The 129,390-nt window shown below is 32.5% G+C and overlaps 4 protein-coding genes and 1 long non-coding RNA gene across 7 annotated transcripts; 2 read left to right on the top strand and 3 right to left on the bottom strand.

The window, feature by feature from the left end:
* Window positions 1–22,655: 22,655 nt before the first annotated feature.
* On the bottom strand, window positions 22,656–26,164 carry LOC143072927 (matrilin-1-like). The gene is made up of 5 exons (XM_076248098.1): window positions 26,054–26,164; window positions 25,734–25,794; window positions 24,587–25,144; window positions 23,578–24,174; window positions 22,656–23,106 (listed from the first exon to the last, which is right to left on the bottom strand). Exons 1-5 carry the CDS (start codon window positions 26,081–26,083, stop codon window positions 23,099–23,101), a joined length of 1,254 nt encoding a protein of 417 aa, XP_076104213.1. The 5' UTR covers window positions 26,084–26,164; the 3' UTR covers window positions 22,656–23,098.
* A 13,653-nt stretch (window positions 26,165–39,817) lies between these two features.
* LOC143072925 (collagen alpha-1(XII) chain-like) lies at window positions 39,818–45,244 on the top strand. The gene is made up of 6 exons (XM_076248093.1): window positions 39,818–40,035; window positions 40,585–40,636; window positions 41,106–41,684; window positions 42,079–43,086; window positions 43,406–43,990; window positions 44,345–45,244. Exons 1-6 carry the CDS (start codon window positions 40,000–40,002, stop codon window positions 44,896–44,898), a joined length of 2,814 nt encoding a protein of 937 aa, XP_076104208.1. The 5' UTR covers window positions 39,818–39,999; the 3' UTR covers window positions 44,899–45,244.
* Window positions 45,245–47,015: 1,771 nt separating this feature from the next.
* LOC143072928 (uncharacterized) lies at window positions 47,016–48,859 on the bottom strand. Its single transcript, XR_012977348.1, has 3 exons — window positions 48,737–48,859; window positions 48,333–48,379; window positions 47,016–47,585 (listed from the first exon to the last, which is right to left on the bottom strand). It is a non-coding gene; the product is annotated as an uncharacterized LOC143072928 (long non-coding RNA).
* Window positions 48,860–60,553: 11,694 nt separating this feature from the next.
* On the bottom strand, window positions 60,554–90,160 carry LOC143072926 (matrilin-1-like). Of its 3 annotated transcripts, none has more exons than XM_076248094.1 (7): window positions 89,413–90,160; window positions 87,089–87,146; window positions 72,923–73,498; window positions 72,570–72,587; window positions 65,783–66,436; window positions 64,402–64,995; window positions 60,554–62,364 (listed from the first exon to the last, which is right to left on the bottom strand). In XM_076248094.1, exons 1-7 carry the CDS (start codon window positions 89,458–89,460, stop codon window positions 61,823–61,825), a joined length of 2,490 nt encoding a protein of 829 aa, XP_076104209.1. In that variant the 5' UTR covers window positions 89,461–90,160; the 3' UTR covers window positions 60,554–61,822. The 3 variants fall into 3 exon arrangements, with proteins under 3 accessions (XP_076104209.1, XP_076104210.1, XP_076104211.1); XM_076248095.1 differs by having other exon boundaries at window positions 72,570–72,584; XM_076248096.1 differs by lacking the exon at window positions 72,570–72,587.
* Window positions 90,161–120,280: 30,120 nt separating this feature from the next.
* On the top strand, window positions 120,281–128,339 carry LOC143072921 (matrilin-1-like). The gene is made up of 8 exons (XM_076248090.1): window positions 120,281–120,434; window positions 120,881–120,920; window positions 121,151–121,726; window positions 122,875–123,057; window positions 123,724–123,762; window positions 124,067–124,666; window positions 125,463–125,978; window positions 128,106–128,339. The coding sequence occupies exons 1-8, from the start codon at window positions 120,396–120,398 to the stop codon at window positions 128,111–128,113; spliced, it is 2,001 nt and encodes a 666-aa protein (XP_076104205.1). The 5' UTR covers window positions 120,281–120,395; the 3' UTR covers window positions 128,114–128,339.
* Window positions 128,340–129,390: the final 1,051 nt, after the last annotated feature.

Below are 129,390 nucleotides of genomic sequence, written 5' to 3'. Positions count from 1 at the left end.
ATTTGCGATGACCTATACAATGCGATGATCTACGCCGAAGTGCGATAATTTTTCCCATGATGTGCGATGACCTATACAATGCGATGATCTACGCCGAAGTGCGATAATTCTTCACCTGATGTGGGATGGCCTATACAATGCGATGATCTAGCCGAAGTGCGATAATTCTTCCCCTGATGTGCGATGACCTATACAATGCGATGATCTACGCCGAAGTGCGATAATTCTTCCCCTGATGTGCGATGACCTATACAATGCGATGATCTACGCCGAAGTGCGATAATTTTTCCCCTGATGTGCGATGGCCTATAATATGCGTGATAGTTCTTCCCCTGATGTGCGATGGCCTTTACAATGTGTGATAGTTCGTCCCCTGATGTGCGATGGCCTATACAATGTGTGATAGTTCGTCCCCTGATGTGCGATGGCCTATACAATGCGTGATAGTTCGTCCCTTGATGTGCGATGGCCTATACAATGCGTGATAATTATTCCCCTGATGTGCGATGGCCTATACAATGCGTGATAGTTCGTCCCCTGATTTGCGATGGCCTATACAATGCGTGATAGTTCTTCCCCTGATGTGCGATGGCCTATACAATGTGTGATAGTTCGTTCCCTGATGTACGATTGCCTATACAATGTGTGATAGTTTGTCCCCTGATGTGCGATGGCCTATACAATGTGTGATAGTTCGTCCCTGATGTGCGATGACCTATACAATGCGTGATAATTCGTCCCCTGATATGCGATGGCCTATACAATGCGTGATAGTTCGTCCCCTGATGTGCGATGACCTATACAATGTGTGATAGTTCGTCCCCTGATGTGCGATGGCCTATACAATGTGTGATAGTTCGTCCCCTGATGTGCGATGGCCTATACAATGCGTGATAGTTCGTCCCCTGATGTGCGATGGCCTATACAATGCGTGATAGTTCGTCCCCTGATGTGCGATGGCCTATACAATGCGGGATAGTTCGTACCCTGATGTGCGATGGCCTATACAATGCGTGATAGTTCGTCCCCTGATGTGCGATGGCCTTTACAATGCGTGATAGTTCGTCCCCTGATGTGCGATGGCCTATACAATGCGTGATAGTTCGTCCCTGATGTGCGATGGCCTATACAATGTGTGATAGCTCGTCCCCTGATGTGGGATGGCCTATACAATGCGTGATAGTTCGTCCCCTGATGTGCGATGGCCTATACAATGTGTGATAGTTCGTCCCCTGATGTGCGATGGCCTATACAATGCGTCATTTGTTTTGTTCAGTCAATATTTTCCTATGTTGTGTTTTGTGAATTTGTCCTTTTCATTTTTAGAGATGGCATTTGTATTTTTAGTTAGTAAGTACATAAATATACACCATTCAACATTCCTCCAGATCATTTACCGGTGGATCTATCTCATTTCTTGCTCTTTTTAACAGCAGCCGTGTAAATATCTCACTTCTTTCGTATTGTTTTAACTTTTCATTTGCATTTAAACTTCCACGTTTTTACAGTCATTGCAAATTAAACTGGTTTTGAACGAAAATAACCTTTGTATATGTACTTCTATATTGATCAATTTCTAAATGATTTTATGATCGACTACTTTTTTTGTTTAGTTAATTTACTTGTACTATAAAGTACACTTCAACGTATCATTAAGAACGAGAAATAAAATGACTATTTACCTTGGCTGTTTTATGTTAAGCAGGTTATATGTTTTACTTTAAAAAATGAAAAGCTACTTCTAACGAAAACATGACTGCTACATTGACATGTGCATATAAGCAAACAACAATATAGCGTCATAATGCCACCATCGCACTTCAGCGTGATAAAAAAAACCCACATTTCATCGTCAAACCATCGGACACCAGATTGACCATCGCGGTTTGGAGTACCATCACGGTTCCGAGAACTAAATGTTTACTCCAAAAGAGCAGCTTTGATCAAATTATATACCTAAATATTCAGATAAATGTTGTCACAATGTATTTCTGAGGGATGAAGTAGAATATAATGAAGTCATTTACTTTTATGAATAATTTGTGAGAAATTATGATAATGACTTTGTAACAACATTTATAAGTAACAATCCGTTTTCATGAATTATTCATATAACATATAATAGGAAGATAGCGAGCATTTATTAATGTCTACAGTAAAATTTATTCCGTAATATAATTATTACATCATAGTAATAGGTAATTCTATACGTATAAATGACGATATAAGAGGTTAATCCGGTAGAGAATCGAATTTCAAAGTACCATTTAAAGTTATAGACAGTCCTTATACAGTTGTTCTCGAATCTCAATCATTATGGATTTACAAATGAGCTAAAAATAAGTTCCTCGAACAAACAGCACAATAAACTTAAATCTCGATTATTATGACAAAGGCGTAACTTGTTTGGATGAAACACTGCACGTTTTGAGGAAATACACTTCTATTGAATCAGATTAACTTCTGGTATCAGTGACTCAACACATCAAACACATAGAGATGAAGTTAAGTAGCACACAGGTTATTTTTTTACACTTTCTTTTACAAACATTGATGCAACATGTTTGGAATTGACGATTAATGAGAATGACACTATATATTTGTTGCGGCCAACCTTCATTAGAAAAGCTCATACCCCACAAAATAAAAGCCAATGTTTTAATTTCATATATATAATTCTCGAGATATAATTAAAGCGGACAATTAACTAACGAATAAACAAAAGGACGGAATGTAAGAGCAAAAAACAAAACTTGATATTAAGTTTTAAAAGGAGTATTATGGCTTTATGGAAATCCTTGACAATCATGGATTTGGGGAATTTCGATCGATGACGAAGAGCTGCACTGGTACGACGAAAAAGAGCGTTATATGGATTGACCTGCTAAGTGATCCATAAAATTTCTTTCAATATTATTCACGTCTGCTCTATTAGCAGTGATGATATTTTTGTCCTGTATACCGTTTTAAACTGATGAAATTGAAGAAGTAAAAGTTTTATTGTGCACTAATTGATTTTCACAGAGCTTTATATTTTATTGAAAGAAAATTCTTTTTATTAAAACGCTTTTTTATAGCTTTCATTTTTATAAGTGATGCATGCAATGATTGACATAATAAGATGAAATTGTTAGTGGGTTAAATATTTAAAAATAGAAATCAAGGATAATCTACAGAATTCAATATTTCAGAAGCAACAACCATGGAACTAGGGAAAACGCGTATGAAGTTCCCTGGTGTTATGGGTAGCAACGTCCGGGTATACGGGTTAGCAACAATCCGGGGTTATGGGTTTTATAACGACATGCGTTAACCAATCAAAATCCGAGGGAAAAAAATCGATGGAAAGTTGTCTCATTGGCACTAATACCACATCTTCTTATTTTCATATCACCAGTGTTTGGATTTTTATTCATATTTCATGAATATTTTCCGCATTTTTGGAGGGTTTACTTTTCCCCGACTTTCTTTCAATCGTTTGATACATGACAGATTTTTTAGTTTTAAAAATATGTTTAATAGATAATTTTCCACTTTCCAAAAATGTGTAAAATATCAATATGTGATGAACCAAAGAGAATCTTGCAGTATTAAAAAAAAAGTATACACATTTGCACCCATAAATTATTTACTTCCAATGATGATAAAAAAAAAATCCAAAATATTATTCCCTTATAAGTGGACATTATCAAACATTTTATTAATATTTTACACCTATAATCTCTATAGAAAAGAATACTTCAAAGATAAAACCACATAATTTTATATACCTTTACCACACCAATTGCATTCAAGATTTTCAACCACAAGATTGTGATATAACCAGACTATATACATTAAAGGATGAAAATTGCGGTCCTCTCGATTGCTCCTGTTTATCATTACATAATATTATAGTCATACTGGTCGTGATATAACCGAGGACATCGACATCCTTAACTCGAGAATCTAAAGAGCGTGTGTCGCTAACCTAGTTCAACGTGCATTTTCAAAAATGATCGCCCGCCTCCTAGGTTTGTGTGCATCTTTAATAATGATCGCTCACCACCTATGTGTGTTTGCATATGTAATAATGGTCGCTCATCACCTAGGATTGTGTGCATCTTCAAATATAATGGCCAATAACATAGGTTTGTGTGCATCTTCAATAATGGTTGCTCACCTAGGTTTATGTCCATCTTAAATAATGGAACCTCTCTAACATTGTCGACTATCTTCCATAATGGCAGCTCACCTAAGTCTATATGCATCTTTAGGTGTTTGGTGTTTGCTTTTGTAAAAAGTAAAATCACAAAAATACTGAACTCCGGTGAAAATTAAAAACGGAAAGTCCTTAATCAAATGGCAAAATCAAATGACAAACACATCAAACGAATGGACAACAACTGTCATATTCCTGACTTGATACAGGCATTTTCAAATGTAGAAAATGGTGGATTGAACTTGGTTTTATAGCGCTAAACCTCTCATTTGTATGACAGTCGTAACCGTTTGTTTTTTGTAGCAGTTCAGTGTTCCTGTTGTTCCGTTGCTTTCCTCTTTCCCTCGATTTCGGTTTTTGACATATTTAGAATTAAACTCATCATAGATACCAGGACTAAATTTAATATATATGTTAGAAGCGCGTTTTTGTCTGTTTTCGCTTAATCCATATATGACCATTGAATTGAACAGCAGTATACTACTGTTGCCTTTATTTATGCGAGTGTCATACAAATGAGAGATTTAGCTTGCTATAAAACTAGTTTATCCATTAAGAAATGCCTGTACCAAGTCGTTCCATGTGTTTCAGCTTGATAAATTGCCATTTGTATTAGGACTTTTCGATTTGAGGTTTCATTGTTATTTTACTTTTATGCATAGCATAATGTGATTAAAAGTAAATTTTCAAAAATAATGATCTCGGAGGAAAATTAAAAACGGAAAGTCCCTAAACAGCTGGCAAAATCAAAAGCTCAAACACATCAACCCTTTCAGCGCATCTGGTCTCGTTCCTGTAGGAGTTCATGCGATACTCTTAAATATTGTTTTTTTTTTTTTACATTGATTCTTATCTTCTGAATGGATTTGTAGATTTATAGATTTGAACACCGAAGAACATTTAGACAGTGAAAGCTCAGCCAAATCAAATAATACGTTGTCTTAAACCGAGTTCTTCATAAAGTGATGACGTTACTTCCCCGCCTGTATATCTTCTTCAGCTTAAAAAAAAGAACAATAGGTAATACCTTGTTTGTTTGTATCATCAAAGAATAATTTTTAAACTATTAAAGGTACCTGGCTTATAATTTATTACACTTGTCGAGCTTTTTTGTGTTCATGAGACTCATCAGGCGTTGCTCATTCAAAACAAGGAAGAGAAAAACGTTACAGTTTCGAGTATTTGAAAATTGTATACGCAAAACATTTACAGAATATTAGCGTTTTATTGATATTTGTCAACAAGAAACTGCTGTTAAAGAAATAAAAGTCCAACAGTAGAGGCATCGACCAAGTTGTCGAATTTGAGACGTAGACATAAGACATTTGAACATGCAGCAAAAATCAATAATTGTCCGTAAAAACTGATGCACTATTTCTTAATATGTTTAAGAAACAGACGGTACGTATTAAACTGGCTATTTGGGTCTGGTGAGTTACAAAACCCTTAAATGACGTCACGTTTCATAAACTAATATCCTGGTGAATTCTTTTCTAAACAGTATTCGTATAACTTTATTCATTTCATCACGACCAACTAATCATTGCTGGTTTATAGAGTGACTAATGCACAGTGTATTTTATTTTAAGTAAGATCTGAAGCATAAAATATGAAACATACTGTGGGTATCTTTAAGACTTCCGTGGTATATTATTCACGGGTGGATTACTATATTAATATAATAGGTAGATATAACTGTGAAGATGATTTAGTATCAGATGTTATCTAGTCCATTAAAATTCTTTAAGAAATATGTGTTAAGTTATTAAAATGTATTCGTAACCACCCGTACATGTAATTTAACTGCTGTAAGATTTAGCACCTTGTTACTTATAAGGCGTTTCATTACAATACTCAAATACATTTAGAAAAGGCATAAGAGAAATTCAAATCTGCAATATAGCATTCAAGATATAATAAGCAAAATAAAAACTTTAAATTGAAGAAAAAGTTAGGAAAACAGAAAAATACCATTGCCAAAAGAAAAAGACTAACAGTTCAAAAATAAAATGCATAACAAACCTAAGTGGCATTTATTCCTTATTTTGATTAAAATGAAATCATATCGTTACATGCACTTTAGTTTATTTCCCTCGAATCTATTAAATCGAACGATAGGGGGAAGAGGAATAGCAAAACAGATTGTCCAGTCACCACGAATTATCAGTTTTAAAGTGTTAATTAGCTAAAAAATTACTTGACAATAATAATTTTTGTATAAAGATTGAAAATATGAGTGTTTTTATAAAAGAAATTTATTGAATAATTCTGATTTTCGTTATTATACTTGTTTGGTGTGAATCGGGAATTTCAAGAATTTGATCTTACTCTCACATAATTAAACATGATCACAGAGACTACAACTGTGAATAACTTCGAAGATTTATAGAAGGAAGTTATAGTGTTTATAGGATAGTTTAGACACCAGGATCAGTACTGGCATGAACATATGACTACTGTTTAATAGAAATTTGCTGTTATCAGATTTTGAGATTATTTTAGATCAATGAATATATCTCTCCCTCGCAAAGCTCTGATACTTTGTACGGATTTGGCTATACTTTATTCCTAGATTGTCGAAATGCACATCTGGTGCAGAAAAATGTGTACCGTTTATTTTATTGAGACCTTTTGATTTACCAGCTCCTTAACATTTGTATAAGGTTTGAATTTTGAAATAGTTTGGCCTTGATCGTCACTAAAGAGACGTCGGTTGTCGAAATGTACATATGCTGCACCCAAAATACCGAAAAAGTACCGTTAATATTATAGCCTAAAACATTTACCGATAGTATCATATTCGGCAAAGTCTTGATTCGCAAAACGATGGATGAACGTATATCACAACCATGTACACACATTCTTGTTTAGTTTCGGAGATCGTGCTGTCTTCTCTATCGATTGTTTTGTGCCTTTGATATTACCGGTATATACCAATATATTTTGAATAAAGATGGACCAGTGCTTATATGTCTTGCAAAGCCTGCTTTAATATAGTGTTTGAATTATCATAGAAATATTTTTGAATCATGTTATGTATACATCCTTCTCTCTGTGACCGGTATACATAAATGTCGTTCCCTCTGTGACAAGTATATAGCATTATATCCTTCATTCTTTGTAAATGAGGTAGGGTTTTCTCATGGTTAAAGGTTGTAAGGTGCCCTATAATATCACACTTAAATTAAAACATCAGAACTGAAAGAGATTGTTTTTTGACTAGTTAATCTGAATTATTTCCCTTTGTTTATTGTTATTGATACGAACTATATTCAAACTAACTACAATACATGTTATGGTTTAGATTTCTTAATTACAGTAATTGGTTTCTTTTTAAATAATTACAAATCTAACGTCGTCAATTGTATACTCTTTGGTCTCATTGCATACTAAGGAGAATATCGGAATTTGCACTTTCCGAACCAAGTTGTTTATTTCTCTTCCAACTAGAATAAAACAGTGCACTTATTTATTTACACAATTATATGTTATCGGTACATTCTATAAACAGGTGTTTGCATATGGTTAACCGCAAAATAATATTATGCTTTGAATAATAACCTATATTTTTTTCAGGTATATTTACATGTGATTCACTCAAAAGATATTGTTGTGTCCTGCTAAACGATTTTCTTTTGTGTTTTTCGTACCTCTTTGATCATGATTCTTATCGAACGATTGAACTTATCGTACGATTGAATAGAACAAAAAATGCATTTTGTTTAAACAATGATGATTAACAAGTGAAAGGTCACATTTTCATTCTGCAAAACAGCCTTTATATATTGTTCCGAAGTAAAAATGAAAATATGATATTGTGGACACAAATATCTAGGTATGTCAATGACAGTCACCTTTGATGTTGATTACAAAACAAAACATGTTTTGGTTAATTGTTTACGAGTTTTGAATATTTTCTTGATAAAAAATGCTATCTCTCAATGTACCGATCATAGTTAAATAATATGGGTTATATCCATAACGGGTATGGCATGATTATAGTTATCAAAGGTATCAGGATTATAATTTAGTACGTCAGACGCGCGTTTCGTCTACATAAGACTCATCAGTGACGCTCATATCAAAATATTTATAAAGCCAAACAAGTACAAGGTTGAAGAGCATTGAGGATTAAAAATTCCAAAAAGTTGTGCCATATACAGCTAAGGTGATCTATGCATGAGTCACATTTCAGTCAGTTCTTTGGTACTAATATGATTTATGACAAACCTTTTTAGAACTGTCCCGTTTTCAAATTTAGAAATAATAAAGAAAGTAAGGTTTGGAAATTTATAAATGATAAAGACACTGAGGTTTCAACTTCCTCAGCCAATTTGAAAGTTGACCTTAGATGAATTTTGATATGTGTTATATTTGTTTTCTCATAGCTGTTCAACTGTTTAGGTTCTTTTACATCCTTTGCTTTGCAATTTTCGTCTTTGAGCGTTCTTGATGAAAGGAAATCTAAGAAAGCGCTTCGGACGCATGAAAGAGGGATGAAAGATACCAGAGGGACATTCAGTCTCATAAACTGACAACGCCATGGCTAAAAATGAAAAAGACAAACAGACAAACAATAGTACACATGACACAACATAGAAAACTAAAGCATAAGCAATACGAAGTGTTGTTCTCATTTTTACAGCACAGCGTCAACATAACTGGTGGTGGACTATCAGTACCCGAGAGTTTCACAAGCTCAGTAGTCATTACTTCTGTACTTATATGAATTATAACAAACCTTTCTAAAATTGTAGTTTGTAAATTTATAAGTTATAAAGAAACTAAGGTTTCAACTCCCTCAGATAAAATCAACATTAGATTGATTTTGATATTTTTCATGTCCTTTTTAAACATTTAGCTTTTAACTGTTTTTGTTCTTATACATCCTTGCATTTCAAATACTCGGCTTTGAAATATTATGTATGAGCAGGACCTACTTACACTTCTGGTATGTTTTAGAATTAACCTCCTTGTTTTTTTTGTTCCTGATGGTAATCTATACTTTTCTGTGAAGTATGTTATGGTTGTTAATCGTCGTTTCGTCTCTGTTTTCTTTTAGCAATGCCTGTCCTTATATCTTAACAGTTCCAAATAATAACCATAGCATTGAATTCCTCTGTGAAAATGTCTTATTTCGTGGCGTTGTCATTTTGTTTTCGACTTTATTACGAAACAAGTAATAAAATAATATATTTTTATGTAAGTTTCAAGTTCATAACAGATTAAACTGATTTTTCGACCCACTCAGGCGGATTTTAACTTCTCTGTAGATAATTGTCACTGCGAAGTTGTAAGTTGACAATACAAAAACTTAAATTAACACGTTTGACTAAATAAATTAGTGTCGTCCCTTTTCTTCATTTTAAAAGAATCTATATATGAATCAGAAATGATTTTGGTAGTATACTTAAAAATCAAGACCACATAATATCAAGACCAGTTGAATCTGGGGTATATAAGATAAAAGCGCTCGCTAAACTGTGCGTTACTGAGTGACTGGACCTTATCAATATATCTGCATGAAAAAAAAGCAAACGTTTTTTTTTTCTTTAAAAAGCATTTGTGTGAATACGTACTCACATGGATACAAGAAAAAACCAAGTCGATCGGCGAAAGTTAAGATTTAGGTATATATATTAAGAATTTCATCAATAGTTGAGACCGCTAGTTGAGAATACATCATCTAATTATTTGTTAAGACAATAGATGCTACAGAATGACGTTAACAAATATTTTGTTTTAGGTCATGTAAAATCTTACTATGTTTCTAACCACACTTGTTGCAAAACAAATACACCAAAGGAGATATCATCAAATTCATGGAAAAATTTATCGACAACCTTTTTTCTGTTTTTGTAAGGTTGATATTTCAACAAACATTCGATAATCCGATTGGTACTAGTTGTGCTCTCTTACTGATCTACTTTGTGTACTCACAAACACAACCGTATCAAAAAGAAAAACAAATGTATATTGTTAAGTTGCTTAGCTTAACTTTCAGATATATTAATGATATCATGTCACTCAATAACTGTTTCAGTTAGTGCACAAATCTAATAAATCATTTGCACTTGAAAACCAGGTTCAACCCACAATTTTTTTCTTTACAAATGTCCTGTACCAAGGAGGGAATATGGCCTTTGTTATATTATAGTTCGTTTCTGTGTGTGTTACATTTTAACATTGTGTTTCTTTTGTGTCGTTTGTTTCCTCTTATATTTGAGTTTGAGTTCACATTATTATAAGACGTGTCACGGTACTTTTCTATCCCAAATTCATATATTTAGTTTTGAGGTTGTGTTTGTTGTTCTCGTCGGATTTTGCCTAATGCTTAGTTCGTTTCTGTGTGTGTTACATTTCAATGTTGTGTCATTGTTCTCCTCTTATATTTATACGTTTCCCTCAGTTTTAGTTTGTAACCCGGATTTGTTGTTTTTTTCTATCGATTTATGAGTTGAAACCTTACACAAACGGGATGATTAAAGTTTCTCAATTGTCAGCTTTACATTTTCCACCAGTAACAGGCTCTTTGTCCAAGCTTATACATTTTTGACTTCGGCAACATCAGCAGACTACTGACGCTACAACTGTCCAGATGTATCTGGACGAACTTCTGAAATCGACACTACTAACTTTTCTAGACGAAACGCGCGTCTCGCGCCAATACAAAATTTCAATCCGGATGTCTTTGATGAGTTTATTTACCGTACCATCGCGACTTTGTTGACCAATGTGTTTGTGTCTTAAGTCCTCAATGAAATGTTTTTTACGGTCAATGTTCTACAGACACCAGAACAGTCGACTGATCTGTAAAAGTGGGACGAAAGATACCAAAGGGACAGTCAAACTCATAAATTGAAAATAAACTGACAACGCCATGGCTAAAAATAAAAAATTTGTAAATTTGCCAATGATGTACTATTACATAATGAAACATTTAAAATGAGTATAGTTTTATTTGAGAAGTAGGTAAAAATGCATCAGACACTCGCGTCCTTTACCGCTCCGTTTTCAATCAATGCTATTTTCTTTTTTGTTTGTATCTTGATTTTTATATACTTAATTGAGAAACGATATTTGAACATCGGGTATTTGCTGTTGCCATTTACTGAGTGGAACAGCCTGTTAGATATCGTTCTTCATATATATCTTGAATGATGTAGATTAAAGGAGTGATTTCCATATTTTCTGTGAAACCAAGTTCTTTTGTTAGACAATCCAAATAAAGTGTTTTGCATAAAAAGCAATGTTGTTTAATGCTATGTCTGCGGAAAAAAAAACTTTGGTCAAAGGATAAAAAACATTCTGCTGATAGTACTTTATAGTTTTGAGTACAGTTCTGAATGTATGTCCGCACATCTTTGATCTATTCAGATAAAGAGAACATTTTGGTTTTGTTTGCTAGGGACCTTTAACCATTCACAACTAAAAGATGTTAAAAAAATGATCTTATGGAAGAATTTGATTAAAAAGTGTTTGATAAAATAAATCTTACCAATATTGTCACCAAAACAATACCTGAGGTTTTTTTTCGGTTTACTTTTGACAAACATGTTGTTATTGTTCCGATATAAAGATAATAGCTACCCACGATTTTTCTATATACATGTACATATTACCGATAAAGTTAAAAGATTCAATAATCCAGTCCCTGCTTTTGACGTTTGATATTCAAGTAAATAAATGGAGTACACTATACGATATTTGTTTATAATAAATTATGTCATTACATCCGTCGCTCATTCAAAAGTAAATATTGACTTTTTGGTACTTTATATTTTTTTTTATCTTTATATATTGCATTTCTTTGTTTGGGTTCACAAAAACATATATATATATATATATATACAACTCGTCTAAACATCAACCCAACAATGTTAGATCTGTAAATTTGCTATATATATATATAAGTAACAATCATTACTTGAGCAAACACTATCTCTCTCACGATATGCATTTTTTTCATTTATGTTTTGCGAAAAGTTTTAGTGTTATTTTGTCTGTAACTCATTATATGCAATTACATCACAATCGTGATGTATATTTTCTGTGGTATATACCTTTTATAGAAACGGGGGTTGATTTTTAATATTTTGTACTAAAACTAAAAACGTCTTTTCACACGACTTTTGATTTTGCTATTATTCTACAAATATTCCTTTACAACTTTTTTTCTGGACAAATGGCATAAAAGGAACTTAGATTCTGGATACTAGGCATGAAAGCAACTTTGCCTTTGGTTCTGGAAACATGGCGACATAAAAGCAACTTTGGTACTAAACACATAGCTTAGAAGCAATTCTGGTTCTTGACACATGGCATAAAAAAGTATTTTTGAAACTATACTGTGATAGTGCAAAGCTTTGTACAGCACTGTTCAAAATTACTATAACATTACAATTTTGATATGCTATATTGATTAAAGAAAAATGCCAATTTTTGAAAAGTAAATTATATTTAAATAATGTATTTAAAAACTGATTTCTACAAGAGGATAACTTGGGAGTTTTTTTCATCAGAGGGAGGGAAATATGTGTACAAATAATACATGTATCTGTAAGTTTACAAAAGCAAACATAAATGGGGAAAATCGCAATAATTACATATAATGGAATTTACATTTAAATAAATCAACCTAAGAGAGGTAACTTTTAACAAAAATATTGATTTTGACAGAATGAACGACAAGTATTTCTGTAATGAATTAAGCAATCAAGGCTTATATGTGAAATTGTGGGTAGTAGAATTGTATTCGAGAAATATGAAAATTGTATAACATAGACAGAATAGGCTAATCCGTCTTTGTTTAACCTTCAAGTTAGATTGGGGAGTTTCATCTTGTAATCTACTGCAATTAACTGTCAGTATTCGTGTCTTTCGTTTTTGCTAATGTGCTTTGTCTGTGTGCCTATATGTGTTCTTACTTGCAAGTGACGTGGCTCTGTGCTTATACATCCCGTCATTGTGTCATTGTAAATGTTTGTTTATGCATGTATATCTGTTTGTTTTATAGTAATTCAGATAATAACACAACGTTGACTGCTGTAACCCTATTTTGACATCTTTACATATTGTGTCTGTTTGTTTTGTTCATACACCGTTGTCAATATAATGGAATTTTATACGACTTTCATACAAATGAAAGGTATAGCTAGCTATAAAACCAGGTTTAACCAACCATTTCTTACATACGAAAATAACTATACCAAGTCAGCATTATGACAGTTGTTGTTCATTCGTTTGATGTGTTTGAGCTTTTTATTTTGCCATTTGATTAGGGACTTTCCGCTTCGAATTTTCCTCGGAGTTCAGTATTTTTGTGATAACCTACGAATTATGGTTCAAATCTAACATTCTCATCAACTTGCATCGAAGCACTTGTATGATGTTTTATTTTGTATTGTGTTTCAAGAAATCAAATGAAACTAAAAAAAGCATTTTGTAGAGATGTTGTTTGTCAAATCGAGGAATTTTGATAAAAGCACTGTTGACCGTTTAACATTTTCTAAAAGTGTATGGATTGATTTTCCTTCCACATCTATTAGACGTACACAGCCCTCGCAGCTCTACTTGCACTAGGGTGTGAGTTTGACTTTTGGACAAACTCGGCCTCATCCGATAAGAGAAATATACTCCGATATACCTTTTTATAACTGAAATGCCATTTAAGTTGGAAGTTTGGTGCTTTTTATGTCCTGTTTAAATAAAAAAAAATCACCATTGCCATTCAAAAGTGTATGATCATGGTCAGGTAATATATAAAAGATTTTTCCAAAACGTGACAGTATATTTATATTAGTATTGATTTCTTATGATTTCTCACAGGCACTTGTCTCCGAATTTCCCCCTTTATACCTTTATATAAAACCTTTGTTATATAAAGGTTTATAAGGGGGATGGGAATTCTGAGACAAATGCCTGTGTGATTTTCATTGAAAACTCTAATTTGCGATTATGACTTACTTTTGGTGTTCCTATTTTGTTTACCTTAAAAAAAAGTTATGGTCCCCAAAGCAAATGCATTTCAGAGAAATGGGGGAGGGATAACAAAAAATATAGGAATTGGTCTTTAATTACTTGTCCTCATCTAAGTGTCACTGTAAGACCTTCAACACGAGTTAAAGCCTAAACTAAACAAAACGTTTTCAACCTCGACACTTTTTCATTGCTTTTTTAAATAAGTATGGGAAGACTTGGTTTATTTCTTAGTTAAAATCGAGCTTTGGATTAGTTTTCAGTAACTACGAGTACTCTTAGATCGCGAACAGTCCTTTGTATCATAGTACATTTTGTTCTCGTTTTGACATTTCTTGTGCGTGTTTTGTACCGATCTGATAGGTCAATCACTTTCAAATTGACAGTTTGTTCTTATGTTGTATTGTTACAACACTGTATCATTTTAGGTAGGTTTGAGCGCTAATAAACATGTTTCACTCAGTAACATTCTTTATGTGTCTATTTGTCATTGATTTGCTGTCTGTCTTATAATTTTTTCGTTGCTTTTTTTGTGTAAGCATAAATCAGGACGACACTTTGGGGGTGTTTTTTTTTTTATTTGTGCATTTTGTAACATTCCCATTGAACAATAAACATCATCAAACTATTTATTGCTTAAGATTGAAAGAGTTGTAAATTAATCTGAATGATACTATAAACGAAACAAAAAAAAATCAGTTAGATTTATATTTCATATTTATTGGTGCAATCTTGAAAACGTTGAATTATATAACATGGTAGATCTGTTTGTTGTATTGATATACAGTGTGCTTTTTTTAAAACGTACATATGCAGGAATGTTTTTATATGTTGTTTTTGGCTTTGAACTTTCAGTCAGTAACTACGAGTACTCTTATATCTGCATTCTTAGTGTCTTTTTGATGTGGGGATGTATAAGTACTCTGCTACGTCCACTGTGTTCTTTATTGCTTATATTTGCTTTGTAAAGATCCGATGAGTTAATAAAATTGAGAATGGAAATGGGGAATGTGCCAAAGAGACAACAACCCGACCATAGAAAAAAACAACAACAGAAGGTCACCAACAGGTCTTCAATGTAGCGAGAAATTCCCGCACCAGGAGGCGTCCTTAAGCTGGCCCCTAAACAAATATATACTAGTTCAGTGATAATGAACGCCATACTAATTTCCAAATTGTACACAAGAAACTAAAATTAAAATAATACAAGACTACCAAAGGCCAGAGGTTCCTGACTTGGGACAGGCGCAAAAATGCGGTGGGGTTAAACATGTTTGTGAGATCTCAACCCTCCCCCTATACCTCTAGCCAATGTAGAAAAGTAAACGCATAACAATACGCACATTAAAATTCAGTCCAAGAGATGTCCGAGTCTGATGTCAGAAGATGTAACCAAAGAAAATAAACAAAATAACAATAATACATAAATAACAACAGACTACTAGCAGTTAACTGACATGCCAGCTCCAGACTTCAATTAAACTGACTGAAAGATTATGATTTCATCATATAAACATCAGGCACAATCCTTCCCGTTAGGGGTTTAGTATCATACCATCATAACATATATGAGAAGAACATAACCCGTGTCATGCCAACAACTGGTTTTTGAATAACAGTGTTTAGTTCCGATGCAAAGACCCTATAAGTGAATCAATATTAACGCCAAAATATGCAATCTTTAATGACCTTTCATTTTTCAAATGATTTTTATATTTTGTTCATATGTTGAACTGTTACACCACTTTCCAGGTTAGGGGAGGGTTGACGCGACTAACATGTTTAACCCAGCCACACTCTAAATGTGCATGTACCAAGTGAGGAGCCTGCAATTAAGTGGTTGTCGTTTGTTGCTTTATATCATATTTATTTTTGTTAATCATTTTGTACACAAACAAGGTCGATCGTTATCTAGTTTAAATTGTTTTACATTTGCCGTTTTTGGGCCTTTTATAGCTGACTATGCGGTATGGGTTTTCTAATTGTTGAAGGACGTACGTTTACCACTATATGTTTATTTCTGTGTCATCAAGTCTCTTCTTGAGAGTCAATCTAATCTGAAGGGTTTTTTTCCTTTATTGTAAACCTACCTAAAAATGTCGTACTCATCAATTATATAATACAGCACAATAAGCATTCTGGGCACTTAGCATATAATAAAACCAAAAGTGTCTTTAAGCCTTCCGTTTTACAAAATAGTTCTAGACTGGCATTCACATTCCAGAGATCCGTCCATTATTAAATCCTTAATACTGATTGATTTTCGGTGTTTTATCAACTTTCTGCACTCTTGGCTATATCTTGACTGCTAGTTGTTTAATTTGCGCGGGAAGCTAGAGAGAACCACAAAAATTCGGCAGGAAAACTTGCATCACTAGTCAGGTATGATCAAAGTCAATCTTTCCCAGCCACAAACGGGGTTCATACTCACACCCAAAATGATGACATGCTACATGTAGCGATCACTATAGGTGTAATACTTACACAACTCGCCCTACCGAGTTCCCTGGATCTGAATACATTTTCTCTTATATTTAAACAAAAGAATTTCAGATGAAACTGTTCCTTCGTTATCTTAATATATCTCTTAACCTTATAATAGTGTCTCTCCTTCAGAGGAATCCGTCATGTATAGCACCCACAGTTCTTAGATTTGTTGAACAACATCTATCGTCATCTTAAACCAAATAAGTTTTGTTGACCTGTGTGTGCTTGTTTAATGTGTAATAATTACATTAGATGTATGTTTCATTATAATACTTTATTCTGATTGTCTAACTGCACATCACGTGTTATTCCTTAAACCGTTGCATTACTCAATAAAACTTATCATTCATGATAACACGTGGTCCCACAATAAAGTGCACAGGTGAATTAAATAAAAAAAAATAAAACTAGTATCTCAATTGTTTGTAAAACAATTGAAAGGTCTTTCCTGTAAAAGTGATGTTTTCGTAATGTACCTTGTACGACCTTTCGTTTGATATACGACAAGCATACCTTCTGAAACTTTCCACTTTTAACACTTAATGACCTCATCCGCCTACATTTTTGAGATCGGAATTATGATATAAATAATATAGAGTAGATGAGCTTTCATTTGATATGCAACAACTCTATGTTCTAGAATTTTTGATTTTTGCACTTAATAACCCTATCCAACTAATTTTTGGAGGTCGGGATTTGATATTTCCAATGTACACATCATGACCTTTCATTTAATATACAACAACCCTGTCTTAAAAGAAAATTTATTTTTTGCACTCAAGGACCCCATTCAACCCATTTTTGGGAGACGTCAATTTTAAATTTAAAATGTACGCTTTATGTTCTTTCATTTGATATGCGACAACCTTACCATCTGAGAAATTTGAATGTTTGCACTAAATGACCCCACCCGTCCTCCTGGGATGAAAAAGGGGGTTTAAAATTTTCATTTTTAAGTAGAGTTTATTTAGACCTTCAATTTGATATATCAGATGACCCCATTTGATAAAGTGCAAAAAATGATGCAATATCAACTATATAAATAGAAGTTATGAAACTTACAAAGTCAATGCAAAACATGAAAATTTCAAATTGAATTTTTGGTATTTTTTCCATGGAATGTTTTTGGTATTTGGTCAAACATAGAACTATGTTAACCTCTTCAATTTCTAAAACATTTTAAGAGGTATGCTCTTGTTGATTCAGAAATACATGCCTCCGCTCGCAAAACTTCAAACTGCATTATCTCTACAACGACAATAGATATCTCAAATCTGTTAAATGATAAATGATCTACAGTTGAAGGACAACATTATAGAAAAAGAATTAGGACAATTTCAAAGTTCCCCAAGGTCACAATTAATCATCAAATATATGATGCAATACCAAACTTTAGAACCGGAAGTCGTAGAGACATGGGACTATCATCATTCAACTCAGGACCACTTGACCTTTCAAATATCACAAGGTCAAGGTCATAGTATACTGTGAAGGTCCAGGTGAAATTTCATCATGACCTGACATTGACCTCAAATTGAAGGTCTTGAATTACTGATCATATTTGCAGTTTATTGTAGGTTGATATCTGTTACCTTTAAAAAGATATACACAAAATACTATACTTTTAAGAATAATCCCGTTGTAACTTTTGAACAGACGGTCGGACCTTTATGGGCTTATAATATAAAATGTAGACCTCGTCGAGAGGAACATTTTATAAGCTGTATGTATGCAGCAAAGTCTTATCGTTTTCCTAATATGTAAGCTTGAAATTTCAGCGTAATTTTATTCTGCACTCGGTGACCTTTGACCTTGGGGCATATTGAAGGTCACATGAATTAAAGATTATTGGTGAAGGTTCAAGGTCTCTATGACTTTAGGTTCTGAAAATAGAATTTTTCAAAAATTATTTTTTATTTTTAAAGGGAAATAACTCCTTATAAGGGTTAATAACAAAATGATTGTACATGTTCATTAACATTGCCATCTGTTCCTGTACATGTTGCCGTTTTCAAATCGATTCTATCTCTTATACTTTTTGAGAAAAATGCAAAGGAAAGAACTTGTTTCAAGGGGATATAACTCTCATAGGGGACGATGAAATCCTATTCAGCCTCACATGGTAATACATCATGATAATATCTACATTTTGTCCAATTAAGTTCATGATATCTTTAAAACCAACGAGGGAGGGCCATGTTGAAAAAAATCAATAAAAGGGGGATAACTCATCAAGGGAATGATGAAATCCCTAACAGAGTCATTTGGTAATATATCTTGATGAGGTCCAGCGATGGTCCATATTTGGTCTTAATAACTTCAACAGAAACAAGAAGCGGGCATGTCAAAAAAATGTTGGAAGAAAAAAAAGAAAAAAAAGAAAAAGAAAAAAAAACATTAGAAAAACAATAAGGTCTTTCCCATGTAGGGGAAAGACCTTAATCACAAAGTCTTCCAACTAAGCCCTTCAGAGTGAAAATTTTATATCTTCTCTCAATTATAAAATGGTTAAGTAGAGGTATAAATATGTCATCCACTACTGATTAGGGGACAGATGATATTACATAAAACAGATGTTTAAAACAAAAACTGAGTGTGTAAATTTTTGATAAACCCTCAAGTAAAGAAATTACAAAGTAAAAAGTAAATATTCTGATTTAGTTTTACATCTACACATTACCTCATCAGATATTAAAAAGAAGAAGCACGAGTTTTGAATAATGTATTATTTTTCATAGTTTTATATGTTATATTTAAGCTTTGAATCTTTAATATGGTAAATTTCAGTAAATTTAAACAGCTTAATTAAGTTCATTACATATACATTAATTTGTTGTTACTAAAATACTATGAGACCTCAGCCACACCCTCTTATTGCATGTATTGATAGATTGTCAAAAGATGTTAAGAAGAAAAAAAAAAAGAATATAAGAAGAACAATTAGGTCTTTTCTCATCTAGGGGATATACTTATAGATCCCATTGATACTAAATGATACCTCAATATTTTTATGGTAGGGGTGTGCCATTCTGGCCTAAAAAATGTATCAATTTTAATATACATGTAACATAATGTTCAGCACCTATAGTCAGGAGCAGATCCAGAACTTTTTGTAAAATGGGGGGCGGGGGGGCTCCGACTGACCTAATATGGGGCCACTCTAGTCATCAGTGATTCCCTAAATAATGAATTAAATTTTTCCCATGAAAAAAAGGGGGGGGGGGACATTTGGAACTTATTCTGAAGGTGAACATATTAATTCATATATTAGTTTAATTTAGTATATTATAATTTTAAGATTCTGAATAGCATATTCTTTTATGAAATGAAGATCATACATACCCCAAATCAATATATAGATATCAAACGTAATTGCATTTTTATATAGTATGTTATAAAAAGGAGGGTCATTTTTATATAAAACCTCTCAAAAAAGCGGGAGGCAGTGTCGTGTATTTTTACTTTTAATCCATTTACTAGTATGCAACAATTACCACTTGTGGATCAGGATAAAATAACATGTGCTTCCTGTCATCTAACAAATTTTAATTGGAGTGACAGTTTAATTTGAAATTATGGTGTTTTTCTAAGTGGTGCAGATGATAAGCCCAACATCATTTTGATGTGATTTCTCGGGCTTAGTTGTAAGACTTGTTTTCATGATCATAGCTAAAAAATGTAATTATAAGTATTGAATGCTTCTTATTGTAACTTCATAGGGTTGTAAAAGCGTGGACCGTGTCCACATTTTTAGAATGAAGCGCTTCCGCGCTTCATACAAAATGTACTTCGGTCAACGCTTTTACACCCCAATAAAGTTACAAAAAGAAGCATTCAATTCTTAAATGAAAGACACTCTGCAATTCATTTTTTTTTTATCACGTGTTAAAAAAAATATATATATAAGGATTAACACTTGTCTTCACTTAATTAATTTAACTTGGATTAAATTTTAAGTCGTCAGATAGCTTCAAACTGAACTCTATGATCCAGAATCGGACTACTGTAGGCCTATTTATTCTTGTTTTCTTGCTAAAACGTACCTATACATTTAGTGATAGTTCTACTGGTAAGCAAACTATGACATCTTGGACTCATTTTTAGATAGGCGTTAATATAACTACATTTTTGGTAGACGGTCATTAAACTGCATGTTAGGGACATATAGGCGTTAATTTAACTGCATGTAATGTGGGCGTTAAATTAACTGCATGTGTGGGCGTAAATTTACGTGTGTTGATTTAAAATGCTTCTATCTTCAAAGATTAACTGTTTCCGTATTTATTCTATACTGGTTTGTTTTATAGCCATAATGATTATAAAATTGTGCATGTTAATACATGTGAGCATGTTTGCATAGGGATGGTTGATGTTTATCCTTGAATTAATGTTTTAAGTTCTGAAAAATGTGCAAACATTTAGTCAACCTGAATATGCATGTAAAACTTGTCACTGTACGTTAAGCAAACTGCTACAAATAGAGTTAATAAGTCGTGTTACATACAGAAAATTATAATAGTGTGTCTCTCCTTCAGAGGAATCCGTCATGTATAGCACCCACAGTTCTTAGATTTGTTGAACAACATCTATCGTCATCTTAAACCAAATAAGTTTTGTTAACATGTGTGTACTTGTTTAATGTGTAATAATTACATTAGATGTATGTTTCATTATAATACTTTATTCTGATTGGCTAACTGCACATCACATGTTATTCCGTAAGCCGTTGCATTACTCAATAAAACTTATCATTCATGATAACACGTGGTCCCACAATAAAGTGCACAGGTGAATTAAATAAAAAAATATAAAATTCGTGTTTTCATGATCATAGCTAAAAAATCTAATTATAAGCATTGCATGCTTCTTATTGTAACTTCATAGGGTTTTAAAAGCGTTGACCGTGCGCACATTTTTAGAATGGGTTTCGCGCTTCATACAAAATGTATTTCGGTAATCGCTTTTACACCCCAATAAAGTTACAAAAAGTAGCATTCAATTCTTTAATGAAAGACACTCTGCAATTCATTTTTTTTTTATCACGTGTTAAAAAAAAATATATAAGGATTAACACATGTCTCCACTTATTTAATTTAACTTGGATTAATTCTAAGTCGTCTCATAGCTTCAAACTGAATTCTATGATCCAGAATCGGACTACTGTAGGCCTATTTATTCTTGGTTTCTTGCTAAAACGTACCTACATATCTAGTGATAGTTCTACTGGTAAGCAAACTGTGACATCGTGGACACATTTTTAGATAGGCGTTAATATAACTACATTTTTGGTAGACGGTCATTAAACTGCATGTTAGGGACATATAGGCGTTAATTTAACTGCATGTAATGTGGGCGTTAAATTAACTGCATGTGTGGGCGTAAATTTACGTGTGTTGATTTAAAATGCTTCTATCTTCAAAGATTAACTGTTTCCGTATTTATTCTATACTGGTTTGTTTTATAGCCTTAATGATCATAAAATTGTGCATGTTAATACAGGTGAGCATGTTTGCATAGGGATGGTTGATGTTTATCCTTGAATTACTGTTTTAAGTTCTGAAAAATGTGCAAACATTTAGTCAACCTGAATATGCATGTAAAACTTGTCACTGTACGTTAAGCAAACTGCTACAAATAGAGTCAATAAGTCGTGTTACATATAGAAATAAGAAGATGTGGTATGAATTCCTATGAGATAACTCTCGAAAAGAGACCAATGAAACAACAGTTAACAGCTATAGGTCAACCTACTACAATATCGCATAGTAAAACATAAAAAGCCTCAAATATAGAAATGTAAAATAGTTCAAAGGAGAAAACTAACGGCCTAATTTATGTACAAAATAATGAACGGAAAACAAATATATTACACAGCAACAAACGACAACCACTGAATTACAGGCTCCTAACATTGAATAGGCACATACATGATACATAACAGGTTTTGTTGAGTGAATATTTGATCATTGTGTTTCATTAATTAAACAAGTTCATGTTTTCATAATTTTATTTCGATCATAATGACATAAAAAGTACAAAAGTAAAAATGTAAAATGTCTTTGGTTAAGCTTATACCAAACGGTCATAAATTATTCATATATTTACAAGCAGAATCACAATATTATATTGTCTATGTTCAAAATCTGACCATGTTAGTCTGGAACTTCTCGCAAATTTACCCCAATAAGGGTTAGTACTTATAATACATATGGAATGAGATCAATAATAAATATATGTACACTAATATCACAAGTCTTGGCACTGGTATTCATGGTAAAGAAAGCACAACTTACATTATGATATGATATAACATGATAGGATTTACAATGATATAATTGCTATTGTTCAAAAGTACGTGTATATATAAGATTTGGTTTTGAATTGCACATTCCCTGAGAAAATGTTGGTCCCTCCACTTCCATCTTGTTTTGATCACAGATCTGAAAAATATGAATGCAATATTAAAACACAAAAAGAAATAAGTTCACCTGTAATATTTTTTTTACAAAATTAAGCGCATTTTATAAATATTCATCTCTGTCGTACGTTTTCGTTTTCGGTCTATACTGTTGATTATTTCTAGAAGAAAAACGTGTTTTAAACTAAATGTTTGATTATAAGCGTTTATGTGTTTTGCATAAACATTTATCTGTGACACTTTGTAGCCTTAAATACAGTTCCTTGCTTGAGTCTATTTTAAATAACTTTGCATGTCTCTGTTACTTTGTTTAATGAGATCTTCAACGTTGGTATTGGGTTAAGATTTTCTAATATTTCGGCCTCAACTTTACTGAAAAGACGTTCATTGTCAAAATGCGCATCTGAGCCTATAAAATTTGTACAGTACCTGTTATTATAATTGATCAGCTTTACAGAATATTAATGATATGAATTAGTTTCCTCAATCTTACCTTCACAAACACTGTTTACGAAATCTTCTTTCAGGAGGGGAACATCGTCATAGGATGAAACCTTGATCACGTGACTTCCAACAGGTTCGCTTGCAATTTTCCGTAGAACATCGACGTTAACATTTCCAATACTGACAACGTAAACCTCAATTCCTTGTGATTTCGCCTCCGCAGCCTCTTGGAAAACAAAATCCAATTTCTCAGTTTCCTCATCAACAAATAAGACTGCAATTTTTCTGGCTTCTGTTCGGCCACCATGAGATTCCTTAAAACCATGCTTTCTCATATTGTGAAGAATTGGTCCCATTCCTTGGAATTCGATGCTATTTATTGCTCCCATAAGTTCGTCTTTCTGGATGTAGTCATCTAAATGAATATCATGTTCATGACAATTTCGTGACATAATTCCAACCCTTATACCATCGCCATCATTCATATTGAATTCGTCAGTGATTTCAGTAATAAAATTGTAGACAATTTTGGAGCGTGCTGTTCCTGTGGCAGCAGAGTCGAAACAGAACATCATATCAGCTGTTCCTTTTAGTCCACATGCTGGTTGGTCCATCTGTAGAAGTGGTGCTTCTGTAATACTTTCAACTACAATTATAGAAAATCAAACTATTAAGTTATATGGTCAATCTAAATGCATGTGTATGACCGGTTTGTTTTGCATATGCTTATAAAACGAGGAGAATATTTGATCTTACGAAATGAAGTTTTTGATATGTATGTATATGCTTGAAACTTAAAAAATAAAAGAACCATAAATAACAAATGTTATGTATATTTTTCTCAAGAATTCTTATCTTAAATTTATTTGCTCACATAAATCAAGATAGACCCGACAATGGTATTATGTTTATAAAAAAAAACTGTGTATAGTTGGTCATGTAAAACACAAACACATTTGCTATAATAAAAGGTATAATTGAAAAGAAAAACAAACTGAATTTGATGAATTTTCAATGAAATATAGATGCAATTTACGTAGGTATAATCATTGGCTTACCGGTACAGGCTTTCATGGCCAAAGTTTCCCGAATAGAGTCCAACATATTGTATTTATCAACATCGTAAACGAAATCTTCAGAGGGTTTGCTTCCAATATCAATCAGTTCATTCATATCAAATTTACTCCCAACACCTATTGCAAACAAATACACTCCCATACTCTTCAACTTTTCTGCTTCTTCTTTTGTTTTTTCTTTGTTAGCAGATGCGCCATCAGTAAGAACAACCCCTATGTGTGCCACGCCTGGTCTAGCATGTTTGAATCCCCTTGTCCTCATCTTCTTTAGAGCATCTCCAGTATAAGTGCTTCCAGAAAGGTATCGAACATTAAGAACAGCTTCCTTTAGTTGTTCTTTTGTATTGTAACTATCGAAACGAATGAAAGGTCTGTAAAAGTGAGAGAAAGCTGAAACAGCTACTCGGGTGTGGTTTGGGGCAATTGTGAACATATCAATGACGTCACTAATAAATTGGAGTTGTATCTCATAATCCACCTGCCAAATACTTGACGAAGAATCAAGAAGGAAGAATACGTCTGCTGGTTTCCCATTGTTACCTACAAAGGTTAAAATATAGGTGTAAAAGGTTGAAACATAGGTGTAAAAAGTTGAAATATAGGTGTAAAAAGTTGAAATATAGGTGTAAAGAGTTGAAATATTTGATATTTAGTTATCTGTATTGCAAAATTGGTATAAAAAACTAATTCTTCAAGAAATAAGACAAACGACTACTTACAGCTACAATTTTAAGTTAAAATTTGAATATAATGGAGGTTAATTCTTTAATTTTGATTTCATACCATCCAGTAACATTGGAATTCGCTCGTCACATGTATGAGATAACAAAAAAAAGTCTATTCTTAGAAGTTTTCTTCGTAATCTTGGTCAATTCATTTCCTTGTATAAGTTAAATAATGACACATCAAAATGGTATCATAAATAATCGTTGGAAAAGTCAACTTAGTTCGTCTTTCGTCGACATTGTTATTTAATTTCCATGATTTATCAACATGTATAATATTTGTGAGAACAAAAATATTCTCCAGACAGATTTTTCGTGCAACAGCTAGGGAAAGTAATCATCCATTTTTGTCTTTTATAAATAAAATTTCAATTACTAAAAACATAGAATATTAATATACTTACATTTACTTTGTAGCGTATTGTCTAAATTAATTTTTGGTGCACCAAGAACACCACTAAGTATCTGAAATAGATTTTTGAATATTTTTATATATCTGCATGCTCTTGAAATATTATCTTTTTAAAATATTTGGATTTTAGCATCAGTTACTGCATGATATAGTGTTATTACTATTTATTAAAATACAGCATTGCATGTTATCAACATTATTTAATTATTTTTAGAGAAATGTATAAATTATTTCCATGTAAAAATTATTTGATAGTAAAATTAATTAAAAAAGAAAATCTAAATTAAAATGCCTCCAGACATTGAAACTTACCACTAGCAAACATATCATCAAGTTTTCCATCTTCAATTTTCTATTTATTTTTAACAGTATTTGCGTTGTTCGAATTGAAATTGTCAATGATTGCAATTGCACTTACTGCAGTTTATATACCTGTCAATTTATTTGATATTAATAGGGAATGTCATTAGAAAGAGGGCGGCGCTTAGTAATTTAATTTCATTCACCAAATTTTCCATATATGGAATACGTTTCCGGATGAGTTATAAGGAGTTTGACCCGTACTTGACATAATTACTTTCATCTTCCAACCAATGTAAAGATAATCACTGGAGCAAGAATTTTAGAAATGCATATTTTTAAATCCAATCACTTGAGAAATTTACTATCCCCACACGTTAATATCTATTTTTAAATTATTCTTCCTTTATGTAATAGATTTTTTTCTTTAATTCATATTAAGTGGAATGTCGGAATGTAAAGTATGATAACACGAAAAAAAGCTATGTGGTTACACTCCCAACTTTGATAATAATTGTGGTACATTTATTATCTTTTATGATATAGAGAGTTCCAAGGTGGATGTTTTAATACCATGAACAAGAATTTTGAAAGATTTATACATTAGTTAAATTCCACAGTAGCTTTTTAACAGAGTAAACAGCCTGCTTAAGTATATGTTTATCGTATCTGTTTCCCATATTTACGAAGACTACAATATGAAATATGTAACGGTGTGTGTTTAGTTCAATTTGATTATGATATTCTAAAATCTCTAAACTGTCAAATGTTTTATGGACTGTCATTGAACTCATATAACTTATAAGCTTATGTGAAATACTTGCTTTGTTATATTCTTGTAGGTTTTGCATGAAACCAGTCATTGATAGAAGACCTATTTAAGGCAAAATTGGTTCGGATTATTTAAGCATATAAAGCAATCGAAATCATTTGCTCAGTCTTTTGTCTTATATGTTGTGTTTTGTTTTGTACACTGTAATTCGTCTGTTCGTTTTTGTTGGTTTCTTTTTTTGTTATGTTTTTGTTGATGGGTTTTTTTGTTTTTTTTGCAATGGCATTGTTAGTTTGTCTCCGACTATGAGATTGAAGATCAGTCCGAATAGCTCACCTTGCAACTGTCAATTTATTAAACAATGCTCGTTAATTTATCGAATCATGATCACCAGGTAGGATTTAAAAACTAGACGCAAGGGAAGCATTTAATGTATGATAACATTCGGCCCTTACTATTTAGAGAAAAAGTTAATACAAGACAACGGTGGACGCCAGATGATGGCAACACTCAAATAGAAACATTTGTCCTAGTGAGCTAAAAAAAATGCAATGGGAGTTCAGTTTGGTTAATAGAGATATCTCAATGTTTACAGAAAAACAAGAACTCCACGACAAAACAATTTTTAGCCTCTAGCGCGTATCTATTTGTTATAAATCAAAGGTTATCGACTAAGTAGAAATAGGAATTTTAACTTAAAAAAGTTGCAATAATGGGAAATACATATGATTTACCGAACATTTTTTTAAAAGAAAAAAAGAAGACCCGATCTAATATGCTAGCTGATTTTCACATATAATATTGGCAAAAGAAGGGATTGAAGGGTTTGTTATTTCTGTTGCAATGCAAATACAAAACGGCACCGCCAAAAGTCATCTGTAATGAATAAGGAACGAGTTTATAATATAATGTCTGTATTGTAAAATCTTACAACTTCTTAAAAATGCAGGGAAATGTGTGAAAAAGTGAATAAAGTTTGGAAATGAGCAAAATTTTAATGCTTGCATTTGAACCGAAGGAACTGAATTGTATAGCGGGCGTATCAATAAATAAACAAATAAACAAGATTATTATAACTGACGAAAATACGTTTTAGAAAGACTTCAGCTGGTTAGTAGTGCATAACCTTTGTCATAGCTTACACACAGATATTTCATTAGTGAGTATTTTGAAGACCAAACACATTCCGGCTTAAATTAATGCACAAAGATTTTACAAAGACCAGTTATGTAATTGTTCAACAAACAAGGATGAAAATAATTGGTTCACAAACAACACCGCCTTATATGATGATAAGCTACGCTTTAGCTTAATGCAAAACAAAACATTAACATATTCTTTAGGTGACGTCAGAGCTAGGCTTCGTGACGATTAGCAAAATGTCGGCGTGACGAAACTGGGATCATTATCTTTAACATATGTTTACGGAAATTCGAGTGCAGCTTCAAAAACTAAAAATAACTTTTTAGATTTAATGATAAGATCTGTCATAACAAACAATTGAAACATTTGTTTTATATAGATATAAATAATAATTTATCATTATGTTGATCTAATTGGACTACATAATGACTAAACGAGCTTTAAGGAGAGTAAACACTTCCTCTTCCAAGTGTTTGTTATTATACTGAGGTTTCTAGAGATAGAAATGCTCAGTAAGAAACGACAGATTGATCCTTAAAAAATAAGTAAAAAACATAATTTCAAAAACCCATACAACAACTAAATAATTATTTCAATTCAATTCTATAAGAAAACTCATTCGAACTTTTTGCATCCGTAGCAAATACTTTAGGCACGTTCAAAAGCCTCAGTCAAAAGCAGACCGTTGTATTTGATGCAGCAAGCAAACATTCTTAAAAATCCCAGTTCACGATACAGCAGGATCGGATGACCCTTCCGTAGCACCTAATATCACTACAGTTTTTTTTAGGTGTTTGTGAAGTTCACTCTTTTGTTTTCTATGTTGTGTTTTGTAGACAGTTTGTCTTTTAATCGTCTGTCTTTTTTGCCATGTCATTGTCAGACTCATGAGTTTGGCATTTCCTTTTGATTTTTCATCTCTTCTCCTTTTATTGTACAAATACATGTTGACTTAATTTTAAAGCGAGCAACACGCACAGTAATGTCCAAATTTATTTTTGGCACCGTTCAACAAACATCTTTAGTTGTGATGGCAAGCACGTATACCCTTTGATTTTTTATTCAAATATTTCATTTGTTTACAAAGCTATAAAAAAGCGTCGTATTTAAATGCGTATTTTTAAATCCTACAAACCTAAATGGATGCTTGAATGATAAGTTGTCTTGTAAATTTTTTGTAGCGAAAAAGTAAAAATAACCTATAAAGGTGTTCACGTGATATACAATGTTTACTTTGTTTATGATGATGTCTAAAAAAAAAAACGATATCAAGTGGACATTCAAAACTCTTGAGTAAACCAATATATTATCCTAAAGTTGTGTTCTCGACCAACCATCATATTCAATTCAATTTATTTGAAAATCAAGGTATGAACCAAATGAAAACTAGCTGCCATTAAATAGCCAATAGTATTGAAAGTGGCGTTAAACACCAATCAATTTATTGATTAATCAATCAATCATTGTTGAAGACTGTATGATGACCTATAATAGTTGATATTGTAATTTGGTCTCTGGGGTAGAGCTGTCTCATAGACAAGCATTCCACTTCTTCGACAACAACAAATTATATAATCGTACAGAGTTGAAAGCTTCATATACCGGTATATGAACGGAAGGGAACACAAGTAAACAGTCAATCATCCATGTAACTGAAGTGTAAACATTGCTGCGTTTTATGCTCTATCTACATGGTATTATCTATAAAAAAAAACAAGGAATGGAGAATGGATAAATAATGCAAGTACACAAAAGAAACCGATGGGTGCAAAGAACTATAGCATTGGCCGAAACGACTAGATTTCAGTATGAAAAGTATTAAAACTTAAACAAATAAATATTGAAAAGGAGTAATGCCCCTTTCTACTATATATCAATAATGAAAGTGATCTGATTCTTGTAGGAACAGGTTTGTAACAGAGACATGCATTTCGCTGACTTAATGTTGGAATTACAAAGTTAGCGACCAAAATCGTTAATAATCTATTGGTGAACACAAGTGTAAATCTTTTTTTGTGTCGAAAACCTAGTTATAATGATAATACTTTCGAACGCACGACGTCGACTGACTTTTTTTGAAGTGTTAATTTGGATCAAGTCACGGATTAGCATTGGACTCGCAATCGAGAGAATTATCTTTTATGGCACTCTGGGAATCCGGCGAACGAGGTATTGATTTGGCGCGGACTTGCGGTAAACTTTACTGAGACATTTACACTATAAATTTAAGTACTATATTTACATATTGATGAACTGAAAAATTGGACAATAAAAATCCGCTAGTACGTATTCGAGGACTGACAACAATTTTGCAGCGGTACAGCGCCAATGGTAGCATGTAGCATTATTTTAATGTGATACCGAAAAGATGTTGCGTATGTAGAGATATTCCTTACATAGTACACGAGACCTACTTATTGTCATAGTTCAAATAGAGGAAGATTTATTTACTGGTCAATATCCAAAATGACTCCAAATACTTATAAATCACCTCAGTCCCATAAAACAAAAATTTTAATATCTGTTTTATAACTACTGAAAATTCTTCTATAAAATATCAACTTAATCTACAAAACATACAAGTAAAAGAACATTTTTATGTCAATATTATCATCTCGTGACGCAATGAAAATTCCTAGCTGTCAAACTCGGTAACCATGGTCTGGAAAGCTACACTGGATTCTTGTTGTAAGCAAACAAATTTACTTAAGCAAAACAGGACAGATTTTTTTTGTTAAATGTTTTTTTCACGGAGTCGATTTTTTTTTTTAATCGGTTTTTTAAAAAACGATACTCTATTAACAGAGGATATGGATTTTAATTAAAATTTCTCTCGATATTCAAAGCTCTTATCTATATAAAAAAAAAATACAATTGGAATAAACATATGAACTCGACATAGATTCTATTCCAATATCATAATTAAACGATGTTTTGTGTAGATTATTTATATTCCTAATAGTAATGGTTTCCCTTCATTGGATACCCTTTCCCATAGGTAATGTTTTGTTTGCAATGCTCACCATAGCTAATAAATTACTTTGACTGCATCATTAGACATATTATGTCCGAATATGCGTCCTGATTTCGTGGCTAGAGGTACTTTTGGGAAAATACATCTACAAACACATATGCATTTTCAAGCAACCCAAGATTCCTCAAATGTATGTCGCCTTTTTATAAATTAAGATCTACAAATGGCTAAGTATAATACATGAGATTGAAAAAAAAATCCTTTGTATCAGCAACATAGCTCTGTAATTATAAAAACATCCACTAGCAGCAATGATATAGGCTTATGGAAAAGTTATGAAATATACCAGTTTACAATGTAGTACGCCACACGCGCTATACATATACATAATACTCAACAGTGGCGCTCGAATAAAAAAAACAGATTTAAGGACAGATCAATAGTAATGTTGAGGAGTATTTAAAACTAAAATTACTGATAATTTGTGCAAATCTGACAAAGGCAATATATGATTTGAGATAGACAACCTCGGTGGCAAACGATTATTACATTTTGTGAATAGTAAATGGTCACATAAATGTTACTTTATGTAATTCAGGATAGTTTTATATGGTCGTATTATAATACATTATAAATAGAGTGAACTTATATTCAAAACGAAGACATTACCATCCATGTTTACTTCACGTTTTGGCGGGCTTCTGTCAATGTTAAATGGCTTATAGCATGTCCGTATTTTTAAAACTTAACACATACTTGCATAGTAGCATAAGTAATTTCGCGTAGCTGATCGTGTGAATATTGGTATTTTAATAATTCAATTCAAATCAAATCTGTATTGCCAATACACCATATATTTATAGCATGTGACACAACATAACAAAATAAAAATAAACAAGATCATTAATATACAATAAAAAAAAGTAAATATTTTAATCTTCTCGAGGTTTTAGATATCAGGTAATGGAAGCTGTCATCATTTTGACGTATTTCTATTTTATGTTTCTTTTTCTGTTTTTTTTTTTTTTTTAAATACATGTAAGGGTTTTTAAAGGACTATCTTCGTTGACATCATGAATGAAAACATTATTGTTATATTTTTTTTCACTTAAAATCGTGACTTCCTACTGGTCATTTTCTAAACTATGTAAGACTTTGATTGGCTCTGACATATATGTATACGCTGGAACCCATCTTCTTTTATGTTGCTTTTCTATATTGTCTCTTTTTTTTCTATTTCTAAATAATGTTTTGAATGACTATCTTCGTCAACATTAAGAATGACATTTTTCTCACTAAATCAAATATGTTTACTTCTTATGCACTCAATTCACTATTTACATTTTTTCTTACGGTTTTCTATTTCCTACTGGCCATGTTCAAAACAATGTAAATGAAATTGTGTGTGACTTTGATTGGCTAGCTTATGTTGTATACGTTAAAGTATGTAAAACTGTCATGATTTAATACCAATCGGTCAAACAGTGGTTAAAGACTTCATTTTTCTCTTGAAATAAACATACGTGCACATGGTGCATCGTAAACCAGAAGATCGTAAGAAGTCATATATAAGTGATACATGTACATGTTTACGCAACATCGTATTAAGAAAAGAGAAAAAAAAATAGCACGCCTTTATCGGATGACAACAATAAAGATAAGTCACAGTCGTATAATACCTTAGGGACGAACTTATATTTTTTTTGGGCATGAGGATTTTGAAAATGAATATCCTTGCCTGATAAGCACTGAAAAAAATAATCATGTGCAAGACAGGATGAAAAATAAATATTCTGCAACCAAACAATGCAGGAAATAACTGTGTACAAAAGTTAAAATAAATAAGCATGCGTAGCTACGGATTAAATAGGTTACCCTCAAAACATCCGCATACCCACCCCCATCCCCCAGATTATCAAAAAGGCGTCACCTTACGTAAGTTTAATATATTTTCAGACCATTCAAGTTAATTCAAATATCAAAACAATACGCTTAATCTTATAATTTCAATGATATTGCAAGGATAAATCACAACATTTAAACAAAGACGACACTTTGAAAGTGAATATAATAGAAAGCAATAAAAACACATTTATCTATTATTTCGAAAAGTCTTTGGTATTATAATAGTTACACTGTTCAGACTATTTCACATTGGGTATGAGGGAGGGTTCAGACCCACAAAACATGTTTAACACCGCTGCATTTATGCGCTTGTCCTAAGTCAGGAACCTCCCGTCTTTGTTAGTCTTGTGTGTTTTAAAAAATGGTTCATTAATGTTTCGATGTTAAGTGCTGCGTCCAAGTTGCTGAATTAGTATAAATTTTTATTAAGAAGCCAGCTGAACATAGAATTCTATGAATTGTTATAATGCTGGAAGTCAATTACACTTTAAAAAAACTTAGCTTTCAAATTCTGTATCATCATTGTTTTTGATGTATGTTTTTCTGTTATAAATTATTATAATAATAAGAGAGAGAGATATTAAAATATCTTTCTACCACACGTAAATGCAATAACCACATTTGAAAACGCCTTCCATGAAGATGTGTTGTTTTCATTGTTTTCTTATAGTGCATCAAACTGTGATCCGTGTATTAGCTGAAATAAAATAATGTTTTGGCATGTCAGTTTGACATGTGAGCCTTTTGTGCAGTTGTTGACATTACACTTCGGTATGGCGATCTTAAAAGAATATAAAATAAAAATATATTTTCTAAAATAAATATATTATGTATAACTTCCTCCTTTTAATGGCATTTTTATTCTTATTTATGTTACTTCAATTTCTTGAAAGGTTATTGGTCTACAGTTTTGAAACTTTAATGGTCATAATTGATGAGATGGATTACGCAACTTTATTTAATATCAAAATCTTTGGCAGTGATAAACACAGTCTTTCCTAAAATAGTTAAAATTTTGACCCATAGATGTCATAAATACATTTTTCTCAATAAATTCCTACATGTACTAGACTCCCGGCAAGCCAAAGAATAATGCCGAACTGTCATTTTCAAGTGGTACACCTTTCCATTGGTAAGTAACATCAATGATTAGAAATGTTTAGAATAATAATACTGATATCGTCATTTAAATCAAAGTGCTTCTGTTTTACATCTGCATAACAACAATAGAGTATTACTGAATATAAACAAAATAAATACTATACATGTTTATATAAGTATGATAGCATATCAACAGGTCAAGACAACACGAGATACCGAGTTCATAAATTAAGTACACCTGATTCGAGTTGTATCTACACGAAAAGGCGAAAATAGTATATATCAAACCAATTACGAAGTTGAAAATCATTATTCAACACCAATTATTCAAAAACATTATGCTAAAAGTCCGTTTTTGCCAGTTTCGACTGATATCAACATATCAACTTAAGCTAAGGCTTGATGGTAGCTTTGATTTTAAATCGGAAAGTGCATGATATAGAATGAAAGCAGGGCAAGAAAATAAGCATAAAAAGTGCAAGGAAACGACCTATACGCCATAACTAAATTGTGCTTTTATTGTTGTGTTTATCTTAATAGTAGCTAGGATGTATTTCAAATGCATATTATAACGTACAAAAGCAGCCCCTACTGTGAACTCGAGGGTAAACAGATAAACTGTTAGGCTTTGATATATCGCACTCGAAAAAATAGAAGTGCTTTGCTCTACCGAAGTTGTAAATATAGCTTTGCGAGAAACGAAAGACCTTATATTATTCTGTTACAGTCAGACATATTACATCCGCATCTGAGTCCAGATGTCTGTAGTTCGGAAGAATAATTAGTTTAAGAAGAAGACAAAAAAAATGATCACCGAAGTATTCGTGAATCGAAATGTTCAGGAGTACGAATATGTCCAAAGATTCAATCAAAGTGAATGTTTGTTTGTCCGAAAAATACTAGCTTGAGGGTTCAATGGTCCTACAGAGACTGCATTTACGCTCATTTGTTTGCATTTTCATTTTATATTGAGAATAAAACATCTTGCTTTCAGTATATTCCTTGTAAAAAGTGTAGGTGTATGTGGTTGTAAATTCCATGCTCATATCGTTTAGAATTTTCTTATCTAAGGCATCTTGATCACGATCGGCGTCTTTGAGTAAAATACAAAAGAATCTTATCTTAATATTGATAAGCCACAAAAAGACAATCGGAATGTACAAAAATCTACAACATGCACAAAGGCATAAATCTTCAGAACGACTGACGTTATCTTTTGCTAGAATTCCATGTAAAAGATCACACCGGACTTCCGTTAACCACTTTGGTAAAATCTTCTCTGAAATATTGCTTCAAGATTAAATCTTGGCATGATTATTGAGGATTAAATCCGACGGTTTCGCCTACTGAAGGTACTGAACCCTGTTTCTATAAATGTTATATAATTAATAGTTTGGCTTAGTGGTTAAAGTACAAATGCAAGTATCGTACATATCAGATATATCGTCTAATAGATTTAATAACCCTGTTTAGATATAAAGGTGAACGATAAATTACTCCTTTGTTGACTCTCCTGAATAACGAAGAGTACGTTCCGACCAAAGGAAGTTTGAGAAAAAAAATTCTCTATTTAAAGACATTGGAATGATTTGACAGGTCCTATATTTCAGTTTTTATAAGATTGCCATAAGTTTATCTTATAATAAAACTGAAAATTCAAATTTTAGAAATAAAAACAATGTAATTCTGTTAAGGTGATTTGGAGACAAAAAATATGCAGAAAGTGTCAAAATAATAACATGAATAAACGGTTTGCTTGTGGTTATTTCTTGGGAAAAGGAAATGCGACGATAAGAAAGACCTTTTTCGGTCTCCTTTATTAGAAAAGAAATCTAACAAAGAACATTCTTAGTCATTAGATGATCATAACGGTGTTTTGCTTTTGCGCCAATTGGCATTTTATTTGCATCAAAAATACATTTCATTTGTGCCAATAATACAGGCAAATTGTATGATTAATAGATCTACATGTATATTGAACTGTAACCTTTGATAATACTGCCACAACGTTGTTTTTGATAGCATAGTCATCATAAATAACATTCAACAATAAACCAATATCAAATATTTAATGCTGAAGTACGTTATGGTTGGTCATAAAGTGCTTTCCTTGAGCTTGCTTCTTAAGATTTCGAAGTACTTTTATACGATTCCATTTTTTATATTATATATAGATATCATAAACCTAAGGTCTTTATTTTTCTACATTTTCTTCTCTATTTGTGTCCGAATTATTGTGTCTAGCTTGCCACTTCGAACATGTGAAGACCATGCGATTTTACACCTTTGAGAGACTCCCAGTTTGGTATGAAAAATAAGTAAGAACTCATTGAGTAACCCAATTTGGCAGAGAAAGATACTCTACAACATATTTGTACGAGCTTCGTATCAGTATATAACTTATATTAGATCGTTTCCGTTACATTTTAACCGGTGCCCAAAAGCAGTATATTTGTGTTTTGAGAAACAAAACTGCGAAGCCAAAGAAATGCTGCATTTCACCCCAAATGGCGCAAATGCAATGCGACCGTTCATAAGGCATTACATTGTCAATCATCAGTATTTAAATCTTTACGTTTGGTTACATATTTGTATTTTGGCTTCAAACTTCTTGCATTTATTTTCAAACCTGCAAAAATGGGTAAAATACTCTAATTTTTTTCAATAATATTAAAATAAAGAGCAAGGCTTTATCTATGAATTGTTAAGTATACCATATTCGTAAATACGAGGATTGACGCTTTAGTAAGAGGGACGAAAGATAGCAGAGGGACAAGTCAAACTCATAGATCGAAAATAAACTGACAACGCCATGTCTAAAAATGAAAAAGACATTTACAGACAAATAATAATGCACATGACACAACATAGAAACCTAAAGACTAAGCAATACGAACCGCACCAAAAACTGGGGGGGTGATCTAAGGTGCTCCGGAAGGGTAAGCAGATCCTGATACACATGTGGCACCCGTCGTGATGCTCGTGTTATTAAAAACCCTGTAAATAGTCTAATGCGGTATAGTAGGTCACATTCAAAAAAAGGAAAGGGAATTGTAGTTACGACGAAAGGAACATATCCGATATCATCTCTAGAACGGTTATTCCATTACGGTCAACCAATTTGTGATGGCGTCAGTAAAATTTATGAAGGGATGATTTCAACTTCACCATTTGGAACCCTTGGTTTAATAGCAGCAAGATTATGAATCCACAGAAACATCAAGGCTCCATACAAACAAATGGAAACTCCCTGACAATTCATAGAGATAAAGTTAAGAGAACTCACAGAATTATTTATTTTTAAATTTAGAATCTCGGTGAAGCCTATTCAATGACACACATCTTTTCTTCTAACATAAAACTTGTTCCAAAGCTTAGTTTCTTTGTCATGGAATATGCCACATCAATTTTGTAGTTCTTGTTCAACTGTTTTAACTGAGAAACAATATATAAGTTACTATTTCTAGATTTCAAATGTCACCGCCCTAACATTAGCACCTGTGTGTGCTTCCGTGTGTCTATGCATGCAGAATTGATAGTTTACATTCGAGCAAACTAAAGACATTAAAACCTATGTCACGATCAGTTAGGGTAACAATTTTATATGCTTATAACAGGCGTCAAAAATATAAGAATGAATATATATCTGTTAAGAGTGCAACTTTATACCCGAAACCTTTTTTCAGGCTTAAACTGGACAGCCCCTCCCCCACCACCATTACCAAAAAAAAAAAATTAAAAAAAAAAGAGAAATGAACCCCAGCCATAGAACTACAGACATATGAAGAATTTAGTGTTGTGAATCAAAACTATTTTGCTCGTATTCTAAACTACTACTATTCATGCTATATACTAGATGAAGACCTGATTTAATGTTTGGTTCATGGTTCAAGATTTCGAGTTGATTTTGGTTGTTGTTTTTTTTTTTTGTTGTTTTTTTTTATGGAAGTTTCAACTTTGACATCATGAAACATGATTAAAGTGATCACTTCCCTTTTGAAAGTAAATTAAATGCTTCAAAAATGTTGAATCACATTTTGTTTGTTTTTTCGGTTGAAATTTCAAGCTTTCTCTTTTTTGGTCAGAACTTTTATTAAATTTTATCTCACAAATACATAGATTTATTGAAAAATATTGAAGGAATTTACTTTAAAAGGAAATATTTTTCACACTACAGTTGCAAGCAAAGTTTAGGAAATGTCCTTTATTTTTTACGGTATGGTTTAATTGACTGAATATGGATATAACGATTATTTTTATGCAGTTGCTAAATTATTGCGTCTTTTTTTATGAACACCAATTGTTAACTCTCTGACATTGAGTTGATATACACTTAAGTTATATCTTTTCTGTACAGATTTACTCTTAACACATTTTATGACGTAGTCATACACATGTATGCCATTCACTTAAAAGTAAAGCCACCGATACTACAGTAACCTTGCTTTCATTACATGTAACAATTCTTTGATACGACATTTGTTATTGTTGATAATATGCTGATACTTGTGTGTGGTTTTTTTTTTATACACACTGATATTAAAGAACGATATAGTTTAAAAGAGTAAGTTTAGTATCTCACATATGCTCGTTTCCCTCTCCTAAATCAAAATTTTCATTGGTGGTTTCCTTTGGTTGTTTCTTAGTGGTTTTGTCATTGAGAAATCCTGTTTTAACGTTCTTTGATAGTTTGTGTTGAAATCATTCGTAAGGTGTTTTTGATGTAAAGCATAAAGTTGTATTGTTAAGACACTTGTCTTCGTGTTGAAGACCGTATTTGATCTTTAGATGTCATTCGTTTTGGGTTGCTGGCCAATTGACATATACCTCATTTTCCATTTTATTCATATTTACGATAAATCTTATATGCAGATGCCTTGCATTCTTCGCCGAGTCAGTACGAAAGTCGCGAGGTCTTTGAAATTTATTTGTGAGGACTTGGATTCATTAGAAAGTCATCCTTTATTTATGCATACTTTAATAATGGATTTTAAATACATATATATATATATATTCTTGCAATAACAAATGATAAAAAGACTAAATTAATAACCAAAGGAGAAAACAATAATCCCCTTTCAGTAATATTGGCATATAAAAAGAAAATTAAATGCACGAAGCTGACATTTAGTATTGTCATCCAAATACGTTCAAATATTAATTGTCAACAAATTGTAGATAGTAGATTTTGTATCTGTGTACATGTAAACAGTTGTAAGCTACATTGCCATAAAGCATGCATTCGTTGTATATTTCAATCATCTTTTTTTATAATATTATGCAATAATCAGGATAAGATCATCTTTATCATGAGTTATAAATAGATTCAAAGACAATCATCATTTGCGTGGTTGTAGCATAGTTCCTATCACTGCAGAAGAATTTCAAAAATAAGTTTTCTAATAGTAAACAACAATATTGTTCCAATTATCAAGCAATGTGTTTATGATAAATATCAGAATTATGTGTACCGCGCCTGAAAAACGTGTTGTAGATGGCAAGTGGATGTTATTTTGATGCTTCTTTGTGACAAGCTGCAATTATCTACTTGAAGAAGTGATTCTGATTTAGATCTTTACGTCATATGACAAATATGCGATCTTTGTAGTGGTATTAAATTATATCTGTTACTTGAGCAATTGTGCATCACTGTCTGATGCTGTGCATGAATGATCAGTATGTCAATAGCTTCCATATACAGAATTTACATCTGTGAAAACTGCTAAAAACGCTTGTAAACATAATTTATGACAAATTTTTGTGGGTGTGCATCATGCTTAAAATTTTAAGTAGCATAACATCCATTCATGACATACATCTTATTATCTTTGACAACAAGTACGGAAGCTGAATGATTGTTTTTGATGATAGTAACGTTACGTATCGTCAAAGCTATGTGACCCCCATTGTGGTTGTCTATAAAAGAGTAGCCGTAAAAATGAAATGGATTAAAGGAAGACATAGCGACACAATAAACACGCAAGGCCAATATACAAACATCAGACTGCTAGAAGGAATAAGAGGGACCAAACCACAACTGTTTGATATTGGATAATTGTCATTATGCATTTGTTAATTTTCATTACATTGTTTTTATCGGTATGTATAAATATAATTTAACTATTTTTAAGATTTAATTTAAGTAATTTCATAATAGAAAAATATAATATAAATATTTTTTAAGCAGAACTGATAAAATTGAAGCAAACGTTACAACAATTTACGTTAAACAAAATGATAATCAATCGAAATGCAGTTAAAGTCTTTTATATTTGATATATTTCAAAATTGCGGTATAAAAGTTATTTCTTCAAACATTGTGGTTACTACCATCTTTTGTCAGTGTTTTCTCTAGTGGAGAATTCAGACCATTTACCTTTTACGAATATGTTGACTTTGCATTATGTCAAACATATTTTGTCTTATTTTAAAGCAATATTTCAATATTCTTTGATATTCAAATTTGCATGTTCAGACATTTTATTACGATTTTATTGTATTAGCGGTTTTTGTTTCATATTGTACTATGCGGTTTATGTTTCATATTATATTATGCGGTTTGTGTTTCATATCATATTATGCGGTTTGTGTTCCGTATTGCATTACGCGGTTTGTGTTCCTCATTGTATATTGCGGTTTGTTTTTCAGATTGTGCATGTACACGGACAGGAAACTACAACGATCGACCGAGAAAGACAAGGTATAGTTTTCAAATATTTTATTACTAAAATTCATATAGTCCACAGACAGATATTTACTGTATTTGAGTAGAAACTAATTTTTTGGTTTTTTTCTTCATTAATATATGACTACATATTACATGCTACAATATACTTTCATATATTATCGTAATGTTCATGGCGTCCATTGTTTTCATTATTTCGTGGTGATGTTTTGTTTTTAACGAAATAGATAATTGTATTAAGTTTTTTTAAAAATGAAAATTAAAATACAAAATCAATTAATGGTTAACCTTCTAACCGAAAAAAGTAAATAAGGTTATTCTTAATGATTTTTTTTTAATCAAACCATTGTCTTTTGAAACACTATAGGTACATTTTGAAAGTTGGTTAAATTACGTTTTTTAGATAACTGTGTCCTTTTATAGTTTATAAATGTTTAAGTTTACTTCATGACATTGTTCTAACTTATTGTTTTATATTTTTCAGCTTACATATGTGCCAATTCAGTACTGGACTTAGTGTTTGTTCTTGATTCATCTGCCAGCATCTGGGAACCAGACTTCTATAGACAAATCAAGTTCGTAGAAAACATAGTGAAACAATTTGAAATAGGACCTGCCTACACACAAGTAGGGGCTGTCACATACGGTCAAACATATTGGCACAAATTTCATCTAAACAGATTTAACCAAAAGAAACCCCTTCTGCAAGCCATCAAACGTATTCGATACAGACCTGGCTCTTACACAAACACTGGGGATGCTATTAAATATATGAACGAGGAAATGTTTACAGAAAACCATGGAGACAGATTTTTGAGTAGAAACATAGCCGTAGTTATCACTGACGGACGATCCCAGGAGAAAAATAAGACAAAGGAAATGGCATTGGCCGCACAAAGAAGGGGAATTAAAATGTTTGCTATTGGAGTTGGAAAAAAAGTTTCACAGAGAGAACTTCAGAATATAGCTAGTGACCCAGACTGGGAACATGTATTTGAAGTCGACAATTACAAAGCACTCGATTCTATCAAAGACACACTCACATCAAGAACATGTTATGAACGTAAGTTAAATTACTCTGGAATGTTCCGTATAGCTTAATTTTATTTATCACGATTCACATTAATTGAAACGCATGTTTGAACGAAAACTTTAAATTAATAGTAATAAAATGTGGAATGATTGCCAATGAAACAATAATTCACTGAGACCAATTGACTTAGCAATTAACTATGTGCATGTTCAAATTATTGAAAATATCGTCTGACTAATTTGTCAATTTATATTGTTCTACATATATCTATATCAAGGGTTTAGCACTTAAAATACTATACGCAAACAGCAAACTGGGTTGTCTCTGCATTTTATTGTAGTTATTTTTTTTTCTCAGTATTTTTCAACATTTGTAGTTAATATACATGGATACAGATTTTGATTTCTCGTAACTCTATTTATAGTAACAACTGCTGGACCGCCGGCAACAACACCAACACCCGCACCTCCAGTTAACGTATGGGATGAAAATAATAGGAGAATAATACACACAACTCGGTGGAACCGTACTACCATTACTAAATGGACAGAAGAGGACGAACTACTGAGGCGTTTGGAGGAGGAGAGAATATTAAGAGAACAAGAGGAACAAAGACGATTACGAGATCTCGAAGAGCAAAGAAGATTAAACGAAATTGAAAACGAACAAAGAAGATTACAAGAATTAGAAAATGAACAAAGAAGATTAAGAGAGTTTAACGCAGAACAACAGAGACTTCGTGATCTTGCCGAACAAAATAGACTAAAAGCATTAGATGCAGAACAACAGAGACTTCGTGATCTTGCCGAACAAAATAGACTAAGAGCTTTAGAAGCTGAACAACAGAGACTTCGTGATCTTGCCGAACAAAATAGACTAAGAGCATTAGAGGCAGAACAACAAAGACTTAGAGAACTTGACGAACAAAATAGATTAAGAGCATCAGAAGCAGAAAAACAAAGACTTCGAGATCTTGAAGACGAACACCGAAGACGTATGTTATTAGGAGAAGATCAAAGACGACAGAACGAATTAGAAGACCAACGTCTACGAGAACAAGAACAAGAACGTAACCGATTAGAGGCAGAAAAAAGGAGACTGTTGGATTTAGAAGCAGATCGTGTGCGCCGACAAGAAGAAGCAGATCGTCTACGTAGAGAACAGGAAGCGGAAAGACTTCGTCGAGAACAAGAAGCAGATCGCATACGAAGAGAACAGGAAGCAGAACGAAGACGTAAGCTTTTGGAGGATGAAATGAGACGAAGACAACTTCCGTTCGGAAATGCCAATCGTTGGGGAGTAAACGGATTAGGTTTATTCAATAACGGGAGAAGAAATGGCAATATGGAGCTTACCAGCAGGGATAAACCAGATATGACTTTTGTTGTACCCGAATCTGCTAATGGTGTGGACTACAAAAAACTGTTTGGTCGTAAGTACTTTTTTTTAATTCAGGTCATGGATACGATATTATTTACTTTTAAGCTCGTGCATCACATATATTTAATTAAACTTGTTATACTATCATCCGTTCATGTTTGTACTATATTCAAATATCTAAGCGTTTAATATTCAATTTAAGGAAAGCAAATCACTGACCGTAAATATTGATTCTCCAATTTTTTTTCAGAAACTTGAAAAATTTGATTGCTTGTTTCCGGTTAATAACAAATTATTTCTTGTATTTAATCTTTGAGTTATCTTTCTTACGTTATATTTGACAAAATATAGATTTTTTTTTCTAATTTCAGGTTGCAATGATAAGCCCGCAGATATTTACTTTGTTATGGATTCTTCATCGAGCATAGGTCGACAAAATTATGAGAAGCAAAAAAGTTTCCTAGTAAATCTTGTTAGGAAGTTTGACATTGGTTCTGATAAAACGAGAGTAGGAGTTATCCCCTTTAGCAACGATTACCGGGTTGCTGTACCATTGGGATTGATCAATGACATTGACGGTTTGTCAAAAGCTATACATAACATCCCATACACTAGAGGAGGAACACACACAGCAGCAGCCCTCAAGTACGTAAAGAATTTCGGTTTCGCATCTGGTACATCTCGACAAAATGCTGCCCAGATTGTTATAGTACTAACAGATGGCTATTCCCGAGACCCGGAATCAACTAAACATGAGGCGAAAAAACTTCACGATGCTGGAATTAACACCTTTGTCATTGGAATCGGAGACGGTATTGACATGGAAGAACTCCGAAGCATTGCCAGTGATCCTAATGACAAACATCTATTCCTTGTTGACGACTTTAATGCACTAGACTCTATCAAAGACCTGTTAGTATCCAGAGCCTGTGACATTCCAGCTAATAGCATTGTTGGTGAGTAGACAACTATATTGTCAAGAATCAAGCTAAAAATAATATCTAACATAACAAACAGAATTTAAAATCATTCCAAATAGGAGAAATTTACCGCAAAATTATATACAAAATCCGAACGAAAAAAATACAAACTGTATGTAAAAATAAAAAACTCGTTTTTATTGTCATAAGTGGTAAAGGTTTTATTCGAATGCTGGCACATTGATCTTAATCAACAGTACACTACACCTAAATTTCTATATATTCTACATTTATTAGTAATGAGGATAACAAAAAAAATACAGTTGGGTTTTTTTGGGGGGAAATGTGTTTACTATTAAAATACTTACATTGAACTATATTCATTTACAGTTTGCCAAACAGCTGGACCAATGGACATTGTATTCATGTACGACACCTTGAATTTAGGAAGTGAAAGAACTGACAGTATTGCAAATTTTATTTTTAAAGTGGTCGATGTTTTCGATCAACAAGCATTTAATAATATTATGGTACGTCGTTATATTGACTACTGTCCTATCGATACGCAAACATCACTGATGCTACCTCGAGATTTCCTCAGTCTCAGAGGAGAAGTTCGTCCAGGAATGTATGACATATTGAAAAAGTTTATGACAGGAGTTCAAAACAAAGAATATAACAATGCAAGACCTGTAGGGATAACATTCATTGATAGCAAGTTAGATGATGTTGAAACAGTTTTACCATATATCAAATCTATTTCAGACACCAATATATTTGCAGTGGTTATCGGTCCTGAACCAAAATTTAACACTTCCGATATGCGCAATGTGTTGCTTGTACCGTCATACGAGGCTCTTGATGAGTTGGTTAGACTTTTCTTGCGTCACTTTTGCACAACATTGTCTGACGTTAATTTAAATACTGTACCAGCATTGTTGTAAAAAAATACATATTTACTCCTATTTAAAAAAAAATTGTGATCTCCCATTTTGTTTTGAAAGTGGTGTATTGTCACATTTGAAGTACACTTGAAACAATTGATCATTATTGGTCAAAGCACAAAATTGTTCCCTTTCCCATGTTTCTTCAATTTTCAATGTGTTTGTAAATATGTAACGAAGAATTATTTTATTTTGTTTATATGATAATTTTGATTAGTTTTACCAGTTATTTATGCAACCTGTGATTCATAATAATTCCATGGTAAACATTATGAAATTATTCATTTTTATATATTTTTATATGTGATATATTTTTTATATTGTGAATAAAGTTATTTTTAATAAATTGGTTTGGTATTTATAGATTCCGTATACAACTATGTGTTCTAGTTTAATGGAGTCTTACATTCTCTAGCGGATTCTACGACATTTTTAATTTGGAGAGCGAAATAACTATTGGTCATTCACCAAAACTCAGCTTTGCTGCCGTATATTCATTTTTTGGGAGATGATCTCTCAGTCCCATTTTATCATATAAAAAAACAACGGCTATGAATTATAAAGTTAAACATAATAGTGTACCAGGATAAGCACATTATACAGTTATTGTCGAAAAATATAAAATTCTATTTTGTAATTTGTCCCAGCTACGAAACAGGAGAAATACCTGGTTATCTTCACATTTGTCTTATTTCTTTACTTAGAAGACCGTCCAAACATATTTCAAAATGCTTTTTGACAACATACAATCATTTTTTTATATCAAAATGTCTCATTACAAAAAGTTGAAAATGGTTTCCATAAAGGTTTAATAATTATGGCTAACTGGAACACACAAAACAAAAATACAATAAGGAAGTGTGGTATCATTACCAGTTAATGACACAGTTATAGGTCACTGTCCATCCTTCAACAATGCGTAAAATCTTATTCAACTTTGCATGCTATAAGTATAGTATAAGAGGCCTCGACATGAAACATAACAATCCAAACGGGGAACAAACGACATGACTGAAGTACAAAACAAGAAAGAAACAAAAACATGATATACTGCAACACAGACAAAATGTTTAACCCCGCCACATTCTGCATGTATGTGCCTGTCCCAAATCAAGAGCCTGTAAATCAGTGGTTGCCGTGTGTTAGTGTGTTACATATTTGTTGTCGTTCATTTTTTGTACATTATTTAATTAGTTTTATCGTTTGAATTGTTTAAAAAGAAATTGCGTTTTAATTGGACATACTGTTTATCCATATGCTATATATATAAAAAAGAAGATGTGGTATGATTGTCAATGAAACAACTGTCCACAAGAGACCAACATGACACAGATATTAACAACTATAGGTCACCGTACGGCCTTCAACAATGAGCAAAGCCCATACTGCAAAGTCGGCTATAAAAGGCCCCGATATGACAACGTAAAACAATTCAAAGCATATTTTAACATATAAAACAGTAATATGCAATTATCGTCAACAGTATCGAAAGTGACACGATATGAACTTGTACCATGATTTAAATTGCATAATGCATAAAAAGTATAAAAGGAATCACCAAAAATATTGCACAGCACACAACGTACCACACAAGCCAGACAAACCCGACTCCTAAAAAAATTAAAACCATAAAAACATAGACAAACGACAACGAACAATATAAGGCACTTGCAGTGATTGGATTAAGCTAGTTTTCAGGTGCGAAAAAAAATTCGTGTTTGACTATCTAGAAAGACTGTTAAAATGTGCTCACTAGCACAGGAAGTTGGCTTAGTAACGTTGGCTTTCTTTAAAGATAGACCCCTTATAAAACAATAAAAAAAATCTGATGCAAAACTTCCAACATATTTCAAATTGGCAGTTTTTGTGAGAGGCTACTGATAATTGAAAATCTTCATACCATAGCAAAAAGAACCATTTTCACTGAGCTAGTTAGAAGGTCCTGCCTGTAACCTTTGATTTTTCCCGAGTTTAAATATAAAATGTTTGCAATGCGCAATTTCTAATTTACTTATTAACTATACAGCTGAAATGATAAATACCGTATTTTGTTTTTAATTGTTTTTGTTTTTACAAACACTGTTGACAAACAAAATGCTGCAAAAGACTGCAAACATTTTAAATGAATTAACTAATATTTTTAAGGTATTTGATAATTGAAATTTCTAAATTTTGAATCAATATAGTCAGGTGACCGGTTATCCTACTTCATACATTGACATACATGTAGATATTTTTGTTTTAAATTCCGATGTCATGAATGTATCTTTTGTGGTGTTATAATCTTCTCCAACTTCATTCTTTATTTGGCTTTCTTAAGCCTTTTTATTCGAGCGTCACTGAGGGGTCTTTTGTAGACCAGACACGCGCCTGTGGAATTTATCCGGTCAAACAGTACATCCGTCTGCATCTCCAATCCACATATCCTCCAATACCCTACATCACTGTATTTCTTTTATTATTTACAGTACATCGAGGTATTCGACACCTTCAGTTGTATTATTTATCAATGCACTTATTTCTATTTTTCATTGTAACAATTTTCTGAGCATTGTCTTTAATAGAACTTTTACAATCATGAACGTCACCTAAAATTAATCTGGTTAAGACGTTAAGATATGAAATGTACACTGAGATCGTTTCCTCACGAATCTCTTGGAAACCACTCACTGGTTAAAGAGGAGTAACTGTAAATAAGCAAATGAAAATAGATATTTAGTAATGTAAAATATATATAAGTAAACTATCGATGAAGCTAGCAGTAATATAAAGCTCTGACTAATTTTCTACTCGTTCTGAGATTCGAAAGACAAAGAAAAAAATATTATTAATTTTAAAACAAAAGAGTATGATATTAAATGCACAACTGCAATTAATGTGTGAAACAATTCTGTCATGATTCATTTCATTTTAATCCAAAATTAATCTGCTTTGATTTTTTTTACTTCAACGTAAATTGAGAAAGGACAATATATATTTGAGTCATTGTTAAGCCCTTATATGATAGATATGACACGGAATACAATTATATGTTTGATTTCAAAGCTCATTTCCTCTCGAGTGCTGGAGTTCGTGGGTTTGATACCTGGCTTGGTCAAATAATACCGACAAGCACAAGTTGTTGCAAGATAAGAGCAAAGCTTAGTTGGCTTTGAGTCAAAATAATGTGTCCGGTCGGCTGACGTGTCTTCCTGTAGACTGTTACCTTGTATGCAAATACCTTAAAATCCGACTCGGTGTATGTTTTGGTCTTATGTACAAAGCATGGTAAACTATACATGCATTTCAAAGGTCAATGTTGATATGAATGTTGTTTTTTTTCTCGCTTGATTTTTTTTTCACATTTACTCATATCGTTGTCAACTTAAACTGATTATACGTTATGGGTTTTATTAATTGTACCATATCTCCTTGATCTTATTTGTGATACTTACCTTCGGATGTTCAATAGCCTTCAGTCAATCAATCTTCCCGTTTCTTCCTAAAGCACAAAATAACTTTTGAACAATGACTAGATACTGCATATTTTTTTGAAAGTATTATAATACTACCATATCCAACTCCCTTTCAAAAAAAATGTAAAGTTCAAGTCAAACTTTGCGAAATCAATAAAAGTGCAACTGCACTATAAAAAGAAGACAAATAGATATTTTGTAAACAGGTCAAAATGAATTATTCCAGTTGTCATGTTAACTTTCCTATTAGCAGACACATACACATTACAGCAATTGAATGTATTTTTACAAAAAGGAAAGCATGTATAATTCCGGATAATCGGGTAAAACCAGACAGAACTATACATGCATTAGAATTATGTGTATATTCTTATATAACATACATTTCCATTCTTATTACATGCATATAACTGGTTGCTATCCCGTATCCGAAAAAAGTTATACTTTCTCATTTCTATACAACAACACTACAAAAAGTTATACAGTGGGGACAGGAGTACCTAATAACAAATAAAAGAAGATTGAGCTTTTGTTGATTGTTACATCATCATTTTTTGTCAATTTACGGTACTTAGGCCGCGGCGTCGGTAACTATTGCCTTAATATGATTATAACTGATAAGTAAATAGAGTTACATAATATAATTAAACATTAGTAGCCCATTTTAGCATACTTATTCAACTAACGGAACAAGTAACAGGTGCAAGGTTACAAAGACCTGACCCTTCAAATAAACAAATAAAATATAATTATTTTGGAATACTTTATTTATACCTTTTTGACTGCACACAACGATTAAAAGGAGTACTATTAAACATATTTCTGAGATATCAACCTGGTTACTCAAACAACATGTGAATTTGTTTACCTTGAAATGTTCAGGTGTTTATGATTTTGTTAATCGGTTAATGTTTATATATCTCAAAATAACCGCGCGAAAACAATTCTTTATTATTTTGGTCAATGATTTTATAGCTCCAGAGAATCACGAAAACAATTCTGTGTATCCATTATCATGATAATAGGTATATCATGATGAGATCATAAATTTATGATAATATTTTCTATTATATCCTTGGAGGTAAATTACTTCGTATTAAGTTCCTTGTCAAATTTTGATATATATCAAAGTTTTTTTCGAAAAAAATCTCGACCTTTACCTATCTAGACTGTATAAAAGGTGTTCCCTGCATCAGGAAGCTAGCTAAGTAGCCTACGCTGTTTGCTCAACATATGTCCTTAAAAAACATTCTGAAATCTGATGCAAAACTCCTAACATATTTCAAATCGACAGTTTTCCTGAGATGCTAGTGAGAACTTTTGTCGAGTTTAGATTTATAATTTTGTAATGTTTAAGTTATAATTGACATGATTACTGTAAAAGTGACATAATGAACACCGTATATTCTTTTTACTTCAAAGACTATATTCACAGACAAGATAGTACTCAGAACTCTACCAATTTCAAATGAATTAACCAATATATTTAAGGTATTTCATGATTGAAATATCAAACTTTTCAATCAATGAAGTTAAGTAACCCGTTATCGTACTTCATACATTGACACAGGTTTTTTTTTAAATATTCTGATGTCATGAATGTATCTTTTCTAATGTGAAATATGTACTTCAACTTCGTGGTTTACTTAGTCTTCTTAACGTGTTTATTCGAGCGTCACTGGTGAGTGTTTTGTAGACGAAACATGCGTCTGACGAACACAATTTTAATCCTAGTATCTATGATGAGTTTTCCAAGTCGGAAAAATGGCAATTGTTATCTTATATTTCGTTTCTGTGTGTGTTGCATTGTCGTTAGTTTTTGTTGTACTTCAGTGTTTCTGTTGTTTCGTTGTTTTCTTCTTCTAGCTGATGTGTTTGTATTGATTTGTTTTCTCTCAATCGATTGATGACCTTCGAACGAAGGTATACTACTGTTGCCTTTATTCATGCTTTCACAAAATACTTCATGGAAAAAGATATGTTCATTGAAATAAGAGGGAACTTGCAGATTTTGCGAATTATTCAGAATACAAATGCATATTTTTTGGGATAATTCCTGCAAACATTTAAAAAGATGACAGATTGAACGATCCAATAATCCGGGTATTCCACGAAAGATAAGACATCTATTATCACCTGCATGGTCGTTGGTGTTTTTTTTATCATTATCCGGTCAAACACTCCACCCGTCCACATCTCCCATCTACAAAACCTCCTATAACCTAAATCACTTTGTCATTTTTCATTTACTGAACATCAAGATATTCTGCAACTTAAATTGTATTTTTTTATAATGCAATTGTTGCTATCTTTCATTGTGACAACTTTCTAACCATTAATGCGTTTATTTTAAAATTCACTCACTGGTTAAAGAGAAGTAACTGTAATAAACCAAATGAAAATAAATGAATTTAGAAATGGGTATATAAGTAAACTACAGAAATATAAAGATCTGAATAATTTTCTACACGTTTATACTTACGAAAGACAAAGAATAAAAGAAAATAGATGATGTCAGTAATTGTTTGGCCCTTTAAAGATAGGGTTTACATGCAATACAAGTATATGTTTAACTTAAAAACTTATGTCCTCTGTAATGCTGGAGTTCACCGGTTTGATACCTTGCTAGGTCAAATTCATGACTAGTATTTGCTGTTTTGTCGGCATGAACAAAATGTTTCAAGATAAGAGAAAAGCTTAGTTGGCTTTGAGTCAAAATAATGTGTCCGGTTAGCTGATGTGTCTTCCTGTAGACTATGACATTGTTTTCCAGTACAATAACAATCCGACTCTGTGCTTGGATCTGCAATACTAAGCAGGGTAATACTAAACTATATATGCATTTATACGATCAATGTTGATATGCATGTTTGTTTTCTCTCTAAAATTTTCTCTCATTTTGTCATACCAATGCCTATTAAACCTGACTATACGGTATGCAGTTTATAAATTGTACCATATCTCCTGATTCTTATGTGTAATATTTGCCATTGGATGTTTAATAGCCTTCAGTCAATAAATCTTTCCGTTTCCTCCTTTCAAAAGTACTAATGGAAATACCTTTCGAACAATCATTATATATGTCGTGTACATGTTTTTAATGTGTACAGGTTATTACTTGTACAAACATTTTATACAAGTAATTACTTGTATGAAGCCATTATACAAGTTATTACTTATACTAATTCAAATTGTACAAGTAATTACTAGTACAATTTTTACTTAGAAAAAGATAATAACTTGTACAAATAATTATATTTGATGTTCTCAAGAAATCGTTTCCCTTTTTTGAATAACAAATATATCATGAGCAAAACTTAAAAAAGACAAGTCAAAACTTGAGTGTAAAGATGGAAAACAGTGTAGAAAAACAATATCAAGAAATAATTAACCCTAATAATTCGCTTTCACACGGGTAAGACAGTATAGAGAGAATATAAGGCAGCCAAAATAGGTTCCAAAAAGACAGCACTTCAAAGATATTTCTTATGACTGAAAGGTGTTTTGAAAGAGGGCCGAAAGATACCAAAGGGACAGTCAAACTCATAAATCTAAAACAAACTGACAACGTCGTGGCTAAAAATGAAAAAGACAAACAAACAACAGCACACACGACACAACATAGAAAACTAAAGAATAAACAACACAAATCCCATCAAAAAACTAGGGGTGATCTCAGGTGCTCCGGAAGGGTAAGCAGATCCTGCTCCACATGCGACACCCGTCGTGTTGTTTATGTGATAACAAATCCGGTAAATAGTCTAATTCTGTAGGTCACATTCATGAAAGGGAAGGGGAATGTAGTTACGACGTAAGGAACATATCCGATATCATTTGTGAAACGGTTATTCCATAACGGTCAACCAACTCGTGATGGCGTCCGTAAAATTTACGAAGGGATGATTTCAACTTCACCATTTGGAACTCTTGGTTTAATAGCTTCCTTGTGAGCAGCAACCCTCTATCAAGAAAATCATGATAGGAAATGCAAGCACGGGAATATCGTATCAATTGGGAGATATATACCCCGTATGCAGGTGCTGCTGGAATGTTGCTACTTAGAAATGGAAAGTTCACAATTGGAAAGCTGAAATCATCTCTTTTGTCGTAAAGTTTTGTTTTCAACCGACCCTCATTGTCAATTTCTAGATGTAAGTCAAGATATGAGGCCGACTTAACTGTATCTGTAGTATCCTTTATCTCTACCTCGATTGGATAGATGCGTTCCACATAGTCACCAAATTTTGAATTATTTAGTGAAAGAACATCATCTATATAGCGAAAAGTAGATTTAAAGGATATTGCTAACTTCTTATCTTTCTTTCTAAGACGTTCCTGCATGAAGTCAGCTTCATAATAATAAAGAAACAAGTCGGCAAGTAGAGGGGCACAGTTTGTTCCCATTGGAATGCCGACAGTCTGTTGAAAAACACGTCCTCCGAACGTAACAAATATGTTGTCAATAAAGAAATCAAGCATCTTGATAATATCAGTTTCAGAGAATTTTTTGTTCAAATCAGAGTGATCCTTTACAAAGTAGGATTTATCCCTCCCTAAGACAAGATACTTGTATCTACGTTGGCCATTCTTTTTTACGAAGCAAAGCAATACCAACTCTTTCAATTTGTCTTTTAGTTTGGAAAGTGGAATACTAGTGTACAGAGTAGAAAAGTCAAATGTTTTAATACTGTTACAAGATGAAAGAGAGTTAGATTGTATGTACTCTAAAAGATCTTTGGAATTTTTAAGTATCCACATCTGATTCACGCCCCCTCTAGAATAGGCAGTTTCACAATAACTTTGAAGCCCGTCTTTGATTGCTGATAAAATAGATGTTAATAATTTAGAAAGAGGTTTCGTTGAGCACTTGGAAGACCCAGCAATATACCGTTGTTTGTAATGACACTTATGTAGTTTAGGTATCCAATACAGTGATGGCAGATTCAGTTCTTCATCTTTGGTTGAAATTCCAAAGGAACACAGAACAGATCTATGATTATCCAGGATTTCCTCTTTGGTAAGTGTCGTGAGGGTATATGTTGAGTTTTCAAGTGAATTGTCAATACCTAATTCGTTTATCAAGCAGTTAATGTAATGAGTTTTACATACAAAAACGATGTTGTTTGGGGCTTTATCTACGGGGACAACAGCATATTTGTCATGGAGGTAGGATAGGTGTTTTGCAACATTTGGGTCTTTAAAGATTGACGTAGCATGGGCATTGATAGACCCATTCAGTTTCTTAATTCTGATTTGTATCAACGACCTCACTGCCTTAATCCATTCGGAAAGAGTGTCTACGTCTTCCTTCTCGCGCTTAGCCCATTGCCTGGCATAATCCTCAACTGAATCCATTAAAATTTTAAAGTTGTATTTCCAATTGATGGATTTAGGCTCACGATATTTCGGACCTTTCGATAACACATTTCGTAGAGAAGTGTTATTAACAATGTAGCAGTAATCGAAAAACACATTCCCAAAGGAGACGAAATTGTTTATATTGTGCAGTTGATGAACTTTACCGTTTGATAAGAACAGCAAATGCCAAAAGATGATTACAAGATTTAGAAATTGGAGACAATGTTACAGTGAAATAGTAGACAAAGGTTTGATTGACTGTAGAAATATCAAAGGAGTTATACTGAATATTGCGGAAAAACGAAAAATAGCAACACAAGTTGGAATCATGATTGGTTTAATGAGTCGAAATCAAATTGAAAAGGATTTGACAATGTTGATATACCAGAAAGCACTGATGTTAACGTCATGGAAGTAGTACAAGTGTTTTCTTTGAGTGGCGATTAAAATCATGTTCACTGCAGTTGTCGGGGTGGCTGTCTCCGGTGCAGAGATCATATCCGTTCTGTTCAACACTTCACTCAAGGTGGCACGGTAGTATTTCCTTGCCCATAAGGGATAATGATAACCTTTTTAGAATTTTCACCACTTTCTAACACTGCAAAAAAATCTACAGTCACAGTTCACGGAAGTACTTTCATTTTACTATTCAGAAATGAATGTAAAACAATTCAAACGAGAAAACAAACGGCCATATGTATGTACAGAAACGAACGAAAGAAATATGTAACACATCGACAATCCACAACCACTGAATGACAGGATCCTGACTTGGGACAGGCACATACATAATGTGGCGTGTTAAACATGTCAGCGGGATCACAACCCTCCCTTTTCCTGAGACAGTGATGTAACATTACAACATAACAACGAACTATAAAAACCAGTTGATAAAGGCTTAACTCATCAGATGGATACGATCAGAAATACTACACAGATTGGACGTGGCCAGATTCTTGTATTTCCCATGCAACAACAACAATGAAAACCCACTAAGTTCAGAATACACATTTGAAAAAAAGAAAAGAAAAACAAACATAATATAGATTTCAAAAATGCATGTAGTCTCTATGACAAGAAAAAAATAAACAAACAAATAAATAAATACGAGAAAACAGTAAAAGGAAAATATTACCCGACAATTGACAAAAAAATCTCAGACTTACTAAATCATAGAAAGGAGTAAAGTTAAGTTTTTTTTTAAAACATTTTGTTTAAATCAAAAGTAGAAGCACATACAACTCAAAGATATTGTGTTGTAAAGTTATTATCTTTTTCTCAACAAAAACTGTACAAGTAATTACTCATGCAAAGTTTTTGTACAAGTAATAACCTGTACAAAATAATAAAATGTAGACGACATATATACTGCATATACATATAATTTGAAAATATTAGAATACTATGTATATAACTGCCTTTAATGAAAAAGAAGTTGTAACGTACAAGAACAGCTTTGCGAAACAAATAAAAGTGGAACCGTCTTATAGATAAAAAAAAAAAAACAGATTAGGCATTTTGTAAACAAGTCAAGATGGATCTTTTCAGTTGTCATGAAAACGTTCGGATTAACAGAAACACATACAGGGCCCTGATTGTATGTCTTTTTACAAAAAGTAAAGCATGTATAATTCAGCTCAATCGGGTCAACCAGACTGAATGATGCATTTATTTAGATGCTAATTGTTATTTTTTCGGAGTAACATACATTTATACGCTCATACATGTATATGGCTTGTTGTAACCATTTTTCCGAAAAAAAAGTTATGCTTTCACATTCCTATCCAAAAAAAAACCATTCAAAAGTGGGTACAGGAGTACTACAGCGTTATATTACATGATCAAAAATAAAAGTCGAATTAGCTATTATTGTTCGTAAGATTTTCATTTTTTGTCAATTTACGATACTTAGACTGCGGCGTCGGTAATTATTAAATTACGATTATAACTGATAAGTAAACAGAGTTACATAATATAATTTCAATATACACATCAATAGCCCATTTTAGCATACTTATTTAACTAAAGGAACAAGTAACAGGTGCAGATTAATAAGCGACCTGATCCTACAAATAAACAAACAAAATGTTAGTATTTTGGAATACGTTATTTATGTCTTTTTGACTGCACATAACGATTAAAAGGAATATTATTAAACATAGTTCTGATATATCAACCTGGTAACTCAAACAACATGTGCATTTGTTTACCTTGACATGTTCAGGCGTTTATGATTTCGGTTAATATTTATGTATCTCAAGAGAACCACGAAAACAATTCTTTGTATCTATAATAGGCACATCATGATAAGATCATAAATATATGACAATATTTGCTGTTATATCCGGAAAAGGTCATGTCATACGTATTTAGTTCTTTGCCAAAGTTTTTTTCTATATCAAAGTTGAAGTAAATGAAAAATACGTTCAACAAAAACACTTGTACTCTCCCGGGGTCGCTAGAACTCTTGCAAATTATTTCCGATTGATAACTCGTTATAAACGATTTTGCATTTGATTGTCCATTTAATGGTTTATTCACATTGCGTCATGAATTAAAGGAAGATAGTATAATGTATTATTCGTGCATTATCTGTTAATCGTGGACACATTTTTTGAAATAAATTATGAAACAGTAATATGAAGTAATATTACCTCCAATCTAAAATAAATGCAATTTTGAATGTAAATTTTTATTATATTAGGTTCATTAAACGCTAGATTTGAATCTCTCGAAGTGAAAGTTTACATTTAAAACTGTTTTTATATATGTTAAGGTTAAATTCTTAATTTCTTTTTAGTTATAAAGTTAGTTTAACTCCCATTTCCGTTCTCAATTTTATTAAAAACGTAGACATTATAATATCTGATTCCATAAAAGTTTATATTTTTGTTTGGGTTATCTCGGCTACGTTGGTTATGACAGTTGAGATTCTGTCTTTGTTTGGGTTGTCTAAGTGACGTATATTTTTATGCATTAGTTCGGTCTTTATTTGGGTGGGATTGGTTATATTGGTTATAACGCACAAGTTTCTGTTTTGTTTGTATAGTCTGAACAATGTTGGTTATTACGTGTAAGTTATCTGTCTTTATTTGTGTTGTCTGTGAGATATTGGTTATTGCACACTTATTTCAGTCTTTGTTTAAGTTGTCTGTGTGAAGTTCTTTATAGCGTGCTTTTTTCTGTCTTTATTTGGGTTGTATTGACCATGTTAGTGATAACGCTTTAGTTTTTTGTTTTGTTTCTATGGTCTCCTTGTATTGTTTCGGAGGTGTTGGTTATTGCGTCCTTGTTTTTGTCTTTGTTTGAGTTTTCTCAGTGATGTTCGATATTGCGTGCATGTTTTTGTCTTTGTTTCTGTTATCTCGGTGGTGTTGGTTATTGTGTGCTTTTGTTTTGTCTTTATTTGTTATTTCTGTGTTGTTATCTTATTCTATTTTAGGTCTTTATTTCTGTTGTCTCTTTGGTGTTGGTTATTGCTTGCTTGTTTTGTATAAATTAAAAGATGTGGTATATAAAGGCAACAGTAGTATATCGCTGTTCAAAACTCATAAATCCTTGGACAAAAACAAAATCGGGGTAACAAACTAGAACTGAGGAAAACGCATTAAATATAAGAGGAGAACAACGACACAACATTAAAATGTAACACACACATACACACACACAGAAACGGACTAAGCATTAGACAAAATCCTATGAGGATAACAAATATAACATCAAAACTAAATACATGAATTTGGGATAGATAAGTACCGTGACACGTCTTATAGTAATGTGAATTCACACTAAAAAATAAGAGAAAACAAAGGACACAACAGAAACACAACGTTAAAATGTAACACACACAGAAACGAACTATAATATAACAATGGCCATATTCCTGACTTGGTACCGGACATTTTTAAAGGAAAAAATAAGTGCCAATGATATCACTTTTCATCTATGTCACAATGTAATCCTCAATGTTGAAGGCCGTGCGTTGACTTATAATTGTAAACTTTTCATACATTGCGACTTGGATACAGAGTTGTCTGATTGACACTCATACCTCATCTTCTTCTGATTTATACCGTTTAGAGTATTTACATTTGTTTGTGTTGTCTCGGTGATGTTGGTTATTGCTTGTTTGTTTCTGTCTTGTTTTGTTTTGTCTCGGTGATGTTAGTCATTGCCTTCTCGTTTCGGTCTTTGTTTGTTGTGTCGCGATCAAGTTGATTGTGTTTGGCCTTGTTGCTTATTATATGATTGTTTTTGTTGTGTCGGCAATGTTGGTAATTGTGTGCTTGTTTCTGTCTTTGTTTCTGTTGTTAAAGTGATGCGAATTTTTACATGTTTGTTTCAGTTTGTGTAATCGAGGTGATATTGGATATTGCGTGTTTGTTTTTATCTTCGTTAATGTTTTATAGGTAGTGTTGATTATGTGTGCTTAGTTCTGTCTTTGTTTATGTTGTATGTGTGACGTGTGATGTTGTTCATTGTGTGCTTATTTCTATATATTCTTATGTCTCTCGTTTTCTTTCAAGTTGACATCATTTTATGAACTTTGTGTTCCGACATATCAAACTCTACTGTTGGCTCATCTGGACTTATCAATCTTCGTTGGTCTCCAAGATCTCTTTGTCTTTCGGTATCGCTGTGGATATCTCCTAAATAATGTTCAACCTCTTCTTTATGGGCAATCGAATTGGCCTGATCTTTTATATCCAACATGTGTCTTTACAAAGCCAAATGGATTTATAGCTGTAAGTTGAGTTCTCTTTTGTGCTCCTTCGATTCCTTAAGTTTTCTGTTCTTTTCAGCGTTTGTACTCTTTTCCTGTTGACATCTCTTAGTTCTTTTAATACCTCTCGTTCATGTATCTGCTTATTGTAGCACTTTGTAAAGTTGCGTTGTTCTCTCATCAGTTTGGCATTTCGCTTTTCTGTTTTCTTTCATTGCCTGACTTTGACCTTTGTCTGTTCTTCTATTCTGAACATAACTTTCATCATTGCAAAGATTAAGGTCGCTTTTTTCTATATACATCTCCTGCTAATGCTGTAAAACTTTTGATGTATATTCATGAAACTGGATCCATTCTTTCTTACAATCTGATTTTGGCCACTTAATTCGTGGTGTTGGTGGGTCTCCTTCTTTCCAATCATGCTTCTTTCCTTACTGTTGACTGTTAAGATTCATTCCTATTTTATCACGAGCTTCGTCCTCTTCCTTGCTCCTCCTCTTGTATACTTGTACATTGGGATCTTGAACATTGAGGTGTGTTTCCTGGTTCATCTCGTCCCCAGTTTCATCAGGTTGCCCTTTCCCCCGTTCAAGAGTTTGTGCCACTTAACAGCCTATCTTGGTGCGATGAAGCAGTTTGTAATGGCTTGAATTATCAGATTGGCACGAACCACAAAAACAAATAACAAAGGAACAAAAACACGAAATACCAATCTAGGTTAGTTGCATTTACTGAGAGCTAGAACAAAGCCAACCACCCTAGTCATTCTTTTACAAGTTAGAAACAGGTTTTTTTTAAAGTAAAATTACAAAAATACTGAACTCCGAGGAAGAAAATTCAAAACGAAGGTTCCTAATCAAAAAGCAAAATCAAAAGCTCAAACACTTCAAACAAATGGACAACAACTGTCATACTCTTGACTTTGTACAGAAATTTTCTTAAGTAGATATGGTGGATTAAATCTGGTTTTATAGCTAGCTAAACTTCTCACTTATACGGCAGTCGCATAAAATTCCTTCATATTGACAACGATGTGTGAACAAAACAAACAGACATAATAGGTAAAAATGTCAAAAATAGAGGAACAGCAGTCAACATTGTTGTATCTTTAATCATTTTAAATACAAACAAATATTTACCATGTAATAATAACGGGATGTATAAGTACAAAGCCATGTCATATGTAACAAAGAAACACAAAAAGTCATATAGACAAAACATATTAACCAAAATGAAAGATAAGACTACAAAAATTGTCATCGAACAATAAAACAATGACGGGATGTATAAGTACAGAGACATTACAGTGGTTGTTGTTTGTTGCTGTATGCCATATCCATTTAGCGTTTGTTGTTTGGTATATAATTCAGGCCTTTGGTTTTCTCGTTTGACTTGTTAAACGTTTATCATATCGAGCCTTATAAAATTTGCAGTATGGGTTTTGTTTTGTTATGTTTAACATTTGCATCATTTTGTCTCTGGTAGATAGTAGTTTCATTGACAATTATACCACATTTTCATTTTTATATTGAGTTTACTAAACTGATTGTTTTATGTCTGCAATGTATTAACGTCTCTGTACCAAGTCAGGAACATCGCCATTGGTCGTCTTTGTTCATAACTTAGTGTGTTGACTTTTGAGGACCTTGGTATTGAAGTCACCTACTTGGTAGTCTTTGTTATTTTTATTCCCGACTTGGGATCATTTAGAGTTTGACATTTGAAATAGAAAATTTTCTGTGGTCGAGGACAAATGTAGACCTTCATTTCGTTTTATTGTTTAACAAATTGTTGTGGTCTCGTTTTTTCTCTCTTAGATTTTGAACATTTTACTATAAAAAATAGCAATATATATTTTTACTTGAAGTTCAAATAAAAATGATTCCAAATTTTACATCAATTATCAAAATATCTAACTATGTTGTAAACGATTTTGTATGTTTAATTACATACAAAATCGTTTACAACATAGTTAGATATTTTGATTGATAAATTTCATTCATAGCAAGATACAGTAGCTGTATCGATGTGTTGTTTTAACACTCGTACAGTGTATAAAGGCAAAACATTAAAGTGCGATATCATTCAGCTATCACTCGAAAAAGATTAACTTAAAAGATTTAACATAAGATTTTTAATACTGAAAATCTGTATTGTCATCATATTTCACAATGATGGTTTAGTCAATTAAATCAAATCATTATACAAAAATAAACACAGCGTCCTATATATACATAAAACTAAAAAGTACAATTATGGATCAAGTATAATACACCGAATAAATACTCGTATTACAAAACTAATTTTACTTGCTAGGGCGTCTTCTAGACAAGGCCTTAATATAATTGTATTTGTTAAGATAAAAGACGATTTGCCATTGGGATATGAATTTGGAGATTCACAATCATCGGTAATACAAAATATAAAATTTAACATTTTTTTATGGAACATCCCTTAATTACTAGTTGTTTCAGTAACGCCCAATTAGACCAGCAATGCATACAGATACTATACTGGAAATCTTAAATTATTGACTATCCTAATTTAAATTTAATTACATATAACTTATAATAGATTCAGAATAATTGCTAACTTGATTGTCTTTGAAATTTTATATTGGAACAGTTTAAATCTTTGTTCCTAGTTGCACATATTGCCTTTCAGTACTGTTATGTTACATGTAACAACTAGTACATGGTCCTGAAAATACCTGTTATGTCATTTTAGTAGGATTTTAAATTAATGTATGATTGCATGAGTTTATATTTTAATATCTCATCAAGTACACATATAATGTTATTGTACCAAAAGACTATATTCAATAGAGAGCTATCACGCATATCAAAACAGTAAGAAAATCAAAATTGGTTGTTATGATTAGAAGAATATAGGGTTTTTTTGCCTCCCTTTTTTCCACACGTAACAATACGTTTTCCTGGATAAGAAAAAAGAATACTAAAATAAACACTTACATTTTAAAAGGATTAACGAAAGTTAAGAATATGGACTAGTTTATTCACACCATGTGTAAACGTTAACAAAGTTAACAATGACTTGTGTTTTGTCTATTATAGGATCTCTCTTTGCTGTGTTGAGTGAAAGTCCCAACTGCACAGTTATTTGTATTTTTTTTTTTAAATTTGAAGGAATCATCTGATACATCAATGACTTCCCTATATATTTAATATATAAATATGTACATCAACGTAGAAACCATATAATGTTTACATCTTTGATTGTCATGTTGGTAGATATCTTTATCTTACTGTTGCGTCTTACGTTAAAAAAAATTGAATAAAACAAACTATTTACATTTATTTTTTTACAAAAATAGATAAAATTACTATAAAATCACATGTTTGCTTCTACAAATAAAACACCTGTTAACTTATCCAGCCGCAATCATCGTTGTGCATAGTTTGTCAAGCAACTTTGATCTAGCTCGTAATAAGTTCGAGTATCTCGGTACTTGTAAAAAGTAGTCATGTTTCGGATACGAACACAGATCTCCAGCTGTATCTGTAACCTGCTTGTCTCCGATTCCAATCACCATAAGCTTATAATCAATACCGTCTTTTATCACACGAACTGCATTATTAATGCTCTCTGTACTGTCATCGACAAATAAAACTCCTAATTTCTTGGCACCTTCTCGGTTCGAAAAGCCCGAATTCATCTTCCTCAGCAAGTTTGGTACTCCCGGATAACTAATGCTTGCAAATGCGGATAAGTTTCGTGTTGCAGAAATTGGAATATCTGTAATCTCTGGACAGTTATCAGTCAATCGCCCGATCTGTAAATTTCCGTTCGAGAAATTGAGGCTGTTCAAAACATCATGGATGAAAAAGTTGATCATTTGAGACTTTCTACTTCCGAGGGCAAAGGCATCATATGAAAACAAAACATCCAAAGGACCAAGGTCATTACACACTGAAAGGTAAAAATAAATAATGTTCATAAATGATATATACTAAACGAATTTATGATATAAGGCTACAGGTAAACAAATTATTTTTGAAATACCATTGAAGGTTTAAAAATATATGTCTTTCCGTTTCAAATTGATCGTTTTCAAATCAAAGCAAAAATAAAATATTTTCTTTACAAAGCAAATCAATTCTTTCAACAGTTTTTATCTATAGGTGAGTATCTTCTATTTGACCTTTGTTCGATTTTGTTAATTCTTTCAGGATATCATCAAGTCACAGAATCAATTCATACTGTACAAAAGTTTGAGCCAAAAATCTGCCAAAATCTTTTAAAGATGACGATCATATTGTGATCATAAAACTTAATAAGGGATTCTAAAAGAAACTGCATGATACATTCAAGAGGTTGATCATGATAACATTTACAGAAACAGAACCTTTCGGTTGTATTTGTCGTTGAGTTGCGGTATCCCACATTTCCTTTTATGTTCGCAGTAAATTTTTTATACAATTTAGGAAAAAATTTGCTTCAAGACCATAACATTTTTTTTTCACAAGGTAACATTTTTTTCTAATCCTATCATCCTCTCAGCCATGTGCTATTTAATTATTTTTTTATATATATTGAATGCTCTGCTATTAATTGGTTTTAAATTGAGGATAGCATTAAAAATGTAACCCGCTTATTCATGTGTGAGTAGATTATTACCCTCGTATTAAACAACAAATGACTGGCATATGAATCAAGTTTATATAAAGTCTTTAATCAAAGAATAGTAAACTTTACGAAAGTTATAAGGTTAATCAATTATGAATGAAAAAAAATAATAATGAGAGACTTAGCTAAGTGATAAATACTTTCATCGGTCGATATGGTTCATTATGCCATAATTAATTTCCAACATTTAACATTCTGATGTAATATGAATGATTATATTGAAAATAAAGATAAATAAACTTTATGAAGATGTTTATGCCATAGTTACTGCAATTCTGAGTGGCGAGGTCAAGAAGTAGCAAAACAAAATTATAATCTTTTTACCTCTCTGTTAACACGTATCTTCCGCGTTCACAGGTGTTCGATAAATGAACGCATTTCGAAGATTTTTTATTGTGTATTTCCAACACTTTTTATACCAAAAATTCTTAAATGTCCAGCATAATATTCATGTCTAATTTAAGCTATGGAAAAAGGAAAATGTTATAAGTTGTATTTAGCTCATCATTTCATGATGTCATGAAAAATCCGAAATGTTTTAGAATCTGTTTATGACTGATGGACAATGTTTCACAAGTTGCGATCTATCTAAGTGGTTGAAAATATCGCATTATCTGATTGATTTGATTGATTGAAAGATTTTAAGTGTTACTTTGGTCCTTTAAACTACCAGTTTTAGAAATATAAATTCCTTTCAAATCACCCCTGTTTTATTTTATATACGTATATATAGTATTCCAAACTTTTTATTCTTTCGTTTCCCCAATTAAGATTAGTTCAAAATTACAAATTAAAAGAAAATCAGTGTGTAATGATTACTCTACTCATTTATCTTATGTTTTGTTTTGATTCCTTTACACAGAACAGAAAGCAAAACCGCACATGAGGATTGGGTAACACTGTCCATTGAGATAACCCTGGGGTTGAAGCCATACATCTTTGCTCAGTTCTTGGAGCACAAAGATCATGCTGGAAACATGAAATCCAACATTTTGAATGATTGATTTTGGAGTATGAGTATAAAAAACTGACTAGAAAGTTTTATGACTTCAAGGTCAGAAGAGTAAAAAAAAAATAGAATCTAAAATAATACATTAAAATAAAAAAATATCAACACAAACGCTAAGTGTAAAATTGTGATATAAAAACCAGCATCGTTTGACGAATGTGTGCTACAATAATGATTTTAAACTAAGTCTTTTTATGATTATGAAAAACCTAGTATGTCAACTTAGAAACTACTAGTACTCTTAAGCTATTTTTTTTTTTAATTTGAACTAATTTAGACATTGAAACAGTTCGGCTACGTTTGAGTCTTACCTGGTATATTTCTAGGCTGGTCAGGAGCAACACTACAAGCTGTGATTGCCAAGAAATCTTTAATAGTGCCAAGTGCTGCATGCGAATCTACATGGAACATGAACTTTTGGTCAGGATCATTGGCTATTCTTTTTAGTTCAGTCTGATCCACTTTTTTACCGATTCCTACAGCAAAAAGATGTATTCCAGCTTCTCGGCATAAATTTGATTCTTTTTTCGTTTGAAGAGGCCTTCTGGATACACCATCTGTCAAAACAATGGCTAATTTTACCGCCCCTTCTCTAGTTAGTCCAGGCCCGAAGCCATATTGACGTATATAACGAAGAGAGTCAGATGTGTTGGTTCTTCCACTGACGTATTGAATTGCGTTTACTTGACGTTTAATTTGCGATTTTGAAAAGCCAGAATTGATCATGACTATTGGATGAACCTGCGTACTGTATACGACCACACCAACTCTTGTGTTGCCATGGGTGACGTCTAAAATGTCTATAACACTGTTGACAAAAGCCAATTGCTGTTTGAAATCTTCAGGCCAGATGCTATTAGAAGCATCCAACACAAAATAGATGTCGGCGTCCTTGCCATCGCAATCTAATGGATAGAAAAAATAATTCATTGTATTAAAAAAAAAGACCCAATATGTGCCATCGTTTATTGCATACTAGTATTTCTTATCACATTGATTTTCTATCGTTAAAAATTTATTACGGACCAAAGAGTAGAATGCATGACTGTCTAAATGCTTCTGAAATATTCGAATACTATTGGTGGTTTGTTTTTTATATCTTTAAAGTATATCGGCAGCTTTTTTAAATTGTCTAAACATGACATGCAATAAAATGTAAGATAATTGTAAGAAACTGTCATAATTTTTATGAAAAGGATGAAGCAAATATGTTTCTGAAGGTTATCATGGATGTTAATCTCCTCTCTAGATTTAATTATATTCACTGAAACTCAATCTTAAATTTGTATATTTTTCGTTTATCAAAATTTGTAAATGTAAACTTGATCTGACATCTTGTTAGAACGTTCTTACTGCTTTTACTAACATTAACGGTACCAATTTGTCTGTACCAGATGCATATTTCAACAATAAATGTCTTCTCAGTGATCATCGAGGACAAAATATTTGAAAATTTTAAACATATTCAAAGAAGAAAGAGCTTATACCCTAAAACGACAAAAAAGTATCTTAATAAGATGGAAACAATATTTATCATAAAATGAAAAATAAAATCACAAAAATACTGAACTCAGAGGAAAATCAATTCGGAAAGTCTATAATCACATGGCAAAATCTATTATTTAATAGAATTTTCTAATAGAAACTACGCTGTTTTAATGTGTTTTAATTCTTTGTGTCGTAGAAACTTACATGATTGTGCGGGTACATCTCTAAGCACGTAGTTTGACATAATTTGAGCTTGATCTTCAGTTATAGGTTTTAATGAGTAGGCTGCTAAACCTCTTTGAATATCAATAGGTAATGGCGTTGTCTGTCTTTGTCCCTGAAATGGACCTTCTTCATTTCCATTCCACTGCACTGCACTGTTATTGCTGTTTTCTCCAAAGCGTCCTGAAATTTGTTGATGTATATTATCAGGAGTTGTGCTTAAACCATGTAACGTTGGTAACGTACCAAAGGCATGCTCTGGATTTTCATTTGATAATAGTATTGTTCTTTGGTGATCTTGTGAATCAGGTTGAATATTGATTTGGATAATATTTTCGTCTTTGTCATTGGTAGTACTATTTGTCGCTTTTGGTATCGTCTCATCATTTACATTGGAAGATGTTGTAGTAAGATACCTCTCTACTTGAGGCGACCCAGTTAAAATATCCCATAATACTTTGGGAGATTCGGTAATGTTTTGCCCTTGACCTTTTTGCGATGTAGGGGATGCTCGATTCGTCTCCTGTAGAGTCAAATAGGTCAAAGGCTGTAGCAATAACACAGATGGAAGTGTAGTTGCGGGGGTTGTTGTTGATGTTGTAGGCGGTTGTGTAGTCTTTGGTGTGATTGCACCAGCTGTAAAAAAATGGTATTACAATACAATAAAACATATCACAAACTGATATAATTTTAGATAACCCAGACAATAGAGCATGCTATTATTACATAAGAATGATTTATTATTGAAGTTTCATCAAACTTCTATGAATTTCAGACAAACTCTCGATTTTACAGCAGCTGTAATTACTATTTGATGTAATAAACATGCCAAAAATGTGTCATGACGTCATAAATTGAAATAAGATGTCTGACGTCTGACATATATTGAATCAATACGTTCTTTAAATATTTCGAATAAAGTATTTGGTCAAATTTAAATAATCTGTCTACGAACTCCTACTTACTCAAATATATATAACTTTTTGTGATGTTTTTGTACAACTTTAGCCTTGATCGTGTCTATTTATACCGCAAATCTCATTCATTCATTTAGAAGATACACATACAGGTAAAAATAAGCAAAATTAGGGGAATGGCATGAGCTCCAAAAGGAGCAAGACAGGATAAGGGAGCTACCATTTGATTTTTATGGGGGGCTAGGATCAAATTTGAAAAAAATAGGCAGGACAGGAGTTTTGGGTAAAAAAAAAGGCAGGATGAGCAACTTGGTAAAAAAAAAAAGGCAGGATGACAATTTGTGTAAAAAAAGTCAGGATAAACTAGTAAAAAAAAAGGCAGGACCGAATAGAGTAAAAAATAACTAGAGGCTCTAAAGAGCCTGTGTCGCTCACCTTGGTCTATGTGACTATTAAACAAAGGAAGCAGATGGATTCATGACAAAATTGTATTTTGGTGATGGTGATGTGTTTGTACATCTTACTTTACTGAACATCCTTGCAGCTTACAATTATCTCTATCTATAATGAAGTTGGCCCAGTAGTTTCAGTGGAAAATGTTAGTAAAAATTTACAAATTTTATAAAAATTGTTGAAAATTGACTATAAAGGACAATAACTCCTTAGGGGGTCAATTGACCATTTCGGTCATGTTGACTTATTTGTAAATCTTACTTTGCTGAACATTATTGCTGTTTACAGTTTATTTCTATCTATAATAATTTTCAAGATAATAACCAAAAACAGTAAAATTTCCTTAAAATTACCAATTCAGGGGCAGGAACCCAACAACAGGTTGTCCGATTTATCTGAAAATTTCAGGGCAGATAGATCTTGACCTGATAAACAATTTATCCCCCTGTCAGATTTGCACTAAAGGCTTTGGTTTTTGAGTTATAAGCCAAAAACTGCATTTTACCCCTATCTTCTATTTTTAGCCATGGCGGCCATCTTGGTTGGATGGCCGGGTCATCGGACACATTTTTTAAACTAGATACCCATTTGAAAGATGATTGTTGATAAGTTTGGATTAATTTGGCCCAGTAGTTTCAGAGGAGAAGATTTTTGTAAAAGATTACTAAGATTTACGAAAAATGGTTAAAAATTGACTATAAAGGGCAATAACTCCTATATGGGTCAACTGACCATTTCGGTCATGTTGACTTATTTGTAAATCTTACTTTGCTGAACATTATTGCTGTTTACAGTTTATTTCTATCTTTAATAATTTTCAAGATAATAACCAAAAACAGTAAAATTTCCTTAAAATTACCAATTCAGGGGTAGCAACCCAACAACAGGTTGTCAGATTCATCTGAAAATTTCAGGGTAGATAGATCTTGACCTGATAAACAATTTTCTAACAGTCAGATTTGCTCTTAATGCTTTGGTTTTTAAGTTATAAGCCAAAAACTGCATTTTACCCCTATGTTCTATTTTTAGCCATGGCGGCCATCTTGGTTAGTTGGCCGGGTCCCTGGACACATTTTTTAAACTAGATACCCCAAAGATAATTGTGGCCAAGTTTGGATAAATTTGGCCCAGTGGTTTCAGAGGATAAAATTTTTGTAAAAGATTACTAAGATTTACGAAAAATGGTTAAAAATTGACTATAAAGGGCAATAACTCCTATATGGGTCAACTGACCATTTCGGTCATGTTGACTTATTTGTAGATCTTACTTTGCTGAACATTATTGCTGTTTACAGTTTATCTCTATCTATAATAATATTCAAGATAATAACCATATAACGGCAAAATTTCCTTAAAATTGCCAATTCAGGGGCAGCAACCCAACAACCGGTTGTCCGATTCGTCCGAAAATTTAAGGGCAGATAGATCTTGACTTAATAAACAATTTAACCCCATGTCAGATTTGCTCTAAATGCTTCGGTTTCAGAGTTATAAGCCAAAAACTGCATTTGACCCCTATGTTCTATTTTTAGCCATGGCGGCCATCTTGGTTGGTTGGCCGGGTAACCGAACACATTTTTTAAACTAGATACCCCAATGATGATTGTGGCCAAGTTTGGTTAAATTTGGCCCAGTAGTTTCAGAGGAGAAGATTTTTGTAAAAGTTAACGACGACGGACGACGGACGACGGACGCCGGACGACGCCAGACGACGACGGACGCCGGACGCCAAGTGATGAGAAAAGCTCACTTGGCCCTTCGGGCCAGGTGAGCTAAAAAGGCAGGACAGGGATTACAACTAAAAAAAAAAGCAGGACAAAATTTTTCATCCTAGCCCCCCCATAAAAATCAAATGGTAGCTCCCTAAGCGTCTCCTAATATGCAAGCGACAAACTCACTCTTTGTATAAATGTCTAAATAAGAGATAAGACACAACCAGTTGATTAACAGCTCAGGCTGGCGAATCTTCTTGTTTCTAAAGATCTAATTAAGGCGACAAAGGTCTACCGATATTCAAAAATTGTAAATCGTTTAGGAAAAGAAAAATCAAGATACCAGATGTCAGGGAATTGCAGGAACTTCATACGGAGCGAGACAGTGTGTTTCAATATTGTAAGCGTCTCCTGCTATGCGAACATCACCCGCTATGCGTATTCACATTTAATCGAAATTTCACAATCGGCAAAGTTACAAATCAAGCGACCTTATTGGTATCAAAATATCTAAAACGCGAATACATGTCGCTTGAGAGTGGAAATACAGACACGTCATTTTGGGAAATAATTCATGATGTTTACCGTAAAATTTATGTAGTTTTACTTCATAACTCTGTTGGTAGATAGATATAGGAAGATGTGGTGTGAGTGCCAATGAGACAACTCTCCATCCAAATAACAATTTAAAAAAGTAAACCATTATAGGTCAACTTGTACGGTCTTCAACACGGTACAGTTTTTGTGTAAGTAGTACACCTCTTTTGATGTAGTCCGAAAATTTTAACAATGCACATGCGTAATGTATATATTGAGATACGAAAACAACGGCATATTATAGGGCATATTATATATTACTACTGAGAAATGGGAGATTGACAATTGGAAAAAAACTCATTACAGATACCCTGTTGGAAAGTTGAACCATTACGTCTGTAATAAAATTTTGTGTGAATTCGTTTACATGTGGCAATATTTAGGAAAAGATAAAGATATAATGCAGACCTTCTTTCATGGTATCAGCTATAATCTCAACTGCATTCAGATTTATGAGGTGCAGGCTCTCACTGTGATATGGATTAATGAGTAACAGGACATCATCAATATATCTATTTGTGAAATTAAAAAACTTAGCGAGACGATTTTTCTGTTTGTCTTTGAAAAGGTTCTGTATAAATTGTGCCTCGCACTATGAGTATAAAAAGTAGGAACCCATAATTAATATCCTTAGAAATACTGACTACCGGTTAAAGTTTCAATCCCCCAAACAATACAAATTTGTTTTCGATAAACAAATCCAACATTTTGATGATATAATCTTCGGATAATTTGCTGTAGGAATCAGTTTGGTTCTTCTAAAAGTGATATTTTTGATAATAAGAAATTGGAATTTGTATCTACAATTTCCATGTATATATAGAACGAGCTATAATAGTATAATAAGATGATGTGGTCGATCATTGAAGTAGTGTTGTAAAGCGGGGGGGGGGGGGGGGGGGATTCAAAGTTTTGATATACATTTTTGTACTGTAAAAATGTAAAGGTTATGATTAAACATTGTGGAGAACTTCTTTTATTCTGTTTTGTCTGTGACCAGGTCTATACTGTACTTGCATTACATACAATGTATAAAATTAGAGGCCAATCTAAATGTCTAGATACGGAAACTATATTGGGATGATCAAGATCGAAGTAATAACAACTCTGAAATTTTCAAAGAAAATTGTATATCAATCTGGTTTTCATCTAAGCTAAACAGCAAACAATTAGAATACATGCATGTTAAAACTAAATGAAAATCATGCACCAAATGCCCCTACTAAAGTTGCAGCAGATTATCTTCAAAGACTTAATTGTTATTCAATTTACATTAAATGTTTTCTTTAAATTAAAATATTTATTTTGTAGATTTTTGTCAGTGGAATACGTAGGCGAGTTTACTGCATTAGATTTTGGTAATGCATGCTACTTTAAAAAAAAACCAGATCAAAAGTAGACACTAACAAATAGTGCACATCACCTTCTCCAAAACTAAACTAGAGGCTCAAATTTATATCATGAATCGCTCGCCAACATTGCTTTGGTTGTAAAGAAATATAACACCGTTATCAGCAGTTTACGACTTAAAGGTATTCTGAAAAATTATTTGCCCTGAAATTTCGAAGGATATAATTGAACGGCCACACATAGGAAGAAGATCAAATTTACATAGGACTATTAGATATTATTTTTCTTTTGACGGTAATGTTTTTATCTGATTGATACCAAATAAGGGTTGCATTTTGCGACATTCCATGCATCGTATTCGTGTGTTTTTGAAATTACCGGATGTTTAAGGGAAGAAAAAGAACATACAAAACATTAGGGACGACGTCGGAAAGGAAGTGATGACAAAAGTTCGCTTGGACTTTTAGACAAGATGAGCTATAAAACTAGAGGCTCTAAAGAGCCTGTGTCGCTCACCTTGGTCTATGTCCATATTAAACAAAGGACACAGATGGATTCATGACAAAATTGTGTTTTGGTGATTGTGATGTGTTTGTAGATCTAACTTTACTGAACTTTCTTGTTACTTTTACAATTTTCTCTATCTATATAGACTTGGCCCTTTAGATACAGAGGAAAATATTTTGTAAAAATTTACAAAAATTTACCAAATTAATGAAAATTGTTAAAAAATGACTATAAAGGGCAATAACTCCTTAAGGGGTCAACTGACCATTGTGGTCATGTTGACTTATTATTAGATATTACTTTACTGAACATAATTAATGCTTACAGTTTATCTCTATCTATAATAGTATTCAAGATAATAACCAAAAACCACATATTTTCTTGAAAAAATAAACAATTGGGGGGCAGCAACCCACAAACCAGTTGTCCAATTCATCTGAAAATTGAAGGGCAGATAGATATTGACTTGATGAACAAATAAACCCTGTCAGATTTGCTCTAAATACTTTGGTTTCAGAGTTATAAGCCAAAATCTACATTTTACCCCTATGTTCTATTTTTAGCCATGGTGGCCATCTTGATTGGTGGGCTGGGTCACCACACACATTTTTAAACTAGATACAATAATAATGAGTGTGGCTTAGTTTGGTTAAATTTGACCCATTTGTTTCAGAGGAGAAGATTTTTTGTAAAAGATTACAAAAATTTACGAAAAATTGGTAAAAAATGACTTTAAAAGGCAATAACTCCTTAAGGGGTAAACTGACCATTTTGGTCATGTTGACTTATTTGTAGATCTTACTTTGCTAAACATTATTGCTAAAAGTTAACGACGAAGACGGACGAAGACGGACGACGGACGACGGACGCCAAGTGATGAGAAAAGCTCACTTGGCCCTTTGGGCCATGTGAGCTAAAAAACATGTTTTATTTGATGTTCATCTTCCATTTGAACCCCTTCTTTTGACGGAACATCATAGACAACTTACGGGGATCCAAAGAGATGTATAGCAAATATTTCAAAATTAACAGATTGAGCAGATCGTCATTATTTTCAAACGTATGTATCAACTTAGCTTTCTAAAAAAGCTACAAAAATTAAATAAAAATTGGATGCGTAAAATAAAAATAACAAATTAAGCAAACAAACAAACAGCAAAAGAGGTCTAAAAATAATACGTAAAGAAACTAACTATAAAAAGAATACTGGTACGTTAAAGGAATTTTACTCACCTTGTTCAAGAATTTCTACTTTAAGATAGATGGAAGTATGATTAATAGAAGATACCCAATTTGAGTAGAAACGTTAGATAGACAAAAATAAAGTAGAATATTATGTATGTGACTTGACACACAAACATACTTTAATTTTAAACCAAATTTAATCTTGAAGAAATATGAAAAATTTTGATTATATGAGTTTCATTTATAAGACGATCATAAACGCTATCAAAGTAGCATTACATGAAATATATGAATACTAGAATTGCACTCAAGCTGCAAATAGCTTATGCAAATAACAGAAATTAATGGAAGAAAAAAGTAAATTGTAGTTCTAAGCGGCTCAGGTATATAAGTTGTCTTACCAACGCATGTGCTTGTAGGAAGTTTGTAGTTAAGTCCATCCAGCGCTTTAAAATCCCCGACTTGGAATACAAAATGTTCGTCTGGATCACTGGCTACTTCTTTAAGTTCTTCGATATCTGCTCGTTTTCCAACACCTATTGTAAAAAGTTTAACCCCTGCCTCTTTCACTTTTGTTGCTTCTTTTCGAGTTGCCCTTTTGTCTTGAGATCTGCCATCACTGATGATAATGGCCACGTGAGTTGTGTTGCTTCTTCCTCCATACCATTTTTTGAACATATGAGTTCGTAAAAACCTCAAAGCTTTTTCTGTTCTCGTTTTCGATCCATGTTTATGGGGGATCCTTCTTATTGCTATCTGTAAAGATGGAAGATCCATATGCGAACGCAAGTAAAAACGTACCCAAAATGTTTGTGCATACAGTATGACGCCAACTCGTGTCTGCTTTGGTCCAGGTCCAATGTCGAACTTGCCAACAACTTTTTCTATAAAGTCCAACTGACGTGTAAAGTCCTGATCCCAAATACTTCTAGAAGTATCTACGAGGAAAACAAGATCAACCCCTCCACATGCTAATGCTGAAAATATATCGAAAGAAACATTAGTTTATAAACTTAAATAAACGTTGTTGAGTATGATCTAAGAATTAATTGATAAAAAAAAATCATAAGAATTAGATTTAGTTATATTTTAAAAAAAAGAATGATCGTATTGTTTGGATCGGTTAGACATTTCATATGCAGTTTTAACATGAATTTTTCAGTCAGATGTTTTCTGATGATTCAGTTTTTTTGTCTTTGCAGACGTTCATGTAACTTCATAATATTCTGAAAAGAGACTTGATAGGTTGTAATTAACCGTAAGCAAATGGTAATGAATTTTAACGAACGTATTCTGAAAATTGACTGAAAATCTGAATAGAATCATATTCAAAACAGTGTGGCTGTGGCCATTGATTGACGACCTAAATTATCCCATTGACTGGGACAGATTAGGTGAACGTGTGTCTGTAACGACCACTGCTCACTGCTCACTATTTACTTATTGTAGAATTTAAATTGTGGGGTAACCAAAGGTTCTTAACGCCTTCAATAATAAAATAATTCGAAAAATTAATCAGGAATAATCTTTATGTTTTGATTTATATTATTGATTTAAATCATAACATCGTGTTATTCCTGCTTAATTTTTCGAATAACTTCATTTAGGTGTTGAGAACCTTTGGTAACCCCACAGTTTAAGTGTCTTTAACAAGTACATAGTGAGCAGTGGTCGTTACAGACAAACGTTCACATTATCTGTCCCAGTCAATGGGATAATTTAGGTCGTCAATCAATGGCCACAGCCACACTGTTTTGAATATGATTCTATGACTTTCTTAATTTCCCTCAAAGAAAAACTGCCTACCCTTTCAGAGCACCTGAATTCAATCAGATTTTCAGTGAAGCTCATGTTTTGGTTAATAGTTGTTTTGTGTTTGCAAACATTACTTGTGTTTCATCTTGATTAAAGTATGGCCATGGTCTTGTCTGTTATTTTATTTCAATGGGTTTTTTTTATCATCAGTAAACTTTCATCATTAGAATCGTTTATTGGTTAATAGTTATCAAAGTTACCAGGATTATAATTTATTACGCTAGACGCGCGTTTCGTCTACATAAGACTCATCAGTGACGCTCAGATCAAAATAGTTGTAAAGCCAAACAAGTACAAAGTTGAAGAGCATTGAAGACCCAAAATTCCAAAAAGTTGTGCCAAATACGGCTAAGGTAATCTATTCCTGGAATAAGAAAATCCTTAGTTTTTTTGTTTTTTTTTTTAAATTCAAAATTTTGTAACAGAAAATTTATAAAAATGATCACATAATTGATATTCATGTCAACATCGAAGTGCTGACTACTGGGCTGGTGATACCCTCGGGGACGAAGCGTCCACCAGCAGTGGCATCGACCCAGTGGTGTAAATAGTTATCAAAGTTGCCAGGATTATAATTTATTACGCCAGACGCGCGTTTCGTCTACATAAGACTCATCAGTGACGCTCAGATCAAAATAGTTGTAAAGCCAAACAAGTACAAAGTTGAAGAGCATTGTTGTGCCAAATACGGCTAAGGTAATCTATTCCTGGGATAAGAAAATCCTTAGTTTTTTTTTTTTTTTTTTTTTTTAAACATCATGAAAAAACTATACATTCATTGAAGCGTTCATCATTGTCTGTATGCCCTTTTATGTTTCTTTGATGAATATGGCGTGGCTCTGTGCTTGTGCATCACGTCGTTGTGTTGTGTTTGTTAGCATGTTTGTTTGTTTTAATAGTGATTGGGTTAATGACACAGTGTTGGTTGCTGTCCCCCTGTTTTTAACATGTTTGCATTTTGTGTCTGTTTGTTTTGTTCACACATCGTTGTCAATGTCATAGAGTTTTGTGAGAATGTTATGCAGGTGGGAGGTTTGGCTAGCTATAAAACCAAGTTTATATGTTTAAATGGCTGTAGCAAGTCAGGAATATGTTGTCCATTTGTTTGTTGTGTTTGAGCTTGGGGTTTTGCCAATTGATAAGGGACTTTCCGTTTTGAGTTTTCCTCGGAATTCAGTATTTTTTTATGATTTTACTTTTTTCCAATAATACCGAGTACACACAAAAAAAGTCTTTACATAAAATATAATTTAAACTGATTTTCAACAAAATTAGCTTACGTTTAGTTTGTCACTATTCTACAGAGAAACTGAGACACTGTTTATAAATAAACACTTAAAGCATTTATAGAATGACACATTAAATGATATATAGAGGAACATATATAGTTGTTGTATTTAAGGGGTATATTAAGATGTTTGTACTTTACGGAAAGGTTTGTAAAGTAAAATGAGACAACATTGATTACTAAACAATATACCTCATTACATAGATCAAATCAACAGAAAGTACTTTTCGATTAATTTTAGCAGTTAAACATTTACAGTGTTTATTTCTAGTTATCTGATGGAGACGCCAGAAGAAACATTTGGTAATTTTCAACGAAAGTTGCGTAATCTGTGTAAATACCATCATCCCTGACTATCAAAGAAAGTATTTAGATTTGCTTCTATTTTTATTTTTTATAACTATTATTACTTATACCATATTGTTTCAACAATAAACACATTTCATTATAAAATCGGATAATTTATTAAGCATATGAATTATTAAAATAAAATCTACGTCTTCGTCATCTGGTAATGTGTGCCGTCATTATATACCTATTGGTCTATTCCTATAAATTCCCCTTTAGTAATGCAAACACGTAAAAAGAAAAGGGGGATCAGTTTACATTTTCAAAGATTTCCATGTAATCATTTTTCAATAAAAATATATGAATAGTTCGTTCAAAGTTCGCGGAAATATCGAATTCAAGTATAAATCCACTTAAACACTTCTTCATTATGGCAATGCATCACTTTACCTTAAAAAACATGAAGTACATGCTTAACTGTAGCAATAATACGACTTAATGATGAGGAAGGCAGTTGGTTAAAATCATATATTATAGAATTCCTTTTACTCGTTTACATATAAAAGTAGTATTTTGCTCTTGAAAAAGTGTATGTAAACCTTGAACTCCTGAACTTTTAATGACTTCCTTGTTGCTGTTGTGATTAAAGAAGATAATTAGTATCAGTAAAATCCATTTCAAGTCTTGACATCTCTAGTCAATACACTTAATAAAAACATCCTTCTTTGCTGTGTATCTATTTTCAAAAACTTAGCTTCAAATTTTTCAGCATGCATGGCTCTATGTGTGCTTATTATTTTCATTATTATTCGGTGGCCAAGTGGTTTAAGTAGTTCTACTACTGTTTTCACTAGCTAGGAAACACTGGGGTTGTTAGTTCGAACCCCGCTCCTGTGGATGCACTGGAATCTTAATTGACTAGGATTGTCAGTTTTCCAATCGAAGGTCGGTTGTTTTCTCTGGGAACTCCCGTCTCTTTCACCCATAAAATCTGACCGCCACGAAATAGCCTAAAAGTGGCGCTTAAAAGGGGCGGTAAAACACGAACAATCAGTCAATCAATCATTATTAATTTATAATTGTTATCTTTTTTATTATCCTTATTATTATGATCATTATTTTTTTCTATTAGCTTCTTTTCCGGTTTCCCGTGCATGCATCAAATGGTTATTGACATATTAACTCATTAAACTGTGGTTTTTTTTTATGTAACATGCACTATGAAATTTCGTTCGTCGTTCTTTACATAAAAAAAATGACCGTTTCTATATATTTTTACAGGCTTTTGGTCATGTAATTCTTGCTGCGATATTAATTAATTGGTATGTATTAGCTTTCAAATTTCTGTTCTCGATCGAACTTGATAAAATTCATTGAAGAAACACTACTAATTATACGTTTTATAACTGGCTTGGTGGGTTCTACCCTGTAGTTAAAGTCATAAGAATGAAATCTATCTGTTAATCTTAAAGTCATAAGAAACCTCAAATTAAAAAAAAAAAAAATGCATATGTTTTTTTATAACTCAATGAATAGTTTTCATTATAAAAATTATGTACATATACATTTTTATGAAGAAAATTCTTTTTTGTTCATATTTCGAAGAAGTTTACTTCGAGGAAGCAATTCCCGACATATTTTCCGTATGCAAAGTAATTTTATTTTTACTACTAGAACACACCCGTGATATCGCGGGTCCGTGACTGAATTAAAGTATATAACTATACGCAAGCCTTATCTTAGTATTAGTACTGTCATCTGATAAAGTCATGCCGATTATAAGATACACAATTTTCTCTGCTTTCAAATATTTCTGTTTGAACCCGTCGAACTGGAACTTATCAATTATTGGTAATATTAATTATTTGGAAAACAAAAGGTCCTGGAATGGAGTATTTTTTAATCAACAGCATTGTCCTATATTAGTTATAAATAAAGTTGAATTCTTTGATTCGCTGTTTTACGTCATGCCCGCTAACAAATTGAAACTTATTTTTAGTCCAGATTTTTAGTATTCGTATTGTTATCTTAGAAAGTCTTACGGATTGAAATACTCCATAGGTAACAATTTGACAATTTAGTAGTGTCAACCCTGTGAATATGACCCGTTTATATAGCATATTAATCCTGAATACACCGTTTGGTGGTGCGCCTGTCAGTTGCGGAACGTACAGATAAGGTAATAGGTAACAGGTGATTATACTATTGGTATCGGTATCGGACTGGACCCGGAACTTCCTAATTATTGGCGATATTAATTACGTGGAAAACAAAAGGGCCTGGAGTGGTGTAATTTTTAATCTACACCTTTGTACTATATTAGTTGTATATAAAGTTGAATTCTTTGATTCGTCGTTTTTACGTGATGACGGCTGACAAATTGGACCTCGTAATTTTAGTATTATAGATGTCCTTAATACGCTTCCGTAAAAGTTACCTCAGTGTGACCCAACTCGTAAAAATCCGGTGATCACAATACGCATGGATGACTGTCCTTAGAATAAACTATTATCTGATTGTACATGTTAAACACGTTCTCAATATCCATGCTTTTTTGTTGATTGTTGACAAACAGGTGACAATCGTTAAACTTCGGCTTCAAAACACGAATTTTAATTACCTGCCATATTTTCACAACAACACTGACCAATTGAAAAAAAAAATGGCGATTATACGAAATTTATGCGAAAAAAATGATAAAATCTTGCACAGAAGACTAAGTTTATGATGTTTGTATGCATTGGTTCAAGAATTGGATTAACATTATGTTTCACCGTTCACTCGTTGCATATGACTTAAATATATAACATTCATATGCCTTCCACCTATAAAATCATGAATTTCATAATGGTACCATTGAAGAAAAGTAAGTGTTATTTAAATATTATTTGTAATTTTCTTGTTAGCACTGTATTTAGAGCAACAGATGTTAAACATGTAAAGCAAGATTGAACGAACAGTTATAAGCAGAAACATACTAAACTTTGAAGTTTGTTGATGTTTTTATTTTGGTCGTATTCCTCATGCGAAATTATGTAATAAATAGGCAAAGTCGTTTGAAGTTTTAAATGTTTGAAGTTTCGAATTTCTTTAAAATATTATACCGTTGTACAAATATTTACAATACACAAATGATGGTATATTTTATTTTATTATCTTGGCTTTCACAAACCAAACATTATATATCCTGAGCTCTTTTATGATATGTTTCAAACAGAATATGTGATTTAATAAATAAAAGTAACAACAAAATAAAAATCTAAGCCTTTTTAATATATTTTTTTCAATTAGGATTAAGAAAAAGAATGATGATAACATTTTTTTCTAATATTTGCAACAGGGCGTTGAAAAAGCAATCATCCATTGCAGATACTCCTTGTCATATATATTGTATTTGTTGTATATGTGATTAGAAATAGTCAGTTGCTTCCTGAAGATTTACTCCGAGCATCTCGGTTTCCTTTGCCGATTTTAAAGAAATAAGGCGAATAAAAACTAAAAATTGATGTTGAACACCAAAAGAAAAAAAAATGAATGTTGATTTTTTGTGGATGACCCAGTAAAACACTAATTATTGGCAATTTTGTATGGGTATATTTTGTACTAGATTCTATAGATATCGTGAAACTTTGTAAATCTAACTTTTTTATCAATTACTTTGAACATAAAAAAATCATTCTTCGAAAAATATAACGGTTGAGGTTTAAAGGAACCACTAAGACATAGTAATTCAAAATTTTAATTCTCAGATGTAAATTTTTTTTTAAATTCCTACGGTCAAATTAACGTCAAGAAAACATCCGTATGTTTCATGCTTTGACTTTGAATCATCATTTATATAGAAACAATTGAAATTAATTATCTTTATTCAAATTCCTGGCCAATAATAAGTGTGTTTCAAATATGATCGAAGTGGACACTCATCACTTCTTCAATACTCTCAAGTGAGAAAGTATAGTAATCATTGTCAATCAATCATTGTCTGTTCACTAAAACTCTCTTGAATCATAAGAACTAACCAATTTGTTATAAACACTATATTGTCTATAAATTGGTCACCATGACTTGTTCGTTTTCGCAATCAAAGTACTTTTACACTCATCTTGGAAAACCGTAATCACTAAAAACTAGAATAAAGTAGTGGGTTTGATAAATAACTTAGAAAATTAGCTTAGTTTAAAATTTCTTTCTTTTTATTCACAAATAAATCATAAACATGTTGAAACCTACTTGTAATTCTCTTATTCGATGTATTGTTGTTAGTTAAATTTAAGAACATTTTGATGTAACTATGTTAATGTTTTATATTATTTCAATTTAAGATATATATAAATATAAGTGTTTATCACAGAAATATATTAGACTTAAGAAATTTCACAGTTTGACATTAGAAAAGATACAAACAGTTTTAACCAGGGTAACCACAAAATATTAAGTTTTGAATCGGATTTTTTATTTTTGAAATAATATCCTTGCACTTGAAACATTCTCTGCTCAACGAAAATAACATTGAAGGTTAAAGCTTTACTATTTATACGGAAAACAAAAAGTTAGTCATATGAAATAAATTTCTAGTTATTATAAAGTTATAGAATTTTTTAAGCCAATGCATGCATGTAAACTAAACAAGTCGTTTGTGTGCGATTTTATATTTATTAAGACTCCTTCACGTTTAATCTAAAAATAATATTTCATTTCTCCTCTTGAATTTTATTTGAAAACTTTGGCTGCTAACGGTTGTTAAATTATATGGTGTTTTCAATTTTCATTCACAATTGATTCATAATATATTCTTACCACGTGTGTTTACCTAAGCTTTCATTACGGTATATACCCTTCGCTCTTGCGATGTAAAGTTGCCGAATTTCTAACGAATGGCGTAAAAATGGTTGAGTTAACTGCATACGAAAAGGGTGTGTGTAAATTATAGTATGGGCAGACAATAATTCAAAAACAGATCATTGTCCAAGCTTTAGATCAAATAAAGGATATTCTTTTTACAGAAGGCTATGTATAATTGTTTGATAGTAAAAACAGAGCCATTTAAGAATATAAAACCTATTCAACTTTTTGTTAAATTTCAAATATCATGTGCCATAAAGTATTAATCAATTTAATGTGGTGTCTCAACATCAAAATATATTCTATGGCTTGTGGAAGACAAAATAACTCAATGTTGTCACATAATCGCTATATGCGAAATATGCGAATCATTTTCTTAGGGACGACATCAAAAGATAAGATAAAAAACTGAATTCAAATAGTTTGGGGCATTTTTTTTTGGGGGGGGGGTGAACTGCTGCAAGATGTGATTATCTGACATTGATTTTACATATATCTTTATGGGTCAATCAATTTTTCCCAAATTAAGTTAAGAGGGGGGGTCAGTGAAAAAACTATGTGGATTAAGTTTTTTATCCTTCATTGAACTTTTGGTGTCGTCCCTAATATTCACATATAATCTTTTTGTGTTCGATATCCTTGACAGAATTTAGAGAAACAGCATATCAAATTATTATGAGGGCATCCAAACCTAAAACTCGATTTCAGAATTTCGTAACTTATAACGAACATATATTATCTTGCCAAGACCGGATGAAAATAAATCGACTACACCCAAAAACTGAAGGATTCACAATGAAAAGACCGAAAGGAATAAAATCAGTCGTAGAAACAGATAACAATGGATACCCTCTCAAAACTCATACAATCTAAATATTGTTCCCAAACTGCAGAGTTGCAATCAGCTGCTAATTTGCGATTCAGATTTTTTAATTGGATTTTAAGACATTTGTTATTTCCTTTACTTTTTTATGGTTTTACAATAGTTTCTTTATAAGAGCTAGTTTATCATTATTAACGCATGCTTTCTGAATCATGCACAGTCACTATCAAGATTGCATTATAATGAAGGATAATAGAATATGTCTACACAAGACAATCAGATGGATATAAAAAAGAAAATTATAACCTATATCTTATTCCCCCTTTTGATATTAAAGCTGTCTATAATTGAAATCCGTATCTATAATTGATTTCAAATGATTGAGACTTTGTTTGATAGGTTTGTGTGGGTGCTGGATGATTAAGATTATAAAACTTATCTTTGCTTTTCACTCTTTTCTAATAATATTTTTATTTGATTTACCTACAGATTAAACGCTTTTTTACCTTGTTGATAGATATAAATATTGATAACTGATTTCTTGTTTATAGACAGACACTTTGTTGTTCTATCCTTGAACGTTCCTGAAAGGTTATAACATGCCAGATGTATGTTAAAAGTTGAAGAGTTATTCAAAGTATTGAGGTCTTTTCGGCACAAATAGTTTCCGTATTCTTTTTTTTTTTTTGCACAGTGTTTTCAAAATAAGTGTTTTTCATATACAAAATGACGTTAATCTCATAAAAACTGTCAACTTTTTTGTATGAGTCTTAGAAACACTGGAACGATAAGGTTTAGGTATATCGAACACTTTAACAGTTGGGTACAAAATACAATGCAGTTTACATTTAAGAGTCTTTTGGTTTATACTAACGCTACAAATGGCTAAAAATACTACAATTATAGTTACCAATATTATTAATACAAAACTAGAGGCTCTAAAAAGCCTGTGTCGCTCACCTTGATTCATGACAAAATTGTGTTTTGGTGTTGGTGATTTTTTTGTAGCTCTTGTTTTGCTGTTCATTATTACTATTTATAGTTTATCTCTGTCTATAATAAAATATTCAAGATAATAACCAAAAGCTGCAAATTTTTCTTAAAATTACCAATTCAGGGGCAGCAGCCCAACAACAAGTTTCACGATTGGTCTGAAAATTTCAGGGCAGATAGATCTTGACCTAATGAACTATTTCATTCACAGCAGATTTTCTCTACATGCTTTGGTTTCAGAGATATGAGCCAAACATTGCATTTTAACCTATGTACTATTTTTAGCCATGGCGGCCATCTTGGTTCACGTGCGGGGTCATCGGACACATTTTTTAAACTAGATACCCTAATGATGATTGTAGACAAGTTTGGTTAAATTTGTCTAAGTAGCTTCAGAGGAGAAGATTTTTGTAAAAGATTACAAAAATTTATAAAAAAAACTTAAAAATTGACTTTAAAGGGTAATTACTCCTTAAGGGGTCAACTGACCATTTTGATTATGTTGACTTATTTGTAGATCTTACTTTGCTGAACTTTATTGCTGTATACGGTATTTCTTTATCTATAATAATATTCAAGATAATAACCAAAAACGGCAAAATGTACTTAAAAATACCAATTTAGGGGCAGCAACCCAGCAACGGGTTCTCCGATTCATCTGAAAATTTCAGGGCAGATAGATTTTGACCTAATCAACAATTTTACACCTGTCAGATTTGCTCTGAATGCTTTGGTTTCAGAGATATAAGCCAAAATCTACATTTTAACCCTATGTTCTATGTTTAGCCATAACCATCTTGGTTGGTTGGCCGGGTCACCGGGCACATTTGTTTATTAAACTAAATACCCCAATGATGATTGTGGCCAAGTTTGGTTAAATTTGGCCCTGTAGTTTCAGAGGAGAAGATTTTTGTAAAAGTTAACGACGACGGTTCCAGTGATGAGAAAAACTCACTTTGGACTTCGGGCCAGGTGAGCTAAAAAGCACTTGTTTCCCCATCCTAAAACGAGCATTAGAAAGTAAAGAAAAATGATCGACGCGACATGAAATAAATTGCACGAAATTTAACAGGAAATATGCTTCAGTATAAATATATACAAAATTAGGTCAATGTCAGAAAAATATCATACTTTTTTTTGTACGAATCTTATAGAAACTGGGGATTTTTTTTAAGTCGAGGTTAACCGCGCCCTTTTCTGTTTAGTACCGAATATATAAACAAATGATATTTTTCTGATATTGATCTTATATTGTTTTTATAAGGGCAGCTGAAAAATAGCTACAAAATTCATGAAAATGTTAACTTAAAAAACTAGAACGCATTTTTTTTTTCCTTAAATGGATCTTAAATTGCGAAGAAATGTGAAGTGATATGAAATGGACATTGTACGGAATATCCCTTTGTTACTATATTTGGTAGATGAAGACAACAGGAAGTTTTCTAGTTGCAGACGTCATTCAATTCTAAGGACGGACAAGTTCGCAGTATTTTTTTCTATTATCTCAATTCGGTCAAGTGTTAATTGTTATTTGTACATTTACTGATAAGAATTGAAGCATTTGTTCATGAATCAGAAAAATTAAGGAAGTTTATGTAATGTGTATCAATAATTCTAAGTATGGACAAATTCGCAGTATTTTTTTCTATTATCTCAATTCGGTCAAGTGTTAATTGTTAATTGTACATTTACTGATAAGAATTGAAGCATTTGTTCATGAATCAGAAAAATCAAGGAAGTTTATGTAATGTGTATTAATAATTCCCGTTTCATAAGTTTTCTCTGGAATGGTATATTTATACACATACTTAATATCTAATAAGTGATGTTTTAAGTGATAGAAAAGGGAAAGTCCAAAACACGATCGCTTTTGATAAATCACAAGTGAATTAGTTATTTGCAATTCACTTGGAAATCCAACGCACACTTCACGACACAATATAAAGAAGCATTCCTGAACAACCATAAGTCTGTTTTTATTATTTTCCGTAAGAGCAAAAATGACGAAATAGACCTTGCTTCAATCTTATTGATATCAGAAATTAATTAAGTATCGATACAACCAACCGTTTATTTTCAAGTCTGCCAAACAATCCATGAAACCGCTACCAAAATTATTTACTCCTATTTGTATCAGCACACAGGTTTCGAGGTTCCTGTGAAACTTACTACTCAAGAGGCTACATGTGAATCGATTGTAGAGATATGAACAAAAACCGAAAGACCGTTAAGAGTAGATATACCCTGCCCTCATTGTCTCGTAAAGTAGTAAAGACACATTTGGCTTTCTGCATTTCACACTATTATTCTTAATTTTAAACTTTAACAGATGAATATTGCGTCATAATTAAAGAATGGTCAAATCAGATACAACAAAGACTTTACTGATTCAGAGTTGCAGCTTACAAGAAAGGTATTCATCATAGGTTCTTTATAATTCAATTCAATTTATGCTTTTATAAAATTGGTTGACCGTTATGGACTAACTGGTTACAGATTAACACGTACTAGATGGTCCTTTTCCCTCGTTTGTGGCATCACCGAGTTCAACAACATAGTATGAAATTCAAAACAGTGTAGCTGTGGCCATTGATTGACACATTAAAATCATTCATTGACTGGGACAATTTAGGTGAACGTTTGTATGTAACGACCAATGCTCACTATGTACTTTTAAAGACACTTAAACTATGGGGTCACCAAAGGTTCTCAACACCTAATTAAGTAATTCGAAAAATTAATCAGAAATAACACGATATTTTGATTTATATCAATTATATAAATCAAAACACAAAGGTTATTCCTGATTAATTTTTCGAATTATTTTATAATTAAAGGCGTTAAGAAACCTTTGGTGACCCCACAGTTTAAATGTCTATCGTAGGTACGTCATGAACAGTGGTTGTTAAGACAAACGTTCACGTAAATTGTCCCAGTCAATGGATGATTTTGATGGGTCAATCAATGGCCACAGCTACACTGTTTTGAATTTCGTACTACCTAATGTTACTTGCAGTGAGCGATACGAAGAATGCCACTAACAGAGCAAACACTGCATGTCCTTCCGAAACACCTGCGTTCATCCCATTTAATTTCTTTTTTTTTTGTGGGATTCGCATTTCTCGGACTTAAGTGTTTTGGATTCAGTTTTATGAAATGTGGATTCTTTTTTTGTGGTTTCATCATCTCAGTAGTCAGTTTATTAGTCCTGGCCTAATTTATAACTTGTACCGTTTTCATTATTAAGTATTTTTTTAAGTAACTATGGTTTACACATCCCTAGTTACACATTATAATGATAGATTAATTTGGATATTGTATTAGATGTATTTTGATTGTATAGCTCTTTATGTATTTGGGGAAATTAAGTAAACCAACATGATAAGAGACACTTTAACCAACAACTATGGTTATAAATGTCTCATTTTAAAACTTTAGTTCTTGTGTAAAACTATTAAAAGAAAGTTTCAGTACATCTGTTCTATTAAAAGTCCAGTTTCATTTTATATTAATAGGCAGATATTACATTTTCTCTTTTGTTATCTGTTCCTCCTGATGCATAGACTAATTTTATTGCACTTTAAAGATAAGTGTTTTACAAATTGATAATAATCGTAACAGGAAAACCTATTTGATAGCAATTGAAAATAACAATTGTCATAAAGTGTTATGTAATTATGGTAATGATATCAACTTCACAAAATTTGTTTACTTACTTTAGCCTTGACCTTCGACCATGAGCTTGTAACTTTTTTTCTTAATTTTATTGCATTTGATAAAAATGGAAAAGCTATAAACGTTTTATGCCAGTGGGGTGCATTCGGTTAATGATTTAAATGTTCTTTCATTTAACCGCTGTACAAGGTTTTTCAGTATAGTAGACAAGCATGAAATTGAGAATAAAAAAGGGGAATGTGTCAAAGAGACATCAACCCAACCAAAGAGTAGAAAATTGTCCAAGGCCACACATGTTCTTTTAACAAGCGGAAAAAAGTCGGGTGCATGCTTCAGATGGTCCCTAACAAACGGTCTTCCAAAATAAAAAAAATGTTCATTTAGTAGTAAATTGTGTATTCACCGAAGAAGACATAACTCACTTGTCTATTTTGCACTAATTTTGTGACTATTTGTTTTAAACTACCAACCAACACGCGTCTCTACAGTTTTACCGTTTAAAAACATCTTTATCGCATCGAGTCTTCGCAAGCTGTAAAAAAAATGAAGAAGTCCAACAAAGATCAGGCCAACAAAACATTGTCGCTTTTTAAAAACCACATAGTATTTTATTTTTTACCACTCAAGAGAGTTTTGAAATAGACATTAAATGTGGATTTTTTTTCTTTCTAATACTCGACTATTTATAACATATGGGGATTTTCTAAATACTTAGTGACTTAGATATTTTCGAAATGGCCCGTATATGTTTCCAAGAAATTGAGGTAATACTGTATGCTTGCAATGAATTGATATACGCTTTGGTATTAATGAATAACTTATATTGTTGAAAATTATACTTACTTGGAGGTATTTTTGATTCTGGTCCTCTTAGTAAAAGCATTTGTTCTCCATTAACGCTCTGTAAAATAAACATATACTTTGAAATGGACATAGAAGCAATCAGTATTAAAACATAACATTTTTTTACTGGCCTTTTGAAGTTTGAACAGACAAGTTTGTACATTTTAAGGTATGCAGGGGAAAACATAAATCATATATAATACCGATTCCATGCGCTCAACAAATAACAAATAGGAACGAAAAGCCAACAATATAAAAATATGAAATGTTTTAAATCTTCAACAGTGTTTTAAAATCTTTGCTTTAAAATATAGTTATCTATAGTTTACGACATATGATTTGATCCTAGCTTTACGAGTATGGATATCCTTAAACTATAGCCATTAAGAAATGACCATTTTTTTTATTGACAACTAAGATCACTCTGTTTAAAAGTTTGTTTTTTAATAATACTTCAGCTGATCAAATAAGAAAGTTTTGATGTGTTGTGGTACCTGTGGTTTTGTCTTGAAACTGCATTAGAACTGTTTCATTAAAGAGAATATTATAAAGGATATCTGGCGCTGATTAACAATACATCAGCAGTAAGGTGTAAACCTATGGTAAGCCACAGTCAAATTCTATAACAGACATCTCTGTTTTCATACCAATTAACACATTCACATTTTTAACCAGATTTTCACAGGTGTTTTTACAAATGTTAACTTAAGCAATGAATAAGTTAAGTCATCTTATAATGTAACTCAGAAAAGATATTAAGTAGGTCACTGATGAGTTTTAGGTAGACGAAACGCGCGTCTGGCGAACTAAATTATAATCCTGGTACATTGATAACTATGTATACCACTGGGTCGATGCCACTGCTGGTGGACGTTTCGTCCCCGAGGGTATCATCAGCCCAGTAGTCAACACTTCGGTGTTACATTAATATCAATAATGTGGTCGTTTTTATAAATTTCCTGTTTACAAAACTTTGAATTATTCGAAAAACTAAGGATTTTCTTATCCCAGGCATAGATTACCTTAGCCGTATTAGGCACAATTTTTTTGGAATTTTGGATCCGCAATGCTCTTCAACTTCGTACTTGTTTGACTTTATAAATATTTTGATATGAGCGTCACTGATGAGTCTTAGGTAGACGAAACGCACGTCTGGCGAACTAAATTATAATCCTGGTACCTTTGATAACTATTGATGATGTTTCTTTTGTCATCAACAAAGGGTTTCTGAATGATACAGATAGTATTGCTTATTCGTTTATTCGATTCTGGGTTTTTTTTTTACCAAAAATATGTGCCTTATAAACATGAACTCCGCCAATTTCTGCTCTTTAACATGCTTATAAATGAATTCATAATAAATACCAGGGGGGATGTACGCCAGACGCGTTTTCGTCTACAAAAGACTCATTAATGCCACTCGAATCCAAAAAAGTTAAAAGGACAAATGATGCACTAAGTAGGAGAGCATTTCGGAGAAACAGGAGCATATGTTATCTGTCCCTATTTTTACATTCACGGTTTTTATCTGACAAAATGTTTCATTGTTGTTTGGGAAACAAACAAATTAATAGTTCGCACGTAAGAAATACTTCCGCATTTGGTTTAATTGCAGATGACTGACAGCGGCAAATGTCTCTTGCGTTTTAAGTTTTAAAATAATTAAAAATTCTATAAATCAGCTTTAGATAGAGGAAAGCGAAAAGGAATTTTGGAATTGGAAAAAGCATTCTGACTGCACCTTCAGGAGAAGAAATTTTTTCGTGCAGATCTTAAAATGAAATTTTTTCAATGCTGTAGTATTTTCCTACTTTCCAAAGAAGCTAACCGCATGCATAGATTCCCACAGTGTTCATTTTATTTCTATATAACCCTACCATTAATGACGTCGAAAATAAGATATTATAACCAAATCGTTGTGCATTAACATGATATCGTTTTCTCATGTTTAACACCATGCTTCATTTATTGATAATAATAACATAGGTTAAAAAAGAAAACACCCTTTGTTACAATTCTATTATCATTTTAAATTGGTTTGTATATTGAATAACATCTTTACTATGAAGATGTATTTTTGTTGCTCTCTCTGTTCCCCCTTTTTTTTTTTGAACTATTAACAAGATTGCACTGGGTCATCGGAAAGAAAAAAATGAGTTTTGTTTTCATTAGTAAATGCAAACTATAATATAAGTTCCCCATTTCCTTTTTCAATTTTATGTTCACAGAAAGTCAAATGCGCAATTAAACTGTAAAAGAACAAACTTAAATCGATGGTAATTTTGAAACGAAATAAATTATCAAAGAATTACTGAGATACTTACGAAAAAATATAAAAATACAATACATGTTGACCACACTTTAACATCCATTTCGGTTCAAAAGTTATACAAGTAATTGTCAATTGCATATAATCCCAATATACATGTATCTTCACGTTGTCATCCGTATATCTAGTGTTTACGTTAGCCAATGAAAGCAAAGCTTATTTTTCCGTTTTTCAAATATCTGATGAAGAAAATATACTTATCCTACAATTCAAATATTGTATTTATCCATTCGTATTAAACTTGTATCTGATAATTATCATATAGTATGGGTGTAGTACCTCTTTATATTCAAGAGGAAGGTGTCGATTTCCTTCCGGTAAATATTATTCTAATACGGAAAATCATTACTGTTCTAGAATTATTACGAAATTTCGGAATTTGATTCGCCTACGTCAACCAATTTGTCCGTTGTCGTAGCTAATGACACACCCTTTACTCGGAATTCAAACTTCTACACTTTACAAAATATCCTAAAAGATATAATTCAAAAATCGGAAAAAGTGCAATTATGGCGTCAGTTGCATAAAAAAAATCTCTAAAAATTCACTTCCAAGCGCAATATTCAAATTATTCTATCTTAAGCAAATTGAATAGATAACTATAACTTAAAATTATCTTTTCTTTTGTAATTTGCTCAGTCGTAAGATGCACTGGATCATTTAAAGTTCTATAGCTTTATCTATCTTTATCTTATTATATAGTATGATAGAGTACCGCCAGTCAATACATTGGCGTAATAACAAAACAAGTTCAGGCGCGGTTTCTATAAACAAATGTAAACATACAGCATTTGAGAATCCAATGTATGACATATAAATCTGCACGGATTATATAACGGGGAGGATTATGATACCTTTTGTTTTCAACCTCGGTTAAGGTGCAGCTACTTGTTTAGGTTAATGCTACAACAATCGTATGTTGACATTCTGGTATTTTTGGAGTTTTCCTTTATCTCGTTGAATTGCTGTCTCATTGGCGTCTACAAACGTTTTGTTTTTGTCATTTTTATTTTTTTTATTTGAGGTCTCTTTTTGTTTTTAGAATGCTGTCTTTTGGGCTTTGTGTGACTTTTAAATCTTAAAGTAAAAAAAAAGAAAATAGAACTCTTCCAAACAATATGTTTTTGAACCGTTTATAGAATATTAACAGTGTTGCGCAATTTTCTTAATCATAACCTAAGTATATGCATATTCTAATTTAAATCATTTTAATATAAACGAGAACGCGAAAACTGAAATTTTTATGTTAATGTAATTGATAGTGATTTGGTCTTCTGGCTTGCTTTGTAAATATTCTGTAAACGGTTAAAAAAATGTATTGGAAGGTTCTGTATTTTTTTACTTTTTGATTTAAAACAAGGTTTAATATCCACCATTTTCTACATAAGAAATGCCTGTATCAAGTAAGGAATATGACAGTTGTTATTCATTCGTTCGTTTGAGCTCTTGATTTTGCAATTTGATTAAGGATTTTCCGTTTTGAATTTTCCTTGGAGTTCAGTTTTTTTGTGATTTTACTTTTTTTTCTAATTCTATATCACATCGGTGGGTAGTATTTCATCTACAGTGGTCACTATCCTGTCAATCCTGAGATTTGAGTACGAACCCCACTATAAGCAAGATGCGTTAGACAGCAGTCTTTACCGACTACAACTTCAAGCTTTCCTGTCAAAGGTATATGGTACCCACTTTGCAATCCGGTTTCTTCCACTAATAACTGACCGCTGTTATACAGTAAATAGTACTGAGAGTGGCGCTTAACACCAACTATAATGTAAATTCCCATTTGGAATATTGGTGGAATTTATATTTAGTACAAGGATTACATTAGTTTTATATACTTATATATCTCTTGCTTCGTAAGAACATACTTATATTGTATATTTTTGAAAAAAGTACTATTTCCAGAAAGGAGTGAAAATCATTTGTTTAGTTGTTTTATTTAATGGTCATATTTCAGGTTACTGAATGTATGACTATTTTGTTGGTAATTTTAAATTCGTCGCCTTTTCATGTTGTTGAGATCCTGAATTATTAGTTTTCTACCTTCGTCATTTTTGTTTTTGTTTGTGTTTTTCTAATGTTTATTCTATATTGTCCCCTTCTTTTAAACATAACTACTTGGTTGCGTCTTATTCTGTTTTAATCTCATTTTGGAATAACAGCATAGCATTAATCTCTTTACGTGATATTACTATCCAATTTGAAAAAATAATTCAAACTGACAAAATTTGACAGCTTTCCTAGTGTTTAATGTAGATATAATTATGAACATACTTTAAATGTAGGAATTTAGATTAAGTTTTAATAACATTGTTACGGATTTTAAGTGCAAAGCTAAGATTATTAAAGTCAAGGTGTTTTAACGCAAAGTCTGAATAACTTTCAAATAGAACGCGAAAAATAGAATAATTCACAGATTATCACATTTGTGAACTGACCTTGCAGATTTATTGCTTCGCTCGTATTGATCAGAATTAATCATTGGATATCATACGAACTATAAATAAAGAGAGAAAAGGAAAAAGGAATAATCAAATGTTGAGAAATCAAATCATTCTGTGACGATGGCTTCGTTTTTGATGATGATGGTCCGTGCCACTATCAATAACACTGAAGGTACTAGAAATCTGTTTGATCTTTTAGTAAAACCTTGAACATTTGTTTCAGGAAATTTGATTCATTCGAGAGGTCAAAGTCTTCCTATATAAGAGTTACACCTAGAAATAATCACTGTCAGAAATTTATGAGAAGTTTGATAATTGTAATTTTCCAATATGAATTTTCCTTTTCTAGGAAACATAATAGCTGCGTATAGTGTATACATATCAAAGTTGTTTTGTTTCCCAAAGAGCTTCTGTTAAGACTGCAACAAATAATCATATCCATTGTAATGTTTGACATATACGAACCTAAGTGGTCAATGATATTAACAATTAACGGCTTTAACTTTTACTTATTTAAACCCTTAGTACAGTATGTTATGTCCTCATCGACCTATCGTAGACAAATTGGCATAGGACACATTAATTCTATTAATCAGACTCGAGTGTACATTGTCATCTCCTTCCTAGACATATTGTTATTCTGCATTTGTCAGACTTTTGATAAATCACCTGTACAACACAGTATACTTCTATTCGACCTTGTCACATACCTTGCATGTTCTTCGATTTACCTAAGTACATAAACTCTTAGATTCACAATTCTGATATGCATTACCCATATGCACCGAGTTTTCAAACTGCACCGAGTTCTCAATTTGCACCGAGTACCCACATTGGCCACATTGAGCATCAATAGCAGCGGAAATCTTATAAGTTTTCTGAGAGACTGAACAATTTGATTTTTTAGTGAAAAGTAAAATATAAGGAAACGCCACCATGCGATGTCCACAAAAATTCCTCTTTTATAAAAGGGACAATAAAATATGTCATATGCATCCATTAAAAAAAAAGGTGTAGTATCAATGGACTGAAGTCAAATTAGTCGAAATATTTGGCGAAATCAGTTGTTTAATTTTTAGATGTAAATTAAAAATTAATTCTATGCAATTTGGAAACTCTTCATTACAGAATTATGGATCGTTTGGATGTCATTTTTTATGAGTAAATAAGGATACACCTAATAAAAAATAAACACAAAATGGAAACTTTTGTCTGGATCATAAATAAACGTTGACGAAAAACTTTCCCAATAGGTGTAATTTGAATACCCTCACGTTACATGCATAGAAAAACATGAATCGTGTAATTTTTTCCTCTCTATTAAAAGTAAAATTTCCAAGTCTTGATTGGAAAATAAAGAAAGAAACGACAGTCCAAAAGATCACATACTTCTGGTTAAGAAACCACTTTTTTAGTGTGTGTACTTTTTGTTACCCGAAATGAACATTTACTTTCAAGTGATCAGTCTGCTGGAATTGTTTATTGACAACATATTTGTTGACTTTAAAATTATACCTTTTCAACAACTTGTCGGCATTCCATTGATATATACCATAAAACTGGAAATGAAAAAACAACAGTAATGGCTTCTTCCGCAACATTTTTAGACTTGTACCTTGATTTAAACATAAGCGGTTATTAAATACCAGAATATATGACAATCTAGACGATTTCAATTTTAAAATTACCAATTTTCCCCCACCTGAGAAGCAATATACCAATTTCACCTACATATGGGATATGAAAATCCAATCTTATTCGGAATTCAAGAGCCTACAGTTGGTACTCACACTTTATAAAATGTCACCAGTGTCTGAGCAAAAAGTTGACATACCAGGGTTATGTCAAAGAACGTCTCGCTCTTTTTTTTAAAGTTCATCAGACGATACCAAAACCTTGTTGATAAATACTCCGTATCAATTTCAAAATAATACACAATGATCTTGATCTTGAAGTATAGATTCAAGGTAATGACGGTGTTTATCGTTCTTATTACGTGTTAAAGTGTTCTTTTATTTGTCTTAGTGAATTTTACTTTTACTTTTTAATCTAGTTTTTGGTATTATCCATTTGACGTGACTCGTCACTTATACATCCCGTCATTGTGCTATTATGTTCTGGAAAAAATTGAATTTTTGTTAATGTGCTTTGTCTATATGCCTTTTTGATTTTATTTGTTGACATATTTGTTTGTTTTATAGTGATAAAGGCTATTGCACAAAGTGCTTTGCTATACACACCTATTTTGGACTTTTTTCCAATAATGTCTGTTTGTTTTGTTCATACATTGTTGTCAATATAATGGCCCTATGTGCGACTGTCATACAAGTGAAAGGTTAAGCTAGCTATAGAACAAACTTTAATCCACCATTTTCTAGATCAGAAAATTACTGTACCTTTTTTGTAATATGTCAGTTGTTATCCGTTTGTTTGATATGTTTGAACTTTTGATTTTGCCATTGGATTAGGAACTTTCTGTTTTTATTTTTTCTCGGATTTCGATATTTTTGTTAATTTGCTCTATACACACATACTCGAAAAGCATAATATCCTCCAAACATTCACCAAAGTGTCCAAGATGGATAAACTTTTGTTTTGATATGCAATTGGTAGATACTTAGACTCATTATTTAAAATTATTAAATAGACATTTAAATAAATCCATGCGTCCGACGCGCTTTTTGTGATTTTTTTCATTAGGAACGATCAAAGCGGAATATTGAATGCCGAAAATTTATAAGAGCCGAAACCGTCGAAGAGTTATATGAATAAAGGCAACAGTAGTATACCGCTGTTCGAAATTCATAAATCGATTGAGAAAAAAAAATCCGGGTAACAAACTAAAACTGAAGGAAACACATCAAATGTAAGAGGAGAACTACGACACAACAGAAACACAACACTAAAGTGTAACAAACAGAGAAACGAACTATAATATAATAGCCAATGTAAAAAGAAAACTTGGATCCTTTACTCACACCGAACAGCAAGATACTTAAGTCTTTTATAACTTCAAAATTTATAAACGGATATTTTTCGAAAGGCTGATTATATATCATGTCGGTACCGAAGTACTCACTACTGAGGTAATGATACCATCGGGGACTGATAGTCCACCGACAGCGATATCGACCCAGTGTCTTTTCTTGTTATCCTAAATCTTCATTATATCGTTTAGTGAAGATTTCATTTTGATATCTGTTTCATTGAAACTCCTTCACATCTAATTTAATTTATTGATTCAGAATATCAAATACATGTAATGTGTAATGAAGGTTTTCTACCTATTAATAGATTGCCTTAAGTGTATTTAGCAACACAGTAAGTAATTTTGGGTTCTCAATGCTCTCCGACTATGAACTTAATTTGGCGTTTTCGGATTCGAGTGTCACTCATGAGTCTTTTGTTGACGAAACTCGCGTCTGACTTACAAGATTTTAGACCTGGTATATTTGATGAGATTTTCATTGAACAGCAATTATGTTAAGTGTTTGACGATTAGGAACAAAAATTGAATATATCTTTTTTGCATGTAAAAGAACGTAAAATATGCCCATAATCATACCATTCCACGCATATGCATAAAATATTTTGTTATTATGTAACTTTGATTGAAATGCAGTCTAGATCGTCAATGTGTAAAAAACACATCAAGATATATCTGGCTCATAAAGCAGATACGATATCGAAGTTTTTGCTTGTATAAAATGCATATGCTGTCTGAAATATTGGCTTCTGCTTTGATGCATTAGTAACAGACTGATATCCTTAGATAGGTATGCACATGTTTATTTGTTGTTGTTTTTTTCTTCAAGGATTGTAGTTCTGATAAGAGGCTCTGTTCTTATATACAGTGTGTATTTTCAAATATAACCACAGTTGCAAACATCTGATTCAAATAAGTACATAAAAATTAACATCTAAAAGGTGTACCAAACTTAATTTTCTTTGGAATTAACCACAACATTAACTAAAATGGTACCAAAATAAGAATTCCATGACAACAGTAGTTTACCGATGTCCAAATTTTATAAATTCGTCAAGAGGATGCCAACCAAGGTATAAACAACCTGAGGGAATCGCATTAACTCCAAATGGTGTGTGACCAGGCTTGTCGCCATGCAAATCCACATTCAATAAAAATGTCTATCAGGGAATGTACATAATCGGTAATTTACAAATTTTGAGTGCAGACACAATCTCATCGTATCAGTCAACCGATTCGTGATGGCAACCGTATAACTTAAGTATTGTCTGTTTGGGCAGTTTTGTGGGCAAGGAACAAACACAACTAAAAGATGTATAATATCATCAGTTAGGTCTAAGGATAGCAAAACTGTTTAGTTCAATATTCATTGGATCCAGTATTACCTACAAAAATATAATGCTTTAAAGGTTGAACTCGAAAAATTCTTATCGTGTTCTAATATTCAAATACATAATTCAACAAATTGATAAATTTTGTTATTCTTGTCAGACAAATCTGTTTTTATTCAGATTAAAAGGAAAAGATTATTTCGAGACCTAAATAAAGGCAACAGTAGTATACCGCTGTTCGAAACTCATAAATCGATAGAAAAAAACAAATCCGGGTTACAAACTAAAACTGAGGGAAACGCATTAAATATAAGAGGAGAACAATGACACAACATTAAAATGTAACACACACAGAAACGAACTAAGCATTAGACAAAATCCAATGAGAATAACAAATTTAACATCAAAACTAAATACATGAATTTGGGATAGAAAAGTACCGTGACACGTCTTATAGTAATGTGAATTCACACTCAAATATAAGAGGAAACAAACGACACAACAGAAACAACGTTAAAATGTAACACACACAAAAAACGAACTATAATTTAACAATGGACATATTCCTGACTTGGTACAGGACATTTTTTTGAAAGAAAAATATGGTGGGTTGAACCTGGTTTTGTGGCATGCCAAACCTCTCGCCTTAATGACAATGTTTAATTTAACATTAAAATGACAACATAACATTATTGGACTACAATACAAATAAATAGGAGAACATATTGGACAGAGAAACACACGAATAATAGCTAACAAAAGGCACCCGGTTTAAAATTTCATACACCAGAAGTGCGTTTCGTCCACTCAAGACTAACTAGTGACGCCCAGATACAAAAGGTCGAAAGCCAAAACAAGTACAAAGTTGAACAGCACTGAGAACCCAAAGTTCCAAAAAGTTGTGCCCTATACGGCTGGGGTTTTGTGCTTGGGATAAAACATTGGTTTTTAGCATCTAGTAAACCGTGACTTTCATTTTTTTTTTGAGTTTGAGAGTTCTCGATGAAGATAGATCTAGAAAAGCTCTCAATACACACGAACATTATAAAGTGTTTTTTTTTCTTCATTAATATGCAATGCAAACATCCTTTGTATATTTGATTGCCATTTTGAATAATGTAAGCAAATGTTTGCGCATCAAAACACTTTTGGAGAACATGTTTGATGTGTATCATTTATCAAATCGTTTAAAACTTGATTTATATATGATTAGTGATATGAATGAATGACAGGAGCGTTTGTTTGGAACCTTGTATGCAATTGTTTTGTATATAGATATGGGAATATGTGGTATGTCTGCATGTTCTTGCACAATCATGCATTTATCTATTTCATAACAAAACAAATGAACAGAACTTTTTCTCAGAATAAACGAAATCATACAAGAGAATTAAAAAGTCAAGGAGACTGTTACAAAATGATTTATCAATATTTGGACTCGTGATTTAATTAGTTTTTAGTTTGTATATTTACGAGAAACACTTCAGGAAAGTCGTTTGTGGTTTTCTCATAAATTTATGACACAAAACATATTCTGACAAAACCCAAGATTTAAAGGTAATTAACGAATTGATGAAATCGGATTTAAGGGAACAGAATTTTGTCAATCTAAAGCATAACACTCTCCTGTTTTCCAAACATAAAATTGCAAGCATGAAATTTTAACTCAATAGATTAATTTATACAAATATGTTTCCTTTAAGCATAAGTGGAATATATAAAAAGATCAAACAGTACTAGATTAATTGACAACATGAAGTTGTCCGTTACATTAGGAAGTGCGGGGGTTATCATTCAATGCCTCTGAATAAACCAATCTAAAACACCAACCAGTCCAATTAAAACATTACTATTTGACAGAGGTAGTAACGAATATTATATCAGATGTCTTTGGAATTGATAATGCAGATCTTAAAACAATTCAATTTGACAGGGACTATCATTGTTCAATAATACGAAATGGAATGTGATGAAATAGTTAAAGCTAACTATCATGTCAAAGTAAATTATTTTTTTTTCAAGTAACGAGTATGAATTTGAGATGGAGGCGGTAAAATAAGGTAACCCACCTATTTCTCATTAACATGTTGTTTTTGATCATGTTAGTTTTAATCTGGAAGATATTACACTGTATTTATATTTTCGGCTAGATCTTATTGACTGATATGATAATAACAAATCATTTTAAATTTAACAATGTTACTATGAATACATTTTTATGAATATTCAAATATTTGGTGAAAAGTACACTAATGGCAATTGTATATTTTCATATATTTTATCATCTGAGCAATTCAAATTAATTGTTACAGTAACTGTTTTATATTTCTTTTCTTTTTTAAATTTAAGCAAAGACCAAGAACTGGAACTTCCTTGAATCTGCTAGTTTAATAACTTTATAATTATGTATCTCTCAAATGTTCTATAAATCTCTTTACAAATAATTATCTTCTACTTCATTATCAACGAAAACCAGGATTCAGACTTACGTAACCTAAGGGCGGTATAAGTCACTGGATGTTGATACTAAAAACTTTAAAAGATGATAAAAGTACGTACAACGCAAGCTTCTGTAATTATATATATTTAAAAAAAACGTTAGCTTCCCCGCCCTTTTCTTTATTATTCATCGTTTAAGTAATCAGCAGATTGTAAGAATTAGTCTAGCCTTAACAGATAAAGCCGCGTCAAAGATTGGAAATAAATAAATACTTCTCTACTATATTATTCAGGCAGGGCTTCTATACGAGAATGTTGAAGCTAACCATTTTAAATTTCAGCGTCACGTTCTGCTGAATAATTCTATGTATAGTAACTTTTTTAAACGTGTCTATCCCATTAACCTACACGTATGGTTGAATCTGATTAAAATCTTGACCATATATAGAAATTTATAATGTTATTCAGTTGAAAACTAAACGCAACGACAAAAACAAACACAAATTCTATTTTCTATTTAGACTATGCAGAAACATTCCAATAGTAATTGTGTGTGTAGTATATTGCATATAATGAAGACATAATCTTTCAATCAGTTTAATTGAGGTCTGGACCTGGCATGTCAGTAACTGCTAGTAGTCCTTTGTTAATTTATGTATCATTGTCATTTTGTTTAGTTTCTTCTGTTTCCTTTTTTGACATCAGACTCGGACTTCTTTTGAACTGAGTTTTAATGTGCGTATTGTTGTGTGTTTGTTTTTTCTACACTGGCTAGAGGTATAGGGGGAGGGTTGAGATATCAAAAACACGGTCGTCTCATTGGCAATTATACCACATCTTCTTTTTTATATAAAACCCGCCGCATTGATGCGCATGTCCCAAGTCAGGAACCTCTTGTCTTTGTTAGGCTTGTATGATTTTAAATTTTAGTTTCTTGTGTATATTTCGTAGTTTAGTATGACGTCCATTATCATTGATCTAGTATACATTTTTTGTTTAGGGGACGGCTGAAGCACGCCTCCGGGTGTGGGAGTTTCTCGCTGCATTGAAGACCAATTGGTGGCCTTTCTGCTCTTTGGTCGGGTTGTTGTCTCCTTGACATATTCCCCATTTCAATTCTCAATTTTATTCTCTCAGTTGAAATGATATTCAGGAGCTTTTGTCATGAATTCTTAATACAAAGTAGCTGATGACAATGACGTTTATTGATGCAAAGATTCTTTAAATAATGGTAAAGGAAGAAATACATAGTATGGGGAAAATAAAAATGACCCTCATAAGTTTTACCATCATCTCTTCCCACCTTCATTACAAATTAGGCTGACTGTTCAATATAATATGTGCATATGGATGTAACTACATGTAGTATATTTCATATATATTTCATTTTATTTTGGTGAATCAAACGCAACATCTGCATTTATTTGCTAAAAGATATTGCAAATAGGGATTTGAAGATGTCGCATATTTCACAAAATTTATGACAAAAGAACATTTTCAATTTCTTAGAAAAAAAGTAAAATAACAAAAATACCGACTTCCGAGGAAAATTCTAGACAGAAAGTCCATAAGCAAATGGCAAAATAAAAAGCTTAAACACATCAAACGAATGGATAAAAACTCTCATATTCCAGACTTGGAACAGACATTTTCTAATGTAGAAAATGGTGAATTAAACTTGGTTTTATACTAGCTAAACCTCTCACTTGTATGACAGTCGCATAAATTCCATTATATTGACAATAATGTGTGAACAAAACAAACAGACATAAAAGGTAAAAATTGGGGTACAGCAGTCAACTGTGTGTTATAATCTAAATCACTAAAGTGATACCTTTTCTGAAACCATTCACATGTATTTATCATAAAATCAAGTAAAAGAAGGACGAAAGATACCAAAGGGACAGTCAAACTCATAAATCTAAAACAAACTGACAACGCCATGGCTAAAAATAAAAAAGACAAACAGAAAAACAATAGTACACAAGACACAACATAGAAAACTAAAGAATAAACAACACGAACCCCACCAAAAACTGGGGTGATCTCAGGTGCTCCGGAAGGGTAAGCAGATCCTACTCCACATGTGGCACCCGTCGTGTTGCTTAAGTGATTACAAATCCGGTAAATAGTCTAATTCGGTAGGTCATATTCATGAAAGGGAAGGGGATTGTAGTTACGACGTAAGGAACATATCCGATATCATTTGTGAGACGGTTATTCCATAACGGTCAAGCAACTCGTGATGGCGTCCGTAAAATTTACGAAGGGATGATTTCAACTTCACCATTTGGAAAAGTCATTGTCTTTTTGTTTTCTTTAAATTGCATAGAAAAGTTCATGAGAAAAAGTATATGTTATCATTAAAAGAATTTATGGATTTAAGACCGGTATGGATATTACAAAATATAGACTTTCACACTGAAAATAACCCGTGAATTATACAAAACCTATCTTAATGTTCATACAAACCAACCTTGAAGGAAATATATTGTTTAGCTTACTAAAAATAAATTAATTACATTGCATAATATTTTTGAAAAATTTACCTGGGCCAAAATGCAAAATCAAACGTGTAGCTGCCTATAACTGTGTATTGCTATCAAAGTTATCGTCCCTTCGAAATGGTTACGTTTATACGAAGACGAAACGCTCGTCTGGCGTATAAAATTATAATCCTGGTACTTTTGATAACTATTATAAATATTATGACTGTGAATGTTTTGCTAAATAAACTAATTTTCAGGTCCCATTTTATCATATAGCTCTTCAACTGTTTTGGTTCTTTAACATCCTTGGCTTTCAAAAAATCGGCCTTGAGCGTTCCTGATGAAGGAAAATCCAGAAAAGCACTTCGGACGCATGAAATTGAAAACGTGGTGTTTCCATTTTTTTCATCATAGATACCAGGATTAAAATTTCGTACACTAAACGTGTGTTTAAACTTGGCGTTTCTAAAATCCTGTACTCCCTTCCTCGACTGTGATATGTATCTTAATTATTATTGTTTTTGTGAGCTGCTTGACGTATTCCACTAACTCGTTTTGCTCAATCATTGGTTATTGTGCATTGTTTTGTTGGCTGCTTTCTTTGATTTAGTTTTTTACTGCCTTCTTGGTGACTTCGCTCATGATTGTATTACTGTGACTGTTTTCATAAAGTGTAGCATGCCTCGTTACATAAGATTTTACGTTATGAATAGTATTGAAAATAATAAAATAATAAAAATACCGAACTCCAAGAAAAAATCATAACGGAAAGTCCATTATCAAATGGCAAAATCAAAAGCTCAAACACATAAAACGAATGGAAAACAACTGTCATATATTCCTCACTAGGTACAAGCATTTCTTTAAGTAGAAAACGGCAAAAAATGTAGAACATGCACTATTCTTGTTTGTGTTTATTTACCAATGGTCAATGGCTTCATAGTGTATCAAATATATGAAAGGAAGTACTTCACTGCATCTAATACGTATTACTTTCATCACCTCAAACCCTTTTTTCTTTTGATTTATCATTTGTGTACCTTTGATTGTCTTAAATTAACTTGAGATTAATGCCAGCACTAAATCACCCTCTGCTTTTGTTGATTGGTTATTACCGGTGCAGTTCAAGGTAAAGTTTAAAACTTTCTTTGAAGAAAACTTTCAAAAGAATATACAACTGAGTAACTTCGTTTTACGGGATCTCCTACCGAACCATTTGCATCTATTTATTTTCAACTTCCTCATTTGAACTTCAACAAAGGAAGAATCAATATGCTTATAATATCAATGCTGCTTATAATATCAATGCAACTTCATTTGTGTATTTTACAGTCCAACCACTTTAATTTTTGTAATTATATTTGATGTAGTGTAAGTAATACTCATCTGACCTGTTTTCAACCTTAGTAGCTGTTGGCTGCATAGTTTGCGTAAAACGCGACATGTCTTTGTCCTTGTCATAATTATACCTCTTGGTCCAGTTTATCTAAGTTATAGTCAAATCATTCTAAAAAGTTAAATCACAAAAATACTGAACTCAAAATGGAAAGAAAAAGGAAACATCAACAATTCCTTTAAATGGAACTAATTGTGGGTAAAAGAAACAGCACAATCTGTCTTAGAATGTTTTTTCGGTTGTTTTGTTTAGGCCCTTTGGTTTGTACAGACCATGTAAATTTAGCTGAATTGTCTTTATATATTTTTCTTATTCTAAATAAACCATATACATAGGTATAGAGAAGATATCTATTTGAACTTTCAGCTTGACGTATGCCACTTACACGTTTTGTTCAATCAATGTTTTTTGCGCATTGTTTTGTCGACTGTTTTCTTCAATTTCGTTTTTTACTACCTTCTGGATATCTTCTATCTTGTTTGTATTACTGTTACTGTTATATAAAGTCTCGTGTGCCTCTTCATACACCTTACTGTGACTGTTTTATAAAGTATAGCGTGCCTCGTCACACAACTTATTGTAACTGTTTTATAAAGTCAAGCGTTACTCGTCATACAACTTACTATTACTGTATATATGATTTTTTGTTTTATTAAATTTGCTGTTACAAAATGTTAAAAATTATTATAAATTAAGGAATGTATCTCCCTCATGCAAAGTTCTGATTCCTTTTACGGATTTGGCTATACTTTATTGAACGTTTGGATTTTAGCTCTACATCTTTTATATAAGCTTTGGATTTTACATATGTTGGCTTCGAGCATCCCTGAAGAGATATTATTTGTCGAAATGCGCATCTGGTGCAGAAAAATTGGTACTGTTAATGTTATTACTGTGACTATTTCATAAAGTCTAGAGTTAGCCGTCATACAACTTACTGTGACTGTTTTATAAAGTCTAGCGTGCCTCGTCATACAACTTACTGTTACTGTTTTATAAAGTCTAGCGTGCCTCGTCATACAACTTACTGTGACTGTTTTATAAAGTCAAGCATTACTCGTCATACAACTTACTGTTACTGTTTTATAAAGTCTAGCGTTAGCCGTCATACAACTTACTGTGACTGTTTTATAAAGTCTAGCGTGCCTCGTCATACAACTTACTGTGACTGTTTTATAAAGTCTAGCGTTACTCGTCATACAACTTACTGTGACTGTTTAATAAAATCTAGCGTGCCTTGTCATACAACTTACTGTTACTGTTTTATAAAGTCTAGCGTTACTCGTCATACAACTTACTGTGACTATTTTATAAAGTCTAGCGTTAGCCGTCATACAACTTACTGTGACTATTTTATAAAGGGTAGCGTGCCTCGTCATACAACTTACTGTGACTATTTTATAAAGTCTAGCGTGCCTCGTCATACAACTTACTGTTACTTTTTTATAAAGTCTAGCGTTAGCCGTCATACAACTTACTGTGACTATTTTATAAAGGGTAGCGTGTCTCGTCATACAACTTACTGCGACTGTTTTATAAAGTCTAGCGTTACCCGTCATACAACTTACTGTGACTGTTTGATAAAATCTAGCGTGCCTCGTCATACAACTTACTGTTACTGTTTTATAAAGTCTAGCGTACCTCGTCATACAACTTACTGTTACTGTTTTATAAAGTCTAGCGTGCCTCGTCATACAACTTACTGTGATTGTTTTATATAGTCAAGCGTTACTCGTCATACAACTTACTGTTACTGTTTTATAAAGTCTAGCGTTAGCCGTCATACAACTTACTGTGACTATTTTATAAAGGGTAGCGTGCCTCGTCATACAACTTACTGCGACTGTTTTATAAAGTCTAGCGTTTCTCGTCATACAACTTACTGTGACTGTTTGATAAAATCTAGCGTTACTCGTCATACAACTTACTGTGACTGTTTGATAGAATCTAGCGTGCCTCGTCATACAGCTTACTGTTACTGTTTTATAAAGTCTAGCGTACCTCGTCATACAACTTACTGTTACTGTTTTATAAAGTCTAGCGTGCCTCGTCATACAACTTACTGTGACTGTTTTATAAAGTCAAGCGTTACTCGTCATACAACTTACTGTTACTGTTTTATAAAGTCGAGCGTTAGCCGTCATACAACTTACTGCGACTGTTTTATAAAGTCTAGCGTGCCTCGTCATACAACTTACTGCGACTGTTTTATAAAGTCTAGCGTGCCTCGTCATACAACTTACTGTGACTGTTTTATAAAGTCAAGCGTTACTCGTCATACAACTTACTGTTACTGTTTTATAAAGTCTAGCGTTAGCCGTCATACAACTTACTGTGACTGTTTTATAAAGTCTAGCGTGCCTCGTCATACAACTTACTGTGACTGTTTTATAAAGTCTAGCGTTACTCGTCATACAACTTACTGCGACTGTTTAATAAAATCTAGCGTGCCTTGTTATACAACTTACTGTTACTGTTTTATAAAGTCTAGCGTTACTCGTCATACAACTTACTGTGACTATTTTATAAAGTCTAGCGTTAGCCGTCATACAACTTACTGTGACTATTTTATAAAGGGTAGCGTGCCTCGTCATACAACTTACTGTGACTATTTTATAAAGTCTAGCGTGCCTCGTCATACAACTTACTGTTACTGTTTTATAAAGTCTAGCGTTAGCCGTCATACAACTTACTGTGACTATTTTATAAAGGGTAGCGTGTCTCGTCATACAACTTACTGCGACTGTTTTATAAAGTCTAGCGTTACCCGTCATACAACTTACTGTGACTGTTTGATAAAATCTAGCGTGCCTCGTCATACAACTTACTGTTACTGTTTTATAAAGTCTAGCGTACCTCGTCATACAACTTACTGTTACTGTTTTATAAAGTCTAGCGTGCCTCGTCATACAACTTACTGTGACTGTTTTATAAAGTCAAGCGTTACTCGTCATACAACTTACTGTTACTGTTTTATAAAGTCTAGCGTTAGCCGTCATACAACTTACTGTGACTATTTTATAAAGGGTAGCGTGCCTCGTCATACAACTTACTGCGACTGTTTTATAAAGTCTAGCGTTACTCGTCATACAACTTACTGTGACTGTTTGATAAAGTCTAGCGTTACTCGACATACAACTTACTGTGACTGTTTGATAAAATCTAGCGTGCCTCGTCATACAGCTTACTGTTACTGTTTTATAAAGTCTAGCGTACCTCGTCATACAACTTACTGTTACTGTTTTATAAAGTCTAGCGTGCCTCGTCATACAACTTACTGTGACTGTATTATAAAGTCAAGCGTTACTCGTCATACAACTTACTGTTACTGTTTTATAAAGTCGATCGTTAGCCGTCATACAACTTACTGCGACTGTTTTATAAAGTCTAGCGTGCCTCGTCATACAACTTACTGTTACTGTTTTATAAAGTCTAGCGTTACTCGTCATACAACTTACTGTGACTGGTTAATAAAATCTAGCGTGCCTCGTCATACAACTTACTGTTACTGTTTTATGAAGTCTAGCGTTACTCGTCATACAACTTACTGTGACTGTTTTATAAAGTTTAGCGTTAGCCGTCATACAACTTACTGTGACTGTTTTATAAAGTCTAGCGTGCCTCGTCATACAACTTACTGTGACAGTTTTATAAAGTCTAGTGTTACTCGTCATACAACTTACTGTGACTGTCTTATAAAGTCTAGCATTACTCGTCATACAACTTACTGTGACTATCTAATAAAGTCTAGCGTTACTCGTCATACAACTTACTGTGACTATTTTATAAAGTCTAGCGTGCCTCGTCATACAACTTACTGTGGCTGTTTTACAAAGTCTAGCGTGCCTCTTCATAGAACTTACTGTTACTGTTTTATAAAGTCAAGCGTTACTCGTCATACAACTTACTGTTACTGTTCTTTAAAGTCTAGCGTGCCTTTTTATACAACTTACTGTTATTGTTTTTATAAAGTCTAGCGTGCCTTGTCATACCACTTACAAAATTTGACGTAATGGATAGTATTGAAAACACACTGTTCTATTTTGCGTTTAGATACTAAAGGACAATAGCTTCATAGTGTACCAAATATTATTAAAGGAAGTACGTCACTGTATCTAATACGCATTACTTTTATCATCTCAAAAGCTTTTTCTTTATTTATCATTTTTGTGCTTGTCTTAAATTAACTTTAGATGACTGCCATCACCATATCACATTCTGCTTTTGATGATGAATTACTTCCGGTGTATTTCAAGGTTAAGTTTAAAACTTTTTTTGCAGAAAACTTTAAAAAGATTAAAACACCGAACAGCTTGGTTTTACGGGATCTCCTACAACTACAATAAATTGTAATTGTTTTATTGTAATTGTTTATAACATTTGCATCATTGGTATATCGTCCGTTCATCGTTAAAATTAATAAGTTAATTATCAACTATTTATCTTCCACTTTCTCATTTGAACTTCAAAAAAGGCAGAAATTAATATGCTTATAATATAAATGAAACTTTTGTGTATTTACAGTCCAACCACTTTAATTTTTGTAATAATATGTGTTCTAGTTCAAGTTATACTCATATGACTTGTTTAGGGGCATAGTAGTTGTTGGCTGTATAGTTTGCGTAAGGCGCGACATGTCTTTGTCCTTGTCAGAATTATACCCAATTTATCTTAATCATAGACGAATGATTTCAAAAGGAAATATCAGAATTCCTTTAAACTGGTGTAATTTTTTAACTAATTGTGAGTCAAAGATTCAGCTTTAATCGTTATCTCACGAATGTTAAATTTTGAATTTTTTGAAATACTAAGGCTTTTCTACCTCGGGCATAGATTACCTTAGCTGTATTTGGCAACAGTTTTGGGAATTTTGGAGCTCAATGCTCTTCAACTTCGTACTTTATTTGCTTTTTTTTTAATTTTTTTTTTTTATTCGAACGTCACTGATGAGTCTCTTGTAGACGAAACGCGCGTCGGGGTATATATAAATTTAGTCCTGGTATCTATGATGAGTTTATTTCCATCCACTGCGTCGATGCCACTGCTGGTGGAGATTTATTTCCCCGAGGGTATCACAAGCCCATTAGTCAACACGTTTTGTGCTGACATGAATAATCATTGATATTGTTATATTTATAAATTAACTGTTTACAAAATTTTGATTTTTTTGAAATACTAAGGCTTTTCTACCTCAGGCATAGATTACCTTAGCTGTATTTGGCAACACTTTTATGAATTTTGGATCTCAATGCTCTTCAACTTCGTACTTTATTTGGCTTTTTTTAAACTTTTTTGGATTCGAGCGTTACTGATGAGTCTTTTGTAGATGAAACGCGCGTCGGCGTATATATAAAATTTAGTCCTGGTATCTATGATGAGTTTAATTATATCGTAGTTGGCTAATCTTTTTGTCTTGGTTTGATCAGATCTTCACCAAAACGGTACCAAGTCAGGAAAAAGTAAAATAACAAAAATACTGAACTCCGAGGAAAATTCAAAACGGAAAGTCCCTAATCAAATGGCAAAATCAAAAGTTCAAACACATCATACGAATGGATAACAGATGTCAGGAATAATGCAGTTGTTTTCACCCATTCAGTTAGTTAATAACGTTTGATTTAGTAAGTTTTTATGGACTTCCCTTTTTGGATTTATTTTGGAGTTTGGTACATTTTTTGTGTTTCATCTTTTTGTTATTATATTTTGGATTTTCAAATATTTTGGATTCGAACAACACTAAGAGATGCATATCTAGTACAAATGTAAAGTAAAATTGGTACCATAAATGTAAGTACTACCACTGGTTCGATACATCTTTTGGTAGAATGTCAGTCCACCACGAAATCGTCAGCCCAGGAGCCAGTTCTTTTGTACTGGCATGAAAATATTGATATTGTTAGATTGAAATTTGCTGCTATAAAATTTTGGAAATCATTTTAGATTAAGGAATATATCTCCTTCAAGCAAAGCCCTGATTGTTTGCATGGATTTGGCTGTATTTTATGTCTTTTTTTATTGAAATTTGCTGTCATAACATTTGGAAGTTATTTTAGATTAGGAATATAAATCTCCCCATGCAAAGCTGAGTTTCTGTCCAGATTCTGCTATACTTTATTTCTTTTTGGTTTGATCAGCTCTTCAACGTCTGTATAAATTTGGGATTTTCAAATATTTTGGAACTGAGCATCACTGAAGAGACATTAATTGTAAAAATGCGCATCTGGTGCTGTCCAATTGGAACTGTTAGTGTTATTATAATTAGTTATCAAAAGTATATAAGATGTATTAAGAATAAATTTTGTCAATGTGTTTTTCTTTCTTTTCTATAGTCTAAAATATAAATATTCAGAAAAACTTTTAAAGTGTGGTAGTTGTAGTGCTATATAGAAGCGTATAAATATCGATGCATGCTAAGGATTTGAAAACTATTTGAGATACTATTACATCTCTAAGAAAATTAAATTAAAGATATTTGTTTATTCAAATACATTTTGAATTACTAGATGTATTTTCAGATATAAATATATCTATAATGACATGAATAAAAGAACGTGATCTTTTTAAATGAAATATTTTTGGGTGATTACATGATTAATTATTGAATGTTAAATTTATTATTTATGATTACTATCAATTGATAATTTACAAAGATAAAAGGGTATTATTGTAATGTGTGTGAAAATCAGATTGCTTTTATAACTAGCTTTGGTGTAAGGTGAAAATAAAAGTAAGTAGTTTCGTAGGAGTAAAAATAATGAAGATTTTAAATTAAAAAAAGAACTAGATAATTGATTTAACAGCCTGTGCCCTTTGATCTCGTATGTGTCACTTTATTTTTAAACAATTAAAAAAACCTTCTTTTTGGGGGGGGGGGGGGGGGGGGGATGAATATTCTGGAAAATATATTTGGCCAAGTTTTTTGCTGGGAGTAAAGGTAAAGGGGATGGAAGACAAAGTAGGATGAGGGAATTTTAAAGTACAAGGGAAGGAAAAGGGAGTTTGGGATAGGGAAGTGTGAATCAGGGACTCCTGTCCGAGGGTTGTAATCACTGGCACTTATTTCTATCCAAGGTCGACTAAATATGGATAGTCACAAGTGCCATATGCACCCAACATGAGGAATAGCGGAATAATATTTGTTAGAATAACATTAACGATAACTATTTTACTCCATTTGACGCTAACGTAGCTACGAAATTAGATTTTTGGAATTACGATAAAAAATTCAGGCTTATTTGACGCTAACGGTAGCGCAAAAGGGACATTTGTAACGCTTGACGGAAGGAAACAGCCATTAAACATAAAGCGGGGGTATGGTTTTTTGTCTGAGTCAGAAAATTTTGATCGCAAACAATTAAAGCGTGATTAGTTATTTAGTTTTTCAATCAAATTATTTTGTTCAAAATTTAACACTATAAGGTATGGGAAAACTATGGATTCAGATTTTTTTGTCCTCTACTTGAACAGAATATATTTTTTCATCAATTTTGGAATCAGAACATTTTTTATGGAAAAAAACCATAACCGGACATATACAAATTGGTCGGTTTTTTTTTCATGGAAAATTAAACTTTATATTAAAGAATATGAACTGTCTCTCTTTTCTGTAAAGATTAACATGGTTTAATTAGAATGAGAAAACCAATCTCCCTGAATCAAATCATTTACTGTTCTTATTTAGTGGGCTTTGGGGTATCACAATAGCAATGGCTAAAACAGTTTACCAAATGCAGTTTGAATTCTTTTCCCAAAAACTGATCAACTGGTAAAATATTTTAGCTAATTGCTGCAGTGAAAGGTTGTTAGGATGAAGTGAGTGCTGTGAAATAAACAAGTTAAAAGCTAGTACTTCGGTAATGTCTTTCTTTATTAGAATGACATTTGACTCGAAACTTTCAATTCATAAATTATGTAATTGTTCTAAGTTAAAATTTCAACTTCATAGAGCAAAGTTAAAACATTCTGTTTTAGAATGTTTTTGATTGTTTTATTTGGGCTCTGTTTAGTTTGTATAGACCAAATCAATTAGCACAACTGTCTTTAAATATCTTTCTTATTCTAAATAAACCATAAGAAAAAAATGGTATAGACAAGACATGTATGTGGAATATATACAAAATAAACAAACGAAAACTATTGTTCATACAATATATGAAATATACAATTACCTGTGTTGATAATTCACGAGAAATGTGTATTATTACAAGGCACTAGTGTTTACCTACGTATTTTAGTTCTATTTTAGTTCTAGACAATCTTTCTTCATTCTTTTTTTTTTAAATTTTTATTGCATAGACTTTCCAACCGTTTGTTTTTTAGCTAGCTAGACGAAGGTTATTTTAAAAAACTGTGTCGTGTGTGCACTGAAACCGAATTACATGTTTATATTTCCCAAGCAATTAATATCTTTTCTTATTTTTATTCATATTAAACATGATTTCTTGTTATAACAAAGAAAGATCAAATACATGCTATTATAAACATGAAGAATATGTTTGATACTGTGTTTGTAAATAATGACTATTCATAAGGATATAATTAAGCATTGAATTTAGCTCAAATTGTTTTTTTACGTTCATGAAAATACACAAATGATTACTTGTATTTTTTCCCAATTAATAGACAAGAAATGATAATGTATATCGAACTGCTTCTAAAATGCTTACGATTTACTGCATTATTAATTCTATGGTATTAACTACTGCTTTGTTATGCATAATTCTTACTAACACAAGATGTGACAATCCTATTGTTCATATGAAAGTTACATAACTTGGTTTATTCTTCCAAAGTAGATGAATCACTGTTATCTTGATAATATTGTGCAAGACTCTTTAGACAAGATATTTTTGCGCATTGATGAGATTATCAAAGACATGTGCATCTTTCAACTGTATTGTTGCAGCTTATAGATTTCTTTGAAATTTATTCTAGTTTAAAGCCACCTTTTGTTTGCTAACTGTCTATGTTTCGTATGATTTTTTAATATACTGGATAAAGTCATAAAGGTATAAAATACAGATATTTCTATTAGTTTTTACTGTTTTCTGATAAATACATATAAAAAATAATGTATACATCAATTCAAAAAGTACATGATAATGATAAACTGGACAATTATGGATTTCTTATTATTAAAATGTGTATGGTTGCATACGGGTGTTGTAATAAATCTATGATTAACTGTATGTTTAAAAAAAGTTTTTAAATGTATACTTTTTATTTGTTGATTATTGAATATTTGTTATGAAAGGAAAGAAAAGTGTATGATACAGTTTCAGAGCTCACGGCACGTGGTTATAGAATATTATATATCGGATACACTCGGGACCAAACGACACTGTATGTCACTATGGACAAAAATGTCAGGCCGCGGCTCGACAGCGGAGAATGGTTTGAATAAAACATAACTTAAGAATAAACTGTTTAAAATCTATAAAATAGTCGATGAAATTTGTTTTTGTTTTTTTATAATGTTTCTCTATTTCCGTTAGTTTTGATAGTATCGCAAATTACGCAACATCCTTTTAGCATCACGATAAAATAGAAATAAAAATCTAATTGGAGATTAATTTAATATTAATATTCATTTTAATGGATTTTAATCAAATTCTGTTCACAATCAAGTAAATCGATGCCTATCATAATTATAACTGCACTTTTATTGCATGCAATTTGTAATAAGCTTCGATCAAAGACGAATTATGTGAAAGTAAAAACTGTATGAGTTTACTACTTAAACAAGAAAGTTCATGGTGTTTGTCAAATTCAAAATTTGAAAAACAAGGACTGCTCGAACTTCACATCAGAAAATATAAAACGAACAATATTCCACATTCTTTAATTATCAATTTCATACTTTGAAGCTCTCAAACTATGGAATGTTAACTTCCTCAAATATGACAAACTACCTATAGAAACTTGAATTGCTGTGTATTTCATTTTGTTATTTGACAAAAGAGAGGTAAGTAGACCAAGAACTGCGGTTTTAATGCAAAGTTTACTGTGTAGCATCTTACTTTACATTCGATCGACCGTTTTGTGCTAGAGTCGAATGAATTTGTACACCATTATTGGACGGTTTATTCTGCTAAAAGTTTGTGTGTGTGCGGGGTTGGATGATTTTTTTCCATTTATTAACAACTATCTTTCTTGGCGTTACTTTTATAATATGTTGTACAGTAATTGTAGGAATTATGTTTGTTTTATGGAATGATATGTTATGAATATAACGTAACGTAATTTGCCGATTTCAGGGCACACGACATGTCATATGCTTTGTTTTCATTTTGTTCAAGTCGGTTTTTTTTTTTTTTTTTTTTTTTTTTTTTTTTTTTTTTGATAAAAATTTTCATTAAACGTTTATACAACCCATCTATCATTACTGCGCATGACTTATTTAGTTACGAGTTAATTGACAAATTCCGATACAACTCCTCATTTTACTATGGATAGTAAAATGAGGGGTTTATGCGCAATAGATATGTGGTAGACACATAGAATTTGTAAGTAAAAAATGTTTATTTTACTGAACAAGATATGAAAGTTGTTTAAGACGTGAAGAAGATTGTTGTTCTTATCATAATAATGATACCTACGATCATCATGATGCCGTCCATAAAACATTTGTAGGGATGGCTACAGTTTTAACAACACGAAAGATTGGTTTAATATAACCCTTTAATCAGTTATCCACTATCAGAGAATAATGGTTGCAAATGCATGGTCTAGAATATCGTATTTGGAAGATATATATGCATTCCATATGAAGGTGTTGATAAAATGTTGCTACATAAGAAATAAACTCATCATAGATACCAGGACTAAATTTTGTATATACGCAAGACTCCAGGGGCGGATCCAGGATTTTCGGTTACAGGGGGGCGCAAACTTAAATTTCCGCCGAGCGGAGCGATGCGAATTTTTTTTGGAGGTATTATTATCGAAATTATTGAAATATTCTTCTAGAGGGTGCAATGTAGATATCTTGCCAAGCGTGGCGAGAAATAAATATTTTGTGTTAAAATTAGCGAGAAATTTAAGTTTCAAGCTAAAACCGCCACGCCCCCGCCTAAATCCGCCCCTGGACTCGGGTTTCGTCTACAAAAGACTCATCAGTGACGCTCGAATCCAAAAAAGTTTTAAAGGCCAAATAAAGTACGAAGTTGAAGAGCATTGAAGACCAAAATTCCTAAAACTTTTGCCAAATACAGCTAAGGTAATCTATGCCTGAGGTAGAAAAGCCTTAGTTTTTCAAAAAGTGCTGACTACTGGGCTGGTGATACCCTCGGGGAAATAAGTCTCCACCAGCAGCGGCATCAATGGAAAGTTCACCATTGGAAGATGACATAATCTCTTTTGTTGTAAACTTTAGTTCTTAACAGACCTTCGTTCTTAATTTTTAGGTGTTAATTAGGGCAACTATTGTTAAACTATGTTTAAATATTGTTAATCTATGAAGAACAGACAAATCAAGGTTACAAATAAACACTGAAGGAATTATATAAACTTCAAAAGGAGCGCCACCAGATGCGTCATCATGTTACGCGTTTCCTACTTTGTATGCATCAGTGTTATGCAAATTCACACTCTGTCTAAATGTGATAATCAGAAATATGACAGCATCGCTAAAATTACAGACCAGACGACTGTATTGGTATGTCAAGATTTAAGACCGCGAAAGCACGTCGCTAGTGATCCGAGACACCAATATATCATCGGTCATAGATTCTTTCAACATAGCTATAAATAATTTGATATTGTGACAATTAGCTGAGTAATAAAATGCTCAACAGTAGTATACCGCTGTTCAAAAGTCGTAAATCGATTGAGAGAAAACATATTAAAACCGAGGGTAACACATCAACTATAAGAGGAAAACAACAGGACGGAGTGCAAAAAGATCAAACGCAAACTCACAGAGAAACGAACTATTTGATAACAACTGCCATATTCCTGACTTGGTACAGGACATTTAAAGAAAAAGTGGTGGTTTGTACCTTCTTTTATGGCCAGCCAAACATCCTGATAATATGGCAATTTTAAAGAGTACATCGCTGGAAGGACATCACTACGTGACAGGTACAAACAAACGCAAAAACACTCAGAAAAGAGAAACGCGTAAATAATAAACTTATCATAGATGAAATTTTGGATTTGCACCAGACGCGCGTTTCGTCTACAAAAGACTCATCAGTGACGCTCGAATATTGAAGAGCATTGAGGACAAAGTATTTCTAACAATTTTGCCAAATGCAGCTTAGGCAAAACTTTTTAAAACTTTGTTCATGTTTTTTTTACTTTACAATTATCATGATTATTCACTAAATTGATAATAATTTTTAGCCCAAACGTGTATAATGTCTAACTATTATCAGTATTTTGCTAACTTATTAGATAAAATACATGTAATAGTGGAATTGTCCCTAGGCTATTTTATTACACATTTAGTCTAATTAATTGCTATTTGTTTTTACAGCTGTTAACTTTTATTTCTATAATCCTTTTGTGTATGCTAATTTGACAAAATGATTGTGTGCAGTTTTTTAAAATTCTAAAAGACCTGTCTAAGGAACTTGAAGATATACACATTTGTTTAACCATACATGCTATACATACATGTATTGATCGTATGAATATATACATGTTATCAATCTATTTAGATAAAAAATCTTTCTTAAAAAATGAACAACACCAACATATGATTCTCACATATTTTTTTAAGTTATAAGAATATTTAGCAAACATTTCTGTATGTCAAATAAATATTTATATTATCACAATTTCTTATCTTTAACATGATTAACACCATAAAAGTACATGTAATTGAAATGAAATTGAACAGTAATTACATGCTTTTTTTATTATAATTAATTAAATTACCATTACATGTAATTAAAAATATGCTCAATTACACATTACATTCAATTACATGGAAATTTGTAATTCGTTACACTTTTAATTACCCCATCCCTGCAACACAGACGTGCTGACTACTGAGCTTGTGATACCCTCGGGGAATAAAAAATCCACCAGAAGTGGCATCGACCCAGTGGTTGTAAATAAATTCATCATAACTGAAATAACAGTACATACGCAATATGAATACCGCAGAATAACAAAGAACTCTTCCATAAACGACAACACAGAACTCATCAAACAGTGACGCATATATAAATCTTGAAATTCTTATAATCAAATTGAAATAAAGAATACCACAGATGCATCAAAATTTGTTTCATCCTTTACTTACTTCTAGAAAATACATACTGAAGGTTTATGAAAAATTAAGCACCTTGGCAAACTTAATTTTCTCATTCTGAACTGTCAATTTGTATGTAGCAAAATTCCTGCAACATCTGCATATATAGTACACATTCTCATTTGATACGATGGGATGGGTCTTTCCTATCATGTTTTCATAAATTGATCGTTGCTGCTCACAGTTAGACATCGGTTCAATGGTTCCAAATGGTAACGGTGAAGTTATCTTTTCAAACGTTTTAAGGATGCCATCGTTATTTGTTTGACCGATATGAACATAATTGTGACTTCCCTTTCCTCATTTCAGATATCCAATAAGTATTGGTTTTTATTTGCCATGTGCAACTCAGCTATCACGGATGATCTTTACACAAACGAAGCACCTTATTTCGCCCTGGTTTGATGGGATGGTGTCCCGATACCCTGTCTTTTAAAAGCGATTGTGTGTATTTTGTTTCATGGAATGTTACTAGTCGGTTCTTTTCATGCTTATCCATCGCGGTGTCTGTCTTTCCTTTTGGTGTCTTTTCCATTCCGGTATAAGAAATGCAAAACGTATTGGTTGTGAACTGTAGAAGGAAATGATTTGCAGCATAGGTTCCCACTTTACCTTGCTTAGTTGTTTGAAACATACGGATGCCATGATAAATTAGACAATTTAAATGATACTTTTTGTTTCCTGGTATTTTTGGCATGTAATCAGTCATTTATTTATGCTTATTTTTAAAACATTGTGTGTCGGAATTTTCTAATGTTTTCTTTAAATGTAATATAAACATATGTAACAGTGTTACTTATATACTATCTAATGTGTCCGCCAACAAAAAACACTATTACTAGCATTATACATTTTATAAGATATAAGAATTATGCAATTATAAAGATTGTAAAAAAATACTTTCCTGTATCCAGAAAATCTGGTAATTTACATACAAAATCATGTAAGAAAATCCATGAAGATCCTTTGTAAATAAACAGGCAGAGTTTCACGACAAAATTAGCAAAGCAATCAAATCAATGTCGCAGCTAAATTTCATCAGTTATTATAAGTTCTCTAAACAATCCCCTCCCTGATATAAGCTTCTATGATAACTTCAAAGAACAAACCATTGGAACGACCACTAAAGATAGACTTATCCAAATAAACATTTAGCAATAAACGTTATAGCAACTAAATGATCGTGAAAAGTGACATGTCTACAATGAATGTTAGAATGATAATAGAGAAACTGAAGAAGTTCAGTGGCTGACACTTAAAAATGGTTTAATTGAAACAATTCAGTGTAAAGATTTATGGTTTACTTGGCCTTATTATGAGTGCTCTTATCGTGTAATAGACAAATACGGAAAAAACACGTTTGTTAAATAAAGAAAAAAGAAATTAAACAAAAAAGGGGCACAACGATTTGTATGAAAATTCCGACAGAGGTGTATTTTATTGATTATGAAAATGATTACCAAAATTAAATTCTTAATGAATTGCCGAAGAAGTGACCGAGGTTATGGTTGCAATGACAAAATTGATGGTATAGGTATTCTATCTAGTCCTTCGTGTAACTCGGTGAATGTGATGAATATTTTCAACTCGACTCCTCGACGTAGACGCAGTCATGGTCATCGTCATTATACATCACCTTCTCTGCATAATGTATCTATTAATGACTTGCTGCCATTTATACAAAAGCCGTTAGGTATTCATCACATTCGCACGAAACTTTATTCATTACCCCTTTCAAAACTTCATTCTCTGTTCAATTTATGTTTGGAATCCACTGTTACAAACCCTCATTCAAACCAATACAAAATTACAGCTATAATTTCGGATATTGCAAGTCACAGACTTTTCAAGCCAGTCCGCATTGGCAAAGATGAAAAAGAGAAAAGATCTTTCATTAATCTTTCCTTTGCCAACAAAGGTATCGATGGCGTCAACTTAGGCAATATCCTTCATCATAAATTAGTCCAATCGAAAATACCTCCTTATTTCAAAGACCAGTCTGTACCAATCATTTCTTATACCTATACCAAACCTATTGCAACTAAAATTTTCAATTACAAACACGTTTTGCAGGATCTCGATATTGACGACTTCAAGTCTAAACCTCCTGATTGCACTTGTGCTAGTTCCCAATTCACATATAATCCTGCTGACCACGTTATTACCGGTGACCTCAACATTGTTAATAACACTTCTCTACGAAATGTGTTATCGAAAGGTCCGAAATATCGTGAGCCTAAATCCATCAATTGGAAATACAACTTTAAAATGTTGATGGATTCAGTTGAGGATTATGCCAGGCAATTGGGCTAAGCGCGAGAAGGAAGACGTAGACACTCTTTCCGAATGGATTAAGGCCGTGTGGTCGTTGATACAAATCAAAATTAAGAAACTGAATGGGTCTATCAATGCACATGCTACGTCAATCTTTAAAGACCAATGTTGCAAAACACCTATCCTACCTCCATGACAAATATGTTGTTGTCCCCGTAGATAAAGCCCCAAACAACATCGTTTTTGTGTGTAAAACTCATTACATTAATTGCTTGATAAACGAATTAGGTATTGACAATTCACTTGGAAACTCAACATATACCCTCACGACACTTACCAAAGAGGAAATCCTGGATAATCATAGGTCTGTTCTGTGTTCCTTTGGAATTTCAACCAAAGATGAAGAACTGGATCTGCCATCACTGTATTGGATACCTAAACTACATAAGTGTCCTTACAAACAACGGTATATTGCTGGGTCTTCCAAGTGCTCCACGAAACCTCTTTCTAAATTATTAACATCTATTTTATTAGAAATCAAAGACGGGCTTCAAAGTTATTGTGAAACTGCCTATTCTAGAGATCTTTTAGAGTACATACATTCTAACTCTCTTTCATCTTGTAACAGTATTAAAACATTTGACTTTTCTACTCTTTATACTAGTATTCCACATTCCAAACTAAAAGACAAATTAAAAGAGTTAGTATTGCTTTGCTTCGTAAAAAAGAATGGCCAACGTAGATACAAATATCTTGTTTTAGGGAGGGATAAATCCTACTTTGTAAAGGATCACTCCGATTCAAACAAAAAATTCTCTGAAACTAATATTATCAAGATGCTTGATTTCTTGATTGACAACATATTTGTTACGTTCGGATGACGTGTTTTTCAACAGACTGTCGGTATTCCAATGGGAACAAACTGTGCCCCTCTACTTGCCGACTTGTTTCTTTATTATTATGAGACTGACTTCATGCAGGAACTTCTTAGGAAGAAAGATAAGAAGTTAGCAATATCCTTTAACTCTACTTTTCGCTATATAGATGATGTTCTTTCACTAAATAATTCAAAATTTGGGGACTATGTGGAACGCGTCTATCCAATCGAGCTAGAGATAAAGGATACTACAGATACAGTTAAGTCGGCCTCATATCTTGACTTACATCTAGAAATTGACAATGAGGGTCGGTTGAAAACAAAACTTTATGACAAAAGAGATGATTTCAGCTTTCCAATTGTGAACTTTCCATTTCTAAGTAGCAACATTCCAGCAGCACCTGCATACGGGGTATATATCTCCCAATTGATACGATATTCCCGTGCTTGCATTTCCTATTATGATTTTCTTGATAGAGGGTTGCTGCTCACAAGGAAGCTATTAAACCAAGAGTTCCAAATGGTGAAGTTGAAATCATCCCTTCGTAAATTTTACGGACGCCATCACGAGTTGGTCGACCGTTATGGAATAATCGTTTCACAAATGATATCGGATATGTTCCTTACGTCGTAACTACAACCCCCTTCCCTTTCATGAATGTGACCTACCGAATTAGACTATTTACCGGATTTGTTATCACATAAGCAACACGACGGGTGCAACATGTGGAGCAGGATCTGCTTACCCTTCCGGAGCACCTGAGATCATCCCTGGTTTTTTGGTGGGGTTCGTGTTGTTTATTCTTTAGTTTTCTATGTTGTGTCGTGTATGCTGTTGTTTGTTTGTCTTTTTCATTTTTAGCCATGGCGTTGTCAGTTTGTTTTAGATTTATGAGTTTGACTGTCCCTTTGGTATCTTTCGTCCCTATTTTATAGAAGTATTAAAAGATCCTTATTTTTCAAATTTATACTTTAGGTTTACTTACCTATTTTTTTTTTTTTTTTTTACATATGAAAAAGTCACTACCTTTGAGTATTATAGTTTGATGCCAATATAAAATTAACTATTAGAACAAGTAAGTGACCAGGATAAAACATAAGGACCCTTCTTAAGTGACAATCGTATGCCTTATACGGAAACTTCCTCTTTATAGTTTGCTGATAACATTTTTGTGGGTTTTTAAGTGATATAATTGCTTTAACATTCAAAAATTAAATTCAATGTGGTTTTACATTTGAAACCTTTCCACGAATACGATCACGATCCCGCCTCCTCCGCAGAGTTAACCTTCAGTGACATACATTTTGATTTCCTTGGTAAGAACATAACACTTAAAATCAATTACATACTTGAAATTTTATTAAAACGTGTTAACAAATATTGCGTATCGAATTAATGCATTAGTTAATCATTTCATTACTCATGATTAAGTCTATAAAAGATTTGACATTCGAAGTATTGACAGTATTGATTTAAGATGGCTTTTCAGAAAGCAGTTATTAGTTTTGCTATCGTGGTAAGCTATGCTTTTATTTTTTATTAAAAAAAATAGTTGCAATTGTATCAGTTGAGGTCATTCAATGAGCACTTTTTGTACTTTGACTTATAATTTTTAACTTTTTACACATTGTGACTTAGATGGAGAGCCGTCTCATTGGCACTCATACCACATCTTTTTCACTATTTTTCATGCTAACATATTTCAATTTCTTAATTTTTATTATTTTGTTGTATTACTGAGACCTGGGATGAAAAATGAAGAGGAAGATGTTTGATTTAACGCTTCTTTCATGAATAATTCAAGTTCATATGATTTTGTTTTCTGTTTTGAAAGCCGTTTCTAAAGTTCAGTAACTAAACAAATGTGAAATAATTTTCAAATAAATACTTTGTAACTACCGTGTACCTGTTTTTTATATATAAATTAAACATAATGTAATAAAAAATGATTATATATTTCAGATTTGCATAATCTACCCAGGCTGTCTTACCCAACTTTTAGGTAAATATAAAAGAAATGTGTATTACGAAAAACAAATTCTAGCGTTTGTCTTTTATTAACAAATAAGGTCTTATTAGTCAGTATATTTCAAGTCCTTGATACATTCATTTCAAAACAATAAATGATTTTTTTTAATGTATTTTTTCCCATTTATAATGATTTAACATCAGTAAATTTTGCAATGATCTGTTTGGTTTTTTTTGGTTTTTAATTGGTTTTTTTTCTTTTAGATGGTTGTGATAATCGACCAAAAGATATTGTCTTTATACTTGATGCATCTTCCAGTATATGGCCAGTTGATTTCCACACACAACTCAAGTTCCTCCAAAACTTAACCAAAACGTTTAATATTGGTCCATCTGATAGTCAAACTAGAGTTGGCATTGTTACATTCAGCAATTCATGGAAAGTCGAATTTAATCTCAATGAAAAAATGAACAAACCAGACTTAGCCAAGGCCATTCGACGAGTAAGACATTTAACTGGAGGAACAAACACCGCCGACGCCATCAACTTTGTTGCAGACAACATGTTCCTTCCTGAAAATGGCGCGCGTCATAATTCTACTAAAATAGTGGTAGTTATTACCGATGGAGAAAGTTACTACAAGGACAAAACAGCGACTGCTTCTGAAAAACTTAGAGAAAAAGGTGTAAGCGTTTTTGCTATAGGCGTTGGCTCTCAAATTGATTTGAAGGAATTGGAAAGCATTGCCAGTGATCCTTCTGACAAATATGTGCTGGAAGTTTTAAATTACAGAGGTCTAAAGAAGATTGAATCTATTTTACGGCAGAGAACATGTGAAGGTAGGATTATACGCTAAGATTATTTTATATATTTGGTGCGTCAGAAGCATCTTTCTCGATTTACTACAAATTTATAATTGTTAAACTGTTAATCCTGGTATCTATGATGAGTTTATTTATTAACAGAGAAGCGGGCTTAGAATACTTTCAAAATTAAAAATTATTAAACATATACCGGTAATTTAAATTAATTTATATTGTGCTTGTAGAAAAAAGTCGATAGAGCAAAGGAGTCTTCTCCTATCTTTTAGATCTTACTTATTGGTGTTTTACTTCTAATGATTTTATATCTTTGAATCTTCATATTCGAAACACCTGATTTTCTTCGTATCAAGGTACAACATATGTTGTTTTTTTGTTGCCAATGAGAAAATTGATTAGGGGTTTATGTAAACGTAGTATTACTCTATATATCTACTTTACTTCACTTAAAACAAAAAGCATACGAGGGAAATTTTGGGGATAGATTATTATGCACTATTTGTATTTTTACTAGTTCTCAAAGCTGAAAATTTTATGAAAATAAATGTTGCCACTAACTATGAGTTGAGGGTAAAACCCGTTGAGCAGCCAGTTCTTCAGTATATGCTTGAAACTTCCGGTATTTTTTGTTTGTTAACTGCTTTTACATATTTCGGAGTGTGTCTCCCACACACACATCGATGATTGTCTTTGCTTCAATTCCTTTTTTAGAAGTTGTATTAGCTCTTCAATGTGTGTATGAGCTCGGTATAAAGTGAAAAGACATTTATTGCAAAATGCGTATCTGTGCAGTAGGTTGGCACAGTTAATGTTATTGTATTGACCTTAAATAGTTTTTGACTATTTGTTTTGTCTCCTGTTGGTTAATAGAGCATCTTTGAGTTTATCAGTTTTGACTGTTTTATCTTCTGGGTTTGGGCATTAATGGTGGAAGGGGTTTAGAAGTCTAGCACAACAACAAAAACGATACCTTTTGCTTTACTGACTACATATTCGTAGACAGTTTTGACTTGCTGTACGGCTCCGATGTATTTGTTCATCATTTCCTTTACAAATCTTTTGGTATATATTTACATTCCTGGTTAATATTGACCTAAAACCCTTGTAGAGCAAATGACTTTTAAATCGTGTAACGAAAATCTAGTGTTTTGTGTGTGTTATTTTAGTTATAATGGCATCAACAATCGCCACAACAACTCCAGCAACGATTCCTTCAACCACAAGAACAACGATGAAACCTTCTACAAACCCAAGAACAACAATGAAACCTTCTACAACGACAACAACAGAATCACCAACTACAAAAGAGCCTTTAACCCAACGTCCAAAAATTATAAAAACAACACCAGGTAACAAAATTATTTCTATTTATATTAGCTACGGAAAGTTGTTAAGGCAAGAGAATTTCCATAATGTAAAGGTTCAGCTGAAACGTCAAATCAAAAAAAAATTGGAGGACAATTCAAAACGGATAGTCCATAATCAAATGGTAAATTCAAAAGCTCAGATACATCAAACGAATGGATAACAAATGTCATATTCCTGACTTGGTATATGTAAATTCTTATGTAGAAAATGTTGGATTAAACCTGTTATAAAGCTAGCTAAACCTTTCACTTATCATTGGATTATAAAACTACTGTTGTATTCTAGATTACAAGGAACGTGCACATACAATTATTCATTCAAAGATGATAGTATATTATTGTTTTAAATTATGAACACATCTTTTGGTTGTTGTACTATCTAATGCGTTTTGATTTTTGCTTTCTAACTTTTGGTCTTGATGTACTTAACAAAGTTAGTTCCAAATAGACCATTTGTTAAAACAGAAATCATATTGAACGCGTTTTTAAATAGATTTTACATATATAAAGGTATGCAGTCCTTACTTATAAAATATACATTTTATACGTTTTCATCTCTGTTAAAATGCTTTGAACATGTTAATGTTTGCCAATATACTGGAACCTGTTACACTATTAGAAACTAAAAATGTATGTGTTCTTTTGTAGCTGCTGAGTTGCAGGCAGATAGTGAGAAAATAACTAGAAGTAAGTATCATTATAAGTTTACATTAAACAACTCACAACTTGATCATTTTCTTCAGGAAAAAGCATTACCAGTTAAACAAACGTGTCTCATTGTGAAAAAATTTTCATTCTGAAAATTAAATTTAGTTTTTTTTTACGCAATGGGAATAAAAAAAAAACATGAATAATTATTGGTAAAATCGACGTCCTCTGTTTGAATATACCCTGCAGTTCGGTATTTTAGTTCACCATGACATGTTTTTAAAGTGTCCAATCTTTTGTCTGTGATAACAAAACATTCTGACTAGTTTTTCCAATATTTCAGACTGTGGTGGAAAACCTGCTGATGTTTTCTTTCTCCTTGATACATCCGGAAGCATTCTTCCCTCGGATTTTAAGAAACAACTCGACTTTGTTGGAACCGTTGTAGGAATGTTTGACATATCACCAGATAAGACCCGAGTTGGGGTATCAACTTTTAGTCACGAATACAATTCTATGTTTGGACTAGAACAATACCACGATAAAGATTCGTTGTTGGCTGCAATTCAATCTGTACCTTATAGTGGAGGTGGCACTGATACCGGACATGCATTGAAACAGCTACGTGAGCGTGAATTCTCGCGACAATTCACGAGACCGAGTGTTGCACATATTATCATTGTTCTCACAGACGGCTTATCCAGATTTCCAGATCAAACTAGAAAACAAGCTGCAATGATAAAGAAGACCGGAAGTTATGTGTTTGCTGTTGGCATTGGAAACAACATAGATCAAAATGAATTATCAAACATTGCTAGTTCTCCGGATAGTAACAATGACAAATATGCTTTCCAAGTCACAAATTTTGATGGTCTTAGAACATTAAAAAACATACTTGCAATAAAGACATGTGAAATTGCGTCATTTCAGCGAGATGAGAGAAGTAAGAGCTAAGATAAAATCCAAAAACTTTTGTTTCCTATAGAGGACCCATTATAGGCGAAATCAGTAAACTGATTACGCATATCATATTCATGATATTAGTATAACATTTTCTATAATCCTGGTTTGTACATGTATATATTGTATGATACATTTCTTACAATATTGTGAATGCTGCAATAACAATAACGGTACCAATTTTCCTGCACCAGATGCGCATTTCGACAATCCATGTCTCTTCAGTGATGCTCGTGGCCAAAATATTTGAAATCCAAAGCTTATATAAAAGATGAAGAGCTATAATCCAAAAGGTCCAAAAAGTATAGCCAAATCCGTGCACTATGGTTTATTTGTGGCTCACATAACAACTGAATTCATTAAGTCAAACTATAAATTTTCATTAACATACTTGTGAACTGACTTGTATATATACTTGGTTTAAAACATTATAAATACATGTATCTAGTTTAGAAGATGTTGTATTTATCATGTCTTAAGGTGGTACCCAACACTTTAGCTAAAATTAATTTGGGTCGTTTAATTTTCTTAAAATTTTGACAAAGTATTTACTTTGACCCTTTTACAAAAATATAAAAATTTCAAAAAATTTGAACCAACCGCTTTATCAGAAAAATTACACTGGTTATATAGCAGTTTGACAAACACTTATTTTGATCATTGAGAAGCTTAATATTCCCTTAACACAACGTAATTAAAACGTTAAGCTGATTTTACAGAGTTATCTCCCTGTAGTGTTAGGTACCACCTTAATATAACTAAAATCCTTTTTTTTTCAGTTTGCCGGACAAATAAAACCAGTGACATCATGTTTGTTTTTGATTCGGCTTATTATGGATATAAGATGTCTAACTTAATTCTAGACCTGATTCAACAAGTTTCCATGTATTTGGCAACAACTGGCGGTAAGATTAAAACCGGAATACAGTCTAATTCTTGTTTGAAAGATTCCATCAGACCACTGTCGGCTAATCCCATTGAATTAGTTCAAGATTATGACGCACTTCCTCAACTGATCGCGGACTTGCGCATCAAACAGTTCATTTCTGCAAATGGAGGTCGAGGAACTTCAACCAAAATGGCAGTAGTGTTTGTTGATAACACTCTTTCAAAGACAGCTGAGCTTCAAGTTTTGCGATCGAAATTTCGAAAAATAAACTTTATTTTCGTTCAGACAGGCAATGAAGTCACGGATAATAAGCTGCAAAGAATTGCCGGGAAAGCATATAACGTAGTTCAGCTACAATCTGATAGTCATGCCACAGTTCAGCATCTTAATACACTACTGTGTGAAGGTGAGATTATTATTTGATATGAAACAGCGCACATTTTTTTCTAAATGTACTAGTGTTTGAATAAGTCAAATCAATCCGGTTATTTCTGTAATAGCGTAGAAATTCAGGCATATGAATGAAACAAACGTGGATGGACGTAAATGAGTTATAGAAAAGAAGATGTGGTATGCTTGCCAATGAGACAACTCTCCACAAGTGACCAAAATGACACATAAATTAACAGCTATAGGTCACCGTACGGCCTTCAACGATAAGCAAAGCCCATACCGCATAGGAAGTTATAAAAGGTCCCGAAATGACAAAGTAAAACAATTCAAACGAGAAAACCAACTTTAGGCAACTTTAGGAAAAAGACCAAACTAGGATCATAAAGTACAAAACAGTATTCATATCACACTTACATGTTCTTGTCCTAACAGGAATATTATGTTTTCCATTGGATGTTCCATCTACTCCAAGCGATATGTATTAATATAGTCTAAATAAATAAAACTGAGAATGGAAATGGGGAATGTGTCAAAGAGACAACAACCCGACCATAGAGCAGACAACAGCTGAAGGTCACCAACAGGTCTTCAATGCAGCGAGAAATTCCCTCATCCTGAGGCGTCCTTCAGCTGGCCCCTAAACAAATATATATACTAGTTCAGTGATAATGAACGCAATACTAATCTCCAAATTGTACACGAGAAACTAAAATTAAAAATAATACAAGACTACAAAGGCCAGAGGCTCCTGACTTGGGACTGGCGCAAAAATGCGGCGGGGTTAAACATATGTATGAGATCTCAACCTGTTGGTGGCCTTTGGCTGTTTTCTGCTTTGGTCGGGCTGTTGTCTCTTTGACGCATTCCCCATTTCCATTCTCAATTTTATGTATCTGATCAATTGTGATATACAAAATATTTACAACACAAATCCTCAAAAAAACATGGTTAAGGCGTCCTATAATATTCAGAAAAATATTGAACACCTATAAAGAAGTTAGTATCAATAATGCCGGCATCACACATTGGCGTGTAGACCGGCGTGCACCAAACGTACAGAAAAAATTGACGAAGTCGGTATACGTTAGTTGCACGCCAGAGGAACGCTAAGCAGTGTTAAACGCACGTTGCGTATGTTTGAAGTACGTCGAAATACGCTTGGTGAATGCTACAACTCCAGGAAATTTTTATGCAGCATAAAAAATTTCATCCAGCTCAAGCGTGTGTCTAGCGTATACCTGTACGCTACACGCACGCTACACGCACGTAATACATACGCTAAAAGCGCGACAGATAAGTTTGAGACACGTTTAGGGTACGTTGTATACCGGCACTTCAAGATCGTTTGACTTTAACTAAAACGTATGCGGGCGTGATTGTAACAAACACCCTATAATAGCACGTCAAAGATACGACCGGGACACGTCTCAAATACGTTCAAGAAACTTTTTGTTCCTTCGTAGCGTACATTTCATCTACGTTAGACAAACGCCAGGCATACGCCAACATACGTTTCTTGAACACCCGATAAGTACCGATTATCAGGTTGTCTGCATGTTGATATCGTAAAATATCAGCTGCGAGACATAATATGAAGCTTTTTGTCGAGTAAGCGCAGCGAACGAGATCAAAAAGCCTTCATATTATGTCGAGCAGCTGATATTTTACAATATTAATATGCCGATAACCTGATAATCGATTTATCGGGCTGTATTTGCGTCTTTTGGAAGTATTGTCTCAGTTTCACCAGCAACCGGAAGTTGGCTTGATAAGTTCGGGTCAAACTTATCAACGTCGGTTCAAACATTATGACGTCGCTGATATGTCCGGGTCAAAGTTATTAAGGCCAGGTCAACGTATTTGACGTCACAAAGCCGTGATATGGAGTTTTATTAAGAGCTGAACAGATTGATATAGACAGTTGGACGACCGATAAACGCTAAGGTACGCTTCTCGTACATCCAATCGACGTTAGCTCGTTGTGCACACGATACAGATATGATTGACAGGTTGAATGCATTCAAAATTACTAGGTTATTGGCAGCGTACATGATTTTTTAACACGCCCGGCGTACGTCGGAGCTATACGCTGATGTGTGACGCCGGTGTTTGGAACGAACTCATTGAATATATTTTGCAGGTATATAAATAGAAAGACAAAAGAAGACTGACACGTTTTGTAAATCCTCTTTCTGCTGTGATGTGTTATTGTTTGAAAATAAGTTACATGCATTTGTGTTTACATTACTTCTAATCTATTTATGCATTGAATATATATGGACATATTTTTTTTATGATTTCAATTTTTGTTCACATATCATCATTTCCCATTTTTATCTTACATTATATCTATGATAATAAAATTGAAATCCAGTATTTGTAGTTGACTATACGATGTATCAATTTTATCAGGCTTTATACATTCAACTCATTTTTATTGTGTGATTTTTTTAAACACAGCTTGTATGCCAACTTTTGTTTAGCATAATAACGGCAAGCCGTATACCTTGCTGCAAGGGCAAGATTTGTGCTCTTTTATATATATAGCATTCCCTCTTTTTTTCAGAACAAGTAAGTACCGCTCTTTTTTTTTTTTTTTTTTTTTTTTGATAAGATAAAAAGAAATCAAGAAAGGACGGTAAGTCCGGTAAGGGCCGATTTTGGCATCAAATTTTAGGTTCAGCTGACGAAAGAATTTGGACACTTTTTAAACACTTGAGTGTCCATTTCAATTGATTCAATTAGTTTACGTGAAAGATTTTAACTGATTCACTCATAAAAAACGCTACGATTTGACCTTAAATATGAAAAAAACTATCAAATCTGCCAGAAAATGTCACTTTTCAGATGTTTTTTTTGTCAAAAATGAAAGTGGCCGCATCCGTGTTCATCCTCAACCTTTATATATGTCATGTGTTATCATCAAATACAACTTACATTTCAATATTAAGAATGAACACAAATGCGGCCACTTTCATTTAAGACGGAAACCGTCTAAAATTTAACAAAACTTAAATGCAAAAATTTTGAAAATTTCAGTTATTTAGCATGACTTAATGATGCTAGTACCCGATATATGTATATTGTATGGTCAAAAACAGCCCATATTTATGTAGCAGAAGCATTATAATTTCCAATAAATAAATAAAATTTTACATGTTAACAATTTTGTAAAACTTATATATTTTGGGGCCAAAAAAGGGTCTTACTGGACCTACTTCTTTTGAATCGATTTCTTCAAAAGTCCCCCCCCCCCCAATTTTTTTCATGATACTTGGTATATAAGTGCCTAATCTTTCCTGATTATCCGGCGAAATATATCACGCCTACTTAGAATAGTGTTATTTATTGTTATTTGTCATATTTGTTTTTCGTTTATTTTGTGTATAATGTATTGTTTTGTTGTCCTGTACCATCACCGAAAA

This window comes from Mytilus galloprovincialis, chromosome 4 (genome assembly GCF_965363235.1).
Source record: "Mytilus galloprovincialis chromosome 4, xbMytGall1.hap1.1, whole genome shotgun sequence".
Lineage (NCBI taxonomy): Eukaryota > Metazoa > Mollusca > Bivalvia > Mytilida > Mytilidae > Mytilus > Mytilus galloprovincialis.
Note: the sequence above shows the minus strand (reverse complement) of the source record. Positions and strands in the feature narration are given on the sequence as shown.

Excerpts from the sequence above, each read along its gene's own strand:
- LOC143072927 (XM_076248098.1), bottom strand. The coding sequence starts at position 26,083 with ATGGAAAACTTGATGATATGTTTGCTAGTG. Across the intron at positions 25,795-26,053 it reads TGATGATATGTTTGCTAGTG|ATACTTAGTGGTGTTCTTGG; the intron begins GTAAGTTTCAAT and ends AATCTATTTCAG. Across the intron at positions 25,145-25,733 it reads CAATACGCTACAAAGTAAAT|GTAACAATGGGAAACCAGCA; the intron begins GTAAGTATATTA and ends TAACCTTTGTAG.
- LOC143072925 (XM_076248093.1), top strand. The coding sequence starts at position 40,000 with ATGCATTTGTTAATTTTCATTACATTGTTTTTATCG. Across the intron at positions 40,036-40,584 it reads TCATTACATTGTTTTTATCG|ATTGTGCATGTACACGGACA; the intron begins GTATGTATAAAT and ends TTTGTTTTTCAG. Across the intron at positions 40,637-41,105 it reads GATCGACCGAGAAAGACAAG|CTTACATATGTGCCAATTCA; the intron begins GTATAGTTTTCA and ends TATATTTTTCAG.
- LOC143072926 (XM_076248094.1), bottom strand. The coding sequence starts at position 89,460 with ATGGATGTTAAAGTGTGGTCAACATGTATTGTATTTTTATATTTTTTC. Across the intron at positions 73,499-87,088 it reads AGAATCAAAAATACCTCCAA|CATTAGCATGTGGAGGGGTT; the intron begins GTAAGTATAATT and ends ATATATTTTCAG. Across the intron at positions 62,365-64,401 it reads CCAGCCTAGAAATATACCAG|TGTGTAATGACCTTGGTCCT; the intron begins GTAAGACTCAAA and ends TTTACCTTTCAG.
- LOC143072921 (XM_076248090.1), top strand. The coding sequence starts at position 120,396 with ATGGCTTTTCAGAAAGCAGTTATTAGTTTTGCTATCGTG. Across the intron at positions 120,921-121,150 it reads CTGTCTTACCCAACTTTTAG|ATGGTTGTGATAATCGACCA; the intron begins GTAAATATAAAA and ends TTTTTCTTTTAG. Across the intron at positions 124,667-125,462 it reads ATTTCAGCGAGATGAGAGAA|TTTGCCGGACAAATAAAACC; the intron begins GTAAGAGCTAAG and ends TTTTTTTTTCAG.